Source organism: Populus nigra, chromosome 18 (genome assembly GCF_951802175.1).
Source record: "Populus nigra chromosome 18, ddPopNigr1.1, whole genome shotgun sequence".
Taxonomy (NCBI): Eukaryota; Viridiplantae; Streptophyta; class Magnoliopsida; order Malpighiales; family Salicaceae; genus Populus; species Populus nigra.
Genome location: NC_084869.1, coordinates 11,303,653 through 11,421,859, shown reverse-complemented (window position 1 = coordinate 11,421,859; position 118,207 = coordinate 11,303,653). Strand labels below are relative to the sequence as shown.

The 118,207-nt window shown below is 33.9% G+C and overlaps 13 protein-coding genes, 1 long non-coding RNA gene and 1 other non-coding gene across 23 annotated transcripts; 7 read left to right on the top strand and 8 right to left on the bottom strand.

The window, feature by feature from the left end:
* The first annotated feature begins 3,583 nt into the window (after positions 1 to 3,583).
* LOC133678745 (uncharacterized) lies at positions 3,584 to 10,457 on the top strand. Of its 3 annotated transcripts, XR_009836030.1 has the most exons (8): positions 3,584 to 3,728; positions 4,000 to 4,077; positions 4,219 to 4,342; positions 4,812 to 5,002; positions 5,100 to 5,190; positions 5,394 to 5,511; positions 5,602 to 5,630; positions 9,548 to 9,923. XR_009836030.1 is itself a non-coding variant. In XM_062101231.1 (3 exons), exon 1 carries the CDS (start codon positions 7,686 to 7,688, stop codon positions 8,655 to 8,657), a length of 972 nt encoding a protein of 323 aa, XP_061957215.1. In that variant the 5' UTR covers positions 6,942 to 7,685; the 3' UTR covers positions 8,658 to 8,717; positions 9,548 to 9,728; positions 10,042 to 10,457. The 3 variants fall into 3 exon arrangements, 2 of the variants coding, with proteins under 2 accessions (XP_061957215.1, XP_061957214.1); XM_062101231.1 differs by lacking the exons at positions 3,584 to 3,728; positions 4,000 to 4,077; positions 4,219 to 4,342; ... (2 more) ...; positions 5,394 to 5,511; positions 5,602 to 5,630 and adding exons at positions 6,942 to 8,717; positions 10,042 to 10,457 and having other exon boundaries at positions 9,548 to 9,728; XM_062101230.1 differs by lacking the exons at positions 3,584 to 3,728; positions 4,000 to 4,077; positions 4,219 to 4,342; ... (2 more) ...; positions 5,394 to 5,511; positions 5,602 to 5,630 and adding an exon at positions 6,942 to 8,717.
* A 2,463-nt stretch (positions 10,458 to 12,920) lies between these two features.
* Positions 12,921 to 14,525, top strand: LOC133678589 (metalloendoproteinase 3-MMP-like). The gene has a single exon (XM_062100959.1). The coding sequence runs from the start codon at positions 13,263 to 13,265 to the stop codon at positions 14,382 to 14,384; it is 1,122 nt and encodes a 373-aa protein (XP_061956943.1). The 5' UTR covers positions 12,921 to 13,262; the 3' UTR covers positions 14,385 to 14,525.
* A 1,162-nt stretch (positions 14,526 to 15,687) lies between these two features.
* On the bottom strand, positions 15,688 to 19,825 carry LOC133678588 (long chain base biosynthesis protein 2a). Its single transcript, XM_062100958.1, has 12 exons — positions 19,471 to 19,825; positions 19,300 to 19,365; positions 19,026 to 19,114; positions 18,780 to 18,925; positions 18,576 to 18,700; positions 18,394 to 18,487; positions 18,146 to 18,309; positions 17,570 to 17,731; positions 17,039 to 17,165; positions 16,753 to 16,919; positions 16,477 to 16,584; positions 15,688 to 16,086 (listed from the first exon to the last, which is right to left on the bottom strand). The coding sequence occupies exons 1-12, from the start codon at positions 19,594 to 19,596 to the stop codon at positions 15,991 to 15,993; spliced, it is 1,470 nt and encodes a 489-aa protein (XP_061956942.1). The 5' UTR covers positions 19,597 to 19,825; the 3' UTR covers positions 15,688 to 15,990.
* A 10,382-nt stretch (positions 19,826 to 30,207) lies between these two features.
* LOC133678079 (uncharacterized) lies at positions 30,208 to 32,440 on the top strand. Its single transcript, XM_062100263.1, has one exon. It carries the CDS (start codon positions 30,481 to 30,483, stop codon positions 32,137 to 32,139), a length of 1,659 nt encoding a protein of 552 aa, XP_061956247.1. The 5' UTR covers positions 30,208 to 30,480; the 3' UTR covers positions 32,140 to 32,440.
* Positions 32,441 to 36,504: 4,064 nt separating this feature from the next.
* On the bottom strand, positions 36,505 to 37,695 carry LOC133677786 (CASP-like protein 1F2). The gene is made up of 3 exons (XM_062099907.1): positions 37,341 to 37,695; positions 37,119 to 37,242; positions 36,505 to 37,017 (listed from the first exon to the last, which is right to left on the bottom strand). Exons 1-3 carry the CDS (start codon positions 37,538 to 37,540, stop codon positions 36,796 to 36,798), a joined length of 546 nt encoding a protein of 181 aa, XP_061955891.1. The 5' UTR covers positions 37,541 to 37,695; the 3' UTR covers positions 36,505 to 36,795.
* A 4,190-nt stretch (positions 37,696 to 41,885) lies between these two features.
* Positions 41,886 to 46,938, bottom strand: LOC133678658 (uncharacterized). 5 transcript variants are annotated; one of them, XM_062101075.1, is made up of 7 exons: positions 46,555 to 46,938; positions 45,924 to 46,126; positions 44,583 to 45,838; positions 44,219 to 44,470; positions 43,690 to 43,770; positions 42,635 to 43,168; positions 41,886 to 42,093 (listed from the first exon to the last, which is right to left on the bottom strand). In XM_062101075.1, exons 3-7 carry the CDS (start codon positions 45,780 to 45,782, stop codon positions 42,043 to 42,045), a joined length of 2,118 nt encoding a protein of 705 aa, XP_061957059.1. In that variant the 5' UTR covers positions 45,783 to 45,838; positions 45,924 to 46,126; positions 46,555 to 46,938; the 3' UTR covers positions 41,886 to 42,042. The 5 variants fall into 5 exon arrangements, 4 of the variants coding, with proteins under 4 accessions (XP_061957059.1, XP_061957058.1, XP_061957057.1 ...); XM_062101074.1 differs by having other exon boundaries at positions 45,924 to 46,023; XR_009836019.1 differs by having other exon boundaries at positions 42,203 to 43,168; positions 44,583 to 46,023.
* A 1,645-nt stretch (positions 46,939 to 48,583) lies between these two features.
* Positions 48,584 to 48,655, bottom strand: TRNAM-CAU (transfer RNA methionine (anticodon CAU)). Its single transcript has one exon. It is a non-coding gene; the product is annotated as a tRNA-Met (tRNA).
* Positions 48,656 to 51,419: 2,764 nt separating this feature from the next.
* On the top strand, positions 51,420 to 54,367 carry LOC133678733 (ubiquitin-conjugating enzyme E2 27-like). The gene is made up of 5 exons (XM_062101214.1): positions 51,420 to 51,823; positions 52,422 to 52,470; positions 53,415 to 53,574; positions 53,776 to 53,865; positions 54,039 to 54,367. Exons 1-5 carry the CDS (start codon positions 51,646 to 51,648, stop codon positions 54,144 to 54,146), a joined length of 585 nt encoding a protein of 194 aa, XP_061957198.1. The 5' UTR covers positions 51,420 to 51,645; the 3' UTR covers positions 54,147 to 54,367.
* Positions 54,368 to 54,456: 89 nt separating this feature from the next.
* Positions 54,457 to 55,176, bottom strand: LOC133678734 (uncharacterized). Its single transcript, XR_009836029.1, has 2 exons — positions 54,890 to 55,176; positions 54,457 to 54,781 (listed from the first exon to the last, which is right to left on the bottom strand). It is a non-coding gene; the product is annotated as an uncharacterized LOC133678734 (long non-coding RNA).
* A 10,256-nt stretch (positions 55,177 to 65,432) lies between these two features.
* Positions 65,433 to 69,943, top strand: LOC133678561 (probable serine/threonine-protein kinase At1g54610). Its single transcript, XM_062100913.1, has 7 exons — positions 65,433 to 66,068; positions 66,160 to 66,444; positions 67,130 to 67,447; positions 68,097 to 68,324; positions 68,551 to 68,651; positions 68,753 to 68,876; positions 69,351 to 69,943. The coding sequence occupies exons 1-7, from the start codon at positions 65,697 to 65,699 to the stop codon at positions 69,699 to 69,701; spliced, it is 1,779 nt and encodes a 592-aa protein (XP_061956897.1). The 5' UTR covers positions 65,433 to 65,696; the 3' UTR covers positions 69,702 to 69,943.
* Positions 69,944 to 85,595: 15,652 nt separating this feature from the next.
* On the top strand, positions 85,596 to 92,597 carry LOC133678560 (uncharacterized). 2 transcript variants are annotated; one of them, XM_062100912.1, is made up of 4 exons: positions 85,596 to 86,063; positions 86,616 to 86,826; positions 87,531 to 92,305; positions 92,444 to 92,597. In XM_062100912.1, exons 1-3 carry the CDS (start codon positions 85,905 to 85,907, stop codon positions 92,303 to 92,305), a joined length of 5,145 nt encoding a protein of 1,714 aa, XP_061956896.1. In that variant the 5' UTR covers positions 85,596 to 85,904; the 3' UTR covers positions 92,444 to 92,597. The 2 variants fall into 2 exon arrangements, with proteins under 2 accessions (XP_061956896.1, XP_061956895.1); XM_062100911.1 differs by having other exon boundaries at positions 87,531 to 92,597.
* Positions 92,598 to 94,165: 1,568 nt separating this feature from the next.
* Positions 94,166 to 95,493, bottom strand: LOC133678872 (uncharacterized). Its single transcript, XM_062101379.1, has 3 exons — positions 94,806 to 95,493; positions 94,601 to 94,680; positions 94,166 to 94,312 (listed from the first exon to the last, which is right to left on the bottom strand). The coding sequence occupies exons 1-3, from the start codon at positions 95,491 to 95,493 to the stop codon at positions 94,166 to 94,168; spliced, it is 915 nt and encodes a 304-aa protein (XP_061957363.1).
* Positions 95,494 to 97,853: 2,360 nt separating this feature from the next.
* Positions 97,854 to 99,103, bottom strand: LOC133678942 (NAC domain-containing protein 83-like). 2 transcript variants are annotated; one of them, XM_062101465.1, is made up of 3 exons: positions 98,830 to 99,103; positions 98,427 to 98,725; positions 97,854 to 98,276 (listed from the first exon to the last, which is right to left on the bottom strand). In XM_062101465.1, the coding sequence occupies exons 1-3, from the start codon at positions 99,008 to 99,010 to the stop codon at positions 98,016 to 98,018; spliced, it is 741 nt and encodes a 246-aa protein (XP_061957449.1). In that variant the 5' UTR covers positions 99,011 to 99,103; the 3' UTR covers positions 97,854 to 98,015. The 2 variants fall into 2 exon arrangements, with proteins under 2 accessions (XP_061957449.1, XP_061957450.1); XM_062101466.1 differs by having other exon boundaries at positions 97,854 to 98,273.
* Positions 99,104 to 106,197: 7,094 nt separating this feature from the next.
* Positions 106,198 to 107,423, top strand: LOC133678962 (mitochondrial import inner membrane translocase subunit TIM8-like). Its single transcript, XM_062101498.1, has 2 exons — positions 106,198 to 106,359; positions 107,105 to 107,423. The coding sequence occupies exons 1-2, from the start codon at positions 106,312 to 106,314 to the stop codon at positions 107,291 to 107,293; spliced, it is 237 nt and encodes a 78-aa protein (XP_061957482.1). The 5' UTR covers positions 106,198 to 106,311; the 3' UTR covers positions 107,294 to 107,423.
* A 402-nt stretch (positions 107,424 to 107,825) lies between these two features.
* Positions 107,826 to 112,575, bottom strand: LOC133678961 (probable protein S-acyltransferase 7). The gene is made up of 5 exons (XM_062101497.1): positions 112,135 to 112,575; positions 111,416 to 111,598; positions 109,886 to 110,182; positions 108,865 to 109,098; positions 107,826 to 108,620 (listed from the first exon to the last, which is right to left on the bottom strand). The coding sequence occupies exons 1-5, from the start codon at positions 112,258 to 112,260 to the stop codon at positions 108,078 to 108,080; spliced, it is 1,383 nt and encodes a 460-aa protein (XP_061957481.1). The 5' UTR covers positions 112,261 to 112,575; the 3' UTR covers positions 107,826 to 108,077.
* Positions 112,576 to 118,207: the final 5,632 nt, after the last annotated feature.

The window sequence follows — 118,207 nt, the reverse complement described above, 5'->3', positions numbered from 1 at the left end:
GTCATCATCACCATTGAAACTCCACCTTGGTGACTAGTAAATCAACTCATAAGAACATTTAGAACAGTAAAATTATTAATATGATGTTTTGAATAATGTAAATATTTTTTAAAATATATTTTAACCATTCATTTGTATTTTAATATATTTAATAATAATACATCTACTTGCCTATTATTGGAGATGTCAACCGTTGGCCAACGGTTATATATAGCTTTTCTATCATAACATATAGGAATGGCTTCTGATCAATGCTTTTTTCTACCGCAACATATAGGAATGACTTTTGAATTTAACAAAAGGAATTTGGGCTTTCCTGGCTATATTAGGCTACTGAGAAACATATCTATTTTGGCCAAATGACATGGCTATCCCCCAATAATTTGCTTGATTCTATATAGTATGTGTGAGTCGCAATTTGCTTGATCATGTTTTTAATATGTTTTCTTAAGACAATTTATTAATTAGGTACTGATCCCGTAAAGTAGAAATATTTAGGAATTTCACATCTATATGCATAATTAACATTGAGACTTCCACAAGCTAGTAATTAATTAGGTTAAGTACTGGACACAAAATTAATACATGGATAAACTTAGAGCTAGGCAGTGCCCCTAGAAAAGGTAGTTTTCCCTACAGGCATCACAAATAGTCATTGTATACCTGTGTGATCATACTTAATTTAATAGTATTTCTCAAAGAAGAATACATAAAACAATTCGAATAATAAGAAATTAATATATAATGAATTTAAAATCATGGAGATTAAATATAAAATTTTTAAAACGTTGAGGACTGATCATTAATTAATTTGTTGTGATAAACTACAAATCGATTAAGTTATAATGATCTGTTCTTAAAGAAATATGAATACTAGAATGAATGATCTTAGACACAGAGGCAGACTTCAAAATTATGAGAAGGTTTTTGTGGAACAAAATGGTGACCGGCCCCATGTATGATAAAATCGGCGCTGCCTCATTTTATTGGCCCAAAACCATCGTATTTAGGCATGTACATTATAGAAAACGAAGTTACATATATTATGCGGCTGCCTCAGATGTGGTCCAGCAGGACCATGTGCATGAATCTTCCTACAAGACTTGACTGAAATTCTCCATTGTGATGCTCTAGGGTTAGCTCTTCTGATCAGGCCGTAGCGGCTTTGGAGTTTTACTATCTTCTAAACCAAAGAAGAAAGAAAGAGAAAAGAAGAACACCATCGTAGAATATGATATGGAGCCCTCTGAATTCCAAGTGATGATACAGGCATATGATTATGCATGAGAGCCCCGCCACGCAAATTAATTGCCTATATGTGTGTAAAACATCAAATTTCACTATTCTTTTGTTTAATAATATTGTTTAGGATTGTAATTAATAACTTACAAGCATGTTTTTGATTAATTTTAACAATTAAGGTATTAATGTACTAGATTAATTTACATATCACCGCTAAATTATTATTAAGTATGAAATTTATTCTCAAACTTGTGCCTTTATATATAAGAAATTGATCTCCCTTACACACTCAATTAATTATTAAACTCAATAAAGATAATAATTACATAAAAAACTACTTTATCGACTACCAAAACCCAAAATAGAGGTCGGCAAAGGAATGATGAATTCACGATAAGTTAATTTCTCAAACGAGATTCAAATTCGAGGAAATACTATGAATAAAACCAACATCTTAAAGATAAAGTTATAGTAATCGAATCAATGGCATACTTGCTTCCCGGAAGCATCACAGAGACGACATGAAACAAGTTTGGGATCATTGTCTGAATCAGGTTTACACTAGCCAACAATAAAGAAGAAGCCAACTGACTAGCCGGTGCATTCATGCAAAATCTTCCAATATTTGTTCTTTCAGCTAAAATATAAGCAGTGGAATTATCATATTCTTTATCGATACATATCGGCCAAAAACATAGTGATATCCACATTCAATAGGGGCGGACCACTAAAGAGTAAGATGGTTGGGAAGGTGCAGCCTATGGTTGTGGCCAATGGGGTCGGGGTCCCACCATGGTCTGCTAGGCAATAGAGGAGCAAGCCTGCATGGCAAGCCCCCTTGGTTATTCAATGGCCTTGTCTCTTTTGTCTGGTGAAGAGAGAGGGATGAAAGGTGACATTGATTTCATTTGCTAGTGTCCTCATCTCCTAGTAGCCAAGAAATGGTATGTCTAAAAAGGAGACCAAAGAACTTCTTTTCATCGATCCCCTTTTGATCAAGTTAGACTTCTTTTCTTTAATACTGGACCTCTTAAAATCCTTAGTGTTTTTATATCTTATCCATATTTAATATTGTGATGTTGAATTAATAATTGTTATTTTTCAAAATAAAAGAACGATCATTTCAGCTGTTCTTTAAAAGTGTTTTGTGAATCGTCATTGTGTTTCCCAGCATGGTTCGGACTTGATAGTCTATGAATTCATCAAGACACCCTTTAATTTGCCTAACTTGCCAACTTGTCCATGCACAAATTGCTGTTCATGCACTCTAATTCACATGCATAGAAGAATTCAAAATGCAAAAAGAGTTTCAAACTGTGGATGCTACGCTTACCAGAGTCTTTCTTCGATCCAAAAACAGCAACAATTTTTTTGTTTGTTTGTTTTATCACCATTGATATTGGAAAGGAAACAAAAATGAATTTCCAAGCAGCCCAACAAGAAAACACCAACACCCCCTCCCACTTGCTTAACTAGTTGAACTCTACAAAAAAGAAAATCCTGGGACCATAACCCGAAATAGCTGTCTGCTTTCAAACACAAAGCATATATAGTATGATCATGCTGTGTTTCTTCATTAACATTAGCCGTTCCAATCCATATATTATACAAGTGACAAGCCATTTGTAATTAAGCCATGCTTCTTGGAGAACAAACATGTTCGTACAGACTGCAACACTGGCAAACTTAGTGAGCATCGGTATTGTGGTGGTTTTTGTGACTGTAATTTAAAAATATAAATTTATAAAAATTATAAATTATAGTTTTTTTTAATAAGATTAAAATAAAATTTAATAGAACCCATATAAAATTATAATATTTATTAATTGATAAAATACTTTTAAATTTATAATCGAAACCAAAACGCAGACTGCATCTGTTACAAAAACAAACGAGCTTTGATCCCTCACTACAATTTTGGGCCATTACCTAGAATAGGCTGAGACTGGAATTTAACTTTTTGGTCTTCCGGAGGCCATTTTGATTAGTCTGAGATAAGAGCAAGTCTTTGGGCCTCCAGAGACAATAATCTCTAGATGGATTTATTGGGCTTTAAGGCCCATTTCAAACCTTGAGCCTGGCGTGGTGGAGGAAAAGATAATATTTACCCCCCAATTGTCACTCAATTGTCAATTGATCCTAAGAGAAAAGAACTTTCAATTGGGATCCCCATCTATCATGCATTAGCAAATTAACCCTCTTCTTTAAATTCTTAGTATTAAAATAATACAGTGTCTCAAATTTTGTTTTGTTTGAGGATCTTTTTGAAAATAATATGATAATTGAGGGATGAGTACATGAACTGATTTTAAAGAGTGGACCTGTGAAAAATATACGGATCATCCTCCTCCTCCTCCAGAGGATCCATCAATTTTATTTATTAAAAAAATAAAAATAAAAATGAGGTTAATGCAGTTGGGGTTCTTCCTAGCTTTAGCTTCTGGTCTCTGCTCTTCTCATCTACATCGCCGGCGTCTCCGATCTACGTACGTTATTTTCATGCATTCCTCTCTCTCTACCTACATTTACTACTTCAAGTTACTCTAAATTTCCCCATGGACACCGTACCCAAATGGCTATGCTTTCCTTTCTTTGTATTTCTTTTTACCCTTTTCAGTTTTTAAAATTTGGTTATTGATGTTCTTTGCTTGGATCCGAAATAAGATTTTTTAAAAAAAAAATTAACCATATTAGGAGTAAAATGAAAAGTTTCTCAAATTGATGCCAATGTATGTTTGATGTTCTGTTTGTAAACAGAAAGATCCTAAGACGGGACAACTTGAAGGACTATCATTTGAATTTAATCTATGTGAAGCTGTGGCTACGGGGGAACAGGTGAGCTTTGCTTCGCATGTGTGTGCTTTAGGATTAAGTTTTGGGAACCCAGCCTTCTTGCTGTGTTGCTGAGGTGATGTGTGTTGTGTGGTGTTGTTATGTTTGAATTTTGATGTGATGTACAATTGATTTATTATATAGTGAGGCCGTTGTCAGGAGCGGACTAGTACTACGAGACTCACGAGGGAGTTTATTGATGCTTTACCTGTTTACCAAATGGATGGGAGGACTATGCATGGCGTAGGATCAATAAAGGAGTACTTCTGTATGTTCTTTTAATTTTCTGGTGATTATTTGGTGGATAAATTACAGTGTAGCGATAGGAAAGCAATGACTTCAACCAATCTTCTACATAAAGTTGAGATGACTTACGTTGTGTCTCCAATCAGGAGTTTGTTCATAGAAGAAATGGAGAAAATGTTAAAAGTATTGCTCATAGCAGGAATCCTTCATTTAAGATGAATGTTTAGTTGTCATGGAAGTATTTGTGGTTCTCAGAAAAGAAACTAAAAGTTAATCTCTTGTTAAGATGTCAGCGGTTTTATATTTATGTTACTTTTTTAAAAGTTTTTAGTAGTTCCCCGTGAGATTTATTTTTATTCCATAACTTTGCTATAAAATTTCTCAAGAAATGGGTTTGATTATTCAGTTTTGATGCTTAATCGGGTTATTGTGAGCTATTAGGACTATTGACGGTAAGTTGTAGACTGATTTGTTATATTTATGTACTGCAGTAACCGCTGTGAGAATAAAACCTATGCTTGGAGAAACTTTCGTGACTACTCCCTAAGACACCACCCTATGTTCCAAAGCAGTTTGATCGATGCGCAGTTATTGGTAATTCAGGAGATCTTTAAAAACAAAGTTTGGAAAGGAAATTGATGATTATGATGTTGTTATTAGAGAAAATGGTGCCCCAGTTGAGGTTAAGCTCTTTCTATTTATTTATTATTGTCAGCAGTCTAATTGTTTTTGCCACCTTTGAATCTTGTTGGTTTTGTTTTGCTATTTTGTTGTGGCAGAACTATACAGAGTTCGTGGGAAAGAAAAGCTCATTTCGCCTTCTTAACAGGGGATCTGCTAAAGCCCTCGATAAAGTTGTGGAGTTAGATGGTATGTGCACTGGTCTCTGTCTTACCATGCCTTTCATTTATTGCTAGAATACTGATATTATGAATCCTACAGAAACAAGAAAGGAATTGTCTAATGAAAATCAGAGAGGCCTTTCTCTTCTGCTTTTCTTGCTGGCTTGGCTTTGCCTTTTGTTTTCTGTAGGAAGTTCCAATAAACAATCCTGTATGTATATCTCATGTTAGGAGCATCTTTTGGATCAGCAGCTAAAGGAACTGGACTCGAGGCTCTTGAGTTTGCTCTCTCTATCTGTGAGTCAGTTGATATGCATGGTTTCACGGGGAACCCAGGATACAAAGAATGGTATAAAAATGTCTCAATAGTTATATCTGCAGAGAGTACTTCCCACACTTTTATTGTGGAACTTGACTAAGGAACCTTGTGTTATTTCAGGACAAGATATTCCTCTGAATCGAGACAAGGTCACACTCCTCTCCATTATCAGACATTACCATCCTGAGTAGATTAGCAGAAAATATAAACAATCAACACATAAAAAAAGAGTTCAAGAATCACACAAAGAATTTCATCGGTTGTATTATTTGCTAAATAACATTCAAAGAACAGGGCTCAATATCAGATCTTACTATCATGGATTCATTAATTGATAAAGAAAATAATTAAAACATAAAACTAGTTCAAAAATCATCATGTAAAAAGCAATGTCGTGTATTAATTAATTAATTATATACTAGCATAAAACAAATAAAAATAGCTCTTTTTTATATAAAAATAGTTTATCCATCATTTCTTTGGGTGAGTTGAGGTGAGCTTTCATGATGGATGGATGTTGGTTTTTGGTGAGGTTTAGGAACTGTAATGGTTAGAAAATATGGTGATTTGAGTAGGCGTGGGGGGCTGTAATAGCTGGAGATTTGAGGGTATTTCAGGGGCTATTAAGGGATGGTTTCAAGGTTGTTTGAGACTTTGAGTGCTGGTTTGGAGATTGAATTCAAAGCTTTTCGTGGATAGAGAAATGGTGGAAATGGGGGCTATTGGGCGTGTTCGCTCGTGAGGAGAAGAGGGGCATGGTTGGTAGTGAGGAAGATAAGCGACGGTGGGGAAGCTGCTGCGAGCAGGAGGTGATGAAAAGTGGTTATATTCTAATTGTTTTTTAGATTCTTCTTTTTTTTCTAATTTTTTTTTCTCCTCTCTTACTGTTCATCGAGCACCTATTTATATTATCATTATCTTTTTTTTTTATTTCTTCTTTTCTCATTATCTTTTCCTCACTTATACCACCTTTACCGCCTTCTTTTCTTTTTCTCTTTTTATATATATGAGTGTTTGAAAACATGATTATATTCGTGTTTTTAAAAAAGTTAAATTGTTTTATTAAAAATTAATTTTTTTATATGTTTTTGGATTGTTTTAATATGTTAATTTTAAAAATAATTTTTGAAAAATAAAAAAATATTATTTTAATGCATTTCAGCGTAAAAAACACTTTAAAAAACAATCATAACTATATTCTCAAACAGGTTTATATATATAAAAAACTTTATTTTAAAATCAAAAGAGAAGCATTTTCTAAATAATCAAATTTTCTTAACTAAATCTTATAGTACTTTATTTGATAAGCATTTTCAAAGATTCATGATCCATTACTGTGTTTATCTCTAGTAAATAATATGTAATAACTTCATGGGCATGCAATGTATTCTACATATGAGTGAAATACTTTTTGATATATATATATATATAATGAAATATGAGTGAAGTCATGTGTTGCATGGTATACTCTGGTTAAAAAAATCAATGAGATTATAAAGATATTGTTCTAATATAACATTAATTAGGGACCAAACTGTCACGTTTAGGAATAAAGAGACTAAACTATAACTTTACATATCAGGGACCATAATGATTTTTTGTCATTTTCTACCTCACAAGGGAGCTAGCTTGTCAATTTATCCTCTTCTTTGAATATTTATTAAACTCCTTGAAACGTTGACCCATATCATATAAATTTAACGAATTTCATCAAAGATCAATAATTTTAACAAATCATCATGATCAATATCAATTTGACATGCTAACTTAATCTTATCCAATAATTAACTTTAAAAACAAGCCCATTTAACCTTTAATCTTAACAGCTTATGGGTTAATCTGGGTTGATTTTGTCCACCCGTGACTTATAGACCTTGTTTAATAATTAGGGCACGATTATTAGCGGAAAACAACAATGGATAAACACCACGAGTATTACAATCATTAATTACCTTTACCTCGCGCACCTGGTTCTTTCCTAAATCCCACCATTCTATATCGAGACACGCGTCAAACACCCAGCGAACCCATTTTACACACTCACTCGCTCTCTCTCGACTCTTCCCTCTCCTCCTCTCTCTCTCTCAACCGGCCACATAAAAGAAATACATAAACAAAGGCAAACCCTAAAGATAGAGAAAATTTTGATTTTCAGGTTTCTTTTTGGATAGAAGTGTAGAAAGCTTTCAAAATCCCATCTTTAAATGGCAGAGATACACCCACCTGAGACCCATCTAAACAGCGGCGGCTTTGGCGGTGGAGGAAGCAGCGGAGGAGGGGGGGCATTAACTTCAACTGAAACTGTGGGGTCAAAGAGGCAGCGGAGGCCAAGTGTCCGATTAGGCGAGATAGGCGGTGGAGACCAACTTTATGAATCCCAACACCACCGTAGAACTGCCAGCAATAGTTGGAAACAACAGCAGCAGCAGATTTTGGGTTTTAAAGAGGCAAGTAAATCATCAAAGACTCGAGCTTTAACGAATTTAAGTGAGTTTAATGAAACTCCTGACGGGGATAATGATATTAATTTGGATAGTGTTGCAATTGGGAGTTGGAGAGTTAAGCATTCATCGAAAAAGAGAGGGTCTTTGAATGTTAGTGCCAAGCGAGTTAGGTCTAATTGGGTGTCTAAATTTGATGATAGTGGTGGTGGAGTTGGTAATGGTGGTGAAGGGGAGGAGAAATATAGCGATGGTGAAGATATGGGTGAGGAGGAGGAAGAGATTTATAGAGAATTTGATGTTGAGAATTCAGAAAGTTTGTTGAAAGAACAAAGCCCAATTCATGATTCACTTGAGAATTTGGGAGATGGGAATGAGAGGGAAGTGTACTACAATAGGAGAGTGGTTAGGGGGAGGAATTATCGTAATGTTAATCAAGATTATCTTCCTGAGGGGGTTGAATTATCAAGCCCGTCGGATAATGATACGAGAGATTATAGGAATAATGGGAGGTGTGGCGATGGCAGTGGCAGTGGCGGGGAGGATGGAGTGAGGATTTGGCTGAATAGTTTAGGGTTAGGGAAATATGCGCCTGTTTTTGAGATTCATGAGGTGGATGATGAGGTTTTGCCAATGTTGACATTGGAGGATTTGAAGGATATGGGAATCAATGCTGTTGGGTCTAGAAGGAAGATGTTTTGTGCTATTCAGAAGCTAGGAAAGGGGTTTTCTTGATGTTTTTGGGTGAACTTGCAGTTCTGGTTGTTTTCTAATGGAGAATTTGTTTCAGCCATGGTAATTAAGATGCATCATGTCTGAATTTAATTTAAGTTATTTTGTTCCATCTATTGTACTTTTTGGTACAATAGGATGTTTTGCTTAGTATCACTTTCTTGCCCTATATCAATGCATTTTTTATTCAGTGCAATTTTATATTACATGGCCCTCGAATTAATTTGCTTGAGCAGTTGTAGTTGTGTTCATGAGCCTGAAGCTATATTTGATGTGCGTATTCCCTTAATCATCTCTGGGGTAGTATTGTCATCTCAAACTGTTTAGTAACCCCTGTTTGAATTAAAATCCAGAAGTGGTTGCCATTCCTCAACACTAGAAGATTGGCTTTTTATAGATCTCTGAGTCGGTGGTTTTAGATTTTGTCAGCATGAAGTGCAACCTATCAAATGAGGTGTGGTTTGCATTTCAACTTTCAAGGTCCGCTGAGGTTGCCAGAATTTGTAGTTGATTTCCTGTGGTATATAGCCGTGCAGTTTTTAAAATGCTAAAGTACCCTGATGAGTTTTGTAATTACTTTGCAAACTGTGACTAGGCGAAAGAAAGCCATTGCATCAATGAGGTCTCTACTTGTGGAGTGGTTCTGAAAGATGCAGAGGTTATATTTGAGAAGAGCAAATGAAGTTCTTTTTTATGGAGACCAGGGTTAATAAATTGGTGATTCAACACATAGTGTCTTTATTCAGAGCATAGGAGTTATTTCTATATATTGTTCTGTCATTATTATTTCCTCTGTAAACAATATTGTTGGATATTGATTGTCTAATATTTGACATCTCAGTTCACCTTCATTTAAGCTGAAATGAGTTTTTCATATTTGTTGTTGAATGCAGGTTAATTAGAAGAAATATTAAGTCAATTCCAAAGATTTGGAGAAGACTTGTTAGGTAACTCATGTTATGGCATTCTTGATCATGAGCCGTTGTAGAGATCTCAAACTGACAGAAAAGTGGAGAAGGTCATACCTTTGGAGCATGCTTCTCAGCAAATGAAGTATTGGTCAAATTTGTTTTAGTAAGAGCTGTGCTAGATGGAATCGATTCCAAATCAGTGCTTGCTATAGAGCTATTCTTCTCTTGTTGAATAAATAGAACGATTTACTGATATTTTCCAAAACCAGCCATTTGATGATAGATGCTTGACATTGAGAGAGGAGTTGAATATTGTTGTTTGCTAATGGAGAGAAATTGCGGGCAGCATTACATGTCACTCAGTTTTCTTTTTCCAGTGTTTCTTCTTTTATGCATTTAGATAAGCTTCTTGTTTTAGAATTGATATAACACATATACACCTTGTATAAGCTAAGCACGTCTTTGAACATTTGCAGGCCAGTTGGTATAACTTTGATCATATGTTAATGTTTGTGGACCAAATTTTGTGAAAGAAGCCATGTCGAACTCGCCAACATTAAACTTCTGTGGGGGTCTGCTGGCTTTGAGGTTCCATTGGCAGAGCTGCAAATGTGATATTCATTTGACTAGTTTAGAGGCTTGAAGATCTCCTCGCAAAGGTCCTATAATGTAGACATACCAGATAAAGTGCTTCTTGAAACTTGAATGTCGGTCTGCAGAGTACAATTCCTAGCTTATTTATGAGGTCAAGATTCAGGATTAGACGTCGTCTCTAGAAGGGTGCATAGTTCTTTTTTATCCGTACTATAAATGTCCGCTACAGTGACAACTATCTCTTTACAAGCCCTAGCAATTTGCTGTATTAGAAGTTAAAAGTTGCTCCATTGTTCAAGATTCAAGAATCTGCTGTGGGACAGTAGGCAGGGAACTAAGATTATTCATGGCATGACATGTTTCAGAAAACTAACGGAACTTGTCATTTCTATTAACTGTACATATAAAACAACATATATAAAATTAATTATTTTTTTCAAACGTTAAGAAAAGTTAAATATTTTTTTCCCCATAAATAGTTTTTCATTGACTAAATTTTAATGAAAATAAAACACGTGAGGATTTTTTTATATAAAATATGTTTTTAAAAGAAAAAACAAATTATGATAGCTTTGTGAGATTGAGATATCAAAAGTAAATTATTTATAACAAAAGATCAAATTGTATTTTTTTATTTTAAATTAAATAAAAATAATAATAATCTTGATAATAAATTGTGAAATTGCTTCTTCTTTTTTTTAATTGAGGGGCAAAAATGCATTAAATAAAAATAATAATAACAAACTAAATATTGTGACTTAACCTGTCAAACTTACACTCTAAATTATGAAATTAACTAGGTTTAATATTTTTTTCTATAAATCTATAGTTGACCTAAATATATTAAAAAAAAACTGAAAAACAACCCAACACCCTAGGCTGGTGAAAGAAAGAGCCTAGGTTCCAGCGTCTAAGCTTTTAATTTGTTTTCTAATTAAAGGGGATGGGTGACTTTAAAACAAAAATCAAGGTAAACAACACATTGCTCGTTGTGGCAAACGATGTGTTATCTACTAACCTAGAATCTGGATACCATTGTGATTATAGTTTTTAGACCTGGCCCGGTTCAAGACTCAGATTCTGAGATGTGACCGGGTTATCGAGTCACCCGGTTCAATTTTTTAAAAAAAATCAAAACGACGTCGTTTTGATAAAAATAAAAAAACAAAAATCAACGGGTTGCAACTGGGTTTAATTTGACTGAGTCTTGTCGGGTCAACCGGGTCGCCAAGTCAACCCATCAGGTCACACCGGGTTTTTTCTTTTCCTGTTTTTTCTTCAACCCGACCCGGTTCCAGCCCCGGGTCGGCCAAGTCCCGGGTTGACCCGCCAGACCAGGCCGGGTTATAAAACTATAACTGTGATGATTGAAAAATCTGGTCGATTGGTTTTTTTTTATAAAAAAAACCACTTATTTTAACTCAAAAATACCCTACAAACACTCTTAAAACATCAACCAACATATCAACCTAATAAACCATAAAAAAGTTCAAATCATAAAATTAACCCGAATAAATTTTCTTATTCTTGACTTAGACATGGGTTTTTAGATAATATTGAGGATCAAAAAAAATCACTATAAGACTCCTCTTATTGAATGGATTATTTTAACACAAATTTTAACCAATTTGATGGTTGTAATAGGTTTTAAAAACAACTTTCTCTTTGTGTGTTGGATTCCGATGAGTATCTCTCTCTCTTCTCGTAAAACCATAACTTAAAAATAAAAAAAAAAAGATAAAGTCTAAATACTCAAATAAAATTACTAAAAGAACTAACCACTTAATATATGAAAAGGATGGGGCACCAAACTTTTTTTTTTTTAATGAAATTCCTGATTTGGTGAATTGAATTGATGCAAGATTGACCATTCACTCCGTCTACGTAACCCCTTATGTAAGAGACTTAGAAGAATACCAAAAAAAAAAAAAAAAAAGAGGAGGAGGAGGAGGAGGTAGCAAGGTAGCATTACAAGAAACAGTTGAACCTCTCCAAGTTTGACTTGCCCAATGCCCGACCTTTCTATCAACGTCCTTTCTTTCTTGAAGCTTCCGGCAACAAAGTCAATATCAATGAATGGAGATTCAAAAACATCAACAAAATTCCATTATCGCATTAAGATGAGAATACAATATGAATGGGGAAGTGTTAGGTATATTTAGATTTAATGTTTAATATAGATTCCGTGTTTATGTAAAGAAAGGAATACGACTTTAGATATATTAATGTCCATTGCCATTTCAACCATAATTTTCTATTATTGTTTGGCGACGCAAGCTTGGATTAATCCTCCAACTACACATGACTCCTCCAATAATTATTTCTTCAATTGGGTCCCTTATCTATATATCTTTTTCTCAATTGGGTCATTTTGTTACAATAAGTACTGCAGATCTTGTTAAATATTGCAAATGCTATTGAATGGTTTTCTAACTACTTCTAGCTTTCTCAGAACTTAGAACGTGCGTGGAATGCAGTGAATAATTAATTCCCCTAATATATTGCTATAATTGTTCTTGCAGCATGTTGAATGATGGAAGAAACAGGGTTTTTCCATGTTTTAACTCCTGTGGGAACTAGAGCCAGGGAGAAAACACATGCGCTATTCAACATCGTCTTCAATTTGGCGACCCAGTTGATGAAATCAGTAGTTGATGGACTCATTTACCCACTCTGTTTTTTGGAAAAAAATAAAATAAAAAAGAGTTGATCTCCGTAGCCGTAAAAGACCACCAAGATCCCTAGGTGAAGAGGAAGCATTCAAAACGAGATAAATTGCAACACGCATGCACAATTGAAAATCCATACAAGGCAAGTACTTGGATTCGGAGAAAACTACAACCACATATACGAGAAGTCCAATGTTGTTGCCGGCTTTCTTCCTTCATCTGCTTTGCATCCAATCCCTCTAGAAACTAGAAAACTTGTTGCTTTTTAATTGATTAATTAATCATCACCAGCCACGAACCTCTCTTCTACGTACTACTTCAACTAATCAAAATCCTTCCCATTTTTTCCCAAATAAAACCATAGACCTCTCTCTCTTGGCCACCCTTAACTCTCTCTCTCTCTCTATCTCGAACCCCAAACCAACCCAACGATTATGACAAGATCACAGCAATATCCTCATCTTTTCGTGATCACTATAATTCTTATTCTTCTCTCAATCAATTCAGTTCCTTCAATCTCTGCTCACTTTTTCCATAGCAATGTTTCAATCCCAGAAGACTTGCTCAAAAACGCAACCTCTAATCCATGGAGTTTCTTCCATCAACTATCCGGCTGCCATGCTGGTGAAAAATACGACGGCTTGGCCAAGCTCAAAAGCTACTTCCAGTACTTCGGTTACATCCCCAACTCCCTCTCCAATTTCACCGACGATTTCGATGACTCCCTCGAATCTGCTCTCCGAACTTACCAACAAAACTTCAACCTTAACATCACTGGCCAACTCGACGACCAGACAGTTAACCACATCGTACGGCCCAGGTGCGGCAACCCGGATATAGTTAACGGCTCTTCCAGTATGAACTCTGGCAAGACACATAATACCTCGTCCAGTCACGTTCACACTGTTTCTCATTACTCCTTCTTTACTGGGATGCCACGTTGGAGGAAGCAAGCCTTAACCTACGCGTTTTTGCCTGGGAATCAATTAACCGACGAGGTTAAGACCGTTTTCTCCCGCGCTTTCGACCGGTGGTCAACGGTGATTCCATTGACATTCACGCAGGCGGATTCCATCAACGCAGCTGATATTGGAATTGGGTTTTACAGTGGCGATCATGGAGATGGAGAGCCGTTCGATGGGGTTCTTGGGACTCTAGCACATTCTTTCTCTCCGCCAAGTGGACAGTTCCATCTTGACGGGGACGAGAATTGGGTCGTGACAGGGGATGTTAGGACATCGTCGTTGACGACAGCTGTCGATTTGGAGTCCGTGGCAGTACATGAGATTGGACATTTGCTAGGTTTAGGGCATTCCTCTGTGGAAGAGTCCATCATGTACCCTACTATTTCTTCGAGGACTAAGAAAGTAGAATTGGCCGACGATGATATTCAAGGGATCCAAGTGTTGTATGGTAGCAACCCTAGCTACAATGGTTCATCTACAACATCCGTTCAGGAGAAAGAGACTGGTAGCAGTGGGGCCCATTGTCTTCGTTCAAGGTGGGACCTTATTGGGTTAATCATGGCCTTTGGATTTGTTCTGCTGCTTTTGTAGGTTAGGTAGATTAGATGATTAATATTTTATTTTATTGTTTGGTGCTTCGTTTCTTTTGTATAGACCATATAGTAAAGGCGGCCCGGGTATACTTTGTGATATGTTTATTCATGAAATACGATTTACTATTTTTTATTTGTATTTGATAATACCGTCGAAAATATTTTTTATGATATTTTTTAAAAAAGCCATCAATTCAATATCTTAAGATAAAAATATGGTAAAAACAATAGCACCATAAACGACAATACCAATTTATATTATTATTTGATTGGACATCTTCAGCCCATTGGTGTACCCACAGACGAATGTTTGGGGACCAATTTTTACGAAAGAAGCCATCTCGAATTTCTCTGAGCTTCTGCCTTCAGGTCATGTCTGCGCATTCTCACATTAAATTTGTTCGTCGTTGGGTTTCCGCTGGCTTTTGTGAGATTTCGTCGGCTTCTGCGACCCAGTGAAATTTCTCAACAAGGACGATCACCAATAATACAAGGCCTAGATTGGAGGAATAAAATCATCTCCATCTTCATACTCAAACAATCCCAATTTTTACCCGCTTCTAACTCCGTCTTCATAAGATCAAAAATCCCTCTGTGGCCGTTTCCAGCCGAGTAAATGGAAGCAAACCTCCATCCATGAAATTGGGTGCCCCATTGCCAATCTTTGTTGAGGACGTGGTTATGAAATATCTGGGCGTGTGAATAAAAACTATTGACGATTGACTACCATTCAATGAAGCATTTCAATACAGATTTTATCCTCAATACTGTTTGATAACTTGAGCCTGAGGCATCTGAAACCAGTGATGGGAACGGGGAAGTGGAGCTAGCCTTCAACATCAGCCAATCCTTCTTCCATGAGGGACTTCAATGAAGCAACATCGGGGAATTTCCCGTTCCCGTCAAATTTCATAGCTGGTTATTTGATTTGAGTTGTGAACAGTGATTTTGATTTGAGTTGTGAACAGTGATTCGATTGATGATAAAAAAGGAGAATTCTTGGTACAGTTCTCCCCAGTCCCCACCTTCACGACAGAAAAAATATATTTGATAAAATTCTACTGAGTCTGATCTATATGTTTCATCAATAAAGAAAGGCTTGGAGATTTGTTTCGTAGAAGCACCTTCTTCCTATCCATGTCTCTATCTTTAATGGCAGAGACGGCCACTGTCACAGCTTTTGTCAGCCTCAGCTCGAGCCCTAGGAAATCTTCTTTTAAAAAGCTCTCGATTCAAAAGTCATTTCTCGAGTAAGATGAATGTGTAGCTTCTTCTCAAGCCGGCAACTAAAACAGCCAAGATGTTATGAAAGTGGAAACGATTATATAGGAACTGAATCAGATTACATTTGTTTATGTACAATAAATTACCAAAATTCTCGCCTGCAAGAAAAGAACGAGAAAATTTGACGAGGTTGCACATGACAAGACACAAGAGAGCATAGAAACAAACAAGAGGAAAGCATCAATGCTAGCAACAGAACTACAAACATTTTCTCCTTCTCAGAGGAAATCTAATCAATACTGCACGAATATGCTACTTAAATTGTTAGATGAAAGCTTTCAGGTCACAAAACAATTTTCACGAGACTGAATTCTGAAGTCTCACTCCAACTTGAGTGCACCTGGCTCCTGATGCTGCTTATCAGACTCAGCAGGGAAGTACTTTATGCCAACAAGGTCACCAACTTGACTGATAACCTGCCAAAACAAAGCAATATGCCATTATTTTGTCATCTGAAGACAGTAACCTGTCATCTTCTGAGATTAGTAATCACACATCAGAAATTCCTTCCTAATTCTATCGGATCAATGTTGTACAACCAAATTAATCAGACAAAAAGCATATGAAAAGCAGCGGGTATTTGCAGAATCATAGCCATTGCTTCCCCATTATAAACTCAATCAACCATATCCTATTCCTTTGGCTGGTTGGAGTTCCTAGTCTTAAAATTGACATTTGTTTAAGAATCAAAGGATGCACGAAGTCTTTGTCGCTGATATTCAAATTCAACAGAATAGCCAAAACAAACAAAGGGCAAGAATACATACTGTAATAGAAACAAAGTTCATATTGACAAGCACAAATACCTCCAATGCTTTGAGAAGATCTTCCTTGGTATGAGAGGCAGATATGCAAATACGTGCCCTGGCCAAAAGTAGAGGAGTAGCTGGAAATGCAACCGTCACAACAGCAACCTGTAAAAGCATATTTGATCTTAGCAACCAGCGACATACACAAGAACAGAAATGAAGATAACTATGCAACAAATGAAAATCAGAAATTTTGAATGCCATTACAAGATCTGATGAATACAAAATATCAACATGGCAACGCAGACATTAAAAAAATTACTAGGAACTCACATTCTGCTTTAGACACTCCCGAGAAAATGCAGGGATTTTTGCTGGATTGTAAAGCATTATGGGCATCACTGGTGAATCATTATCACCAAGAACCTCAAAACCCATTTTCTGCAGCTCTGACCTGAAAAAGTTGCTATTTTCGCGTATTCTTGCAAGTTTTTGAGCCCCTGAAGTGAAACAATATCAGAGCAAAACAAGATTGATATGTAAGCTCAAATCCGATTAATTAATTTCAAAAACACATCTTTAAGTATATCAGAAAGAAAAACAGATTCTTTTCTAATACCTCTACTAGAACCATCCTCTCCAAGAATAACCTTAATGGAAGATATAATTTGTTGTGCAGCTGGAGGGGAAATTGATGTTGCATATAAATGAGCAGGACAAGTGTACTTAAGATATTGGATTAATTCCTGAAAGCAATAAGCAAACTTCAGTTGCTGGGGACTTGCATAAGATCAATAGCTGAATCCCCTATTGGAAAATAATCAGAAAATTGGTAGTAAAGCTCAATAGGTCATAGCAAAGACAGGTGGCTAGGTGTTAACAACAACAGACATCCTTCAGAATTTCTAGGACTATTGGAGACAACAAAATGATAGTACTAATGATACGATTAAAAAGGATTATCCACCAAATGTTCTAAACTATACACACATAGCAGAGTCTTGCACATCAGATGATGACTACCACTAGGTGGTTCACAGGAAATCAAGAAAATAATCGTTGACCACCACTAGCTGCCAACTTGAGTACTCATTATGACTAGGGGAAGTACTCATGTGAAATTCCCACCAGAGGTGCTCAAGTAACAAACCTTAGATCCAGCAATATAACCCCCACAAGATCCAAACGATTTAGTAAAAGTTCCCATCATAATATCCACATCAGCTGTATCCACTCCTAAGAGTTCACAAACACCTCTTCCTGTTTTCCCAACTGCTCCAATGCTATGAGCCTCGTCCAAGTAAACATATGCCTGCAACAAAAAGACAAAAACGTTACAATTAATCCTATTAGGCAGAAAATCAAGGAGTTTGGCATGCAAAAGTACATGGAAGAAGCATAAAACAGACCAGGAAAAAAAATGGCATGCCTTCCAGATTCATAGCATCCCTGACTTTCAAAATCTATATTTTTTTTAATAAAATAGATTCAACTTTCTTTGATTGTGAAACAATAGAGCAAAATTTAGAAACATAACTTTTCAGATGTTACAAATTGCAACTGGATATTATAATAATTCACCTGTTTTCTAATGCAACATAGTGATTTGCCTAAGAAAAACAAGATTCGCAAAATTCAAGGTAAAATCTAATCAGAAAAGGTTGAACTGAAATTATTCAAGATACACAAAGAAATGCAATTTGCTGCACTCCACTCCATTCATCACCTTGTATTTCTTGCATATTGCAACAATCTCTGGAAGTTTGCAGAGCTCGCCTTCCATGCTATAAATCCCCTCCACAATGACAATTATCTTCTTCCAAGGCCTATGTGTCCTTGGTTGCCCCTCCGCAATTTGCTGTCTCAAAACTTCCTCCAAGTGAGATGGTGCTGAGAGAGATTGGCAACCAGATTCCAATGCATGAGAACACAGAAATTTTATTTCCAAGACTGAAACTGTCAGATACAACTTACTATTGTGTTGGAAAACCCTAACTGTTGCTCCTGAACCTCGAGCACCATTCACAATTGAGTTGTGGTTCAATGAATCACTAATTATCAATCCTCCCTGTCAAAGAAACAAAAGACAAAAAAGAAAACAATTCAAGACACCATCTTTACATATTATAAACCTACAACTAAAATTATGAACATACCTTTCCAATCAGAACAGGAAGGATGGCAGAGTTTGTGACATAACCCATGCCAAACACTATGGCAGCTGGCTTCCCAACAAAGTTTGCAACACACACCTCCAGTTCATTATGCAATATCGTAGTTCCTGATCAAAACCTGCATTACTCAATACAAAACACCAAGAACATAATGAAGTAAATCATGGACAGAAATATCAAGCATACCTCCATCAACACGAGGACTGCAAGTACTTGGCGAAAACTTCTTCAATGTCTCAATAACACGAGGCGTACAATACTCATCAGCTGCAGCAAACCCAAGATAATTATAGGACCCCAAGTTAAGACACCTAGTTACCTTGGTAGTCCGTCTGCTCAACACACAATTATAACAATTAACTCAGATAAATGCCCCAAAAGCATCACTTTATCTAATAATGAACAAAGAAAATACTTTTTCAAAGTTCTTACTTCAACGTCTTGTTATTGTCATTGGAGTACCGCTCGACAACATCGAACCACGCACCCGGGGAACTCGAAATCGGACGTCCAAAACAATCCTAACAACAACAACAACAACAACAACAATAAAAGATAAAGTCAACGTAACCCTTTCTTAACCTAGAAGAAAATTACTAAAAAAGAAAAAAATACACTTTTCCTCTCAAAAATAAATAAATCACTTGATTCGGTTCGATTCGGTTCAAAAATCATATTCTTAAAATTAAATGAAGAATTAAAGTACCTGAATCCGAAGATATAAGCGACGAATGTAGAAGTCTTCAAGGCCTAAACAGATCGGTGCATAACCCTAGATTAAAAAAGAATTGTATCATCAACAGACAAAATCGAACAATTTAGCGCTTAATTTATGATAATAAATGACATGTTTTTTTTAAGGAAAAAAAGAGAGTACCTGAAGATTGCTAGAGTGCCACGAATCGAAGATTTTACGAAAGAAATCACGGAATTGGCCAAAAGCGAAGAGTAAGCCATAGCTGAAGTAGGTGCTCAATGCGGTCAAATATGGGATCTTAATCATTTCTCCTATCTCTTCTCTCCCTGAGTCGTGATTTTTAGATCTGATGATATGATTTTGCTCTCCTCAGGTTATGAGAATTTATTTATTCGAGGGATAAAAAGGAAAGGGAGAGATTGATGATGAGAGATTCTTTCTAGTTTCTTTTCTTTGGTTGGTTGAGAGAGAGAGAGGTTTCCTCCGTCAATTCAGTGTTTGATGTTTTTTCTTCATTTGGATTTTGTTTATTTTGTGTTTGGTAAATGCTTTTTAAAAATGAGATGCTTTTCAATAATTTTTTTATTTTTAATTTAATATTTTTAAATATCAAAAATATTTTTAAAACGTATCTAAATATAAATTGGAATGTAACAGCGTCATAATTAGATAAAAACAAAATATCTGTTTAGAATCTAAATATTTTTTGGGTTTATTTGGGATTGTGGTAATGGTTACGATTTTAAGTATTTTTCGTTTAGAAATGCATCAAAATAAAATTTTTTTGTTTTTAAAAAATTATTTTTGATATCGACACATCAAAACAATCTAAAAACTTTTTTAAAAAAATAATTTTAAGTAAAAAAATCAAAATTTAAATGAACACGGTTTACACCGTATTCCCAAACACAACCTAAATAGAATTCTAAAATCCAAAATTTTTATTTTATAATAATTTTCAATAAAGTTTTTTGAATTTTTCTTGAATACTCTTTTTATTAGTTTTAGAAAGAAAAAAAAAACATGAAAAAACCCTAATCAGATTTTTAATGTACCCCATCTTGAATCATTTATGTCAAATGAGATTTAAAAGTTTACTTTTATAGTTTTCAGAAAAATCTTAAAAAATTTAATGAATATTGTGCCTTTTTGTTATTGTGTGTGGGTGTGTTTTTGTAAACCCTTGCATAAACATCAAATCAAAGATAATAAAATCATCATAATTAAAGAAAACTCAGGGTGAAGATAAATAATAATAATAATAAATAATATGAGGGGGGAAATAGAGAGGGTGATCTCCAAAAAGAGTTATGATTCCTTCACCTAAAAGAGTTAAATTATGGATTGTATTATATGAGATATCTAGCTATACTTGAAGGGTATAGCGATGTTAATTAGATATCTAATATTAAAGACTTAAAATCCACAAATAGATTTATCTTTATTATTGAATGAGTTATAACCTCTTGGAAATCTTCTAAATAAATATACATATCTAGATCCATAAAGGAGTATGAGATATAGCTTTAGATAAATATGAAAAAGAAACATAATAGCTTCTAAAACTTTTTTTAGAATATTCAAAGTTAACCAAAATTTTATGTCAACAATTTATATACATTGTAGTAGCCAATTTGTAATTGGTATGGCATAAATTATTATATATAATGGCCTTTACATAAGCTTCAAAGACACAATATTGTTATATAGTTACTCTCTAATTGGGTTATCTTTATTGGCTATGCAAAGTTAAAGGGTAATAGTACAGATCCACTAATAAAATGTTTAACAAGAAAGCATGTCGATAAATGACCTAATAGATTGAAATTAACATCTATATTTTAAGATTTGACATGATAGGAGCTTAACTTAGTTGACTAGAAATCTCAAGATCTAGGTTTAAAAAAACAACCAAACCATGTGTCAATTTAATAGTAGCACTTTTACTCATTTCTAAGATGAAATGTGCTACCTACAGCGAAAATAGAATAAACTAAGTTTTCAATGATTCTTATAGCTTGAGGAATTCAAGTGGGGTATTATAGAATACTTTTAATAAGAATCATATATATAAGTGTGAAACGAGATCACATCTATGAGAATTGAAAAGGCTAAATTCTCTTAAACAGGAAGTGTTTGGGGCAAAATGGACATAATTGTAAGGAAGAAACTATGTGATCTTTATTGTTTGGCTTGATATAAAAGGCTGAACAATTCAAGGCATCATATCCACCGGTTAGCTAAATGAATTCGATAGTTTTCATTAGGAAATGTTCAAAGCCAAAAGTTATCTTACCCGATGCAACAACTTTTCAATGTTACTCTCTATTTCCATGTTTACTTTGTATTTTATCCTAATTAAACAATTTTCATTAATATAGCAAATTGTTAGGGAGTGAATAAAAAGTTGTGTTTGTTAAAACTCTACTTAAAATAAAGTTGTATCCTTATAAACTAGAAATTGTATTATTTTGTTTTAAAAATTATATTAAAATTAACGGTTAGAATTGCCTATAAAAAAGACAATTCTAACATGGTTTTAACAATGGAGAAAATTTCTAGTCTTTCTAAACTCATCTCTTTTTCATTTCTTTAGTCAAAATTCTTACAAGGGTTAGCATAAGTCATTATTCATGGTTGCGCTACCATAAATAAGACATTAAATAAGTCTTGAAAACAATGTTGCAATCACACTACTAACATCAGAGAGTAGGCAATAAATTGTTTTAAGACCATAAGATTAATCATTGTTTCAATCTACTTCTTCAAGTCTATTTTCTATTAATAAGTATTATAACTTGAATTTTTTTTTATTGTTGATTTATATGCATGTTTTATGTTTTTTAGAAACCAAATCATTAAAAACAATCTTAGGAATTATTTAAAGTGTTCCAACAATACTAAGTGCAAAACAAATATATATGAATGTGTGAGATCTAATTAGTTATATTTGTTGAAATCGACATATCTTATGATATTTTGTTAAAATCAGCCACTTACACGGTGTTGAGAGCAAAGTTTTCAAAAATCTAGTTAAGTTTTCGCATGCTTCAACTTGGTTAACATGGCTGGAAATGTGTGCAATGCTGACATTGAGTAGAATTGTACCTTAATGATCAAGTTTGAATCAAATTGCGCACATAATTGGCTCTAACTAGAATCATTCTCAAAGCATTTTCTTGCCTTCTTGTTTGTGATATCAATGGCAATCTCATGCCATCCCTGCCATTCCAGACGAAATGAAAGTACGTTAGCTTTTGAACATGTATGTAGAAGAGAAGTAGCTAGGTCTAGCATGAAAGATAAGAGCAAGTTAGGATAGCCAAAGGAGACTGCCTATGAACCATACCAATAAGCTCTGGAAGGTGCCGCGCGCTTTCATATATAGTTGTCTGCAAATGGGAAGAAAATTGACTTCCAAGGTGCAGAAGTTCAGAAGTTGGCCTTTCCTTATTGTGTCCGCGTTGCATGTTGATCAGTCAAATTGCATTGAATCAGTTCATTGACGCTTAATTTTTCCATAAAGTTAATCATGATTCTCATTCTAAACCTTCTTTCTCCAGGAACCATTGTATATAGGACGCACAATCAAACGCATAAATGCTAAAATTGCATGCACAAATTGCAAGCTAGCTATATATCCTGTTCAATTTGAAAACGATCAAGTCTTGGTCAAGAAAAAATGATACAGAAATCCCTGAATCATTTCTAGATGCCATGCTAGTATTCTTTCTGGCTAGTAGAAGAAGAGAATAAGCTTTGACCTCATCATGAATAAGCTGATCAGAAGAAACAGTTGAAAAAAACAGAAAGAAATCCTAGGTCTTGGATTCTTTCAACTACCGATTTGTATGAGATTTTGACATTCATTGAGGTTTGTCTGTAAACTTTTAATGAGATGTATTGAGCCAGTCATGATCAATTCTCGTTTCTGACTTCTTTTCTGATAACTTTATGAGTTCATTGTTCCGACTTAAACATCAACCAATGTTCTAAGCCCACCAAGAAAAAAAAAATGTCAGCACCTTCTATTTCCAGTCATATTTTGTATTTCTTCTTCTTCTTCTTCTATATTTGACTTGGATTGAAATATTTTCAAACACTTTAGAACTGCAAATTTATGCATTAATCCAAGCTTCTTCACTTTAGAATGGAGGTGTTAGTTATAGATCTAATTATGATTTTAAGAATATTTGATAGTATTTGAGATTAAAATATTTTTATGTTATTTAAGAAACTGTTTGGGAACATGGTTTTTAAAAAATTAAAAATGTGTTTTGGTAAAATTTAATATGGTTTATATGTTTTGAATCGTTTTGATGTATTAGTATCAAAAATAATTTTTAAAAAATAAAAAATATTATTAACATATATTTTAACATAAAAAATTATTTAAAAAGTAATTACTACTACAACACTAAAAATATAATAAAAGTTAAAAGTTAATATATATATATATATATATATATATATATATATATATGGCGGAGCTTTTCATGTTGATGTATGGCTAGTCAATAACAGCGGTTTGTCTGGATTGAAAGAAAAAAGTCCACTTCGGCTTCTATAATTTAGAATTTCGAAATACAATCTAAGAGATTTTAAAAAAATAATAATTTTTCTTTTGTCATTAAACAGTTAAACAGCTAATGGAAACTATTGGTGAGATAAATTTTAAATTAGGTAACTAGTTAATTGGTTCATGCTCTATAATAAATTAATATCAAAAAAATATTAAGAGTATAAAAAATATTTTAATAGTTTTATTAGATCTAATTAATTTGATTAATTTTTAAATTTTCACTCAACTCTTTATTAGATTCAAATACCATAGGTCTAACAATTATATTTGATCCAAACTTACTTGAATAATAATAAGAATAATCATATTAATAATAATAGTTGTTATTATTGTTTTTATCCAAGTAAACTTAAGTCAGGCATGGTTGTCAGACCAAAATAGTTTGGGTTTGACAAAGAGTTAAGTGAAAGTTTAAAAATTCATTTATTTGGCTAGGTTTAATAATATTATTAAAATATTTTTCATACTTTTAATAAAAAAAATTGTATATTTTTTTTAAAAAATAATATTAATTCACTGCTCAAGACAATGAAATATGTCATCTCCTACAATTGGTAGTGCAGGCCATTATTATGGAAAAGCAATACAATATTAGCACAAAACTAGCAATTTTGAGTTGGCATGGAATCTCAAGCTTCGAGTTTGCAATAATCCGAGCCTAAAAATGCTTCTCCAAATAATTTAAATGAGAATGCCAGAAACCCAATCGGAAAAGGGTTCTTCAGTCTTAACATGCTTTGAGACTTTGTGCAAGCCCACCCCATCTGGGCCATGGACGTGCACTTTCCAGTGGTTCAGCCGAGGCTTAGCCCACAAGAGCTTATTAAGTAGGTAGGCCTACTTCCACGTGTGTGAAAAGGTTAGCCTCCTTTTATCAGCAGGAGCAAAATTCTATGATAGTGAGTACTACTAAGTACTAATAGATATGGTCTATTTTATATATATATATATATATATATATATATATATATATATATATATATATATATATATATAAAATGAACATAATATATATTCTTTTCTGTAATGAATTTCATATATAATTTAACTTAATGAATTTCATACCTGAGTCATGGGTTTAGTCCGTTATCTAAAATGAACATAATATATATTCTTTTCTGTAATGAATTTCATATATAATTTAACTTAATGAATTTTATATATATATATAATTTAACTTAATGAATTTCATACCCGAGTCATGGGTTTAGTCCGTCATCTAAAATGAACATAATATATATTCTTTTCTGTAATTTCATACACATCATAATACATAATAGAAAAATAAAAAGTTATAAAATTAATTAAAAAACATTTATTTTTCTAAAAAAAAAACACTCTTGAATCAATTATCTAACTGTTTTCTTTTCTTTCTTTGTTTTTTGAAAAACCCGGTGGAAGATATATTGACGCAGAACATTTTCTTGATGTAGCTTAAAGTATTTAATTAACTGTTATATATATATATATATATATATATATATATATATAGAGAGAGAGAGAGAGAGAGAGAGAGAGAGAGAGAGAGAGCCACATGTAGCCCGTAGCTAGCTAGTTTTCTGAATTCAACTACATTAATTTCCTTGTAGCTTGCTTTGCATGCTAGCAGTCCAACTAATAATTAAAAAAGCCGACTTAGCACAAGATGAATAATAAAAATGGTGGTTAGATATTGATAATGATATCAAACCACTCCCCTCTGCCCAAATATCCCAAGTTCTAGCTAGATGGGAAAACATATCATCCCTCATGGCACGCCTGTACTTAGTCTGCCAATGAAAGCTACCACTACACACTATATTTATTTTATTTTAAATTAATTTTGTGATGATTTAATATAGTTTTTTTATATATTAATATTAAAAATAAATTTTAAAAAATAAAAAATATATTGTTTTACTTATTTTCAAATAAAAATACTTTATAAAAAATAATTACTACTGCAACCTATGCAGAATTAGGTTGCCCTTAGTTATATAATAATAGAGTAAGATTATTAATTACTTTATATATAATAGAGTTTATTAAATAGTAGCATTCCATCTACCATATCTCAGAACGTACGTTGCATGCTAATAAACTAGCTTCCACGTCACAAGCTAGCCTATACTTGCGCAACACACACGCACTTGCTAAGCATCACATGATCGTAATTAACTCTCCTCTTCAAAATGTTTCCCCCCATGGATTTTAATTTTATCTAGTTAATTCAAGTTGTTTAATTAAATTATATCAGAACAATTCTTTTTTATTATTATTTTTAAAATTTAACCCAAACTAAATCTCGAGTTGACGGTTTCATAACCATGGGATTTCCGGTTTGCTGATGAATTTTTTTTTTTTATTTGGGGGTGGGGGGAACTCGGCTTGTTGACCCAGTCATTGCGTGTGTGAATGTTATGGGACCTGTTTTCTTGCTTAAGAAGATGGTGATGTTCGGCAAAGGCATAATCTATGAAAAGTTGAAAGGAAAAGCCAAGTTCATATACACACTGCAACTCCAAGCTTTTGGAGAGATTATTACATCCACTCTGTCGCTCGTCACAACCAACTTTATTTCTTTTGTCGCCGGTGAAAAGTACCATTCCGTCGTTGCATCAATATTGATTGTGACTGTGTTTTTAAAAAAGTTAAAAATTTTTTTGTTAAAATTTAATATGATTTGTATGTTTTGGATTGTTTTGATGTGCTGATGTCAAAAATAATTTTTAAAAAATAAAAAAAATTATTGTCATGTATTTTGACATGAAAAGTTATTTGAAAAGCACTAGCAACCACTTTGCCAAACACGGTATTTATGACCTAAGTTCCTGTATCAATCAGTCTAAACAAGTTGATGGGCTTGTTAGATATTAGATTTTTATAATTTTCTTTAATTTTACTGTACATAACTTTATTTCTTGATTTAATGACTGTTTGGAAATGTAATTGTGGTTATTTTTTAAAGTATTTTTCATTCTGAAATGTATTACAATAATATTTTTTTAATTTTTAAAAATTATTTTTGATATTAGCGCATCAAAATGATTTAAAAACACCAAAACATATTAATTTGAAGTAAAAAAAATAAAAAATAATAATTTTTTTCAAAAATATTTTTCAAATAAATATCACTTCAGTTTATCAAGAAAACAAAACCAATTGCATCGATGTTTTTTTTTTCAAATATGCATGCAAGAATATGCTCAATTTTGTTTTTTAATTACATGCAAGAATATACTGAAATTAGTTTTGTCTGTTTTAAAATGAAGTCTTCTCAGATGAATAATGTTAAATGTTTAAAAATATAATAAATAAAATTAAAAAATATACATCAAGTGGTTGGAATTGTGGAATCCAATTCTATTTTAGAAATCTTTTCTTATTAATCTTACCATATTTTTAAAAAATGTGATAGATGTTACTTTACAAAATGATTTTAATTTTAAAATAAATTAAAATAATAATATTTGTTTTTAATATTTAAAAAAAAAACACAGGAAAAAACAGGAAAAATGTCTCAACCACCCCCTAAACAGTGCCTGCGTTCCAATAAAGAAAGCGTGAAGACAATAATTACATCAAAATCAAACTGTCACAAATATTGGGACAAAGCTCATTCCATATTGATTTCCATTGAATTCATGATTAACTCAACTACTCGCGCGTTTATTCCTTCCCGCTGAAAAATTCAACGGTAAATTGCTCAGCTGTTAAAGGGCAGATACGTCCTATTATTAATGTTGACTTGGAGGTTGACACGCAAATTTAGTTACAGCTGACGTATGACCAATGAGGCCAGGAATGAGAAAGCTAAACTAAACTCACTGGGAAGGCAGCAATTGCCCCCCTCACAGACCAATAAAATTGCAATAATCAGTCGGGAGACTTGTAACACCCGGGAGAAAGGCTGTGAGTTTAAGAAAAGGGCAGAGTAGATATGGAACTTTCGTTGTCAAAGCTGTCATTACTAAATTTATGTTGTAAAAGGAGACCGTGTAATTGAGTTGAAAAGGAGGTGGGCCCATAGGACTGTTTATGTCTTCTTATTATTAAATCTCAGCCATTGATTCTGATCTTCTGTAAACACTGACTTCCGGCTCAATTCCCGATTCTTCTAACTGCTCTCTCTCTTTATTGACTCACGCTCTCTACGAAACGAGTCCGTCCGTGTTAGTTTATCTTTTATCTTTCAAATTCCTGTTGATTTATCTTTTTGAATGAAAACAATCCAAGCATGTCGTTTCTGATTGTTAAGAAGATATAATAAAATTTATTTTCTTATTTGTAGAAAATAAATTATTTTAAAATGCAAATAAAATATATTTTATATCAAAAAATGTATAATATATATTTTTATTTTTTAAAATTATATCATAATGTTTTAATGTTTCCATGACGATTGTGAGGTTACCAAGACTTAAAATCTAAAGTTTTTACCGTATATTAAGCTATAATAATATGCTTAAGTGTATCTTAGTACGTCGTTATCTTCTATGAATAAATTTAATAGTTAAGAAAGTTTACTATGTTAATTTAATGAGTTCCAAATCTTGGAATCATCCGTTGAAAAGATTTATTAATATAAATACATCAAATATTGATAATATTCTTAAAAATCCAAGTAACCTAAAAAACAATATTTACATGTTAGATAATCAGTTAATTTTTTAATTCTAACAATTTGATCCATTCTCTTTAATAACTGATACTTGTATAAGATCTCTTATAATGGGTTGAGGAACTTATAACTTGATAATGTCCTAAAAAATCCAAGTAAATTGGAAAACAAGATTTATAAGTTGAATAATCGATTAATCTCTTAATTCTAACAATCTAATCCATTCTTCCTACCTAAGGTGACTGATAGTTAGCACTTGGCAAGTCAAGGTGGTTGATAACTAGTACTTATATAAGGTCCCCTATAGTGGGTTAGAGAACTCGCAAATGCTTAAGTAAATATCCTGGTTGAGAGAAAGAAAAAAAAATAATAATATTTTAGAGATAAATGCTCTTAATATATATATATATATAGAAGAGAATAAAATTCATGAATCCTTTACTTGAGTGGTTTAGGGGATATTTATAACTCTTGAACCTCGTCATTTTGCTGGAGCGAAGGGGTTGAAGAGTCATTTCATTCTAATATCATTAATAAAAGATAAATATCTCCCATAAATATTAATGATATGACAAATATTTCTTACATAATATTAATGATGATAGAAATATGGTAGATTTTTATAAGACTTTTATATATCTATAGGGTTAAGGAGATGAATATTCCTGATATTAACATTTTATATTAAAAATCATAAGAATAAACAAATAAAACTTTATGACACAACATGAGGCTTATAAAAAAATCTTCACACAATGATAACTTACTAAACTCATGTCCATTGTCAAGTCCAAGAGTGATGGTAGCTTACAAAACTCATGTCAATATGGGCTTAGCGTACAGACGAACCCAAAAAAATCAAGTATGACAGCTTGTCAAATGCATGTTCACTTGTGTTTAGCGCGTAACTGGATCCAAGAAAATTAGGTCTTACAACTTGCTAGATCTATATCTGCCTAGACTTGACTCGTAGCCATGCCCAATGGCATTAGGCTTAGAAGTAAGCTAGAATCATGTCATATAACCCTGATATTCTACCAAACTCAGGTATGTTAGGTATGGACGCAAGATTCACCCACCTATCAACATGTTATCACTATGTCTTTAGACATTTTAAATAAAAATTTAGATTAAAAAATACTTTTTTAAAAATATATTGATCCATCAAATCTATATAAAGAATATATATTTAAAATTACTTGAAGAATAAATCAAGTCTCAATTTACTCTCAAAATAATCAAAATATATGCATGTAATTTTTTTTAACATGATAATTAAAATTGTGTAGTTTCAACAACTATGATTTTGAATAACCATTATTTAATGTTCAATATAGATACCAATCATACAATCTAAAACTTATTGCTATAATAATATTTTTTTCACTCTAATATTTTGACTCTAATATTTTGACGAAGTAAAAATAAAATCGATCTAAAAAGTTTTTTTCCATGGTACATAACATAATCATTTTTACTTGGGAATGGCATTTAATGGAGATGAATATTTTTAAAATAAAAGTTTACAATGAACCAATCATACTCAAAATACAAAATTTAAAAATGGTATAATATCCCAACAACATTTTAAATTGCAAAATTTAAAGGAAACTAAACATGATAGTAAAAAAAAATTATATATTTACTAAAATCTTACTGAGATGGAAGCGAGTGGTGGCCACTCTTTGAAACCCGCATCTAAATATCAAACCTCACCATTCCCAGTACCAACACATTACTAGTATTTCTCCTCTCCTCAGTCCTCACACGCTCCTCGCTCCTCGCTCCGTAGTTGCAGTTACACAACACTGCTTCCAAGCCGCCACGACGACGACGACCACCTGCCAAAACCCCCCTCTTCTCTCTCTCCAGACTCTGAAAAATAGCCTATCTTCTCTCTCTCTCTATCGCCTCTAAAGATCAGCCAAAAAAGGTAAAAACCCTATCTTTCTCTCTTTCTCTACATTTCTTCCATCAGCTCACCGAAAAAGCCTGCAAAAAACCCACCATGAAAATACCAGAGAACGACCCAATAACTCTCTCAAACGACCTTTTACACTCCCTTTTAAACCACCATATCCCGTTAATACAATCTTTCAAAGGCAAATGGGGTTTAATAAAATCCAAAGTAGCTGATCTCCAAACTCAACTCACTGATTTTTCCGAGTTCCAAACTTCACTCACTAACCCACTCTCTCTCGATCTCCTTCACTCTATTTCACAAACTCTAACCGATGCTATCCTCTCAGCTGAAAAGTGTCAAGATACAAACTTGACAGAAGGGAAGCTTAAAACTCAAAGTGATATTGATTCGATTTTAGCAAAGTTGAATCAAAATGTGAAAGATTGTGAGATTTTGATCAAAAGTGGGGTTCTTCAAGATGGAATAGTATCTGGGTCTGGCTCAAAAAGAGAGCTTGTTAGAGCCGAGTCAAGGAATTTGATAACTCGGTTGCAAATAGGGAGCCCTGAGTCTAAGAACTTGGCTATGGACTCCGTTTTGAGTTTGATTCAGGAGGATGATAAGAATGTAATGATTGCTGTTGCACAGGGTATTGTGCCTGTTCTTGTTAGATTACTTGATTGTAATAGTTGTCTTGATATTAAAGAGAAAACTGTAGCTGCAATTTCAATAATTTCAATGGTGGATAGCAGTAAACATGTTTTGATAGCAGAAGGGTTGTTGCTTTTGAATCAATTGATTAGGATTCTCGAATCAGGAAGTGGATTCGCGAAAGAAAAATCTTGTATTGCACTTCAAACTCTAAGCTTTTCGAGAGAGAATGCAAGGGCAATAGGATCTAGAGGTGGGATTTGTTCATTATTAGAGATTTGTCAAGCTGGAACACCCAGTTCACAGGGTCTTGCAAGTGGGGTTTTGAGGAACTTGGCTGTGTTTGAGGAAATTAAAGAGAATTTTATAGAAGAAAATGCTGTTTTTGTTCTCATTGGGCTTGCAGCTTCTGGTACTGCATTAGCTCAAGAAAATGCTATTGGTTGTTTATGCAATTTGGTTAAGGATGATGAAAATTTGAAGCTTTTGATTGTCAGGGAAGGGGTTATTGAGTGTTTGAGGAATTACTGGGATTCATGTCCTCCGATGAGGAGTCCTGAAGTTGCTGTTGAGTTGTTAAGGGAGTTGGCTTCTAGCCAAGCTATTGCTGAAGGGCTTGTTTCTGATGGGTTTATTGTTAGGCTTGTGGCGGTGTTGAATCTTGGTGTCTCGGGTGTGAGAATTGCAGCTGCTAGAGCTGTGTCTGAGCTTAGTTGTAACACTAAAACAAGGAAAGAAATGGGTGAATTGGGGTGCATTGGTCCGTTGATTAAAATGTTGGATGGTAAGGCTGTGGAAGAGAAGGAAGCAGCAGCAAAAGCTTTGTCATTGCTTGTGTTGTATGCTGGTAATAGGAGAATTTTCAGAAAGTCTGAGGGAGGGATAGTCAGCACAGTTCAGCTATTGGATACTTCGATACAGAATTTGGATAAGAAGTACCCTGTTTCTATATTGGCCTCACTTGTACATTCTAAGAAGTGTAGAAAGCAAATAATTGATGCTGGTGCTAGCGTGCACTTGAAGAAACTCGTGGATATGAATGTTGAAGGATCTAAGAAGCTCTTGGATGGGCTTGGCCGGGGTAAGATTTGGGGTGTCTTTGCCAGGCCCTAGCATGGATATAATTTTACCATTGGTGCTTCAAACTTGAACGAAGATGGCTCGATAATCCATATGTACATTTTTGTGTTTACTCTTACTCTTGTTTCGTGTTTGCATTTTTTTCCTTTTCTTTTTGTTCATATGATTGTTAAGTTGCTTTAGGAGTACACAATTTTTAGCTTAGTTTCTAGTGGAAAACCTCTTCTTTGCAGTGAGGAGATTGTGGTTTGTTTGACCTAACTACACTGGAGTTATGTTCTGTATCCGAAACTGAATAACAGTTTGTAATGTGTTTGAGATCGTACTTCTGCTACACCGTGCTCATTGAAAATGTTGATTCCTCGTAACAGCTAATTGCAAATAATAATCAAGGCAGAGTTAAGTTGTATTGCAAGGCAGTACCTTTTAGAGTCAGAACCTGTTGAGAATAGACCGCATTTTTCATATAATATCTGTTTTCTGCTGCTTGTGAGTAGCCCAGAGTTTTCTTAATCGAAGATTGTTATCAAGTTCCTTGTTTTATAAGGGATTTTTCATACAACATCTATTCTCTTCCAGGCAGGTTGGTTTGGCTAGTGTTTTGTTGGGTTCCATAATTCTTGAAACTTCTACCATTTGGATCAAGCATAAGCTTTTTGTCAGAACAAATTTAAGATCACCCAGGAGTTTGATATAGATCTGTTTATTGATGTATGTGGATATGGCCTGCATCTATTCTAGGATCAGACTTGACTCCTGGCATTAGTGTCGATATTAACTTGAATGGTTAAGCACCTTCTTTTGGCCACCCCAGAGTGCCACAGGGTCCCAAAATGATTTTCTTTATGGATGGTATTCAGTGATGAAGATAGTTCCAAATATATTAGTCTAGTTTAAGTAGTTTGATGGATGTTGGCTGGATGATATCCATACAGTAGTGGGTCTACGCCATGTGCGTTTGTTCTTGACCATGTGTATTTGTTCTATGCTATGCCCATTGCACTTTGTGTCGGCAGTCACCTTAAAAGGTAAGGTCTGAGGACCTACCAAGATTTATTTGCACTCTCGAGCGAGCCATTGCATGGTTTCAGCCTACTTCTTTAGAATCTCCTGGTTTTGATGGAGAAAATGCAGAAACCATTTTCAGCCTGCAACTCTATCTCCGTTGCAGTGTGATAGTTTTTTTTTATACTTGTTTTGTTCCTTATTGAATCCTTTTCTGAATGCAAATTGTTCATAGACCTCTCTGCTCGAGGAAAGGAACAGCGGAAAGGGTCCATAAACTGCAGCGTCTTTTTGTTGACATATCATCAAAGTGGAAGGCTAAGCAGTTGGGTTATCAGTCTTGAACCAAGGAGGATAGAGTCCACCCCTGGAAAGAAGGGTTATTGAGAGATTGCAGGTTAGCTGATCAAGGGTATTATGTTCAAAAAATAAGTGCGGATATTATTAGCATTTTTCTTTTTACCATCAAGAAAAAATATAAATGCAAATGGAAAAGTTTACCGATGAGTTTAATAAAATAAATTAAGAATTATATATGTAAATAAATAATAATAAATTTATTTATTTCAATTAAAAGTAAAGTCATAAAATTAATATAAAAATGCCATTTCTTAGAGAGAAAAAAATTAAATATATGTTTCAATTTAAAATTAGATATCTAAAGTTTTAATTGATTTGCATCAATAAAATCAAATTTTATCTTGCTAAATCAAGCATTAACTCAACTTTAAAACTTATTATTAACATTATAAAAACCATCTATAAAGTCAACTAAAACAAAACATCAAACTCATTCTCAAGTCAACTTCAAGTGTCAAGATCAAATTAAAAAAAAAAACAAGTCAAGCAACAAAAAAAATTAAAAAAAAAACATAATGGATAACTATTGCAACTAATTGTGGATTGTGTCTTCCTTCTAAGTTGCATTTCCTTTTAAAAAAAAACACCTTTTCTATCTCGAATTGTCTCGTGTTTTCTTGATTTTAAATATCATTTCATTATTTTCTGAGTATCAATTTACAAAACAAAACTATAACTGTCGCTAAAAATAACAATAAAAAAAATAAAAACAAAAATTAACATAAAAAAATAACAAGTTATGCATATAAACCAAGGAGATAAGAGAAAAAAGAAAGAGTTAAAAAGAAAAAAAAAGAGTTTGTCATCGGACTTAACACCACATCAAGTAAGAAAGCTCTCGCCATGACAATTCTATCAATACCATGAAAGACCCTATCCGAAGCTTGTGGCCACTTTACACGCCATCTTAGTCCTAAGATCTTTCAAAGTTACTAGCGTAGTGTATTATATTCATTAAGTATTTTTTCAAATTCATTCAATGTAATCCATGATTTGGCCAAATAAAAAAAAGAAAAAAAAATTGAATATTTATTTTAGTTTTAGACTCTATCCGGAACTTGTAGCCACCTTATACGCCATCATAGTCCTATGACCTTTCAAGCGTAGTGTGTCGCATGCACAAAGTATTTTTTTCAAGTTTATTTTTTCCAAGTTCATTCAATGTAGTACATGAGTTGGCCAAATAAAAAAAAAAATTTGAGTATTTATTTTAGTTTTAATTTTGATACCTAAAACTTTAATTATTTTAATTCATAACATTAAATTTTATTGTGCCGAACAAAGCCTATGAATCACGAGTAGAATTTTTTTCTCAATATCTTGAGAGCTCCATGTCAACAACAACAAAACAAATTAGTAAGTCCAAAACAAATCAATTCATTGAAAAAGTATTGAATAAAAAAGAACCAAAAATCTGAGAATGATACTTAAAACAAAGGGCAAAAATTAAAAAAAAAAAGGGTAGTGTTTAACTGTTCACAAGAACAATGAAACATCCTCAAATTCTTTAATGTTTCTGTTAATACCTCAGTAACTATCTTTTTTTTTCTATTTATTTTTGTTTTACTTATGTTCATATAAATATAAAGAGATAAGGGTTATCTTGGTTTGGCTGTTGCTTGTCTTGACAAAACTCCCACATGTTAGTTGCCGATATGCCGATATGCCTCTCCTACACTTCATTTCACCTCTTCTCTCTCAACAATTCCCCACACTACATATCAAGACAGCATATATAGCCGCTGCTGCAAACGTTTGAGAATTGCTACTCAAATCAAAATCCAGTTCGTGGAAGATGAGGATCTCGCTTTTACGTGTCCAATGCCCACACGTGCATGTGGAACTCCCATGTATGCTCATGTGGGAGAGCAACTGTCTGTGAGCAGATTTCCCAGCACCAGTTGCTAATCAAATGTATATATTAAGGCTTAATTATATTAGAAAGCGAACTCATGGCGTTGGCCTTGTAAGATTAAGGTCATTAACACACAACCCATTTCTAGTTCAATCCGAATATTGCTACATGCAAACAATTCTATGTTTTGGCCTACGTTAATAGATTTAGTCCTTCCTATTACCTGTTTACATTTGTCCTCGTGAGGTTGCTGAGAACTTCCCAGAAATATTATGGTCTTCTCAAGACTGGTATTAACTGCTTTGTGGATAAAAAGAGCTACCACCAATGACCTCAAGATCCATTGGTATCCAAATTTGTGTGCTTCAGCTGTTGAGGATTCCGACTCCTGTGTGGACCGATGATGTTTTGATAGTTACCCGTTGGAGACTAAGTACACTAACATAACATTTAACGTGGTTCGACAAACAGTTTACATTCACGAGAGAGTTTTATTTTATTAGAGATAAAGAAAAGATACAATACAAATACATAAAGCAAAATAATCACTTCATTCAAACTCTACTCCCAGCTCTCATCGGCAGCAGAGTTGCTGTCTTTGGTAGCCCCCTTCTCTCTCTCTCTCTCTCTCTCTCTCTCTCTCTCTCTCTCTCTCTCTCTCTCTCTCTCTCTCTCTCTCTCTTACCTATAGGCAAGAATGATGCTATTAGTTTCAACTTATTTTCAATAATAGTAGCTGTATTAATGGATGGTGCTGTCTATTAATGGTTGCTTGTATTTATCAATGGTTGCTTGCATTTATCAATAGATGGTGCCATTCATTGATGGTTACTGTACATTAATGGCAACCAAACCTGGATGGTGCTGTCTATTAATATTAATGGTTGCTTGTATTTATCAATGGTTGCTTGCATTTATCAATAGATGGTGCCATTCATTGATGGTTACTGTACATTAATGGCAACCAAACCAACATCAGCAAGCTGGTTACACAGATGGAATTGATAACAGTAGGGGTTTGATATCAGGGAACATTCTGTTAGTTGAACCATTTCTGTAATGCTTGATTCATTTTACGTAGATGGAAACAACGAAGAAGAAAATACTATCTACTGCTGAATTTGATTCTCCCCTTTTCTAAGCAGGAAAAGAGGCAAAGAGAAGAAAAGTAGAGAGGCTGGGAGAAATGTTATCTTTTAATAGATTAAAGCATTCATTAGAAAGTTTGGTGTAGCTACACGTTTACTCATTGGAACCCTTTTTAATTCACACTTTATTTCTGACAACTCAACTGCATTTTTTCCAGTTTCTAAACCTGAATTTGCCTAGATTTGCTAGCAGATGTGGTGGTAAGCATCAGCAAGCAAACCAATGACAAATAAGACAAAGTAACAGAAGTTGTTCCTCTACTGCATAATTTGCCGTCTACACATTCTATTTCTGACAATTCAACTGCAAGCACTTAATTTCTAAACTTGAATTTGCCTGGATTTGCTTGCAGAGGTGATTGTAAGAATCAACAAGCAAGCCAAGGAGAAGTAAGAGAAAGCCACAGAAGTTGTTGCTCTCTTACAGAATTTTCCAAAGTGATCACAGATTTGCATCCAACCAGTGTGGCTATTCCCATACTTCCCCAAGGAACCTATTACAGTCGCAGCAGCACATCCACCAAGGACCAAAGACATCAGAGCCTGTTAATTACCAACAAAACCACAAAGAAAACATCAAATGAAAATGAATATTATACCGCTATACAAGATGCTACAAAAGAGTGCTAGAAAACAAAGCATACCAAATCATGAAGGAATAAGATGAAATAGTAGGTAGGATTGGAGCTTCGACGACCAACAAGAACAAGAAACAATAAAGACAGGAAAGAGAAGGCACCAACAACAATGTTTGCGTAAGAAAGAAACCTGCAAAATAAAGGATTTTTAAGTCCTTTACTTTTCAAAGAAAATATATAGCAAAAAGAAAAAAAGAAAAGCTTAAAAGATTTCTTAGTTCATCATACTTGAATTCTGGAGAGTAGCTATAATTTGCGTCCAGTACAAATCCTCCAATGTCGATGGTTTGCTTGTTGGTGAGCATAAGCCATGTTGAAGTAAATGAGGCAGCAATTACCACAATTCTCAGGAAGATTTGGGCTCCAATGAAAATTTTTTGAGTTTTCAAAGGCTGGTTTTGGGAGGACTTGGTCTCAATGTCTGCCATATTTCCTTTCCAAATCTTTCACTGAGGAAGTAGCTAAAAAAAGGGCAAAACACAAAAGCAAGGACAGAGTACAGAAACAGGGGAGATATACAGGGGAAGCAAATTAAACAAGAAAGGATAGGGAGGAAAAGATTGTGAGGATATGGGAGCTATTTATAGAAGAGAAAGTCGAGGAATCTTTCAAGGAAATTAACGATGACGATGACGTTAGTGATCTGTTCAATAGCAGAAACGAGTGGGGTCTTTTTAATCTACAACACACAATGTAAAGATTTTTTGCCAAATCCTTGGAATTTTTAGAAAATGGTGAAATGTATCATGATCAGGGATCAGAATTAGGCTCAACATTCGGATTGATTTTAGACCAAGTTAAGTAGTGGACACCAAAAAGAGAGAAGAAACCATTTTTCTACTAAAAAAAGAAGGAAAATGCGAATATTAATAATATTTTTATTTCATGTGTTCATGTGGGAAATTGAATGCTGTCACTGATAGTCTTGATGCTGTTGAATATAAATTTTTTTCAATAAAAGAAGCAAACAACATTAATCAATGCTGCATGAACCTCCATGACAGTGCTATAGTTTGCGCATGATCTCTTAGCTTTAGCCATGCCATGCAAATTCATTCCCAGAGATCTTGGATTTCACAGTTTTGGAAGTTACAATTCATTTTATGGCTGCCCCCACGACTTTTCGCATGTATATAGTTGTTTATCTATGTCAAGAAAACTTTTCTTTCTTATCACCATTATTTAATTAAATACAAATAAAACCCGTAGACCTAAAGAACTAGTGATCAAAACCCACCACCAATTTAGAGTTTAAATTGGTATTTACAAGTATAATATTTTAGTGGTTGTTGGAGTGAGAAGGACGGCTGTTTTTGTGGGTGGTGGTTTCTGAGGAAGGAGGAGGGGCAAACGGGAAGGAGAGGAAGGGAGGGGAGAAGAAAGGGAAGGGCATGATCATCAGGTGGAAAGGAGGAGGCGAGGAAAAAGAGAAAGGACATTATTGGCATTAAAAATGCTTCAAAATATGATGAATGATATAATTGTAATAATTTCATCGTTATCTTAGAATGCAAACTTACGTTAGATGTAATTTGTTAAGGTTTTTAAAGATTATGTTACAAAGTGTAGATGGCATGTTGTAATTTATGAAACACGAGGAAACAAAGTGTTACTGTCGTTAAATTAGAGGGTATTTTAGGTAATTTGGGGAGCTACGTATACTTACGGTGTGTTTGTTTTAGCTTTTATGGTTGAGTTTGAGGTTAGGTACAACCTATTTATGCACAAAACTCAACCACAAAAACTACTTTTTATTATTTTTTTTAGTTTTTTTAATGGATTCCACACACAAAACTCCACCTCCACCTAAAAAACAAACACCCTCTTAGATTATACAACAAAGATTAATCTTTTCACCTCATTTAATTCCCTCCTACTCCTCGATTTTTTTTTATATAAAAAAAAATAGAGAAATCCTTGTATTTATGTAACAAAGAATCATATACTTAATTAAAAAAGAAACACGCCATTTTTATTTTCCGTTTACTTGTTTGGGAATTTACAACTAGTGGGATCAAAGAAGGTTCAATGATTTTAAGTTTGAGCCGTATGGTTGCTAATATGATAATTATTAAAAGTTTATATGGTTGTTAACTTTAGAACCTATAAGATTAATCAAGATATACATACATTAACCCAAATATTCAAGTTAAAAAAAGAAAATTCAACGACAAACCTTGACATGTATCATGAGTAAAAAAAAACTAATGGAAAAGTGTACAGAAGTTACATTTTATGGAAAAAGGTGCTTGATTTTTAGCTTTAAAACTAGCTGATTTTCCCGCACCAGTACTCATATCAAAAGTTACTGTCAATGCGTTTTTTAACTTTAAGAAAGATCTTAACTGTGAACAAAAAAAATTGAGTATTTAATTAAATAAATTAAAAATTATATATACAGATAAATATTAAATTTTTTTGTTAAAATTAATTAAAGATTAAATTCAAAAACTGAGAGAAATACAAATTAAGATATAGGATCATGTCCTAAAAGAGCTATTTTTTTATTTAATTACATGTTAAAAAGTGTTTTTTTAAGAAAAGTAATAATTTAGATTCAATTGAAATAAAATAACTTGTTGATATAACTTCTCATTTTCTTATTAATCTTTTTATTTTCAAAAAAAAAACATTTAGCTTCTTTTTTCTATGTCCTATATTTGATAAAAATCAAAAGCAACCACAATAAATATAAAAAATAATTTGAACGATTTGAAATAAAGATAAATAATGTATCTCTTTAATTAAAAACTCTTTATATTGTTAATACACTTCCTTTTTTTAGCCTTTGTTTTACTAGAATATTTTTTAAATAAAATATCATCAAAATTATAAAACTATTTTTTAATAAAAAAATATATTATCATAATTTTGATGTGAATTTATTAAAAATAGAAGAATAATACATCGTTTCCTTGCTATCATGAACAAACGTCTAGAAATTATTTTTTATTTAATTATATAATCAGAATATACATATGCAGGAGAACCAATGTAAAAATATAAGGAAGCTCCCCTTCAAAAAAAAAAAAAAAACACTAAGGGTTGTACTAAAAAAAAAAGGCTTAGAATCGCCAACCTTTTGATACAACACTTTCAATGATTAGCTAGAAAATTAGTACCGATATGCATGCATGCATGGCCACCTTTTTAAGGTACGTAACTGAATTATTCAGCCCACATGACTTTTACAGCATTTGATGAGGACGTAACACGAAATAAAGCTGCTTTCCAAATTACAAGCTATCATTAGTTACAAAGAAAAATCAGCACTAAAGATATCCCAATTTCCTTCTGGTAAATTTAAACACAATGTTAGTAGATGTGGAAGCTGAGAATGCTCCAATGCGAACTTTGTTGAAAAAGGTCTACAAAATTAATGGCCGATAACCAATCACGACAACTGGTTTATATATATTTATGGAATTTAGACGTTGGATCTTGACGAGGAAAAATTCACGAACTGGGAAGTTTTACTTTTTCATATTTCACAACCTTCAGAGCAGATTTTAGCAGTTGTGATGCCTTGAGTACTGATGTTAATGGTGTTCATAGAATTGATTTCTGCCCACTCAAATAAGTAGTTTCTAAAGAAGCTGCCAAAGTCCAATATAGGCAATATAATCTCCTCGCGCGGCCACTGTAATTCTAGTTACAAATGAACAGTCCAGTTTTATTTTGACAGTAGAAAAGGATACACAGGATGTTACATGCTTCTTTTTATAAGTAGAAAGAAGCAGTGGAGGAAAAAAGAGTCGCCAGTTTAGTGTTTCTGAATAGAATAGAAGAAGACGTATATTTTCCTATCTTTTGAGAAAAATATAAATTTGTTTTAAAAAATAAATTTAGTGTTATATCTCTCTCCCCGTTTATATTAAGAAAGTGAAATGGATATCGTCTAAACAGAAAACAGTAAAAAGAAAAAGGCCATCATTGATCACAGTTCTCATTGCAGCTCCATTAATTTCCACCAGTTGGCCCATCACTACTACAATGTATAAAAAGCGATTACTGCAACGCAGCAGTGCATGTTACGATAGGGAAACACTAAAATGAATGTCTGCTGCCACTGTTTGGATTTAGCCTTCTCTGAAAATTATCAATTTAACTGAAAAATGCCAGGGTGGTACTGTAGACTGAAAGCAAATCTGGCCTGCGGTTAATGTCATTAACCCTGTCCCCACCACAACATCTTCGAAGATTCATGTGCAGTCCAGACACAAACACTGTTGAATACTTAATTCCTCTGAATTATGCCTAATTATAGCTGCTCTTGTTCCTTGTTTTGGTCATTATTGCTTGCTGGACTCTTTTTACCAATTCCCTTCCTCATCTAATTATTGTGTTTTACTAGGAAATGTTAGTGATTTACAAGGCTGTCTTGATTTGGTAATTGGTTATCATTATAATTTAGCAGATAGCATGCATTTAGGCCTTGTATTTTGGAATAAACAATCTAAATTGCCAAATTTAACCGAGAATGATGCACCTTCTGCCAAGATAACAAAGGGGTATAGCCGTATAGGCAAAAACCCTTTTCCCTTTGATAGAATTCCTCCAAATAGAGGTTTGGACCATAACCACTACTTAGTTGAAGTGTTTATCTGTCATCCATTTAAAGGATGTTGGCCCCAGGTAAAGGTTTGGATGAAACATTCGGTGCAGAACATTTTTAACCTTGTCTTGGATGAAACAATATCTGTCCGTTCATGACAACATTTTCACCCCTGCTCTGCCGTGGAGAAGGAGAAGACAGGGTAAACAAAACCCAACTGACCATGATAACCATCAAGTTAAAAAATCTTATTATCAGGAAAATGACAATTCTGTACAAATAAAAAGGGCTCACCGCCCCATCAGAGAATGACAATAAATGTACAAGAATGTTATGAACAACATTAACATTAGAGAAGATAATCTACAGGGCATTTTAAATGTCAAAGTACTTTGGATCTGACGGATGATCGTATTCCACCTTTAGCTGCCATGTGAAATAGAATGCCTTGTTAGACAGAACCACAAGTGAAATAATCTGACTTCTCTTATGATTTTAGCACAAGAATGAAGCATATGCAGCAATGTGTCTGTACCTCAATGGTATTCTTGCAAAGGCAAGGGCAGGTGAGAGATCTCAGGTTCGAATCCCACCTTTATTAATCCATCACTCATACCAATCAAAAAAGAAAAAGAATGACGCATATGCCAAAACCATAGATACACGCATGAATCACTCAGTCCTAAGGTATTTGCTTACTGTTAGGATGCAATCACAACAATGCCTATCGTTTTGTTAAAACATTTTGTCCAAGTATTTCAATTAGTTAGGAGAAAAGGATTGGGATAGCCAAAACAGCATGGTTGAATCATATGGGGCATCATGAAACTAAAATGCATGCCGGTTAATGCTTACCCACCATACGTATCATTCAAGACAACAAACAATAAACAGATCACAACATGCATTTCACAGGAAGAAGATTTTTACTCATTAAAGGACAACAAAAAACCCCAACAAATTATACCTTGCCCTCATCTGAATCAGAATGGCGCTGGGGGAAGACTACCCTCATATTACTATACAAGTAGAAGCGTCGATCACCGCCAATGTCCATCTTGTTTGCTGCTGGTACAGAGGAAGGATCAGATTTGCACCTCTGGAGTGACCTCGAACTTTTCTTGGGAAGCGGACACATAAATTGGAGCTGAAGAGCATAACGTAGAACACCAGCTCTAGTGGTGTTCTCATTGACCTTTGAAGGACTATTTACAGATTTGCTTGTGCACAAATGGGATGTATTTAGAGGGCTGCAGCCCTCCATACCAGTTATTTTACATTCACTGTTACTGAATCTACTATGGTCAGGGAATTTTGTATTATGTACAGTTTCAAGTCGATTTGAATTGGTAGCATCTCTTCCATGAGGTAAAGAATGACTAGTCTTTGGGACTGCAGATGGCTTTGCATCAGTTTCCATGTCAGAATCTCTGTTTCTTCCATTCACAGACAAAGAAGCTGGTGCTGACGAGGATAGTGTGATCTTTTGGCGCAGACATGTCTATTAAGAAATGCATAGAAGCAAAGAGGAAAAGGGGAAAAGAGTCACTTTGGGAATTTCAATCCACTGCGGTCAAATGAATTAAACATTGTAAGACACTAATAGTTTATGCAGAATGACTATAGAAATGGAATTCGGTACTGAGTTAATCATCAATTGCTTTATGCATCATTTTCATAAGAACATCCCAGCCAATGTTAATAGGCAGGGGGAAATCATGATATAAATTTTCAGATTATATGATTTTATATGCATTATAAATGATCAGCAGATTATCAGGATAGCGCAGCAGGTAAGAAATTCACCTCAAGCAACGATTTCAGGTCTTTATCATCACACAAACAGATTTGTGGAGAGCATCACATCATACAAGCATAATAACATCATACAATCAGCTCATGTAGTAGGAGAACACATCGCAAGTGTTTATGAATCAAATTTATGAATTTAATTATCCATCTCTCAGTGATACCTTAATCCAGAACCAATCTTATAACCATGCATGTTTTATCCTCAGTTACCTTGGTGCCAGCTGGCATGTCACTTAAATCATAACTACAAAAGAAAGTGTGAATAGGTGTCTTTTCTGGATTGCTGAGAACCTGCCAAAAACCATTTCAGTCTGTAAGTGTCATCTCTTTGGCTAAAGAACTGACAGACGTATACATGCACATAAGAAACGCTTCTGCCAATCATGCAACTGTTAGCACCATATTTCCCCAAATTCTATTTTGTGGACAAGACAACTGAAGTATGAATGCAGTGACATCATCTCAGCAGTCCCCCCAGAAATATGATCTTACTCTCAAATATACTTATATCATTTTCTTTATCCTCTCAGATCCTACTTAAAACCACAATATGTAGAAATGTATTACACCACCTAATTTATTATAGGAATATTTTTGGGCAGATTGCCATTGAATGGCAAAGGCACAAAACTCATTCATGATAAACATAAATAAAAAAGCATTGTTCTTTGTAGAAAGAATAAAGTTGGAGTTCTAATTCGATTAACATACAAACTTGAAAGAAAGAAGGATAAGTTACCAACTGCATTCGCCCTTGCATCGGTATCCGTAGCCTGCTTCTTTCGGATCGTGAATCATCAATGCTAAGGCTCCTTCTCATATTTTGGTCACTATACTTGTTTGCTTGCACATTCCCTGCTAGATCTATCGATGCATAGTAGAGTAAGTAGTTATTTCCATCCATGCTAGTTACTGTAAAAGGAAGTTTTTGCGTCTTCGGAGAGAAATTTCCTCCAGTGATATTTAGAACAGCAAGGAACCCATCAATTCTCTGAACATTAAAAATGATAGGGAGTTAAAAGTTAAAATTTACTCTGGTAGAAAACCTTATCTGAATCAAATAAACAAAAAGAACCTTCTAGCATAAGGTTCGAGATGCTAACCTGACTAACTTTACCAGATGATAAATGCCCAGATAACAAAGACTCCTCAAACGAACCAACTAAAGACCTTCTAACAGGCACTCCAGTAAAACTTCTACATGATCTGACATTTAGGGAACCAAGATTTGAATCCTCACACCAAGGCTGTCCAATGCCACTGGTAATCTCAGGAGTGAAAACATCAAATTTTGTGCGCAGATTATCAAAATTATCTAATGATTCATCTAGCATTTTAAAACCCCCATCCTTCCGGGAAGATAAAATGCCAGAGACTGTTCCATTAAGTGACTGTTCTATATCCGTGAAGGCTAGATAGTCATCATCAAGCTCTCTGGTGATATTGGTGCCCGTTCCTGGAGATTTTATTCCTTTAGAGAGTTTTGGACCAAGAGGAGACAGTGACAAGGGAGGTGATGCTGCTTTTATTAAGGGAATTGCAATAGCGCTGATTTGATGCTTTACCTTCATTGTTTCTTCAAAATAATTAAGTCCATGTGGATAAAAAAACTGATCAGGAGGCTTGAGCTCTGTCTCAAGCACAGGGCCATCAAACACAGGGCCATCAAAAAAGAAAAGGGAGTTTTCCCTACAAGTATCATCAGGTGAATTCTTCCATTCTTGAAGACAAGATGCAGACCAGTTTGAATAACTGGAATTTCCAATATGAGCCTTCTTATGTTCTTGTGACATAGAAACCTTGTAATTGTCCTTACTACCCCAAAGATTATTCTTACAAATACCATCTCCAATGTCTAGGGAAGCACCGTTAAATTGATCAGGGTGAAGCATCCCACTAAGAGGAGATAATAACCGCTTCTTGTCTGACCCACTGGACTCAAATGCCTTACTCCTGATAGTAACTACAGAAGAGGCAGTTTGGTTTCCATTAAATACACTAACAGGAGAATTCAATCCCTTTGATTCAAAACCAATGATCCTAGGAACAGGTGTCTGGACATTCTGTCCACTTTTATGACTTAACAAGCCATCCTTATTCTCTACAATGGTTTTCTTTTGCAAATCTGTAAAAGAAGTGCAGGGCATTTCTATCTGCCTTCGATGTCCAAGGTTTCCTCCATGCATCCCACTCAAATCACAACTGCTCACACCAACAATTCGAGGTGAAGTTTGCACAATTGTGCTCAAAGATGTGGCTACTTCCTCAGAAATGCTGCTGGAGGAGAACTGAGGCAAGCCCATCCTTAAGGCTGAGTCTACTGTCCACCGTACCCTATTCTAGTATTCCTCACTCTCTTCTGAACACACACATAAATAAACATTAAAACGAAGGATGTATCATGCTCAAAGCAAACCAATGCAATGCAAGTCCTTCAACCCTACCAGTGGCATTAAAGAACATCAAACCTTCAAGGGTGCAACTTCTCATGTATCAAAGAAGCAACTTTGACTTGTATGACCATCACAAGTTCACGACTGCTCCCTGTCACCAAAAGCAACTCCATTTCAACTTCAATCCTTCCATTAGATTGTGTGGAAAAACCCAAAAAAACCAGATATCCAACATAATCGAAAACAATCAATCCCTGGAATAACATGTAAAAGTACATTAGCTCTATAAAACTATTATGGTCCGAGATAATACAGAAGCAAGACATGAACATCTGCAGATTGCTCAAAAAGACCAGAATAACCGAACAGAATGATAGAAATAAACTTCAAAACATCAAAAGGATTCGAATTCACTCATAAATGATCAAGTCCATGTGAAATTCATTTTCTACTTCACAACCAGAACAACAAGAAGCTTAATGCCCGATTCTTAATTCCATTTTTCACCTCCATTCATTTTCCAGGCAACCAACCAAACAAAGAAAAGCAAACCAAAACTATGAAAAGATCACAACTTTAACACTTGGTATTGCAACTACAAAAGCTAATAATCAAAACTCCAATCCAAAAATCAATATATATAACCAGCAAGCAAAAAAAGTCCATGATGAGAGTAACTTACTTAAAAATTCATCAACTGATCAAACCCACGAGCATCAAATTCTCTGACAGTCAATCAAGCAACAAAGCAAACAAACAAAAACCCAATTCTTTATTGGTGTTAAATCTTCTTTTTTCTTCTCCTCGGAGTCTCTTCTCTTCCCTTTGAAGTTCCTCTTGTTTCTACATATATGATATATCTCCTCCTCTCTCTATCTCTCTTAATCAAGCCAATGGATTCCTTTCTCTCTTTCGAACACCCGTAATTATATCTTTCTCTTACCTTTTTTTTTTGTGAGTCAGTGCTTTCCTTAATTAACCAGAACTTTCTGGCTGGTTGAAAGTTTGTGTTGTACTTTTCTGTAAACCACAACTTGCCTCATAAAACCACATGTCTCTGTTGCTCCGTTATTGTCTGCCATGTATACGCGGTATCTTGTTTTTTATTTTTCGACGTGAAAGCAATATATTTCTTCCTGTATTATTATTTAAGTGAAAGTTATTAAAATTACAAGGGGTGTAATTTATATTTTCAAGTTTTAGATTTGTTTGGTTATTAATTTGAGTTTTATAAATTTTAGTATTTTTAAAAATTTATATGATTAATAACTTTAAAATTTACAGAATTAATTGAGATACATATATGCTAAATTTGATACTCATATTAATAAAACAAATTATTAAATTTATACCCGCTTGTAATTTGACCCAAACTCATATTATAAAATAATTAACACAACCTCTTTTAAAGAAAAATATTTTAAAAAATTTAAATCATGTCTTAACAATTGAGTTGTAGATTCGAGTTTGTGAGATTAGTTGAGATACGCGCAAGCTGCCTCAGACACCTACGTTAAACTAAAAAAAATAAAAATTGAGTTGTAGATTCATCTAATAGGTTGATTGAGTTAATTATATAAAAATTATTTTAAAATTTAATTCAAGCTAAAACAAGATTGGTTAAATTTTGGATCAATCTATAAAATCAAATCGAGTTTAATAAACATAGTTTATGAATATTAATGATCTTCTTTTTTTCTTGTAATTTTTTTGTTCTAAAAAAAAATGAATAATCCGTCCATTAAACCTGGATTTCTAACAGTTGCAAATGGATTACAATATTATAGAATATGTTAGTATTTTTTGCCCTTTTTGTCGAATTTTAGATTTTATTTCAATGATAGGTATGAATTCTTACCTTATAAAACCATTGACATATACATATTGTCATTCTTTAACCCATGATCGAAGAGTGTGGTAAGAAGAATTTTTTGTGCTTGTAATATTGATATCTGTGTAATTTAAAAGTGCAGTGTTGTTGTTTTTTAAAGTATTTTTTATCTGAAAATATATTAAAATAATTTTTTTTATTTTTTTAAATTATTTTTAATATCAACACATCAAAATCATTTGAAAACTAAAAATAAATAAATTTAAGCCCAAAAAAATTGAAATTTTGATAATTTATGGAATTTTGATATAATTTTATTATTTTTTGGATTTTAATTACTTGTGAACGTAATGAATAATAAAACTTGTGGATATTTTTATCAAACCAAATAATTAGATACATACATAACTACATTGAATTTTAATTAATATGAGTGTTCGGGTTAATTTGTGTACACTGCGACTAATTTTACAGGTTCTAAAATTAACGACCATGTAAATCTTTAATGATCATTAAGTTTGTGTAACTTAAATTAATAACTTTTAGAAAATAAATTTAAAACTTGACCAGTTAAACTTCACCGGTAACAATTATAACCAAAACTTTTATACATATGGTCATGGATTTTGTGTGGAATATCTAGTTATAATTTTCCAGGAGAATCTGGAGCCCTAGATAAAATTGAAGGATAATGGGTCATCGAAAGCAGCCAAGTCCTCAACCTCATACACAGCAGCATTTATCCTCCCAGGAGCCTATTATTATACGTGGCGGGTGGCAATTGGCTCAGCTGTAGGCTTGACAGGGTCCATGTGTCACAGGGAACGGTGAGGACTTGCATAAATAATCCACCCAGCTCTGAGATTATCAAAAACAAAAGTAGCGGAGCCAGGTTTCGATCCTGGGACCTGTGGGTTATGGGCCCACCACGCTTCCGCTGCGCCACTCCGCTCCGTTGACTTTTCGGAGTGTCATGTTATTAATATATTAAATTATATGTAACCCCAACTGCACAGCTCACGTAGCCTCAATCCTTTTCTCATGGCAAGGCTGTTACTGGGATGGGCTCTTGTCTTGTAAGGTCCATGCCCATGGTATAGGTAGATTTTTTCCGTAGTTATAATACCCTTTCGTGACTAAAGATTTAGTAACGTTTAGAACGAGGTTTAATTTGTATTTTAAAAATTTTAATTTTTTTATTTTAAATTAATATTATTTTAATATTTTTACATCGTTTTGAACCACTGATTTAAAAAATAATTTTTTAAAAATAAAAAAATACTATTTTAATATATTTTTTTGTAGAAAATATTTTAAAAATAACCGTAATGATACTTTCAAATACACTGAGTTAACGGATTGATATGATGTATTGTTTAAAAAACTTTTTTAACTAAAATAATATTATTTTAAACAATTTTTACTAAAAAAATTTATGTTTTTGTAGATAAAAATTATAAAAGTACTGATTATATCTCATCTAGGTTTTAACTGTCATACAAATTTAACAAAATCAACCTTTAAATAATTCGAGGCCAGACTAATTTGATAACTATTGTTTTTTCACGGGCTGCTCATAACCCACGCAGATTCAATATTGGGCTTAACAGCCCACAAATTCCTGGACTCGGGGATGTTTTCATACTTTCCCTAATAAACATTTTTAAATTCCACTGTTTTTGTTGAAAAAATAAAATCAAAAGGAGCTACTGCACTTTTCTATAACTTAATTGCTTTTTTTAATGAAGAATAAAAAATTATGAAAAAAATTTAATAAATTACTTTAATATATTAATTTTATTAAACTTGTTAGATTTAAAGTCGGATAAGTTATTCAGGTTGATCCGACAATTAATATTATTTCATTTTTTTTAATTTTGAATTAAATTTTAACTAAACCAAGATTGATTTTAAACCATATCAAATTTAAATTAATTATTTTTTAATGCTCTGTTTTTTTTTGTGTTTTAAAAATATTTTTGAAAAAAATAAAAAAATTTTATTTTTTCTTTACTTTAAATTAATATTTTTTTAGTGTTTTTAAATTATTTTAATGTGCTGATATTAAAAATAATTTTTAAAAAATAATTAAAAAGATTTTAAAAAACAACCAAACCACACACACATACATAGAAACTGTAAGACCATGTTTGTGTTTCCGGAAAGTGGTTTTCGGGAAATCACTTTCCAAACTTTTTTGTGTTTGTTTGCCATTAGAAAAGTTGATCAACGAAAAACACTTTCCAGTCAAAAGAAAATTTAACTTGGTTTTCAGGAAAGTATTTTCCTAGAAAATTTGGACAGAAAACACTTTCCGGAAGTTATGAAAAATTTAGAAATGTCATATTATTTGCTGATTATATCAAATTTAATCCTCAAATTTTTGATTGCTATATATATATATATTTTTTGTTTTGAATATTTATTTTTCAATTTCATCTCTTAAAATTTAATTTTTATATTAACTTTGGTCTTTATTTTTATAATTGTTATTTGTTTTTCCCTTATCATTTTCTTATTGAAATTTTTTATCTATTAAATTTAGTTCTCATTCTTTTGATTATTACTTATTTTATTTGAAATAATTTATGAAATGTTAATTATTATTATTTTAATTTCTTAATCTTTTATTTTTATTTTATTTAAAATAATTTATGAAATTATATTTTTTCAATTTCATCCTCATTCAACTTTTTAATTTGTAAGATTTGTTCCTCATTATTTTAATAAACTTGAGAAAATAAAACATTATAAGTTATTTTTCAGCTTATTTTTCATGACATAACCAAATACTGAAAAATATTTTCTAAATTATTTTTTATTACACTACCAAACATCGAAAAATAATTTTTTTTTAAAATTTACTTTCTTAAAAAAAACTATTTTTCACATGAACTAAATCACATCTGATAATACACGGGACAACAAAAAAAACACCGAAACGAAAAGGTAAACTTAGGCTCCGTTTGTTCACGCGGCTGTGACTGTGTTTTAATTAAAACACAGCAGGCAGCCGTTTGGTTAAAGAAAAGAAGAGGATACCGTTCACTGGGTCCCATCTATTTTCTGCGTTGAAAACGCAGCAATTAAAAAGCAAGATTTCGTTGCTTTTTTTACCATTCATGTAATTGCACTGTTCAATGAACAATGCAATTAACATGAACAGTGCATAGTGGTGCACTGTTCATGTGAACAGTGCAAGAGAATTGCACCGTTCACTATTTTTAAGTGAATAGTGCAATTCTCTTGCACTGTGTGTTGTTTTTTTTTTAGTTTTTTAATTTTTTTAACGTTTTAAAAAATTGTTTAGAGTGAATTTTATACATGATAATATTTTATCTAATTTTATTATATGCTAAAAAAATTATAGAAACTATAGTTTTTGTTGGATATATTTCGTAGGTAATAAAATTGAAGATGGTTTCATAAAATAATAAAAAAATATTTTATATAAAGTATGTTTTATTCTATGATGTAATTGCAATAGTTAAATCCACAATATTTAAATTTAAAATCATCAATATATATATATATATATATATATTAAATTATTTTTTATAACCTTAATTTTAAAAGTATTTTTAACCAAATACACTAAATTACTTTTTTTCAACCTCAATTTTAACAATAATTTTAACTAAACATCTATTTTTTCAAACCAATCTCAATTAAAAATATTTTTTATAAAACAATTTTTACCAAACACCCGTTTACTAACTAAACAACAGACAAAGACACTACCATATCACTTCACTACCCCTTTCTCTTTACTCATCTTTCCGGCCTGCTCTCTCCAAAGCGGCTGTAGGAGGCATAGAAGGGAAGGCATCATCCATCCATCAGAGAAATAAAGAGAGGGAAAGAAAGCAGTAGTCTTTTTTTTTCTTTTATATTTATCCATTTTCTCTTCTCTTATTGTTAGGGTTTTGTGTTTGAAAAACAATGATCGACTTTGCTCGTGTTCAAAAGGAGCTGCAAGAATGCAGCAGAGACATGGAGGCTTCTGGCATCAAAGTGGCACCTAAATCTGACAATCTTGCTCGATTAACCGGAACTATTCCTGGTCCTATCAGCTCTCCTTATGAAGGTGGCACTTTTCAAATTGATATCACTCTCCCAGGTAACATAATTAAAACAAACACTAGCATACAAGGAGTTTCAGTTTTTGTTTATGTCTTAGAGATACTTTACAGCTGAATTTTGACGGGGTGTATTTTTTAAAATAAAATAAAAAAAAACAATCGAGCTGCATTTGAGTGTTTGCTTATTGGATGAGAGAGAAAGTTGGGAAAGAAAAAGAAACATACTTGAAGATTGAAATTGAAAATCTTGCCCAGTCGTTTTAGTTGCTGTAAGAGTAATTTTATAAGGCTAGTTAGGGTATTTAAATGTGTATCAAGTGTTGTTAATTTGGAGGGAAAGGAGGAATTATGATGTGGGTTCTGGGGGTTTGAAGTGAGTGTGTGTTTTTACCGTGTATTTGATGTGGTTTATTCTTTGGCAATCTGTTGAATTTCCAATGCCAGTGCTCTGTCGCAGGATGTTTGTTTGGCGGTTAAAAAAGTTGATATGAAGGAAATGGGCTATCGCGTTCGTTGTGTCATATTATTACTACTAGCTATAGTTGCTTGACAGGGTGTTTGTGTTAGCTGTATTTGAAGTGGAGGATATAGAGACATTTATTGACCTGCATTTGTAATGTTTTGTTCTTTTTGTAGATGGATACCCCTTTGAGCCTCCAAAAATGCAGTTTGCAACAAAAGTCTGGTAGGGAGAAGTTGGAGTAAGCTGTTTTTATTTCCGCAGCTTTTTTAAGAATTATGGTAGTGTGTTATTTACAGTTGTGCTATGAATGGTGGTCTTAAGAACGTAATATGAGACATTGTATGATTGTAGTAGGGCTGTTGTTCTGTCGAAAACTAGATTTTTATGGCTTATATTTCAATTGGCTGAACGGAAGTGGAGAACGATAGTGATTCTTTTAAATCAAACGGACTGGATAACTGTATCACCTTTTAATATAAATTGCTGAAGGGAATATCTGCCTATTATGTATCTGTTGGCTTCAAAAGGTTCCGTTGGTTGTTGATTGATATGATTTATAAATGCTGTAGAACTCGTTATAGTTTTTTGTTTGGGCATATATATATATATATATATATATATATATATATATATATATATATATATATATTGGCTCGTGTTACTTCAAATCCCAGCATTTCCCTCTTCTCATGGAATTAGCCCTGTCTTCATTTTCTTTCTTTTCATTTTTTTTTGATGTTTTCATTTTCCATCATATCTTTCAAAAAGCTACACTTAGTACCATTGATCACCTTAAAGCAAGGATTCAACTAGTTTTGTTCATTCCATGCTCTTAAATTATAGTTGATTTGCAGTCGATTGTCTAACATTCTTTTTTTTTCATGAAATGTTTCATGGCCTTGTGGAAAACTCATTTGAATCAGGGTTTTAATTGCCAGTATTTAGGTGGACATGCTAGGGACGAATCTGGGATGTTGCATTTGGGAGGGCAAGGTTTTATAATTTTGAATTTGGAGGGGCCATTCTGTAGAACTTAATTAAAATTATATGCAACAATTTGAGGGGGGGTATTGAAAATTTTAAAATTATTTGCATAACTTTTCTCCAGTCGGCATTTGAGCTGATGGTACTTCATTTATCATTTATGATGTCATTACCTGCTGAAGGCACCCTAATATTAGCAGCCAAAGTGGGGCAATCTGCCTGGACATTTTGAAGGACCAGTGGAGCCCAGCGCTCACCCTAAAGACAGCACTTCTTTCTGTCCAAGCATTGCTCTCTGCTCCTGAACCTGACGATCCTCAAGATGCTGTTGTAGCACAACAGGTCTGGTTCGCTGCCATTCTTTGCCTCAATGTCACTGGTTCTGTATTATATATCTCTTTTGAGTTTGGTTTATTTGCTTGTTGGAATACAATATCTCAGAGGTTATTAGATTTTTGCTATTTCTTACAATCTTTTCCGTAGATTTTCTATTCTAGTTAATTTGTTTTTCTCATATTCAACTTGGTGTTGTGGATATTGCAGTATCTTAGAGACCATCAGACCTTTGTTGGCACAGCTCGCTACTGGACAGAAACTTTTGCCAAGACCTCATCGCTTGGGGTTGAGGAAAAGGTAACTTGTTTTATTTTATATGCTCATCTCGTTGATTCTGTAATTTTCTCAAAATTTTCACAGCAGGTAGCACTTTCTAACATATCAATTTGTCTTTTGTATTAGAAACAACATATATATGTCTGTTAATACATCTGTAATGCCTTTTTTTAACCTAATATTGGTTGGCGCAGGTTCAAAAACTTGTGGAGATGGGTTTCCCTGAAGCTCTGGCGAGAAGTGCACTAGAATCTGTTGGTGGTGATGAAAACTCGGCTCTTGAAAAGCTTTGTTCTGGTTAAGGAGGGGATGAAACTGACAAAACTGAATAATTATATCCTGGTATAGTTTTACTTAACAAGTCCTTTTCTTTGGGCTACTTTGCCTGCTTTCTTTACTGTCCCTTTTACTGAGTGAATCTGCCTTCGACTTTCATCATATGGACGGAGTTCCTAAGAAAAACTGTATTGATTGCTGTTTAATCTATGGAGAAATCTTGGCTTGTACACTTTTACACGGGAAACTTTTACCTGGTGCCTCATTTTTATCTCTTGGTTTTAAGAGAAGCAATTACTTGACATACACAGTTCCTGCTGCTCTGGAAAAAAAACATGGTTAAAGACAGCTGTGTACCATGTTGTAATGGCAAAACACAAGCTTCCTCGCACATGCTAATGCTGTGATGACATTTAAAAGAGTTTTGACAATGAAATCCTTACAAAGTCACTCTTATTGATATCTTTTCTATGGAGCAAATCCTCGAAAACTTGGCTAAAATCATATCTAGACTAGCAAGAAACTAACCTTCAACGTAAATCTTTGCAAGAAAGCAGCCAGCAGAACAGAGAAGGCTGTTGGAATAACATATATTAACCTTAATTTCCGTGTGCGTTGCACCGCTTAGCTCAGGAATGTGAAGATCAAGCACCTGAGCTTGCTGAATTAAAAGCACTCAATATTAGTAAGCAACACAAAAAAGAAAAACATAATGAATGGAAAACAATGTAGAAGAACACTCACATGCAGGAGTGCTGTCTAGGCTCACCTGAAGAGTTTGTGGCTGTCAAAGTTAACTTGACAGCTGACGTATCTCAGATACATTGTAGTCACAAAAACGAATCCCAAGAGATACTTCTTTAACACTGGGAGGTTTTAGAAAAAAACCAGTCTCTACTTTTGGCCCACTGATCTTTACAAATATCGCGAGATTCACCGCCAGATATCCCAAGAACCTCCAAATTGCAGCAATCCCTTGTTTTCAACTCCTCCAACTTGAGCAGTACAGACTCGTCATTTCTTCTCTCTTCGTTCTTTTGTGCGCATTCGCTTAATTGGGATAGAGATTTAGGTGGTGTTTATAATAATGAATAGAATAGTGGGAACGAAAATGAAACTTTTTATTTTTATTTTGTAGTTATTTGGTTGAAAGTAATGAAATGAAAATCATTTTATGAGAATGAAAATTAAATATAATTGTGGAGGATAATGAGAATTTTATTTTAAAATAATAATATATTATTTTTATTTATTACTTATTAACATGTTTTTAAAAAAATTATATTGTTGTTGTTGTTGTTGTTATTACATTGTCACTTTATAATTATTATTTTATTTTAAAAACAAGGTCTTAAAAATTTAGATTTTATTATGATTTCTTGTTATTATTTCAAAAACAATATTTAATTAAAATATCATTTTAATTTCTCTATTATTTTTCATTCTAATTCCTCCATTATAGTTCCAAAACATTCATAGTTTTTCCTTTTATAAGAATATAGGAAGGACGAGCACAACTCTTGGATATTTTAAAACAAGTTCTTGCAGAATTGTAGAGCGTGCTCCCCACCTGAAATTGAATAGCTGTTGAATCATATTCCAAGCCTTTTCGAGGCATAATTTAACAGCCCAGATTTCAGCTGCGATGGCACTTCGCATCCACAGTCTTATCTTTAGTTTCAATTAATTTGCATATCCTATGCCCTAAATAATATTTTAACACTACCCATACACTTAAATATGAAAATCTAACCCCTATGGAGTGTAATTCAACTAGTTTGTTGGATTATATGCAATAAACAAAAATTATTTTTTTTTATTTTAATTTTTTTATAAGACCATATTTGACAAAACTATATTTTTGTTTAAAATAAATTATCAAAACACGCCAAATAAAAGTGTTTGTCAAACACGCCATTAAGTTGAAATTCTTTTTTATCAAAATAGTGGCAAACCAAACAAAGTCTTAAGCATTTGATTCCATTTATAACAAGAAAGAGTAAACCAAAAACACGGGTTCAACCATGAATCGAACCAAAAAACAAGGTTTCACCCAAAACTAAACCAGAACATATATTTAAACCAAAACAAATCAAAATTAAAAAAACACAAAAAACATAAATTTTTTTAACTAAAACGGATCAAACACGAATGAAAATAAAGAACATAGTGAACAGTGCAAAACATTCAAACTCAAACCCCACAAAGTGAACATCAAATCAGACCAGATTTCAAGCAATAAAAAGCAAGGTTTTGTTTGCAATTAACCATGGATAAAAAAAAAACCAAGCATCCTTTTACTTTGATTATTATTGAAACATCATAATTTTTGTCAAAATGGGTTTCAATTCAAAACCAAAACCTTAAAATTAAAACCCATAAAACATGTTATTGGTGCATGAAAACCCTAGATTATTTACTAATGATGATATATGAACTTGTAAAAACCAAAATCAAATCAAAATTAAATCTAAAATTAGCACTTAAAACAATGTTCTTCGGATAAATATGAAAAATATCTAACATACACTATAAAGCCCATAAAATAAATTTTAGACCTCTAGACCAGGCTTTCTTAGCCCCAACAAGCCATATTATCATAAACAAACAGGTTTGAATAAAAAACACTAACAAATAACCTCGAATCATCAAGATCATGTGTAGGATTTCAACTTTAAAAAATACAGCCTTATTATCAACCAACAAAAACATCAAAACTTAATCCAAAACTAACTCTTTAAACACCTGAGACCTTAACTAAACTCAAGAATCAAGAACATGCATTATCAACTTAATAAAAAGCCATCAAACACCTACTGCTATCTTTGTCATATTCCAAAACTACCATTTGTCATCAAAATCAAACATACAAACACTTTTTAAACATTATAGCAACATTTACAACAACTTTAAAATATGATTAATCAATCAAAACAACATTTTCATTCATCAACCCATATAAATACTAAAACACAAAATAATACTGAAAATAATATGGACTCAACTATTGAGTTTTTACATGATTATACCTTCTACAAGCTTGCTGGCTATAGGCTGATACTTTCCTTATCTTTCCTTTTCTTCTTTCCTTCTCACTTTTTATTTTTTTCAAAGCTTGCATGACTTTCTATGTTAAGTCTTTAAACCTTCACACTAGGATCCTTTTTAACAGAGTATATCCTCACTTTTCTCTCTTTCCTCTCTTTTTTTTATTTGATTTCTAGGAGTATTATAGGGGTTTTCTAAGTTTTTTTTATGGATTCTCTCAATGATTGATCAAATCTTAGTCATTTGATTAAAATGAGAGAGCCCTAGAAAAATGTTAATAGCTGAAACCTTTGTTTTTCAATGGTTTTTTGGGGATGATGGTTTTGCTTAGATGATTTTCTCTTTCTTAGAGATAAAAACATGCATTTCTTACATTCTAATCTTGGATGAAAGATTTATAATCCTTGATAAGAACATTTTAGGAGTTTTCAAGTGTGAACACGTGAACATATTAGGTGGTTTTACACAAATAAGTATCTCAATCAAGACTGATTGAGTTTGCTACTTTTGAGGCTTCGATAGAGAAACTCTGATATAAACATCATCGGAGACGCTCTGAACTTGGTAGAGGAGTTGTACTCTTTTCTTTTGGATCTATCCTTGCTCCATTTAGAGGTCTGTAGTTCCACATTTATTTGTTTAAAAGTGCTAACTCAATCAGCCTAAAATTTAAAAATGCAGTGATGGATTATTAGGAACATGATGTTAAAGACTTTTATGAAAGAATTGAGATATAAACGTTTAATTTCATGGAAAGAGGGTTATAGAGGAGATGTTTTTCTTCCATTTAGAAAAAAACCTCATGTTATTTGGAGGTTTAGAACTCCACAACGAGCTATTGGAAGGTGCTAACCTGATCATTCAAAACTGTTAAGGAAAGTGATGAACAGTGGTTGAGCAACATGTTGTCTAGGTTAAACCCCTAGAAATTAGAGTTTTTAATTTGGGATCTAATAGATTTCATTTTAGTACCTGCTCTTCCAATTGCTTTTAATTGCACCTGTAATTGCCTCACAAACTCTTAATTTCATGTAATTTCACTCATATCAAACTCAATTATCAACCCCAAAGTATAGTGGCATTTTCATTTTGGTCCTTGGTTTCTGATTTGTGCATTTGGACCCTTGACCATCAAACTTTTAATTTTCTTTAACTTGACCCTTGATTTGGTCAATTTCAACTCTTGAAGTCTCTCCTTTTTTATGATTTGATCTTTGATTCTAAATTTCTTTTATCAAACTCCTAATTGACTATCAAACTTTAATTTTTTCATAATTAAACCCATTAATTTGACCGATTAAACTTTTCAAAGGTCAATTTCAATCCCCAAACTTCAATTTCTTCCAATTAACATCCAAATTGGCTCTAAAAAATTGATTTTCTTTGCAATTAAATCATCAATCAAATTAATTAAGCCTTTCCAAATCCTTATTGAGACCTTACTCATCCAAAATTATATTTCTTTACCCCAAATAAAAATACTATCACCTAATGAGTCTTTTGTCAATCAGAATTGGGCCACCAATTTTGTCAATCTTGTACATTCTGGTTCTCCAACTTCTCTATTTATCATTTTGATCCTTCATCACTAATTTGGCAATTCATTAGGCTTTCTTCATGTGTATCCTGTTGTATTTTTGGATTTTCTTTCTTTTTTTTTCTTGATTTTTTTATGGGGTCAAAAATGGGTAACATTATAGACTACATGAAAAAAACATAGTTTGACTAAAAAAATTCAAGATAATTTTTTTAAAAAAGTATTAAGACAATAACATATTGAATCGACCTGAGTCAACCTAGGTTAACATGTAAAAATTATAACTCAAGTCATGAGACTGTGATGACCTCATAGAAAAAAAAATATGGAAGCCCAATTCTCAACCAACCCAATTTTGAAGAATAAAATTAAAAACAAATAATTAAAAAATGAAGAAAAAAACCCGAGTTAACTTGCCAACTTGGATTATAAGACCATGACCCAATAGAAAGCAAATCAAAATAAATTATGAAACTCAATTTCTAATCATTCCAACATCAAACGATGAAATTAAAAAATAAATCAATTAAAAAAGGATAGAAACAAACCCGAGTCAATCCAATTTAACTAGTTAAACCCTTGACATGGATTATGAGACTGAGATAATTTCATAAAAAACAAATAAAAATAAATTATAAAGATTAATTTCCAATCAATCATCAATAATAAATAATAAAATCAAAAAACAATGAATTACAAAAAGAATTCGTCAATCAATTTCAAATCCATACTATTTATTCCATTTCTCTTTTTTAAAAAAAAGTACTACACTGTCGATCTAATCAATATTTGTACCAATTAATTAAAACCCATATATGTAACATTGGCATGGTGATAGCAGGATAAATTTCTAAACAAGGAATTCGTTCATTCATTAACCAAAAAAAAAAATTACAGTGGCGCCGCCTTCATTTTATTAAATTAATGCACAGCGACAGCGCGTTAATATGGTTGAACTTAGTTGCAAGTTACACTTGGAATGGCGATAAAGATAATTCAATAAACACTCAAAGCTTCTGCAGAAGCATAATTTACCTATAATTAAGATCGTGGAGAAGACAATTCAAGTGCAGCGATAAATGATGACTCTTCTTGCATGAGGTGGATTGCAAACAATCAACAGCATCATTGCCAAGACAAGAGCTAGCACAAACCCTAAGAGCTTCGTATCATCATCATTTGAATCTGAGCAGCAGTACCCCATCTTTACACCTTCAACCTCCAATTCTGTATCACTTTTTCCTCAAGATGCCAAGAACCCTCTGAGGGGATATGGAGCTAGCCAAGTGCGTGGTGATCGTGCAAGAATAGACCAAAGGTTCGAGGCAATGACTCCAATCCACACGATGCAAAAGCAAGGGCATGTGTTGGCTGGCTCCAATAGCTGGCTCTCTCGCTTCCAATTATTTGGTTTTGGATGCTTGTGATCAACCCTTTTGGTCTTTGTCTTAACCCTCACCTTTTCAGGACGACTGGGATTGTCTACCACACATGGATTATTTTATTATGCTATTAGAACTCGCTCAATTTATCTTTATATTTGAGGTCTATTATCCATAATTTCAAGACCCGGCCCGGTCTAAAGCCCAGGTTCCGGGTTTTGATCGGGTTACCGGGTCGGCCGACTCAGTTTTTTTTAAATCAAAACGACGTCGTTTTAGTAAAAAAAACAAAAAAAAACAAAAGTCAACGGGTTTGCAACCCGGTCTTGACTTGAACTTGCCGGGTCAACTTGCCGGGTCTGCCGGGTCACACCGGGTTTTTCCTTCCCCTGTTTTTTCTTCAATCCGGCCCAGTTCCAACCTCGGGTCAACCCGTCAGGCCGGGTTTCAAAACTATGCTATTATCTAATAATTGTTTCAAATTCGTTCCTAGATATACATTATATTTTGTTAAATATTCTCAATGAAATTGATCAAAACGCCCTTATACAACAACCTAATTTGTTAAAAAAATAAAAACGTACTAGGTTATAGAATAACCTAGAATATAAGAATATATCGGAAGTAATTAGAGTTGTAGAATGTAAGATAAAGCCTTGCTAAAATATAATAAGTTCAGCTAATAATTTTCTTATGATTGCTCGCTCTCTCATACTGAATAATGAGGATGATGAGATAGACCCAAGACCTAAAATACGAGACAAAACCTAGACCTAAAACACAAAATACAAAGCATGACCCAAGCATAAAACCCAAGGGCTAGGGTGTGCGCTCGAACTCATAAAGCCCAAACGTGATAACTTCATTTTAAACATGGTCACACTGTATGACCCAGCTCATCATCAGACCCAGGTGGACGACACAATTTTCAAAAACCTCAATTGGGGTGCCACAATCTCTAAGAAACCTAGCTAACCCAACTGCCCAGTAAGTCATTGGTCTTTGTAATGGGTTCGGGGTCTTCACCGAGCTTGATGAAGCCACGCACCCAGGCACACATATCCCAAAGACTGGACAGAAGATGTCCAGCCCCATATATATATCCACCAACCCCTTAAATAATCTCATGTATTCTTGAACAGCGTGAAATATATTAAAAAATAATATAAATTATATTTTATAAATTCATTTGATAATTTTAGTTTTTAACATTTTTAAGTTAAATTAGTTTTTTTATATACTATTAGAATTTTAATGATTAAGTGATCACAAGTTTAAATATCATTATTTTTATTTATTTGATAAAAATTAAACACAAGATAATATAAGCATATGTAAATTTCAAGTCCAAAAAACTTTCATTATATGTTAAAAAATAATATAAATTCTATTTTAAAATATCATTTAATAATAAATTTAAACTTTCAAGTTGAATTGATTATTTAACAAACATCTCAATATCTAAATAGATGATCCACATGATCATTTCATTTCTTTTTAACCATGCACCATCAACCATTAAGTTCCTTAACCTAAATTGATTACTATTAGATCAAGTGTTCCAATCTTTTTTCCATTTTACTTTCGTTTCTATACAAGCTAGAGTGAAGGGAGCTTATACTATACATGCATGCATTAATAATACTGAAAAACTTGATTGAAGGAGAAGGACTGGTAGAAGAAGAGAGACGTCAGGTCATGGAAGGAGGCCATTAAATAAGGGGAATTTAATCGCAATGGACTTGCAGATTCAACACGTTCAAACCATCGTGTTTTCATGTGTTCAAAGTTTCGACACGTTGACTTGTGCGTGCTGTAGCTGCTCTCCCCAAAAACCAGACTCTCCTCGTCAACTTTGTTGTGGCTGCCATGAATCCTCAGGACATTCTTCATTCTTATATTTCCTTCGAGGTCACTCTCATTCCTTGCAATCACGCCGACTAATTTGGCTAGTTTTACTTGGTCAATTCATCATTCTCCCATGGACTCGTGACTGTACAAATGTTTCTTTTATGAAGAGAGCCATCACTAGGCTCTCGTGCAATGCATAAAATACAACTATGCCCTAATTTAAGCTCGCGAAGACAAGTCTTTAATTATAGCTTTCAACTTTAGCCCTAATCAGACCGTTAAGCATTAAATGCTTCGCAACCACTTTACCTGGACAGGACATTCGAATAATTAAACTGCCCGTGTAAGATTAAAGAATGCTACATTCCTCGAGTAGATCTAAGCAAGGAATCAGTACTTCATCATATCTCGGAAAAGAGGAAAACAAAAGAAAAACACAAAAAAATACAAAAGAAGAAGAATCAGTGCTTCACCTGGTAGGCAATATATCTCTGATTACACGTTAGAATAAACCAAGTCCCGTGGGAAAGGCACCGCAGCATAAGAGAGAAAATATTATTTATTAAAACAGTATAATGACAAAATTGCCTTTCTTAAAAAGAAAATTTATTTATTTTAGTTTGGGGTAAGATGTCTTTTTATAGGTCTCTTGATCATTGTAAAAATAATTGTTGACAACTTATTTTTTCACTTCTTTTTTTATGAAAAAACATTATTACCTTTTTTAAAAAAAAAAACTCAATGAACTAGTATAAAAAACTCCCATTTCCAATTAAAAAACTTTTACTGTAAAATAAATGACACGTGTATTGCACGCATCATCAAGAAAATTGCCCCGTCATATTGAGGTGATGTGTGTAACAACTTACATTGAAATAAAACAACCATCGTTATGTTTTTTTATTTATCAGGATGGGAAACTCCTTTACTCGGTGGCACGTGTTGCTGAATTACCTCTGGTTTGACGTTAGTTTTATTTTCCCTCCCTCTTCCTTGAATTTCGTATTTGACTTTCAAGATTTTTGTAGCTGCTCTTCAATTTGCTTTTTTTTTTGTTCAGATTTGATTTATGTTCTTCTAAATGCTATTTTTTTTGTTTTAATTAATTTATAGAATTAATTTTTATTTTCAATTACATCATCCTTCAATTTTTTTTTATCTATCAAATTTGATTATATTTCTTTTAATTGCTATTTATTTTATTCGAGATGACTTTTAAAATCGTTTTTTTTACGATTTCATTCTCCTTAATTTTTTATTATATTTTTATCCTCATTCTTTTGAGTGCTATTTTTTTTACTTGGTCAAAATTTTTAATTAATTTGATATTTTTTTTAATTTCATCATTTAACACTAAATTGGCTGGGAGTTGAGCTTCTTGGTTGAGCTCAAGTCCAAAATTTCACAGGTTGCAAATTTAAAAGATTAACCCAGGTTTAGAAGATTTATCCGGGTTTACTTGGTTTTTTTTGCCTTCTTTTCAAGATTATGTTTTTTTTTAGTTTCATCATCGGATATTTAATTTAATTGGATATTGGGATCCATTACTTTTTTATTTGTTTTTTATATGATTTTTACTATTTTAAAAAATAACCCAAGCTATCATGAGTCTTTTTATTTGTCATGCTTTATTAAATTTAGTTTTTTCTTAAGAAAATAATTTTTGAATTTAGTTATTAGCATTAACAATGCTATCCAATAACATCTAATTTTTCTGATTCTTAAGTTTGATCTAAGATTTTTATTATTCATGAATGTTGACAAGATCCTTCCATTTAATACTTTAGGATAACATAGCTTTAAAGTTAGGGAAGACTCATGGATTCTATTTTTGAGATTTAAATTACAAACACTAGCAAGTAATTGTTGATATTGAAAAGTCAACAGTATATTAAATGCTAGCTGCTGCAATAAATATAGTTCAGTAGGTGTTTTAGAAACTTGGCAAAACCCTCATTATTACATCACCAAGGTTCATCGAAGATCTAGCAGAACAATTGTTGGCCTGGTTTTTCACATTTTACACCTTTCATTTTTTATTTTCATGAAATTCGAAATCTCATCAACAACTAGCTTGCAAGGAGGCGGATCATTTCTCAACCTGTTTCTGTCATCCTTGCAGAAGTCTAATCTTGCAATTTTAAAAAAATAATTGCAATGGGATCCGTAGCTCGTTTGTTTTTATATTTAAAAAAATAAAAAAATTATTCAATGCAATTTTAAAAAAATAAAATTTTAAAAGTAATTGTAAGCTCTATGAGTTAGTCCATTACCCAGTAGTTGGGTCGGTTTTTGTTACTATACTAGTACCTATTATTCTATCATTTTTTATTGAAAAAACAAAGGAACAAAAAATCTGCTCCCTCTGTATATTTCCTCAATAAATGCTAGCAAGACCATATAAATAGAGCACAGTACGGTAGGTAGAGGTGATTCCTCCCTTCTACTAGCTCGAATGAAGAACTTCGAGCTCCTTATGACATCAACACAAAAAAGAAATTAGTGTGAAAGCTTCGAACCCAGTAAAATCTAGTTATGTGCAATAAAATTCACTTCATGAGCTTAAATGTCCCAGCTGCCAGCTCAATTCAACATCAACGCAGCAGGATTTAGCACCAATCCCCGCCACGTTTAACTTACATGTATTTTAATTAATTTTATAAATTTTAAAATTAATAACCACATAAGTTTTTAATAGTTTTTAGATTTCTAGAACTTAAACTATTGATTTATAAAAAATAAATTTAAAACCTGACAAGTTAAATTTTATTCTTAAAGATTAGTGCCTTATCTCTTGATTTCAAGAGTTATTATCGAATTTAATTTCACTTTATTAGAGAGGAAATGCATGCATGTCTAGATTCTCCTTTTCTTCTGCTGTGTTCATCTTTTTTAATGGACACGAACATTATTTTCCCACCAAGAGAAACCCACATGAATCCAATAAAATGGAACATCATTTATTCACTTTTCGGGGAGACCAACTGGTGCCGGAAGGCAGAAAGGTCCCATACTTTTATGCCCTTCAATCTTAATTTTTCACTCATTCATGTCCCTACCTTTTCAAATCCTGTGACGTAGAGCCCATGAACAAAACGCCACCCTCCTGGCTTCAGGCCCCCGAAAGCCACTTTCTATTATATATCCCGACGTCACTACTTTTATTTTTTGTTTGAAAAACAGGTTAAAAAGTATCATTTTGCATGTTTTTTTCCCTTTTTTTTTAAAGTATCATTTTAAAAAATAAAAATTATTATTTTAATATATTTACAAATAAAAATTATTTCGAAAAACAACTAATTTCTGAAAAATAAATAAATAGAACTAATTATAGAATTTAATTAAATAACTAAAATTACTAAAAGAAAACAAAAATCCTGTCCACCTTAACACTGACAATTGGCAACTCACTCGCTTCTCAGTGGCCTTCCTGTAAATATTTAAGACTCCATGTCTTAATTTTTAAATCTATTTCTCAGTATCTTCACTGTCTCTCCAAAAAAACATAAGCTTACCTTAACTTCTTCGCGAGCTTAAAATTTCTCCGCCTCTCTCTCTCTCTCTAAAAGTTTTCTCCGTTCACGTTCCGTTCTTTCTCCGTTAAGTAATCCAAATGGTGTTTTGTTTGCTTCTCATTTAGTAATTTTCACTACGCTGTCGTTTCGAATGCTGGAATTTTAACAGAATCTCACCACTAGCGGTCTGCCGTCACCGGAAAACCACTCTGTTCCAATTCCTGATGTACATAACCTAAACCAATGGGCTGTGTTCTCGGAAAGTACACCGCCAGCCGTCGCCAGAGTCGTGGAGGATCCTCCGACCGTGGCCAGAGCTCCGATGAACAAACCGTCACCGCCACCGAAGCCGTTAACGCCGCAGTGAGGGTTAAGAGGGAGGAAACAGCAACGATAACTACAACATCAACAACAACGCAGAGGCAGAAGGCAACAAGGCACACCGGCGACTTCCAGGTGGAGGATGGTCAGGGGGGGACGGAACGCCGGAGGCCACGCCCCGAAGCTAGTCTGAAGTGCCAGCAAGGGTGGCCGTCGTGGTTAATGGCGGTCGCCGGTGATGCCATCGGCGATTGGACACCTCGCCGAGCTAACACGTTTGAGAAACTTGATAAGGTAATTGAAGAAACCAAAACCCATGTTTAATTATTTTAATTGCATTTATTGAATGGTTAACAATTTTTTTAATCTTTTTTGAAAATTTTAGATTGGGCAAGGGACGTATAGCAATGTGTATAAAGCAAGGGATTTAATAACAGGAAAGATAGTGGCTTTAAAGAAAGTGAGGTTTGATAATTTAGAGCCAGAGAGTGTTAAATTTATGGCAAGAGAGATTCTTGTTTTAAGAAGATTAGATCATCCAAACGTGCTTAAGCTTGAAGGTTTGGTTACGTCAAGAATGTCATGTAGTCTGTACTTGGTTTTTGAGTACATGGAACATGATCTTGCCGGGCTGGTGGCACGCCAAGGGGTCAAGTTCACTGAGCCTCAGGTACATTGTTAATTTAAGATTGTGATGGTTTGTGTGTTTTTTTTCGATTTTGTTGCAGTTTGTTGTGTAATGTGAGAATTAAAGGGGTTTATGGGTGTAATTTTGGGTGGTTTGGTGCTGATGGATTTGGCTTTTGAGGCTATTGGAATGTTTTGGGATGTTTTTTTAGCTTTCTGGTGTGTTGTACATTTTTGATCTTGTATGCTTAACTAGTTGCTTTTGAGGCTGTGGATATGCTTGTCCTTTTTTTTTTTTTTCCTTTTAATCTGCTTGTGAGCTTTGATGTTACTTCAAGCCATCTCCAAGGCTATGGGGTCCCATTACCTATTTGCATGTCTAACTTTGTTTATTTGTGATGTTATGGTGCATATAGCTTTCATACGATCAACATGATGTTTTGTATTATTTTGGGGCTTGAAGTTTCCTGGAAAGTGAAAACTTTACATCGCCGCATGAATGAATACAGAAATCCCCCTTCTCAATTGGCTTTTCATTTTTTGAGAGGACCGATCAACTTTTCATCTTTAAAAGTGAACAAATGCAAAAAGAAAATAACTCCAAGATTTGCTACTTTTTGTGGCATTGGTTAATTTGATCGTTTAGCCACTCTGCTAACATCGAAATGCCAGCCCAATTGAGATGCTTTTAGCTGACTTGTACATTTCTTGATTTATTCCCTGTGCAGGTCAAGTGCTACATGACGCAGTTGTTATCTGGGCTTGAGCATTGCCACAACCATCGTGTTTTGCACCGGGATATCAAGGGTTCCAATCTGCTTATTGACAATGATGGAGTTCTAAAAATTGCTGATTTTGGACTGGCTACTTTCTATGATCCAGATCGCAAGGTTCCAATGACCAGTCGAGTTGTCACCCTCTGGTACCGCCCCCCTGAACTTCTTCTTGGGGCCACTAGTTATGGTGTTAGTGTTGACCTCTGGAGTGCTGGATGCATTTTGGCTGAGCTACTTGCTGGAAAGCCAATAATGCCTGGACGGACAGAGGTATTGTTTTTTTTTTTTTTTTTTTCTAGCATACTAGGTTTAAAGATTTGAATGCAAATTCATTTGTTTTGCTTGAATGATTAAGTTGTCACAGCTGGAATCTTCACACAATATTTTAGGTTTCTGCTAATGATTAGTGTACATGTGCGTCTATTCCCTAATTAGTATGAGGTTGTGATGTCAAGTCATATGCTCAGACATGGGAGCCAGGTTTGAGATATAGGAATAGCAAGACAGGAGGAATAGCCCCTACCTTTATTAATCATCTTGGGCTGTATAGTATTACAGAATACTATGGTCTACTGGATTATGTTATGTAGATTTTGAACATTGTCAGGGAAATTGATAGCATCAAACCAAGTAATCTGATGCCCAGATAAATCTTCAGTCGTCTGAGCTCTCAACCATGGAAATGTTCTGTTATCAAGAAACGTCAGGCATAGTAGGTTAAATCAGTACACCTTCAATGATTATATCTTGCATTATTTTGGTTTTGGAGTTTGTATTGCTTTTAGTAGTTTGGCAGTATCATCGCAACCATTCCTCATTGTTTCTATAGATGATATTGTTGCGTTTGTTATTTTCTCTTTCAGCTGGCAGGTTCAGTGTTCACAGTTGAGATTTACTTTTCACTTCTTTCCCTGCTTAGGTCGAACAACTACATAAGATATTTAAGCTATGTGGCTCTCCATCCGAGGAATATTGGAAGAAATCCAAATTGCCAAACGCTACACTTTTTAAACCACAGCAACCATACAAACGATGTATAGCAGAAACCTTCAAGGACTTCCCCGCTTCTTCTCTGCCTTTAATTGAAACTCTTCTTTCGATAGATCCTGAGGATCGAGTCACTGCCACTGCAGCTCTAAATAGTGAAGTGAGTGATTTTAACATAATTATTTGCCAAGCTAGTATATATCTGTTTGAAGATGGCTTTATATTTTGAAAACTTTCAAATTAATATTTATTGTTTAACACAAGGACTTAGGTGATATATTTTTAGTACTTTTACTTCTCCATAAATTTTAGTTTCCCAGAGCTTATTTCTGGATTGATATTATGCAATATAGAGTGTAATCTTGTCGTTTGTTTTCTTACTATAGTTCTTCACCACCGAACCTTATGCGTGTGAGCCGTCGAGTTTGCCTAAGTATCCGCCCAGTAAAGAATTGGATGTGAAGTTGAGAGATGAAGAAGCAAGAAGGTTAGTTTATTTGTCTTTATCGCCTACCATATTTGGTTTTGGACCAGTATTCCTGGCTATATGCTGAAAGATGATCTTTAATTATCTATTTTCCTTCTCAGGCAAAGGGGCCTTAGTGGAAAAGCTAATGCTGTTGATGGTGCCAGAAAAGTAAGAATACGTGATCGGCCTGGTCGGGCAATCCCAGCTCCTGAGGCCAATGCAGAGAATCCAGCAAGCTTAGATGTATGTAAAAGACTTTCTCATGTTACCTTTATAGTACCTGTTTCTTTATTTAGCTCCTTTTGCTGCAAGATGCAGAAACATAGCCACCCCGGAATCCATCATCTTTATACTACTTGTTCATTCTGTCATTTCATTCTTGATGATTTCCTAGGTATATATTTACTTGGCTGTGTCTTGTAGACTTTTTGCGCAAGTCTAATTTTGAGGTTGCTTTTGTGATATCTCTTCTTGATCTCTTTTAGTTACCACACTTTTCCTATCGTTAAAAAAACATGGTTAGTCACAGGTCCTTGTTATATGAAGACATCCACTTTGTCCTAGGCATCTTAGGTCAGTTGTCAAATCAAGTGGTCAGAATTGTCAAATGGTTAGGTCCTGTACTTCATGATCTGCAGATGTCATTCGTTCTTTACCCTTCTTGGTTTTTCAAAGTAAAGTTTGACTTGAAACTCTCATCTGCTTGATTCTATCCAGAGATGGAGAGCCATGACACAAGCAAACGCTAAGAGCAAGAGTGAGAAATTCCCACCTCCTCATCAGGATGCAGCAGTTGGACATCCCATGGACGCATCACATAAAGGTGGCCCTGTTTCATTTGGTCCATCAGATTCTTCCTTTAGTTCATCCATATTCGATTCAAAATCATCATCTATTAAAAGTGCTGGAGCCATTGGAGGTCCTTCCAGTAGAACAAAAACCAATAAAGAAGACCTCCAGATGGCTCCATCTCGAAAATTTATCCGTCCGTTTAATCCATCATCAGTCGGGCTGTCAATGAATCAGTTATTCAAGGGTAAATCGGAGGTTTTTGGCAATCGGAGGTAGCAACAATCATGGCGTGAAACTTTTCCTTTTGGGTTAGGTGTTTAGTTTTCATTTTGGTTCTTAAATGCCTCTTGTTTTTGTTTTACAATTATTGCTTCCATTTATTGTACCTCTCATCATATAAAGTGCATAATCTACACAACAGAGGCCATGGCGAGCCAGTCTATAATCCACTCCACTTTTCTTGTACAGTTGTTGGAAGTGGACGTTTTCCAAGTTAAGATTAGAAGTGTTCTTCCGCATTCATCTCTATTAACTGTAAACCTTGATTCATTCATGGATATTCTGCGCGCCTTTGAACTTGATGATAGTGTTACTGGTCAAGTACTTATTGCACTAGGAATTTATTCTTCCTTTAGGGCCTACCTAGGAGTTGGAAGCTTGGGTAAGCAGTGCTAATCGGTGAGGTCCAAGGTTGGTGCCAGCAATTTCTAGTCATCCCGCGTGGCCCTAGCTTGATAAGATTTTGTGTTTTGTTCATGAGGCGTAAAGTACGTTGGACCACTTCATGGGAATATTCTTTCCTTATTGCATGATAACTCAAGAAACTGATGTCACAGCGACCTGATTTTTGCTTTATCGGAGAAAGCTAAGAAAGAAATACCTGAAGATTTGAGATGATTAAAGAAATTGTTTTGGTACTGATTCAAGAAGGATTTTTATGAGAATTTTCTTGGTCAAGCTTTGAGTCGAAGTAGTTTGATTTAACCGAAAACCCAGTATGAGTCAAGCTTTGAATAGAGCTCCCAGTCTAACTGAAGCTGAGATTAACAATTGTGCCCAAGAATAGATAGGGCATGGAGACTAGATAACCGACTCTTGCTGAATTTTGAGGTCTAGATATTTCGCTGAAGTACCTAGAAACAGGCTCAGAAATGTGCCCTACTGAGTACCGAGTTTATCAAGATGGCCCCCCTGCCGGAACTCATCGATGGAACGAACAGCGCAGGTTGTTTGAAGCCCAAAAGAATCTGCGTATTGCAGTCTGCATGGCTACAATGATACATTGAATTTAGGGTTTAATCTGACGCAACTTCCAAAGTTGTCTAAAATATAGTAGATGGAGCAATAAATTTCCTATCACAAAGAAATTAATGGACTCGAAGACTCGTCGTGACTGTAAAATTGAGAGAGAAAAATCCAGAAAATGAATCTAAGGGCTTGCTAACACCCTTCCTAGCATAATCAAGCCTCTTCTTTATGATTATAAGAAGGCAAGCTTTATCCTGGCAGGATCAAGTTTTAATAGAAACAAAAAAAAAAAAATTTCGGCTTTTTAAGTTTTAAATTAAAGTTACTTTAATCATATGATATGTTGGGGATTAATTATCTTGGTCATTGATGTTTTCCTGTATGATTATAGCACCGTAATAAATATTATAAGTATCCTTCTGTGTCATTTTTTATTTCAATTTTTCGATTAGTATAACAATTTAACAAAATAACTACAGCACTTCACAGAAAAAAAAAAGTGTCCCAGAAAACAACAAATATAAAAATAAATGAGTTACGACAATAATGAGGCTTGTTGGTTTGTCAAATAAAGTGTGGGTATGTTTACGAATGCGGTGTAAATTATGTTTTTTTAAATTTTAAATTTTTTTTACTTAAAATAATTTTTTTTATGTTTTCAAATTGTTTTGATATGCTGATATCAAAAATAATTTTTTAAAAATAAAAAAATTTTATTTTAATATATTTCTAAGCGAAAAATATTTTAAATCACCATCATTACCAGAAACTCAAACGCACCGTTAAATTAAATAGGTGGCCGTGTTGAGCTGATATTTTCTCAAAATAATTGTTTTTGTTAAGATGCTACTAGCATGTTCTAAAAAAAATAAAAATTTACAACTTAAGTTATAGAACTTACTAAATCAAATAAGATGGTTTCATTTACTTTTATGAAAAAAAAATAACAACAATAAATTAACTGAATTTATAAAGAAAAGGTGATAATGATAACCTGTAGAAAAAAAAAGAATGCTTGCAGAAAAAGAAAAAAAAGTACAAAACTTAATTCGAAGATAACTTAATATCAAAGGATGTAATTGAAAAAAAAAATCAAGTCAATCGGAGTTAGCATGACAAACTCGCTACTCGGACCATGAGGCTGAACTAACCTCATAAAAAAGAAATAAAAAAAATAAAGATGTCAAATTCCCAACAATTTAAATGTAGAAGGATGAAATTAAAAAAAAAATCAGCCAATAAATCAAAGAATAAGAACCAAGTTTGATACAATAAACATATGATAATATATCTTTGAAATTTTACAAGAGAGAAAAGAGGGAGGAGAAGAAAAACAATCTGGGATGCGGGTCATTAATTCATAATTTCATATGGATCCAATAATCTTGGTTAATGTAATAATATTATTAAAAAAACCCAATGATAATGAAAAAACAAACGAAAAAAAAGGTCAATGACAAATAAAATAAAAGTTGAATGCTTGCTAATATTATGAAAATATATCCTCTAAATATTATTAAAATGTATCAACAATCTTATTTGATAACAAAATAAAATTAAATGAGAATAAGATAACTTTATAAAGAGAAAAATGAAAACAACTCAAAGTTCAATTATTAATTAGTAAAGCAAACACTGAAGGATTAATTGAAAAAAATCAATTTTTTTTATAAAACTTGATTCGAGTTAGTGTGTCAAATTCATGACTTTTTCGCAAAGATTAGGATAAACTTACACATAAGAAATTAAATAAAATAATAGATATCAACTCTTCAGCAAACTAAATGATGAAAAGGAAAATTAAAAAAAAAATGAATTAAAAAAACATTGAAAAAAACCCCTGAGTCAACTCGGGTTAACTTGATTAACCCGTGACTCAGGATAACTCCACATAGAGAAAAGAGAAAAAACCACAAAACTCAAGACCCAATAATCTAATGTTGAATGATGAAATTAAAAAAAAAACTAAAATAAAATACCGAAGTGAAACCGGACTAATTTTTGAAACTCGTGACCTAGATCATGAGACTAAGATTGCCTCATAGAAGATAGACATAAAAACATGATGACGTAAAATCCTTAATCATCCAAAATTAAAAAAATAAAATAAATAGTAATTAAAACAATAAGGACCAAATCTGATATAAAAAATAATAAAGAACTAAATTAAAAAATAAAATAAATCAATAGAAGAATAAAAAATAAAAAAAATAGCAATCAAAATATTAAAGACTAATATTGATACATATACAAATTGACAGAATAAACTTAGTTTTTGGAAGAGCTAGTGCAAAATCCGTGGTTGAATCGATTATTATTAAAAAACTATGATAAAAATATAAAACAATTCTTAGACATTAGTTTTTTTCTCTTTTAAGGACAATGTAAACATGTCAATGTGCAACCAAAACGTTAAAAGACTAAAAAACAATGAATCTTAATTTTAAAATTTTTTCTTTTAACGATATTTAAGTTATCATAAGGTAAAAAAATTGATTTGTTTTCTTCTCGTTAATTTTTGTACACAAGGACAATCCATTTCTCTGAATTACCACCACTGGATCTAGGAGCTTACGAGAATTTTAGGAATTCCATGTTAGACTAACCCGAAGCTCACACACTAGTTTCGCTACCTGAACAGTAGTGTTATTCTTCAATTTCTTCTTTGCAAAAGGGCACTGCCATGAATTGAGGAAGACTTCAGGACGTCGGTCGAATCAGAGTTTAAAGCAAGCATTCACAAATGAAAAAAGTCTCTCATTCGGGTGTCTGTGTCTGTGTAGCTAGGAAATGTCTGCTTTCTCTTTTCTCCTTTAGGATAATCTTCAATATCAACTGTTAAATGCTTTTCCAGCAAGTCTTTCTAGTATCTCCTGGCCCATTAAAACGATTTCTGCCGATAAAGTTGTAGAGAAAGTTCACATAAAATTGAACTTTCTTCGTTGAGTTATGGGTATAGGTTGTTCTTGTAAAATCAAGTTACACATTTTAGTTAGTTGTTCATGTACAAACAAGTTTCATATGAAATGGAACGAGGGATACCAAGTTAGTACTTGTGTTTAGTTGATCAGGCAATAGACATGTAAAAAAGTTCAAGCAAATAAAAAATAATATTTAATTGTGTGTAGGTGAATTCAAAAATTAGCATCATCCAATAGTGGATTCTAGAGATATGATCACCAAAATATTATTGGTTCTTTAAATTCTGTACTTTTTTTTCTAGCTGAATTTTCTCTATTATCTCTCACATTTTTTTAATACTTATCTTTATGCTGTCTGTTTATAAAATAAGATCATTCTGTTTGTTAAATTTCTGATGCATTTTGGATGTTTAATTCCAATACAAGAATAGGAATTCTTAAAGTTGAGTGGTGTTTGTGTTGGAATTGACTTGTGTAATCAAATTGGCTGATTGAAAACAGAAAAGTTAAGAAGAAACATTGTTCCAGAATGGGTTGAGGAGAATCCATCTCTTTCTGACATAAAACAAATATACGGTTCTGGTTCAACGCTTCCAATAACAGCAACAGTCTTGCCTCTGAAGCCTGACAAGGTGAATCCTGTGAAGAAGCAGCTGTCAAGCATTCATCCTGAAGTCCTTTTATTTCTTTCAAAGATAAAAAGCCTTTCTGTCAGGGAAGATAATGAGAATCCTGAACTCAATACAGTTAGTGAAATAGCTATTACAACAGAGACTAATTTCAGGACAAGGAAGAGCATGGATGCTGAGTCCTACACACTCCATCTGTCAATGGAGGAAAACAGTAGTGATGAGCTAGATAGAGAATGCAGCTACTATGTGTGGATACAGAAGTTCGCTGTGAAACAAGAAAACAAAGTCGAGAAGAGAATGGAAGTGGAAGATTGGGTAATCACTTTGGCTTTTCCTAATGGAGAACGTCTGCGTAGAGGAATGAGCTCCCCTGGAATCTATGCATTTCTTCCTACAGAAATGGTCACAAATTTCCCTTCATAATTCAAGCAGATTTTATTCTGGCATCATACAGGGAAACAATCCTTTTGGATGACAAATGGAATCAAGGGATTCTTGATTGTGTGCCTCTTGCTTTTATTAATGCTTTAGTCTCGCTAGTCAAAATGACAGAAGATGCACCAGCGTCTAGTATACCTCGAATGTTCCATTTCTTGCCAATCAAGACGTCTCACTATCCAACATTTAATGCTGTGAGGGAATCTATAAAGGCAAAGCTGGATGAAGAAGAAATTGTTCCAAGTGAGTCTTGCACAAAGCAGAAGTTTTTTCACAAACCATCAGAAATTGGTCTAATAATGCCTGCATTCCGGAGTATATTGAACAAAGCAAGGAAGGAAGGGGTGAGGTTACATAATCTTTCATCCCCATTGCTGGTATGTTCTGAGCTCTTACTTTGATGAATCAGAGTATGGTCACGTACTTGATTTCATGTGTGTAGGACCTGTGAACAATGAATGGTATGCAAGGTGCATTAAAAGTTTTAATCTCTTAATGGGAGTCTCAGAAGATGTTTATCTGCAGCTTCTTTTCGTGGCCGATAATTGGCCCACCAAGTTTTGCAACACCACCATGGTGAATATTCCACTTATAAAATATGCAGATCGTGATGGTAGCATGTCTTAGTGCAGCATCAATGAATCTGCTCAGCGGAATAGAGAGAAGTTGCTGTGCCGATCACGCCAAAGGCATCAAATATCTTGGTTGATTGATTGGAACAAGGAATTTGGATTTGTAGGAAATCGGTTTTTTCTTCCGAAAGGTACACAGGAAGCCATCCATTCATTTCCCAAACATGAAGACATCCCGCAGTGGCATACAGATGAGGTGAAAGTTGCTACCGTAAATGTACATGACTATGCAGTGGCTGTTACTAATCACTTCAATTCTAATCGGAAGAAAGCCATCGCCTATGCTTGCTTCTTGTACCAGTCATTTTTGCAGGGTTATCTGCCAAAAAATCAGGTTGATTCTTTGTGTGGTACAATGCCACTAGTAGATAGCTATGGTCATGTCACCACAGTGAGGAGTGGAGTTCTTGTCCGTGCTAATGGAAGCAAATGGGTGGAGTTGATTGGTTACAATACTTGGAATAAAAAAAACTACATTGAGCTCGGGGAAGACTACTTGCATCCTGCATGTTTTGCCGGCAAATCAGGAAAACAATTTATGGAGTTCCTTTCAACTCATGTCAAAGCTGCTGATATTCCACACATATCTCCTCCCAAAGCTGGAATTCCAACAACATCAGGACCACTTACAAAACAGAATGCATTTCTGCTGTTGGAATGGATTCGGGAGCTACAACGCAAAGGAATCTCCATTCCAAAAAAGTTCTTAACTTGCATGAAGGAAGGTAGCTGGCTGAAAATTACGATTAATGATTCTCCAGGTTACAGGCCACCATCAGAGTCATTCCTACTTGCTTCAGATGGTGGGAATTCAAACTGGGGAGCCATTTTGCAGACTGGAACTGTGTTTGTTGATATCCCGTTAATTGACCAGAGTTTTTATGGTGATAAAATCAAGGAGTACAAAGAGGAGCTAAAGACAATTGGAGTCATGTGCGAATATAGGGAAGCGTGCGCATTTATTGGAAATTATCTGATGTCTCTTGGAGCTTCATCCACTTTGTCTAGAACCAATGTGATATCAATGCTCAGTTCATCAAATTTTTGAAACAAAATTCTCGGTCTCTGAATCACTTTGTTAGTAGAATTAGAGAAGGAAGATGGCTAAAAACTTCCAACGGGAGAAGGTCTCCAGTTGGATGTGTGCTGTCCAATGAGGAGTGGAAAATTGCAAGGCAAATCAGTAAAATACCATTCATTGATGAAGATGAATATGGTAAAGAAATTCATTCTTTCAAACCAAAACTTCAGTTGCTTGGTGTCATAATTGACTTCGGTGGAAATTACCAGATGGTTGTTGACAACATTTTGTCTTCATTTCTCTCTTCTCTGACAGCGGAGGTTCTTCTTTTTATATTAGATTGCATGTATCATTCAAAATCCCCTAACAAAATTGCCACAGCGCTTGAAAGTAGGAAATGTTTGAAGAAAGGTATGGGCGACAAAAATCCAGGTGAATGTTTCTTTTCTGATTCAGAATGGTGCTGCCTTCTACAGGTTTTCAACAGTGTCTCATGTTAGCAAGTGGAAGACAAACAATGTCCCACCATATGCAAGTGGGAATACCTAATCTCCCACTTTGGCACATGGTGGACACAAGCGGTGGGCATAAATCATGACATGATTTATGCCCTTCACTCTTCTAGCTTAATATATATGTATGCTCAGTGAAGAGCTGGTGTGTTGGTGTGTGAAAAACACAGAGAGAACAGAAGAAAAGTGAGAGCAGCAGAGAGAGCTTGAGTGAGTAGAGTTGAGTTAAGAAGAGTTTTTTCTCCTCCTTCTTTGTTTGTATTGTTTCTTTGAAGTGATTAATACAAACCAGTAGCTCCGTGGAGTAGGCAAGTTGCCGAACCACGTAAATTGATGTGTGTTTGAGTTCTGGAATTTCCCAACAACTGGTATCAGAGCTTGTTCTTGAAAAAGAGGGTGTTTGATCCAAACTCAAAAATCAAAGTTCTCAAAACGTGTTTTTGAACATACCATCGTGTAGAGCAAGAGGAGAAGAATTCACTAGTGAAAACCCGGCGAAGAACCGACGTCCTGCATGCCCGCACGCGCCCACACGCGCCGACGAAGCCACTGCCTACGCGCGCCCACGCGCCGCACGCTCACCTGACACCTCAGCAGTCAATTGCCACGTCATCCACCCAGTCAGCAGCCACGTCAGACACCGCCACGTCATAAAAAATCGCGCGTGTATTTGCCACGTCAGCAAAGTGGGTCCCGGGGTGGTCTACGTGGAGGCCACGTCATCTTGTCACGTCATCACACGTGGGTTTTGATCCAGTGCTTCGCAGACACTATTCTGGACTGACACGCGGCTTCATCTGCACCGTCCGTTGATCCAAAACTTTGACTGTTAAGATCTGAGCCATCCGAAGTCCGATTGGGGTGATCTCAGTGTCGTTTCCAATATTTTTGGCCGTTCCGGACACATCTGTAAGGTCAGATTTGACAAATTCAAATCGGAGATACAGTAAAAATGGCAGATGAAATAAAGGCTGCGGGAATTGAAAAATTTGATGGATCAGATTTTGGATATTGGAAAATGCAAATTGAAGACTATTTATATGGGAAGAAACTTCATCTTCCTCTGTTGGGGAGCAAACCAGAAAATATGCCAGAAGAAGATTGGTTGCTTCTTGATAGACAAGTTTTGGGTATTATCCGGCTATCCTTATCAAGAAGAGTTGCGCACAATGTTACAAAAGAAAGATCCACTGCAAGACTAATGGAAGCTTTGTCTGGGATGTATGAGAAGCCCTCGGCAAACAATAAAGTGCACTTGATGAAGAAGTTGTTCAACCTGAAAATGACAGAAGGCACCTCCGTCACGCAACATCTCAACAACTTCAATACTATCACAAATCAATTGTCATCTGTAGAGATTGAGTTTGATGATGAGATCCGTGCACTCATTTTACTAGCTTCACTTCCAAGCAGTTGGGAAGGTATGAGGACAGCCGTGAGCAACTCAGCTGGAAAATCCAAACTGAAATATGATGATATCCGAGACTTGATTTTAGCTGAAGAAGTGCGAAGGAAAGACTCAGGTGAAAGTTCAAGTTCAGGATCAGCTCTCAACATTAACACTCGAGGGAGGAGACAGGATAGAGGTTTATCCAGAGGCAGATCCAAATCAAGATACAGAAGTAAAAGCAAGTTCGGACCCAGAAAGCAGGTTGAATGTTGGAATTGTGGCAAACCTGGTCATTTCATGAGGAATTGCACAAAACCGAAAAAACCTGAAGCTGACTCTGCAAACGCTACCACAGATGAGGTGCAAGACGCTTTGATTCTTGCTGTACAAAGTCCAATTGATGATTGGATTCTTGATTCTGGTGCTTCATTCCATTGTACACCACACCATGAGATGATGCAAAACTATGTTGCTGGAGATCACGGTGTAGTCTATCTGGCCGATGGACAACCAATGAAGATTGTGGGTATAGGAGAAGTGCAGATCAAGACAATGAATGGATCTACATGGAACTTGCAAAATGTAAGGCACGTTCCTGGACTAAAGAAGAAGTTGATCTCAGTCGGACAACTTGATGAGAGTGGTCATTCAATCCTTTTTTCTGGAGGTATGTGGAAGGTATCAAAGGGAGCAATGGTTTTGGCTCGTGGAAAGAAAACCGGCACCCTGTATATGACCACAAGATTTGCAGACATTATTGCCTCTACTGAAGCAGAAAATCAAGCACAGCTATGGCACTGTAGACTCGGCCATATGAGTCAAAAAGGGATGAAAATACTTCAGTCGAAGGGAAAACTGCCAGAGCTTAAAAATGTTGATCTAGACATTTGTGAAAGCTGTGTTCTTGGAAAACAGAAGAAGCTTAGTTTCTTAAAGGTTGGCAGGGCCTTAAGACCAAGAAAGCTAGAACTAGTGCACACAGATTTATGGGGACCGTCTCCAGTGGCATCTCTTGGAGGTTCTCGGTATTACGTAACTTTCATTGATGATTTCAGCAGAAAGGTATGGGTCTACTTTCTAAAAAATAAATCTGATGTGTTCGAAACATTCAAGAAGTGGAAGGCTATGGTTGAAAATGAATCAGGTTTAAAGTTGAAATGCTTAAGATCTGATAATGGAGGAGAATACATTGATGGAGGTTTCAAGGAGTATTGCGCTGTTAATGGTATCAGAATGGAAAAGACCATTCCAGGCACACCACAACAGAATGGCATTGCTGAAAGAATGAACCGGACCATCAATGAACGAGCTAGAAGCATGAGGCTGCATTCAGGGCTACCTCAAACATTCTGGGCTGACGCAGTTCATACTGCAGTTTACTTGATCAACCGTGGACCATCAGTTCCTTTGGAGTTCAGATTGCCCGAGGAAGTATGGAGAGGAAAAGAGGTACAACTTTCTCATTTAAAGGTCTTTGGGTGTGTTTCCTATGTGCATATAGATTCTGATGCTCGCAACAAGCTAGATGCCAAATCCAAGAAATGTTTCTTCATTGGCTATGGAGATGAAGAATTTGGATTTCGGTTCTGGGATGATCAGAACAGAAAGATTATCAGAAGCAGGAACGTGATCTTCAATGAGAAAGTTTTGTACAAAGACAGATCAAGTGCAGAAACAGATATGACTGATTCAGATACAAGTCCACAAAAATCTGAATTCATCAGATTAGAAGGGCTTCCCGATGTTACCGAGCAAAACAAAACTCAAGAGTCTTTACAAGAAGATTCAAGCACATCTGTACCCACCACTACACAAGATGATGCAGAGCCAAGTGAACCAATTGTTTATGTTCGCAGGTCTTCAAGGACTGTAAAGCCCCCACAACGGTTCACACTTCTACTGAATTATATTTTGCTGACAGATGGTGGTGAGCCGCTAAGTTATGAAGAATCCTTACAAGATGGAAACTCAAGCAAGTGGGAGTTAGCCATGAAGGATGAGATGAGTTCGTTGCTGAAGAACAAGACCTGGGAGCTGACCACACTACCTGAAGGAAAGAAGGCTTTGCAAAACAAGTGGGTCTACAGAGTAAAGACTGAGCATGATGGAAGCAAACGGTTCAAGGCAAGACTTGTTGTAAAAGGGTTTCAACAAAAGAAAGGGATTGACTACTCTGAGATATTTTCTCCAGTTGTGAAGCTTACAACAATCAGAGTTGTTCTGGGGATAGTAGCAGCAGAGAATTTACATCTTGAACAATTAGATGTAAAAACAGCTTTTCTTCATGGAGAATTGGAGGAAGACATTTACATGCAACAACCAGAGGGGTTTGAAATACCAGGAAAGGAGAACCAAGTCTGTAAGCTAAAGAAAAGCCTATACGGTTTGAAGCAAGCTCCAAGACAGTGGTACAAGAAGTTTGACAACTTCATGTGTAGTTCGGGATACACAAGATGCCAGGCTGATCACTGTTGCTATGTCAAACATTTTGATAACTCCTACATCATTCTACTATTATATGTGGATGATATGTTGATTGCAGGATCCAACATTGAAGAGATTGACAAGCTGAAACAACAATTGTCAAAACAGTTTGAAATGAAGGATCTGGAAGCTGCTAAACAAATACTTGGCATGAGAATCATCAAAGATCAAGACAAAGGCATACTAAAGCTTTCACAAACAGAGTATGTCAAGAAGGTTCTCAGCAGGTTTAGTATGGATAATGCTAAACCAGTAAGTACACCTCTGGGGAATCATTTCAAGCTCAGCAAAGACCAGTCACCAAAAACTGAGCTAGAAAGTGGATACATGGATAAGATTCCATACGCCTCAGCTATCGGCTCTTTGATGTATGCTATGGTCTGTACTAGACCAGACATTGCCCATGCAGTGGGAGTTGTAAGCCGATATATGAGCAATCCTGGAAAGCAACATTGGGAGGCGGTGAAATGGATCATGAGATACTTAAAAGGTTCATCAGAGACATGTCTTACCTTCACAGCTGGTGATTTGAAACTTGAAGGTTTTGTAGACGCTGATCTAGCAGGAGATGTTGATAGCAGAAAGAGCACTACAGGATATGTATATACTCTAGGAAGGACTGCTGTTTCCTGGAGTTCGACCTTACAAAAGATCGTCGCTCTTTCAACAACCGAAGCTGAATATGTTGCAGTTTCAGAATCTGCAAAAGAGATAGTATGGCTACAGAATTTCCTGAAAGAATTGGGCAAGATGAATGAAAAGGGTACTTTGTACAGCGACAGTCAGAGTGCAATCTTCCTTGCCAAGAATCCAGCATTTCACTCCAGGACGAAGCATATTCAGATCAAATATCACTTCATCCGACAATTGCTAGACGAGGAGCAACTACTGCTAGAAAAGGTCTGCGGAAGCAAGAATCCAGCTGACATGTTAACCAAAGGAGTTACACTTGATAAACTGAAGTTGTGCAAAACTTCAGTTGGTCTTCAAGGATAAAAGATGATTTCATTGTTTGTCTCCAAGTGGGAGATTGTTAGCAAGTGGAAGACAAACAATGTCCCACCATATGCAAGTGGGAATACCTAATCTCCCACTTTGGCACATGGTGGACACAAGCGGTGGGCATAAATCATGGCATGATTTATGCCCTTCACTCTTCTAGCTTAATATATATGTATGCTCAGTGAAGAGCTGGTGTGTTGGTGTGTGAAAAACACAGAGAGAACAGAAGAAAAGTGAGAGCAGCAGAGAGAGCTTGAGTGAGTAGAGTTGAGTTAAGAAGAGTTTTTTCTCCTCCTCCTTTGTTTGTATTGTTTCTTTGAAGTGATTAATACAAACCAGTAGCTCCGTGGAGTAGGCAAGTTGCCGAACCACGTAAATTGATGTGTGTTTGAGTTCTGGAATTTCCCAACATCCCATTGATAGATCATAATTTCTATGACGGCCGCATCGCCACTCGGAAAAAATGAGTTGGAGCAGTTGGAGTGACGGTAGATTTTGAGGAGGTTGTCAAGGTGTTTGTCCAATCTTTTAAGCGGCAAGCAACATTGTCTTCCATTACAAGAGAGAATGTTTTTTCCTTTCTTTCATGCTACAGAAAGCTAAAGAGAACTTCTCATAAATTTCCTTCACGTCTGACGATGTGCATCCGTAAAGTGAATTGGTTGCGGACTCGGCTCGGTGGCTATAGATCTCGAGGAAGCTGCATTTTGTATGGTCCCGAATGGGAGGGAGTCGATCTGTCCATTTACCCTCCTTCCTTTCAATGATGACAGTGACAACTTTTACGGGAAAGGCATTCATGAATATAAGAAGGAGCTGAAGAAGATGGGAATTGTTTTTGAAGTTAAAGGCATTCATGCACTTTTTTTTTTCGTGAACGAGGACAATTAGTCGGCGAGGCAGACTTGTTCACGACCACTTCAGATCCATATCCATCCATGAGTCGGGGCAATTTTAGTGTGGGCTTTTCTAAAAGTTTTTTAGATCCATTCACATTCACGAGTAGATATAGTTAAATGATATACTTGAGAATTGATTTTGTTTAATTATGAATTTAATTGAAATTAAATTAAAGCTTATTTGAATTCTAATCATGTTGAATTATGAATCATGAATTGTTGGGTTTTTTTTTTTGCTTGAGAGTTTTTTTTTTGTTGCGAGTTGAGAGGCTTAATATTTTTTTACTACAATCGCATGTGCTATATGCTATTTTTTATTTATTAAAATGAGTCTTAAGCTAGCTTGCGTATATTTTGTCTAATTTCACGAGTTCTGAAGTTAACAAATATTTCTTGTTATTTGTTAGTTGGATGTGTTGTATATAATTATCAGGTTGTAAATATTACATATAATTTGCTAAATTATGTTATTTTTTAAATTAAATTTTAAAATTTGTTATTTTTCTAATTTTTTAGCATGCAAATTAAAAAAAAAAAAAAGAGCTGACGAGATACTAGGAAGACTCGAGGAAGACTTGTGCAGTCGAATCATAGAGTCCAAGAGAAACAAGCCACTCTTAAAGTTAGCATTGAATTTTTAATGATCGGTCTCTCTTCTCGTACAAGGAGACGAATAATTGATTCCACTTTTCTGTGTCTTTATAGCCCTTTTTCTCTGGGTAGCTTAGCTTTCAACCTTTAGACCATCACAGCACTACTTCTTGAGCAAGTTTTCCACCTTCCACCACAGTTCCTCCTTTTTTCTGGTTCAATCATGGATCGACTTTTGTCTGTTAATCCCTCTTAATTCTTGTATCAATGAGAGGATTTTGCTATCACAACTTCGGTTGGATTCCGTAGGTGTTTTTTTTTTGGCTGTGTCTGGATGTATTCGCTTGAAAATATATTAATTTAATATTTTTTTAAAATAATTTTGATTTATTTAAATAATATAATTATTAAATTTGGACTTACCTTGCCCATCAACCCATAACTCTCGTAATTATGCCATTAGAAAGAAACCAAGTTGCACATTTTATTATAATATATTACAAAACCAAAAAATTAATGATAGTTTATTATTTATAATATATGATCTTTCCTACTAAAAACAATTAGCATCATGATTCACTGAGTAATTATTTACAAAATTTGCAATTTTTACCATCTAAATTTACATGATTTATATGTTTGGAAAATAAAGTCCTAGATATTTAGATATAATGTACTATCTTTCTTATATTTTTTTTCTTTTTTTAAAAAAATATAAAGAAGATTCATTTTAGAATTAACTACTCTTGAGATTTTAATAAAATAGAAGAAACATATTTAATATGTCGTTTTAATCTTTATAATAAATAATAAAATAAAAATAATTTATTATGGAGCAGAAATAACACCATTCAAGATAGATTCATTAAGTACGTTCATAAAGACAACGATAGTATTTGGAATTACGGTTACTTTTATTTTTTTGTATTTTTTTTAAAATATATTTTCTTTGAAAAAAATATTAAATTGATATTTTTTAGTATTTTTTTGATAATTTTAATATGCTAATATAAAAATTAATAAAATCTAAAAAAATAATTATTTTAACCAATTTTCAAGCAAAAAATATTTTTAAAAAGCATTATACATCACAATACTAAATACAAACTATTTTCTTTTAAATTTTTGATTTTACTGTTATCCAAAAAAAATGGTTTGTTGGAATAAAAAAAATTAATTTTATTTTTTTTTAAATACTAAAACATTTTTTGATATAATTTTATCAAATTTTTTTCAAACATTTATAAAATATTGAGACTTTGTTTTGATGTTGTTATATATATATATATATATATATATATAGAAATTTGCTTTGAAGACCCACCCTGATGAGTTTTTGTTCAAAAAGTCATGCAATTTACAAAGCGTCCCATCAGATCATTGGGATCAATCTTCAGATTTGGTTTTATATTTTATTATTGATTTTCGGATCAATTTTTATATATCTTAATTAACTTCATGAATTTTAAAATTAATAATCATATAAATTTCTAGTAATTATTATATAAACAATTATATAGTTTCAACTTAAAATTTAATTTAATTTTATTATTAAATAAAATAATTTTCTAGAAAGATGATGTTATAAAGTCTATTCACGTCCATGACATAGTTGTCTCTTTAACACGTGTCAACTTGGATGGGCCTAAATTGATGAATGATGTGTTTGTTTTGATATTTAAGAAAAATAACTTTATATATATTAAAATTTTGAGTTCATAATAAAAATAAAATTACTTGCAGATAAAAAATAAATTAGCAATGTGTTACATGTTTTTTAACATTTTAATTTTTTATTTGTTTAACCTATAATGAAACGCAGAATAATTTAATAAAAAATAATTTAAAAAGTTAATGAAACTAGTAAAATCTATAACTTGACTAGTAAGTTTAATAAGTTAATCGGTAAAATATCAATGGATTTAAAATGTTTATTTTAATATTAAAATATTTTTTTTTTCAAAATAACAATGCTGTTTTAAAACATTTTATTTTAAAATAAATTTAATTAATTTGATCAACCATCCAAATTATAACTCAACGCTTGGATGAGTCAAAAACCGAGTTGGTTTTTATAACTTTGCTCAAAACAAAACTAGGAAGGAGTCTCTGCCGGTCTATTCGTATCCCTTTGTTTTCGGGGGGTTTTTTTTTTCCTCCAAGGCAATCCCTTTTCCTTTTTGTGTACTTCCCCGTGAAGGAGTCTGTTTTAAGGCAGTGTTTGGTCCTAGAATGTTTTTTAAAAAATTTAAAATTAATATATTTTTAATGTTTTCATATATCTGAATATATTAATATTAAAAATAATTATTAAAAATTAAAAAAATAATATTTTAATATAATTTGAAATAAAAAACAACAGTTGATATCACCAAACACCCTTTAGTCTTCCTCTCTTCACTTCACTGGTCACTACTACCACTACTAGCAAACTCCTCTTTCCTTTAGTTTCCTTCAAAACCTCTACTTTCTTCCCTCTGTAACTACTCAACTTCACTTCACCAGTCACTACTACAAGTCCTTTTAGTCATCCTTCAAAACCATGAAGGAGTCTTTTTAGTCTTCCTCTCTTCACTTCACTAAGTCACTACAAGTCTACAACCACTACTAGCAAACCTCTCTTTCCTTTTGTTTCCTTCAAAACCCCCACTTTCTTCCCTCTGTAACTACTCAGCTTCTCGTTTTTTCTTTCTGTTTTCAAGAGCAGACATGGAAACTCCGAAAGAACACATAGAGCACATAAGAGAAACAACATTCTCAATAGGAAGAGAAAAGAACCCCTTGGCTCCCATGCTTGATCAGGCTGTCAAGTATCTCTCCGCTGAGCTTTACGCCAAAGATGTTCACTTTCTCATGGAGCTCATTCAGGTTTCTTTCTCCTTTCACTTCCCTTTTGTTTTTGTTTTTCTTCGTCTTATTATGTTTATGTTTTCGTTTTATGACACAGATATGTTTACTATGCTTCATGCTGTATGTTTTCCTTTTCGTTGACCTTTTCTTCTTCTTCTTCTTCTTATTTTGTATCAGCTGATCTGATTGCTTTGCTGGTGATTAAAACGGGGAGTTGTAATTTTATATTGTTTTTCTGTTTTGTTGAATTGAGATGTTAAAGTCAAGCTGAGTCAATGGCTGGCCTCTGTTACTTTCAGTGAAAAAAAATGGGTTCTTGTAATGAAGTCATCAGGCTTCCTAATTTCTTTGATCATTCAAGGTCTTTAACAGTTAAAATAAAGAAAATGGGATGAAGAAGGAATGAATTGCTGTCATCATGATTTGTTGTACTTGATGGAAGTTTTTGCATTGAACCTATACTCACTTTCATGTTAGATTTTGGATCTTTTAACTGCATCTTATACACTACACAGGCACACACACAGAGTTTAGTATCCATTGATTCCAAGGTGAACTTTTCTTGCACAGAATGCTGAAGACAATGAATACTTGGAGGGGGTGGATCCTTCACTTGAGTTTGTTATAACATCTCGTGATATAACAAACACCGGTGCACCGGCTACTTTGCTCATGTTCAATAATGAGAAGGGCTTTTCTGCCAAAAATATTGATTCAATTTGCAGCGTTGGAAATTCCACTAAGAAAGGGAATCGAAAGCGCGGTTATATTGGGGAAAAAGGTAAAAATTGGCTCCTAGATGCATCACGTGATGTTAGTTTTTCTCAGTTGTGTTACTGGCTAGAGTCTTCTAGCTTCTGCTAGCTGGATCAAGAACCCTGATTGTGAAGGTGTTATCGTACATGCTTGTCTTGGTTTTCACTAAACTATTTAATTGGTTGGATTTTCGTTTTTGAGTCTATATTTGCTTCAATAACAAAACTTGCAACCAGACAGATTAGAAACTGGTATTTTTTTCTTAGTTCTGAGAAACATCAAACCCTTGTAGTTTTGTCTGAAAACTCAAATAATTGAACCTGGAAAACATGCCCGCGTAAACATTAAAATGCGGATGCATTGAACTAAACACTACTCAAACGCACATATGTGTTGGGGAGTGACTGATGCGTTCAAGAACCTAGCTCTGAAACAATCAGTTTACTTTAAAAAAAATTCAGGCCAGAAAAAAGAATGAAAAGATATGAACAGACAATTTTTTTCAATTGTGGAACACTGCATAAATCAGAGTGGACAAATGGAGGCTCACGGAATGACCATGGGCTGGCTTGCATAAAGATACAAAATATGATAAATTATGATAAGAGTTTCACAGGCTTAGCAACTGTACCATACATTAAACCATAAAATGAGACTTGTTTAACCCTTTAACAGCTCTTGTTTATCTTCAATTCAATCTAATAAACCTTGTTATGGATTGATCGGCAGGGATTGGATTCAAGAGTGTGTTTCTTATAACTGCGCAGCCTTACATATTCAGCAATGGGTACCAGATACGATTCAATGAAAATCCCTGCCCACACTGCAATCTTGGATACATAGTTCCTGAATGGGTTCATGAGAGTCCATCTCTGTCTGACATCAAACAAATTTATGGTTCCACTAGTATGCTTCCGACTACCACGTTGATTTTACCTCTGAAGCCTGATAAGGTGACAGCTGTGAAGCAGCAGCTGTCAAGTATTCATCCCGAAGTCCTGCTGTTCCTTTCAAAGATAAAGCGCCTTTCTGTCAGGGAAGATAATGAGGATCCAAGTCTCAACACTGTTAGTGCAATAGCTATTACCAAAGAGACTAATTTTGTGACAAGGAAAAACATTGATGCCGAGTCCTACACACTCCATCTGTCTGCAGAGGAGAATAATGATGAATTTGCAAAAGGATGCAGCTACTACTTGTGGAAGCAGAAATTTCCTGTCAGGCAGGAAAACAGAGTCGACAGGAGAATGGAAGTGGAGGATTGGGTGATCACTTTGGCTTTTCCTAATGGAGAGCGCCTTCTTAGAGGAATGAAGTACTCTCCTGGAATCTATGCATTTCTTCCAACCGAGATGGTGAGCAACTTTCCCTTCATTATCCAAGCAGATTTTATTCTAGCATCATCAAGGGAAACAATACAATGGGACAACATATGGAACCAAGGAATCCTTGATTGTGTTCCCTTTGCTTTTGTCAATGCATTAGTATCATTAATCAAAACAGTAGATGATGCTCCAGTATCTAGTTTGCCTCCAATGTTCAAGTTCTTGCCAGTCCACAGCTCCCCCTTCGAAAAGTTGAATATAGTGAGGGAATCGATTAAATCAAAGCTGGCTGAAGAGGATATTGTTCCAAGTGAGTCATACACAGCGCAAAAGTTCTTTCATAAACCGCGCCAAGTTTGCCGATTAATGCCTGCTTTCTGGAACATACTGAAGATGGCAAGGGAGCGAGGAGTGAGCTTGCACAATCTTTCATCCCATGGTTGCTATGTTCTGAATTTTTCCTTTGATAAACCAGAGTATGATCACATACTGGATTTCTTGGGGGTGGAACCGGTAAGCAGTGAGTGGTATGTAAAGTGCATCCAAGGTTCTAATATTGTAATGGGAGTCTCAGAGGAAACATACCTGGAGCTTCTTCACTTCCTTGCTGTTAATTGGCATTCCTTGTTTTACCACACAAACATGGGGAGCATTCCACTCATTAAATATGTGGGTGTTGATGGGAGCGTGTCTTTGTGCACCGTAAATGAATCTGCTCAGTGGTATGGTAAAACTCTGTGCCTTTCACTTCTGTCATCTCATATCTCATGGTTGATTGATTGGAACAGGGAATTCCGATGCATGGCAAATCATTTTTTTATGCCAAGAAGTACACAAGAAGCTATCTGGTCATCATCTAGCAAAAATGAGGTGTTAGAATGGCTTGGAGATCCTGTTAAAGTTACTGCTTTAAGCGTAAATGATTATGCAGTTCTCTACGGAAATCAAGTCAGTAGTGACCGGAAGCTTGTCATTGCCTATGCTCATTTCTTATATCATTCATTCTCCAAAAACTATCTATCAGGCAGGGAAGTTGCCCCTTTATGTGATAAAATGCCACTAGTTGATAGCTATGGTAATGTGATTAAAGCAAGGAATGGGGTTCTTGTCCCGGCTCCTGAAAGCAAATGGGTGCAATTGATTGGTTCTAATCCTTGGAGGGGAGAAAGCTACGTTGAGTTAGGAGAAGACTACTTGCATCCTGGATATTTTGCTGGCACAAGCACAGTGGGAAAGCAACTCTTGGAGTTCCTTAAAGCTTTTGTTAAAGCTTCTGATATTCCTCACATACCTCCCCCGAATGCTGGAATACCTACTGCGTCAACACCACTTACCAAACAAAATGCATTTCTGCTGTTGGACTGGATTCGTGAGCTGAAACGGAGTGGAATTTCCATTCCAGCAAGTTTCATGAATTGCATAAAGGAGGGTAGCTGGCTGAAAATTACTATGAATGGCTCTCCTGGTTACAAGCCACCATCACAGTCATTCCTACTTGGTTCAGTTAACAGAAGCTCAGACTGGGGAAACATTTTGCAGAATGGATCCGTGCTTGTCGATATTCCCTTGATAGATCAAGGTTTTTATGGTCATAAAATTAACGAGTACAGAGAGGAGCTAATGACAGTCGGAGTCATGTTCGAGTATGGAGAGGCATGTGAATTTATCGGGAATCGTCTCATGTCTTTGGCAGCTTCATCTACCTTGACTAAAAGCAATGTGATTTCCATACTGAAATTCATCAGATTTTTGACGCTAAATCTTCTTGCTCCAGATAAATTCATTCTCAGAATTAAAGAAGGAAGGTGGCTAAAGACAGGTGGGGGATACAGGTCTCCAGTTGGTTCTGTTCTATATGATCAGGAGTGGAAATTTGCGAGGCAAATTAGTGACATCCCTTTTATTGATCACTATTACTATGGCAATGACATCCTAGTTTTCAAACCAGAACTCCAGTTGCTGGGCGTCGTAATTGGTTTCAGCGGAAGTTATCAATTGGTTGCCGATTACTTCAAATCGCCTTCATGCTTATATTTTCTGACAAAGGAGGCGTTTCTTCTGGTTTTGGATTGCATGCGTCATTCTAGTTCTGCTGGCAAGCTAGTTATCGCACTGAAAAGCACAAAATGCTTAAACACAACCTTGGGTTACAGATATCCTGATGACTGTTTCTTGTTTCATCCTGAATGGGGTTGCCTTCTAAATGTTTTTCGTGGTTTTCCATTGGTTGATAGTAATTTCTATGGAAGCAACATCATCTCTTACAAAAAGGAGTTGAAGGACCTGGGAGTAAGAGTAGACTTCGAGGATGCTGTCGAAGTGTTTGTTGATACTTTCAGGAAGCAGGCATCTTTCATGACAAAGGAAAGTGTATTTTCATTCATATCATGCTACAGAAAGCTGAAGGGAACTCCACACAAATTTCCTTCAGACCTTAAGAAGTGCATCCGTGAGGAAAATTGGCTGCGGACCCGACTCGGTGATTATAAATCTCCAAGCAACTGTATCCTGTTTAGTCCTGAGTGGAAGTCAATTTATCCAATTACTCGCCTTCCCTTTATTGATGACAGTGATAAATATTATGGGAATGACATTCATGAATATCAGAAAGAGCTGAAGAGTATGGGGGTCATTGTTGAATTTAAAGCTGGTGTGAAGTTTGTGGCTGCTGGTCTTCGTTTTCCTCAAAATCCATGCCACATAGCTCGTGTGAATGTGCTTTCATTGCTGGAATGCATCCGTGCTTTATTGCAGGAAAAGGACTACTCCTTTCCTGAAATATTTCTGAAAAATATTTCTCAGGGATGGTTAAAGACCCATGCTGGTTTCAGGTCTCCGGGCAACTGCTGTTTGTTCAATTCCCAGTGGAGTTCATACGTGAAGCCTACTGATGGACCATTCATTGATGAAGGCTTTTATGGTTCTAACATCAAGTTGTATGGAAAAGAGCTCAGTGCAATAGGAGTTCATTTAGAGGTAGAAAAGGCGTGTTCATTGCTTGCCAGTCATCTTGATTCCCATTCTGAGTTTTGCACTATAGTTCGAGTATATGATTTCCTGAGACAACATGAGTGGAAGCCAGATGGTGATGCAACCAGAAAGATTTGGATTCCAGATGGACTTGAGAATGGAATGTGGGTTAACCCAGAAGAATGTGTTCTGCATGACAAAGATGGTCTCTTTGGTCTACAGCTGAATGTATTGGAGAAACATTATGAGCCAGAATTACTTCTTTTCTTTTCCAGTTCATTCAAGGTTAGATCCAATCCTTCATTTGATGATTACTGTAAGCTTTGGAAGGTTTGGGAAAGTTTAGGACGCCCATTGACACATGCTGAGTGCTGTGCATTTTGGAAGTGTGTTATGACGCATATGAGCTCAAAGACAGAGAGAACTCTCGCCGATGACTTGGTAAAGCTACCTGTTATTTTGGGCTCTGGTGAAATAGTGTTGTTCAGGAAGGGTGATGTTTTTATTGCTGATGACCTTCTACTGAAGGACCTTTTCGAAAGGTTTTCATCACGGAGCCCAATATTTGTCTGGTGTCCCCAGCCAAACTTGCCTTCTTTACCTCGAACTAGGTTGCTTGATGTATACAGGAAAATTGGGGTTCGCACAATATCTGAGTCAGTGCAAAAGGAGGAGTTATCATTGGCAGATGGTGTGGAATTTAGTCAGATGAATCCGAGGAATGCCATGATTGGAAAAGAGCTGGTGAGACTGATTCTTGGCTTTCTAGCAGATCCTTCTCTTGATATTGAAGCAACAAAAAGGCATGGAGCTGTCCAGTGCCTTTTGAACCTGAAGGTCCTGGAAACTATGGAGCCAATTGCTGTAAGCTATAGTTTACCGCTTTCTGATGGGAAAATTCTGAAGGTGGAGAACGCACGCAGTATGATTCGCTGGGATAAGGAGAGTTCAAAGTTTCTCACACAGAAGATGGATGAAGCTGGTGGCCAGAAAAATCTTATTGAATATGCAACCATTTTTTCTGAAGTAATAGCTCGGGGGGTGCTATGGGATAAAGAAGATCAAATAAAAGCACTCTCCGAGCTGATCAGGTTGGCTTTCGTGCTGAATTTTGATGAACAAGCTGTTCAGTTCTTGATGAAATCCAATAATCTTCCAACTTTTCTGGAGGATGAGGAGTTCCTTGCTGATGCCTTCCCTTCTGTTTAGGTATGTGTGAACCCATAATAGCTGCAAGTTTGCAGCCTTCTGTTTTTTTTTTTTAATCCCCTTTCATCCAGCACCATTTATCTGTCTAATAGCGTTTTATTTTGTTAATATCTATGATGGTCTGAACTACTGGACCAGATATGTACGGGAGATCAGGGTTATGCTGATTCAGTTAGTCTACTATCAAGTAAACTTTGGTTTGTGTGTGTTTCAGCTTTGTTCACTCTGCAGCTGCATGCGTGGTCAATTTGAAGTATAAAATGGTGTGTAATGAAATATTTTTCCGATTGCATGTGTGCCTTGCCTCTGTGATCGCTGAACTCATGCATGTTCTTGTGCCATTTAGATTTAATTTTTCTATTTGGGAGTTATGATTCTCTGTGGATTTTTGTTTGTGCTAAGAAATGTTATAAGATTGAGAAGTATGCTGGCCCAACCTTAACTGCATTGCAGTACAAAAGTGGAGTTTGATACCCCTATACATGATCGTGCTTATCAGCCGGCATCCGAATTCGTGCATGTAATGAACACACTAAATAACAAAAATCACGCAATGAACATCCTAATTCAACAACTCCTATCATGGAGCTTTGCTATTGATAATCGATTTAGCACTGCTCATGTGGTTTTGTGTGCCATATTGTAGACCTTTTTTTTATTACAGAAGTTATCCAAAGTTCATTGTTTGTGGTATATATATAAACTTCTGTATGCTTGATGAGAGCAAATGGTGTGTGCCAAACTGCCTATATATTGACAACTCGGATCTATCCATCATAACTCGAGTATTTGATGAGAATACTGTGGATTTGTCATGAGCATCCTGGATATCAAGATTCAAAAGGAACAGACGAATATATAAATTTTCTTTTCAGGCTCTTGGATTAGAAGATATAAAATTGCTTTCCAAACTTTGTACCGTGATTATTGACTCTAGGGAATTCAGTTGGGAACCTGATGGTGACACGGCCAGGAGGATTTCGATAAAAAAAAAATCTAGTGAACTTAGGAAAGTTTTATCATCCGAGGACAGAATATCTGCCCTCCAGACGTGGTGATCAGTTGCAATTGAATATTTTATATTATAATTACCATAGTCAACTTTTTATGAAATACCCCCTAAAAGATTTTTCAGAAAGTTCACCGTCCTCCGAAATGAAACCAGTTACTGTAAAGCTATAGTTTGTGTCAATCTTTCAGGAGAAGAATTGAAATGCAAAAGTGAGCAAAACAATATATATTAGGATAGAGCAAGCTGTAGATTTCTCTTACGAAAATGGCAGGCATGGAGAGTCATAGAACTTGGTCTTGTTGAATTTCAGTCATATTTTGCCGAAGCAAATACTTGGAGTGGCATTAGGATCAGATAGGTGCACCTTCTGAGCTGATCAAATTGGCTCACCTGCTGGGATTCATCAAGGGACACTCGGGTGTTTGGTGAAGCCGTAGAATCTGCATATATTCATTGAGGATAAAAGATTCCACAAAACTCATCCAAATGCACTGCAGTTCTTTGGAACTTCGACATCATACAATGCTTCAATGGTCTTGATTCTGTTTCCATACAATGTCACTTTCAATTGAACATGATTGACATAATTATCAAATTTATTGAAATTTGTTTGCATTATTGGTAGATGGAGCAAGGAAAATGGTTTCTTTGACAAATTTCTCAAAAAAAAAAACACAATACTTTACACCTATACAGTCATGGCTGACTAGTTGATATGAAAACACTTGATGATCGAAGCAATTTCCTATCATTGCGAAGAACAGGATTGTGACTACAGAAGGCGAAAAGGAACACCCAAAAAAATCTTAGGGCTTCCTTCAATCTTCCTAGCATAATCGATCGACTTCTTATTGACTAAGAAGACGAGCTTTATCATGGCCACCAGAGCAACTAGGATAGTAGCATGATTTAACTTTAAGCAGATTCTTTCCCTTAGGAATGACCCTGAATCTTCGCCCTCTCTTTCCTTTCTTCTTTTCGATGGTCCTTGAGAGCTGAAGGAGAAAAACAAAGAAAATATAAGTTTTTTTCCAATGTAATAAAATGTAAGTAATAAATCTTGATGGGCATGCTCATTTTTATGAATTCAGTTTCTGGTTTGCTTATCAGAGGAAGTTCTCCAGTACATTTATATTTGTAGTTCTGTATGAGTTGTTCACTTAATTATTGTGTAAAGATGAGTACGAAACCAGATTTCTGCTCAATAGCTTTTCATAATGGTCATTTTGAAAAAGATAAGAGAGAGGCTCAAGGATTCGCTTTAGAGCTTATAAGAACCATACCTCATTAGAATTCACCGATTCAATGACCTCGCTGCTGTCCTGATCACTTGATGATTTTTTGTCTGTGTCATCATCCTTATCTGCAAGATTACAGCCACCATTCATGGTGAGCAAGCCTGTAGTGACTTTAATAGGTTTGATTGTTTTCAATCGTGTGTAGTTTGTCAAAATATATAAGAGCTGAATGCTATTACAGATAAATTACCTTCGTCATCTGTGTTAGTTGATGATTCAATAAAATATACTCTGAAACTCGGCGATCCTGGACATATGCAACTTTCATCCATGCTTCTGAGTTCATCTTCTAGTTCCGAATCCTGTTCATTCTTATCTCCACACATTTCTATTCCATTCACATTTTTCATGGCTGTGTCCATTGCCTCCAAGGTCTTGTCCTCTCCATCTTCTCCATGTTTGCTATCTTGTTTGTCGCTCGTTTCATTATTATATGGTGCTGCTGATGCCAAGCCTTGAGACCCTGCCACTGGTGTTTCTACCTCCTTCATTTGTGTGCTTGTTTCATTTGATATTATATTTATAGAGCCTGCAGGCAATGTTGCTTGTTCACATTGTTTGTTGAATTCTGGTTTTAATTCCACAGCCTTGGCAATCTTAACATTTTCAGTCGTTGTTTCGTCGCATTCTGGGGCCGGTGCCACCTTCACATCATCCTCTTGTGAGGATATACTCCTGCGATCATTATCTCTTGGAGAGCTATCACCATCGGAAACGCCATCTTTAAGCAGTTCTTTCTTAGAATGGTTGGGTGAATCTTTCACAATACGTGCATTTTTCTGTCTTTTCATCTCCTCATACCTCTTCCAGAGAAGGGGCCGAAGTTTGGCTGGCAACACATCAGCTCTATTGTCAGGCCTTGATCCACCACACCCCATTGGAAAACCAAGTGTACGTTTTTGTTTCTGTCACACTTGGGAGATAGAGAATCGAATGAATTGTGATGGAGTGGGCGAGGAGATATGTAAGATAATTTTGACGTGAGATTTTAGGATTTATTACATTCGGATGGGTACGTACAGACTGTTTTCACAGTTGTCCATGGCCATTTATGGGAAATTAGAGGATTTCAGGTATCGTTACATCCATTTATAGGAAAACATGTTCTATTGGTGAGCCTTTACTTTTTATATCAATTGAAAGAGTCAAGTTTGAGCCTCCCTACAGCTATGAAAAACAAAACAAAAAAACTCTGCTGTAGACGGCATGTGGAAGGATATATATGCTTCTGCTTTTACCTCCTTGTTTTAGGCCCTTGGGGCGCTCTGACAGGATTCCTACAGTTACTAAAACTAGTCATGCTCCTGAATAACTGGAAAATGCCTCAACAGCCCAAATGTTCACCGCAGGTTAAGAATATCGGGACCCTGAATTTAACACCAGCCTAATTTTGGAACACGAAAATAGTTGTCTTCAGATATGATCTGAATCTTGTTACGTAACAAATATTATCGAAGCAGTATTCTTTCAAAGATTAACTCCTGAATTTTTTCACGTAGACCAGCTAGCTCTATCGATGATACTCATGATATGTACGGCATCTCACTCACTATGAGCCATCTAAAGTCCATGCTGTGCACCCTGATGTGATGTGAGTTTTTGAGGATGGTGTCATCATATGAAAATCAATTTGACCCAATCTTGTTCTACAAATTTTCAATGGCTTTGAAAAAAAAAAGATGGCCACGAAGTTACATGTATGTATGGATTTGACTATTTAGTTTACTATATGATATAACTAAAAGGGGAATTTATACTCAATACTATATTTATAGGCTAGAAGAAAAGATATAGGCTGAAGAGAATATATTATTGTTCAAAAATAATTAAATCAGATTTAAATTTTTATATATGATTTTATAAACATGCAGTTTTTCTATACAAAATAACTCAATTGCTTATTGGATTATTGAATCTCACACGTAATTAATTAGATCTAGAAGTTATTGTTTGGGTCGATTTTATTATTTTCCAAAGTTTTTTTAGCTTTATTGTTTTATTTCATATTTTTTAAAATTTTCTTTATGCTGATTCTTAGTTGTTTCATATTAGATAAAGAGTGTTTTTTCATGTATTTAAGAGTCCTGCGAATCTACGAGAAGACAACCACTATTATATTTATTTTTCCAAGAATAAAGCCATGAATTTAAAAATTTAAAGTCGAAATTTGTATTTTTTCTTGCCCGTCAAATCTTGGGTGTTGTTCTGTGCATGTGGCTTTTGCCTGCGTCATATGTTACATATGCACCGTCAGGCTTCAAGTACTTCACTTGCCACGTGGAAGAACAGCGTAGATGGATTAACTTCGGACAAAGTAGCAGACAAAGTACAAGAAAAACCTATCCAGCAGAGGAATCTAAGATCACTAGAAGTGAAGAACTAGGGCTTAACCTTGAGAAGATTCATGACGTGTGGAGGAGGGCGCGCGTCTACACCACACCCATGCATGCATATTGCTATAATTTATTTACTCTTAGGAACCTGATTCAATACTTGACTCTTGCTTAACTCAGAAATATAAATAAAGGGATTAATTAAAAGTTTTAGCCTGAGTTATGCTTGTCCGACTCATGAGTATCAATTACCTCCGCAGATATATAGGAATTTAACTTTCCAGGATTTAAAAGGGGAATTATATATTGAAGGTGAACACCATGTGCTGATGTTCTTGCTATTATATATAAGATTCGAATTTGTGCAAGAAGTTTTCCTCAAGTATTGCATTTCGGTCCTTCGTTTTCTAAAACGTTACACTTGTTCCATCTGGTTTAAATGCTGTTGCATTTTAATACATTCATATCAGCTAGGGTAAAACTGGCCCGGCTGATATTTTTTAATTTTTTAAGAGAGGCTTTGAGCTTGAGATTCTCTAAATGAGATAATTGTCTTTTTTTTTTCATTTTTCTTATTATTTTTTTTATTATTTTTCTTGTTATTTTTTTATTCCTTTCCCTTCTCGCTAAGGTCTATTTAGTATACTATTTAAATAATTTTGTATATTATTGGCATTAGATTTTTTTGACATTCAAGAATCAAGTCAGAGAGAAAATTCTTTCTTTAATTTTAAAATATATAAATTAAATCCGAGTTTATTCTTTTCCCTGTAAGCTAAGTAAGATATGGATGGTTGTCTTCCGTCATATTTGTTGGCACAGAAAAATCGATCGATGTCTATTTTTATTTTTATTTTTCAGAGAAAAATGCGCGGATTATTTTCTCCGCATTTTGAGTCTGCAAATTAAAACAAACAGTATCCATTCTACTAATGTACCTTCCAAGAAATTGTTACATAATTTTCTTCGATATATATGTAATAATATATCCATTTACCTTAACGGACAAACAGAAGACAGGACATATGTCAGTAATACTGCTTTGGTTCTTTAATTACATGACAGGTTCAATAGAAATTGCGGCTACTGCTTTGCTCATGATCTTGTTCATTTGAAGAGATGCCAGCAAGACTATTAGAGCTCGAACATGCAGACGAGACAGAATCAAAAACAATGTCGTCTCTCCCCATAAAATCAAAGAGTCTTGGCTGAGTTCCCCCAACGTTGTCATTTGTACGAGTTTCGGTTATCTCAGTTGTTGCTGCGCCTTTGTTTTTCAGGAATATTCGGCATACAACCCATTTGTCCATTTGAAAAGATGAATTCTGCTGTGGACATCAAGCTTAATGTTATTTGGCGAATTGAAAGAGGAAAGTGATCGACATTCTTTACTCGGAAACTTTATAAAATATGAAAATATTTTGCTGCATGCAGAGAAAACTATTTACTATTGCATAAAATATGTAATAGTAACTTGCCTGGGCTGAGTTTTCTGTCTGTGGAAAATTGCTATCTGTAGTTTCTACTCCTAAATTAACAAGGCGATATTCATGCATGACCCAGTCAGTTCTGGATCCATGTGGAGCCTTCCCTCTATAAAAAACAAGAGTCTTTTTCATCCCTACAACATGGTTATTCTTCCAGCTTGAAGAAACTATTTGTCTGTCTAAGCCAGTTGCTTTCCAATAACCTGACGAACTAGCTCTGTTGACCCTGTTTCCATTTGGATACTTGGCCTCCTTGTTGCTGAAGAAGTATCTTTCTTGCTCCATGTCACCTACAACACATGCATGATTACTTCTTTTAACTTTCAGTGCAGGCCGGAATTTTACAGGAAAAATATTGAATATTAATGTAACACTATTAGAGCAATAGACTAACCTGGCAGTTCCCAGGGATCATACTTGCAGACGTTGACCTCAGGAATGACTGAAGCAGGCAATGGCCATGAAAGGATTTTGCGTTTAAGGTACTGAAAGACAAGCTCTTCTTCAGTTGGTTGGAAGCGAAAACCAGGAGGCAATCCGCTCATTCCATCTCTTACAAAGTTGAAGTTTTCCATATCAAAACCTCTCTTGAAAGGAAACTGGCCTAGGCAACTAAAACAAGGTAAGGGTAAAGCAACCACAGGTAGCTGTTTGCAATGCACTAGAGGTAATCGGGTTGGGTGTGTTGTAAAAGAGAGGGCTCTTTATATATAGTAATAGGCCACAATGTTTTTTAAGGCAAACTTTAATTAGAACAAGAAAGTATGTTAGTTTGACAAAAGGCTATTTAACAAATAATTCTTTTTTTTTTAAAAAAAAAAAGCAGGACAAAGAGATTGTTGCTCAAATTAAGTTTATTTATGATCTTCAGGTAAATCTCACGGTAGAACTTCTTCCTTACAAGTTACAACCAATAGAAGAAGAAACTAGTTATATGACCCGCGCGATGCCGCGGGTCAATTTTTTTTATAAAAAATATTAAAAAAAATTAAAATCTAAAAATATTAGGTTTTTTTACAAAATTATATCCAAAAATCTTAGATTTGACTGCAATACCTGACCCAAGAATAATATTTATAATAACATTAAACTTGAAAGATCCAAGTTTAAGTGGGTCTGGCTGCAATACCAAACCCAATAGTCTTAGATATGGGTCTGGCTGCAAGGTTGTGTCATAAAAGTGTGATACTTAAATAGATTAATTAAAAAGAAAAAAACAAAGAAAAAAAACCAACATGAAGAAAAAAGACTAATGAAGAAAAAAAAATCTGAATTAACTGGGCTAATCTGTCAAACTTGAGATCCGTGTCATGAAAATCTGATAACTAAATAGAAAAAAATTTAATATTAACAAACTAAATAAAAAAAAGTTAATTAAAAAGAAAAAAAAGAAGGCATCAACATTTTCACCGTGGACTGTACTGTACATCCCACAATGAAAGGCATAAAAAGCAAAAAAAAAAAACTAAAGGCATCAGCCTTTTCACCGTGGACTGCATATAATATTAAAAGATGAAATCAGAAGAACAAAACTAATGAGAAAAAAGAAAAATAATATGAATCAACTGGGTTAACCCGTCAAACCTGGGATCCGTGTCATGAAAGTCTAATAATTAAACAGAAAAAATTTAAAATTAAGAAACTAAATTAAAAGAATAATTACAAAACAAAAGAAAAAGAAAAAGAAAAAGAAAAAAAGACAAAAAAAAACTAAAAGCATCAGCTTTTTCACTGTGGACTACATTGTGTAGTCCACAGTAAAAAGCTTAAAAAGAAAACTGAAAAACAAAACAAAACAAAGGCATACGCCACGGGTTATTTTTTTTTACTTGCATAAAAAATATCAAAAAATGCTAAGATCTAAGAGTGTTATGTCTTTCTGAAAAGATATACCCAAGAGTCTTTGGTCTAGCTACAACGCTTGAACCAAGAGTAATATTTATAATAATATTAAACTTACATGACTCAAGTTTAAGTGAGTCTGGTTGCAACACCGGATCCAAGAGCCTTGGATGTGAATCTGGCTGCAAGGTCGTGTCATAAAAGTGTGATGATTAAATAGATTAATTAAAAAGAAAAAAACAAAGAAAAAAAACCAATAGGAAAAAAAAACTAATGAAGAAAAAGAAAAAAATATGAATTAACTGGGTTAACCCTTCAAACCAGGTTAACCCGTCAAACCTTAGATTCATGTCATGAAAGTTTGATAACTAAATAGAAAAAAAATTTGACAGGTTAACCCATAATTAACTGGGTTAACCTGTCAAGCTCGGGATACGTGTCATGAAAGTCTGATAATTAAATAGAAATAAATTTAACATTAACAAACTAAACTAAATGAAAAAAAATAATTAAAAAGAAAAAAAGCAAAAAAATTAAAATTCCGGGTTAACTCGTCAAACCAGGTTAACCCGTCAAACTCGGGATATGTGTCATGAAAGTCTTATAACTAAATAAATTTTTTTATCATTAACAAACTAAATTAAACAAAAAAATTCATTAAAAGAAAAAAACACAAAAAAAGCAAAAAAACAAAAACCTATAAAGGCATAAAAAACAAAAAAAAATGAAAAGGAAAAAAAATAATATTATAATATAATATAATAATATAATTATAATTATAATTATAATAATAATTATTATATATAATAATAATAATAATAATAATTATATATAAGTATAATTAAAAGGTGTGGAGAAGTTACAGTGTTTTTCCAGACCTTATTGTTAATAATTTTTTTGAGGGCAGGACTTGGTTGGTAAATGGATTTGTTTCATAACAAGGGATTCGAAAGTAAGAAAAAAAAAATTTTTTTTTTTACTAGCTATTGATAATTACAATCTTGATCGGCTTAATGCCTCGAGCATACACTAGCTAGAACGAGCAAATTTAAATATTTCCAATATTCAGCCATAATTAAATCCCTCCTTTTTTAAGATTGTGAATAATTAAAAGCACTCGCACCTGCTTCTTCTATCGTCTTTTTGTTTTTTTCTCAATAAAAAGAATTTAGAGGTTATTTTGCACTGTAAATAAATTGAAAATAGAAGTTTTTAATTTAACCACTAAATTGCATTTGCCTTTTTTTGCTTTTACTGAAATACGAAGCATCTAATGTTCTTAATTAAGACACAAGTACTGTTAAAGACGTGCACGTAAACAAAAAGCATTCTGTCAATGGACATTGATATATGTATACGTAGGATTGAATTAAGATGAGGCACATGCAGTATATATATAGTAATATAGGGTACCCTTTTTTTTTTTTTTTTTTTTTGATTTACGTGGGGTGTCCGGGCCAGCTTACGCGCACCACGACTATTCCCCACGGCCCGCTGGACATCCTGCAAGCCCAGGAGCATGTAAGGTACCGCGGGGGTGACAGGCGTACACATAGAGGGTCGAACCCGGGACGGGGGCGGAACAAGTCACACGAATTGACCACAGCAGCTAAACCCTCAAGTGCGGGTACACTCGAGGACTCGAACTCAGGACGCATAGCCAGGGCGAAGCCTACCATGGCCACTAAGCTGCAAGCCTCGTGTGTACCCTTAATTTGCTAGGTTGGTCCTTTTTCATAATTATTATATCTTCAAAATTCAGAAGGTTTTTCATTTTGGGATAGACCCGAACCTCCTCGCATGAATGAAGTCATATGATGTCATTTTTACTTATTTTATATATATACGAGAGTGAAACACAGGAAATTAACAGGAAAAAAAAAAAAAAAAGGGAGTCAGTGGCTATAGACAAGGTGATAAGAGGCCTTAATTATTCTTTAACGGGACCATGCATTCAAGTTTTTTGAACTGGGAAAATAGCATGCACCAAATAATTCGTACCCTTTCCTGCCATTGCACTATATATTACAGACACCATGCCAAGGCAAATATATGATCATTTAACTTCTCAAAGTAAATTGCAAAGCTACAAAATGATTTCTTACCCGTTTCCTTGATCTCTTGTATTGCTTCTACTTTTTTTCTTCCACCTCGAAGTCCTTCTTTTCTTGTAGCTAGTGGTTCTGGATTTTGAGACTTAAAAGCACTTTTTTTTTCTTTTTTCAATATATATATATATAAGAAAAGGAACCTCAATGCTAAAGAGCCTCGAGTCTTCACTTTCCAGGGTGGATAAATTTAGTTTATGCACAGGCATTGTAGCCATCAATTCTTATTAATTATAAGGTGTTTTAACGAGCCCACATGGCTTCTTTCTTCTTTTCTTGCGTGTATTTGCTAAATTTGTCAGGGAATTAATGTTTTTCGTTTTGATGAATATTTCAAATAAAAAAAGAAAGGATAGCAAAGTTGAGACTTGAAACAAAGACATGGCGTTCCTCTTCCCTATTTTGCAAGAGAGATGAATGAATGTCCACGAATTGTTGAAAGATTTTAATGAGTTAGGTTTGGAAGAAAACCAATCAAAGTCTTGTTATTATAAAATTAAGATAGTGTTTGTTTTTGAAGTTAAATTGTGTTTTATACTGCTACTTTATCACAAACCATCTAAAGCTAGCAAAATCCTTTAGAAGGATATAATTTATAAGTCAATGAAGGAGATCGTTTCCTAAATAAGTAGGACATGAGAATCGGTACTTTCCTTCACTGCGAAGATGTTGCCTTTTCTTTCCATGTACTGTTCATTGAGAATTTGAGATACTTTAAGCTAATAATTGTAGCTGGGATTATTTTTTAAAATATTTATTATTTTAAAAAATATTATGATGATTTTTTTATTTTTTTTAATTATTTTTTATACCAGTACATCAAAATTAAAATGATCTAAAACACTAAAAGGTTAATTTAAAATGAAAAAAAAAATAATTTTTTTTTTAAATACTTCTAAAATACAAAAATAGATAATTCTTTAATTTGTGTACTTTGTTGCTAGCCATTGCTTTAGACAACAACAGCAAACGTACATTTTTGTGACCTTTTGAGTCTGCAATATTCCTTTCATGTGTGTATTATTTATATGTCAACCATTGCTTCCCCCCGTCCTTAATTCTTCCCAGCCACAACTTCGACGAGTGGGTTTAGCAATTTCTTTTCATGATTATTTATATGTCAAGCTCTGTTAGTAAGTACCGCACTACATGTTTCTTTTCTTCGAGTTTTATGATAAAGATGATTTTCAAATTAATTTGCATGTCAATTTAACCTTGCGGGGGAAACCTTTGATGATGTTTCAAAATCCTAGTTGATAAGGAATATAATTATTTTAGTGAGTGGATAATATGTTTAATCAAATATTATTGCTATTTAATTTATTTTTTTATAGGTAAAAAAGGTGATGGCTTAATATCAAAAACCTAGTATTTGCAAAACAATCTCAGTATCTTTCTAAAGAGAGTATTCAATAAATATGTAAAAGAATATTAAATTTTAAAAACAAGATTATTTATTCTTGTTTTGTTATGTAATGAATGTTTTGTAAGAGAAAGTTGTGTTATGTTTATATATATATATGGAGAATTGAAAAATTATGGACCTTTTATCTGGATAGTTTGTATTTATACCTCATGAATCTTATCAGTTTGCTTAAATGAGAAGGATGAAAAATCATTTCACTATTGTAACATTAATAAAAAATAAATATATCTTATACATGTATTAATGAGTGATAAATATCATTACACAAACATTAATGAGAGACAAATATTACTAACACAGACATTAATAAAAAAAAAATATTTCTTATAGATGTATTAATATGAAATTAAAATGTGTTGGGTCAAAGGAAAACTCTTGTACATCTAGGAATGTAAGTAGAGTACAAACTTTCTAAGTAAATTATTTGTTTTATATGCAATAAGTAAAATAATATGCAACTCATCAAGGATAAGGTGCACATAATCTCTTGACACTTTGGATACAGGTTAAAAGGCTTAGGTCATTAAAAAATCTCAAGAGGTTAGGCATTGAGTTCATACCACAAGCTTGGACTCGAACAATACCCAAAATTAGGCTCAAGTCGCGTGTCAAGTTCAAGGATGCTAGGACATGGGCTCGGGTGCCCCACCTGGCGCCTTGACCTTAGCGCGCGTCCTGGACCCATAAAACGCTAGGTTGTGTACTTGAGCCCAAGCCACGAACTTGCTCGGGTCTATTTTTGGAATCCTCTAGAGTCTAGACTGTTACTAAATAGGATTGGGCGAACAAAAAATTGTTTGAAAAAAATACTGATAAATTTTGATCCATCTCCCTTCATATCTCTTTGATCAAATTCATTGGGATAGTAAACATAGATTCTTGGAGACTAACTAGGATGGTAGTTGGCTTTTATGTTATTATGTTGTGTTTGAATTGTACGAGAGACCATAAGGAAAAATATTTGTCGTAAATGCACTAATCTAATATTGAATGACTTCCTCAATAACTTTAAATAACTTTTATTTTAGTATTCGTAATTGTTTAATTTTTTAAAATTATCTCCACCTTAAGACTTGAAAGATAATTAATCCAATGTTTGGATCTTGGAAATTTAAGAACACAATTAATTGGAATATTTGTGGGTAAAACCGAGTAATTAACGTGTAATTAGATGATGGCTTAAGCTTTGATTGGGAAAATGGTTTGTTGGGGACTTAATCAACAATGGTGTAGTAGTTGGTGGGTACATTTGTCCCTTTCCCTAATATCATATAGTTAATTTCGAATCTTAATTGCTTTCAGGTATATTATTAGAGGATTTTGGGTGAAAAGATGAACCCATTAATGTATAAAACAACTATATGTATGAGATCAGAAAGAGCATAGCTTCTTTTACCATTTTTTGGTCAGTATGTTGACAATCATGCATGCAACCTCCCTTTATCGAGATTCAATTGCCAATTTAGTAATTGCTTGATCGTCGAAAAAGGCAATGCTTAATGCAGAAGAAAATTTTGTTTATGTGTGATCTTGCTGCAGCTAGCCAGCACACTTTCCGTTCCATGAATGTGCAGCCCACTTTATCAGCTTGGTTGCCTCTTGGGCTATACAAATGGTTAATTTATTGCTTGCTTTCTTTCATAAATATAAGCTTTGACTCATCAGAAAATTGGATCCATGTTTTGAACAAAAGAAAAAAGTTAAACACTTGCTTAATCCTATTGCTCAAGTCTAATGGTCAAAATCCCATAAAATCTCGACTCTCCATATGTATTCCCACCTTTTTATCACAATGGATTCATTACACCTATGAATTAAGACTAATCTCATTCACATATGTAGCCTTAATCATGTAAAAGTCTCCCCATACAACCTTGGTTTATTTATTATGACAAAAATAATTAATTATAGGGATACCTAGCCTGCAATATAAATTACAATTATTATTAATTCTTTCTATTTTACGAATTAGAAATTAATATCTTGGGATTAATTTTCACATTTGATAAAACTTTAATTAAAACCTGTAAATTTTATGGAACTTAGCATCAAAAAATATTTAAGATATTGTTTACTTGCTATCTCAAAATGAAAGAGATGAAGATAGTGAAGGTTATTATCTTAAACATTTAAAACATATTTCTTCTATAAATAAAAATTAACTCCAGAATTATTATAAAAATTAATTATTTTGTATATTTTATTTTAAAATAATAATTAAACGTATACTTAAAAAAATTAGTAAGGAAAAAAAATGTTTGAGATCTTTCGGTTATAAATGGATAACATGAGTTTCGAAAAACTAGGTACAAGAAAAGTATATTTTGGTAGTCCATTGACCCAAGCCCAAGAAACATTTTTTAAATTCTTGCTATCTTTTTATTTTATTTTATTTTTGTACCAAAGGGCAACCCTAGCTTAGGGTTTTTGAAAGAAGCGGTCGTCAAATTAGAAGCAGGGTTTTAGGCCTAGAAAGAAAAATCAAAGAAGCAACTAAAAAATGGATCCTTCAGCACTTAATTCACCTGAACTGGAACGATTTCTCACTGTAAGTTTAGAGTCCCTCTTGCCATTTTCACAACTTCCTAACTTTACATTCTTGAGCTTTATTTTTTGAAAGATTTACACTTGGTGTTTCTATTTTCTTGGTAAGAATATGGTTTAGTTTTTTTAATCATTGAAGGTCTCATCTATTTGGTCATTATTATTAGTTCATTGGTTAGTTGTCTGGTTATCATAATTTTACCTTAAATCTTTGTTGTGTATTTAGCTGCTTTTGCTGAAAGACTCAAAACTTGATCGGATACTTGATATGGTTTGATAATTTGGGTGGTGGGGTTAGTGGGAAATCTTCTGTTAAGGATTGTTTGCTGATTTGATGAGTAAAGTTAATTTTTTGAAAGTAAATTTCTGGTTTATTATTTTAGATGATATTCTTATCGACTTTCCTAGTATAGCACTGCTTGTTGTTGGTTCTTGTTTCTTTTTTAGGGAAGGTGCTGTTGTGGTTTTAATGATTTGATTTGCTTTGTAAAGTCTTCAGAACTATCACTTGGCTATCATGGATTTAATTGAATAGGTAATTATACTATTTTATGTGTAATCATTGCATATTTGCTTAGAGTGGAGAATTAACGAGCAAGTAAGGCTATTTGAGGGGAGTGTCGACTTGTAATTTGAGTATCTTAAGGTAGTAATGAATCGGGGGTGGTCGTAATTTTCTGCTGGAACTTCGATATTTTACAATAATGCATGTGATTCTCATTTTCGAATGATTTTTTTTAATTTTTCAGGAAGAGAAGGAAAGAGCTATGGTTAATGAGATGGTGGCAAAGCTTACAAGTGCATGCTGGGACAAATGCATCACGAGTACACCTGGGAGCAAATTAAGCTCAAGTGAATCATCTTGCCTCTCTAACTGTGCTCGAAGTTATATGGATATGAGTCTCATCATTATGAAGCGCTTCCAGTCCATGAACTAATTAACTTCATGGAGAATTGGCCTCCTGTATTGGTTTGCAAGATGCAGCTGTGCTTTAGCTTCTGTCATTGGTTAATTACACTAGCTGTACCCTTCCTCATATCAAATAAGAACAGTGTGCTTTCATAATATTTATGACTTGTGATTTGTGAATTGCATTGAATTCGTGAGCAATGATAGCTCCATCAAATACAGGTAGTAAATCATTTACCATAAGAATTCATGCGGCCAAGAATCGAAACTGTTGCGAACTTCTCTGAAAGTTGTTTAGTATGTTCTTACAAGTGAAGCCAGCCCCGACTGTGCAAGTTCAGTCTGTAACATGAGGTCAGCTGTTTATCTCAAATGGTTTAAAGAACCAACGGTGGCAAATCTTAGCAAGCTTAACAACCACTTGGATGTGGCTGAGCTAGCCAGGCACCTCTTCTTCGTTCTAAACAGAAGGCTCCGACGACAAGAGCTCATGCTCAATTTTTCCCTTCCAAAATCTAGCAAATCAAGACGATCATTTCACGTGCAGGGATTGGTCGATATTGCAAAACATAAAATATATAGCAATCACTTCTACTCACCAAAAAATTAAAGATTTATGGTGGCACAACTGGTTTTGGAAAAATTACAACGGCCTAAAACCGTAAAAACCCATTGAAACAGATCATTATACATGGGGGAAAAGGTCGATAACGTGAGGGACCAAGAGCAATAACGGCCAACCAATACGATAGAAACATATCTTTCTTTTTTCTTTTTTTCCTTCCTTGTTCTGTACAATCATTCTTTTCAGTTTACAACTTTGTATGCCTCTTGGACTGCTGAGCATCTGATGTCAAGTTGTCACCAATGCCACAAGCCGTCCGCTCTGATTCCCCCATTCCAGCTGCTGAAGCAAGATCTGGTGAAATATCCCAACTGCCACTTTTTCTCCCCAAACTTGATCGTCTGGAATGCATGACGCTACGCCCTTCCATACCCTGTGGGGGAAGGATCCTGCTTAAATCTGGTGAGACATCAGTCAATCCACGATCCTCATGTAGACTGTCATCATTTCTTATTGTTCCATCATAATCATCCGCATCTCCTGCAGCCTCATCCCAGACTGGCTTCCTCCCCATCTCTACATCACCAGCAGATTTTCCCACCCCTGAACTGACAAAACTACTAGCTACCATTCTAGGTGGAATGGTGTTTTCCTTTGGAACTTTCGCCCTGAAATTGTTCTTAGATGGATGAATGCTAGAGCAAAATATCTCCATGAAGTTCTCAATCAAACCTTTGTCAAATGGGTTGGCTAGCCCATCATACCGGTATCTAAAGTTCTCATAAGTAGACTGCCAGCAACAAAAAAAAGCAATAAATATGAGTAAACTAGAATATGACATTAAACATGAAGAATGAAACAGTTTTTTTTGGCAAATATATATCTATTATAGAACCAGAGTGCAAAGCAAGTGGCAATGGAAGGGATGCAACAAGATATAACTGAAGGTGATAAGAGTTTACACATGAGGATATAAAACTAAAAGTGAGACACATTACTGATTTCAATGGACTTTGACAAGGAGAGTTTCTTACCTGGTTTTTACTGATGAGATATGAATGGAACACAGTAAGACCACCAACAAACCAAACTGAAATAAAGGTGTAAACTACTAGTGCAATAGAAGCAGGAGCTTTGGACATTGCTTTCCAAATTGATGTCTCCTCACTATTCATGATCCTTGTAATGTAGACCCAGCAAAATGCATGTACATATATGCAAAGAATTGTTGCGGTGAAAACAAACATGAAGAAGAACCGGTAGTTCCGCTGCATCCAAAACCAGAAAGACAAATCCCAGCTCAGAGAATGATCATCATCACATACACAAATTTCAGTGATGGCAAAGGTCAATATTTTGCCAGTGCAAGTACTAGCTAGATATCAAACTGAAAGATAATGAGTTTAGCTACAAAAGATCCTCCAACAGTATATTGGGCAGCCTAGGCAAATATTGACACATTCAAGAACATTATCAATGAATGCACATAAATTTTACCAAATCTGGCACACTTCCTAAAATTCAATATAACTGAAAAGAATATCCCCTTGCTATTTTTGGCATTTTAAGGACCTTTACTTCTGCAACTGGTTCAGTTATACTTTAAAAAAGCAAAAAAAAAATGGCATGCACTCCTTGGATGTCAAAGGATTTTTCCTAATATTAACACAGTATCTTGTGATCTCGGATTTTGATCACTTTGAAGTTTGAAGCTACATAGCAGGAAGGTTATCTTCAAATATTTTGTAACAAAACACCGGCTAACCCCACAAATAATTAGTGTCATTCCACCATACAACAATGATGCCACATATTTTCCCTTGTTGAACATGCATTTCATTAACAACTTAGTTTGTACATTTCTCTTTCTTTTGATGGGGAGCCTACATCCAAATATGGTTGATAATGACAATTCAAACAATCAGAATCGAGTAAACACCATGCTCAATGCACAACAGAAAATTTCATGTTTTCCTGAAACAAAGTTCTGGAGATGGCACTAGTTAGTTAAGATTTAACGAGTAAAGAAATTTCACGAAGAAGAATGATCATTACCAATCCAATGCACTGACCAACCCATGGGCAGTGATGATCAAATCTTTCCACACAGTTATTGCATATGGAACAGTGAGAGCAGCGTGGTGGCCTATAAAGCATGCAGGTATCGCAGTACTTGGTCTTCACAGTCATCCCATTGATGATAACATCCTTTGTGCGTGGCAAACGAAAAGGTGGGGTTTGGCCAGGAGTAAGTGGAGTTTGCCAGTCATAACCTTCTGGCTCTGGAGGATGAGCATTACGAGGTATTATACCAGGATCTCTTGCTGACGTTAGTAGAAGAAGGGTTAAATCCTGCGAGAACAAATACATTCATCGGTTAACAGCACAGAACTATGTTGGAACTTTCTGCCTACCTAACATCTATAATTATTATTTCAAGCAACTCCTTCAGCTACACTTTAATGATCAAATGAAAGCATTTGTGCAAACAAGGTGGCAACCTCAAACTAGTTTGGGTTGGCTGTATGAACCTTTTTCTCAATTTGTTGCCTAGGGTCAAATTTTCAGTAATATGTTGTGAGATAAATGACCTTTTTATCACTTCAAACCCAAATGATTCTGATCCAGCTCTTTTTCTCTTTTAATTCTGCTACATAAATTGAATCACTCTTCTGCATTGGTGCATCCGAAGAGCATTGCTGTAACCATATCATCACAAACAATCCTCCATAAACTTATCCTCAATGGAAACTGCATCCACTTTCCTTTTATATACCAGTGTCACATTTAGTCCCTTTTTATATTTCCATGCATGCATCCTAAATTTTAATCTCATATATGCACATTTTCAGAAAACACTGCTTATTCAGTCCTAGAACTCTTTTCAGGTTTGAAATTAAGAGATCAGTCTAACTTGTTAAGAATCCAGAGAAGAACACATGACAAAGGGAAATCCCACACCCCTTCCCACCAAAAGTAAGGAAGCCCCAAAAAGAGGACACACTGTTGACACTTTTAACATGCGCCAAAAGGTCTATTGCAACAAGAGCAGAATGGTTGTTTCCTGGATAAAGCACTCATGTTATGTTAGGATGATCAACTAAGGTCTCAACATAATTCACATCCATATAGCAGAAATTCAGGTTTTCCATTTGGGGCACGCTTGAACACATACAAATTTTCAAACTTGCAAAAATACATTTCTTTATCAGCCAATAGATGAGTAAATATGCTACAGTAACAGGAGCAACAAACTAAAGCCATAGTTATATGCTGTCATTGATGTATGCATGTGCCACCTTATAACCTTTATTTATGCACTAAACTTGATTGTTACAGAATAGCCCGTATACTAGGACCTCAAAAACAGAATAGTTAATCGACTGAGTTCCTTTTAAAGGAAACTACTAAAATGAAGGCTCTGTGATTGTCAGAAGATGGGAACTGCTATCTATTTAAGCTTTGTAAAAATTCATCATAACAATTAGCTGAGTTCATTGTTAAGCATATGGTGCTTCAGCAAGCAGAAGGACAAAAATTGAAGGAAAAAAAAATTACAGAACTTAAGAAAGGAAGACTACTCACTAGTAATGTCAGAACGATAGCAACGACTAATATTGATATTCCCAAGTGATGAGAAAAATCATCTGTCAGCTTTCTTGCTACAAAGACACAGAAAATAGCGGCAGGAGCCACAATAAGAAATATGGTTAGCAGAAGAGATCTCGCATCTGGTCCAAAAATAAGCCTCCCCTGAAGCAAGAAAGTCTGCATACAAAACAACCAACTGTGGCATTATGCAATTATCAACTATTGTCAACATGAACGAATAAAAGAAAAAACCCTCGTAATGGCATAATAAAATTTAAAAAAAAAATGTTGAAAAATAGTAGCAATATCTACATTATGCTTTTCACATCTTTGAATCACGAAACAGAAAAGGCCATGATATGTTGGAAAGTGATTTTTTCATTAACCTCACTAAACCAAAAAATTGATTCACGGCAGTAACAACAGCTGCAAGAAATCTAAATTCAGTTACTCATTAAACAAACCAACCCCTACCCATTTCACAATAAGCAAACTACTTGCAAAATAATATACTCAAGTGAGCCATAAACAGAAGTTGCGAGCATAAATAACTCAAATTGATTGCTAACTTAAGCCCCCCAAAAAAGAAATCCATTTTTAACTCCTTTGTTCCATTCTTAAACACCCCAAAATCCAATCTTTATCCTCAATCTCACAAAATCTCACACTTTCCTCAACAAAAACCCAGAATCCAAAACTAGAAATTAGCTTACATTACTGCCTTTCCATGCCTGGTAAGTCCTGAGCTGATCCTCCCCATCGTCACCAGTAACAGCAGCGTCCACCGTAGTTCCCGCAGTCGGATCAGGAGGAGGTGGGACCACATACATGTCTCTCATCCCTCTTTTTTGTTCTCTCTTTGTAAGGTCAATTCTGGATAGCTGCAACGCTTTGCAAAGTGAAAACGAAAAAGAGAAGAGACACAAAAAAAAGCGAATAAAGGCAGCTCTTTTAATAGTACCGCACGATAAAAAGCAGAGACTATTTGACTTTTACTTTTTTTTTTGTTAACAATACAAATTGGGTTGGTGGGGTGAGGTTCAAGCTACGATATTATGGTTTATGAGGTAGAAACCACCACCAACGACGGCGTAAACGGTCGCAGTCGAGCTGTTCATCTAAGTAAATGGCAGAGTACAAAAATATTATACTATACAATCATTCAAGAAAGTTATGTATTAGATTTAGGGCACGTCTCGACAGTTGATTATCTTGTTTTCGGTGATAAGGACATTTACTAACAAGGAATCTTTTGAATTCTAAATTCTCAGTGTCTTCCTAATGTCAAATGTGCCCTAGGAACTCTTTTTCTTCTTCTTTTCTTCTTTTTTTGTCTTTTTAATGATAGTGAGGTGGAACATGTTGTATTCTTAAACCAAATAAATATCGTTAGAAAGATAATCAAATTGCTTGGTGTGGTAAATTGCGTTTGTTGTCATTAAACTTGATTCAACTATGAAGTTGGTTTAGACTGTAAGAAGTTATTAAGTTCGAGGTTTACTGTTTGAGTTTCCATAAGTTTAGGAACAAGGATCCTTCGAATGCACCTCATAATTCATTTGCTGTTCGTATATTTGTACAGCCTTTTTTTTAATTTAAAAAAACAATTGTCTTTAAAAATTAAATAAAGGAAATAAAAAATAAATAAAGAAAAAGAAGAAGTTGCCACTGTACATTAGAATAGCAAAATGATGAAATTACCAGGCCCAAAAAAACCTTTTAACTAGGTATTGAAGATAAGATTATCTTTTTATAATGATATAATTATTTTTGCATAGAAAAAATATTGATTTACCTCTACAATAAAAAAAACAAAAAAAACATGTTGCCTTTCAATAAGAGGTATTATGATCTTTTTATTTTTTTCAAAATTGTTAAATCACTTTAATTTTTTTAGAGATAAAATCAACATAACTCTTTTACAAGAGCTTTTTCATCTTTTCATGGTGGTTTTTATTTATAATATCATGTTACTCCATGGACATTATTGTATTTTAATAAACGTTAAATAATTAAAAAAAACACGCAGGTGCCAACAAGTGGACTCCTCCCATGCCCTACGTATGGTGCGTGGAGAGGCACTCGGTCACCAAACACTGTCTTCACCGGTGATGTTGGAACCCTTATTGTGCCCCCACGCGATGAAACGATTCATGTTTCAAGATTCTTAGCGGTTTGGCACCTGGGATCATTTTATTTTTTTTTTCCATTCTTCTCTCTCCCCACCTAAATATCAACATCAGCCCCTTTAAAATTCTAGAACAATCCTTTAATTTGTTAATTATTTAGATTTGGTTCCTATATTTTTTTTATAATTTTTTTTATCTTGAATAATTTATAAAATTAATATGCTTTATCAATTCTACCCCCTTTCAATTTTTTTCATCTTTCAAATTTAATTTTCATTCTTTTGATTGCTATTTTTTTTTTTTTTTTTGCCTTGGTAAGTTTTTTAAATTGATATTTTCATTTATCATTCTTTGTTGGGTTTTTTTGCTAATTCTTTAAATTGATTTTTTTTTTCCAATTCCATCCTCAATATTTGAAATGTTTTTTTAACAGTTTATAAGATTAGAATTTTTTTTTCTATTTCATCCCCCTTTATTTTTTTTTATCTTCAAAATTAGTTGTCATTCTTTTGATTGCTATTTGTTTTATTTGAGATAAATTTTTGAATTTATTTTTATTCATTTGCTTTCTTTATGATTTTTCACTGATTTTGAAAATAACTTGGATTTTCTCGGATTTTTTTAATTATTATTATTTGTTGGATTTACTTTAACCAATCAATATTAAATTAGTTGGGAATTGAGCTTTTTTATTTATTCCGGGTCTAGAATTTAATGGGTTGCGAGTTTGAGACCTTTGCCTAGATTTAGAAGGTTTTCCTGGTTTTTCTTCTTCTTTTTTTAAGTTGATTTTTATTTAATTTTATCACTTAGCATTTATGTCATATATATTTTTTCCTTTCTATATGATTTTTTAACCGTTCTTTTTTTGTGGGTTCCCATATTTTTTTAGGGTTGTCCATACTTCACTCTTTTTTTCTTGATCAGATCTATGCCCTCATACATATTTAAAAATAAATAAAGAATAAAATATGCTTATTTTATAAAATTATAAATGTTTTTAATTTTATCTCCCTTTTATTTTTTTACTCTTTCAGATCTGATCTCTATTTTTTTTTATTGTTATTCATCTTGTTTTGAGTCATTTTATATATATATATATATATATATATATATATATATATATATATATAAATTCATCCTTCATGGGTTTTTTTAATCAAATTTGATCTGTCATCTTTTTTATTGCTATTTTCTTTTCTTTCGCTAGTTAAGCTTTTTAATTCAACCCAAGTCTAGGATTTCATAGATTATAAGTTTTAGATTTTAGATCAAATTTAGAAAGTTTGTCTAGGTTTAAGGTTTAATTTATAACTTGATGAATAAATGAGTGTATTGATCATATTATTATTTATAGCGTGAATCTAAAAAAATAAAAAATATAGTTTTTTTAAATGATAATGTAGATATAGGTAACTTATTTAAACCTCCACAAAATTTCAGAAGCTAATTAGAGATGTCAATGATACTCATGCATTAGGTTTTTTCATATCTATACCTTATCGATACTCGTACGTTAGGTTTTTTTCTTTTAAATTTGATCATTATTTCTTTTATTGCTATTTTTTTTTCTTTTGCAAGTTTTTCAATTAATATTTTTTCACGATTTTATCCTTCAAGATTAAATTGGATGGGAATTAAGTTTCTTAATTCAAATCGGATTTAGGATTTCATGAATTATAAGTTTTAAAGATTATATCAGGTTTAAAAGATTTGTCTGAGTTTGCTTGATTTTCCCCATTTTTTAAACTCTTTTTTTCACTTTTTTTTAGAGTTTTGCTTTGTTATTTTTTTACTGTTTTTCTAAAGTCACTGGTTTCAATGATCAACGTAGGTTGATTTTTTTTTGTTCTTGTTTTTAAATTGTTTTATTTTAATTTCATCAATTAATATTTGATTGATTGAAAATTGGTCTTCATGCTTTTCTTTCCTTTTCTTTCAAGTGGTTCTTTGTCTCTTTTTTTTCTTCTATAAAGTTATCTCAATCTCATATTAATAGTCACATAATTTGTGAGTTAACCTAGTTTAATTTGTGGTTTTTTGTTGTTTTTTTTTTATATTTTTAGTTTTGTTTTTAAACATTAGGTTTTTTGATATTCTGGATGGGTTTAGGTTGGTTTTTTTTTTGTTTTTTTTGTTATTTGTTTGTTAATTTATTGATTGTTGTTGCATTTTTTATTCATAATATTTAAATTACTAATTGGACTACTGACTTAGATTTTGAATTTTTTTCCTTGGTATTTTTTATATTGAAAATGTTTTTTGAACAACTCCAAGCGAAGTACGGACCACAAATCTAGTGCGAACTAAATAATCTTGAATTTCAAACTTTTTTCTATCCAATTGCATTGAAAGTCTTAAAAACATATTTTGATTCAAAAACATAATTAACCAATTGGTAATGGTATATTAAATGAAAATTTAAAATTTGTGTCATTGTTACATAATTTAACCATTATTAGATATCATAATCAATTTCTTATAAATATATCAAGGCCAACTAGTTAAATTACCATATAAAACACTTAAACTTGTTCGTGTGCACTTATAGCAGGTATTGTTTCCTTTTATCACACAAATGAAACCAATCATAAATGAGAATTAATTTCTTAAAAGAAATTATAATAGATAATTTTCTCTTTGATTTTGTATTTATGTTGAAAAATCAATTTATATCATGTATTTTTTTTAATTAATTCGATATTACTAAAATATGATAAATTTTATTCTATTTCATCACACTAATTAACTTTGTAACATAAACAACTTCTTCAGCGAAAATCATAGTGATTAGTAGATACTTTGACAATTATTATATTATGGGTCAGATTGTTATTATTTTTTTAACATAAAAAAATATATAGACATTGAAAATATCAAAAGATCATTGAACACATGTTTTAACTTTCTTGATTTTAAAGATAAAATTATTATTTTATTATGTTTTAAAAAGTAAAAAGACATAAATACTCTAATATGTCAGTTTTAAAAATTTTAACTTGAAAAGTAATTGATTTATTTTATTGTCTTTAAAAAATATTAAAAAGAACTTCCATGTTTATACCTTCCCCTTAAGGTTTTTTTTTAATGTATATAATTTATTTGGTTATTTATATAATAGAGAAGGACAAACTCCATTGTGTAGCCCAATATCCAACGAGTATTCTAATAATAAAAAAAATATATTTTTTTTGAAATTGTTATGATTTTATTTTTTATTTGAGAGTGTGGTTACAATTATTTTTCACTTAAAAATTTATCAAAATAATATATATATTTTTTTAAAACAATTATTTTTAATACCAGCGCATCAAAATGATCTAAAAACACCAAAACCATATTAATTTAACACAAAGAAAAAAATAAAAAAAATTAAATTTTTTATAAAATATTTTTAAAACACAAAAATAACATAGCCGAAAATTCAAACACCAACACTTGTAACATGGCCATCAGTGCAACCATCCTCTAGAATTCAAGATAGCTTATTTTATTTTTATTTTGTTACGTGCATTCGGTTCAAATAGGTTGGACCATATATCGACAAAAAACTATGCAGCTTACCAAAACAAAACAAAAGAGTATAATTTGATTTTCAACGCGGATTTAAGAGTTAAAATAATATTTTTCTTCTTACAATGATCGATTATAAATCCTATTTTTTAATTATGAATAATTGATCGTGTTTATTCACATATAAAACAAGAATATACTCATGAGATGTTGATTAATTTAAATATAAAATTACATAATTGGTTTAGTCAAAGCTGTAGTGGTCTGAATTCACCTTACTTGATAGGTTGACCTGGTTTCAGCCCAATCAATCCAGTCGACAATGTAATAAAAATCAGGCCATCGCAAAAATTATATAAAAAAAGAATTGACTTTTTCCTAAATCTCTTTTTAAAAAAATAAAGAATCTCATTTTTGGATCAATGCTTACAACCCATTGATAAACCTAACGATTCAATGACCTAAATACTTAGTCATGTCATGTTCTAAATTGGGTTTCAGATTAGTTATCCATAAATGACTAACACAATTCAGAAGAGATCAACTCTTAAGATGGTATTTAATAAGAAAATTTCAAGAGAATAGCAAGGATAAGAAAATGAAAGTTATAAATTTTAACTAGAATTAATGGAATGGAGAACAAAGAATTTATATATATATATATATATATATATATATATATATATTCAAAAAATCTAGAATTAATCTCTCTCGGGTTAGAAAGAATTTGTCATCAAGTCCAGACTTTAGTCAAAAAACATTATCAACCACGAATATTCTTTTACGTGTGGTTCATTTTATTATAGATCCTAAATATCTTTACGTAAACAATTTCATTATTGGTCCCTAACATAATACATTTATGCAATCCATCCTATTATGGGTCATGAATGCAACAACTTTGTGAGGGTTGTCTCATTATGTCATCTAACAAGTATATATATATATTAGTTTCAAGTATTCCTCATACCTTAATTTATAGGAACATTTATTTCTTTTCATTTAGAAAGGAATATAACATGTATCAGTTTCAATAATTCTAATTAATATCTAGTCTCAATAGAATATTGACCAATAGTATTAAAGAATGAAACTTGAATGTAATAGAAATCTTATAATTATAATAACTTTATAATTTTTTATG

Bases quoted from the DNA above. Each gene is read 5' to 3' on its own strand.
- LOC133678589 (XM_062100959.1), top strand. From the start codon at position 13,263: ATGACAAGATCACAGCAATATCCTCATCTTTTCGTGATCACTATAATT.
- LOC133678560 (XM_062100912.1), top strand. From the start codon at position 85,905: ATGGAAACTCCGAAAGAACACATAGAGCACATAAGAGAAACAACATTC. The intron at 86,064-86,615 runs GTTTCTTTCTCC...TTTCTTGCACAG, and splicing joins TTCTCATGGAGCTCATTCAG to AATGCTGAAGACAATGAATA. The intron at 86,827-87,530 runs GTAAAAATTGGC...ATTGATCGGCAG, and splicing joins CGGTTATATTGGGGAAAAAG to GGATTGGATTCAAGAGTGTG.
- LOC133678079 (XM_062100263.1), top strand. From the start codon at position 30,481: ATGAAAATACCAGAGAACGACCCAATAACTCTCTCAAACGACCTTTTA.
- LOC133678942 (XM_062101465.1), bottom strand. From the start codon at position 99,010: ATGGAAAACTTCAACTTTGTAAGAGATGGAATGAGCGGATTGCCTCCT. The intron at 98,726-98,829 runs GTTAGTCTATTG...CATGTGTTGTAG, and splicing joins TGATCCCTGGGAACTGCCAG to GTGACATGGAGCAAGAAAGA. The intron at 98,277-98,426 runs GCAAGTTACTAT...TGATGTCCACAG, and splicing joins AGACAGAAAACTCAGCCCAG to CAGAATTCATCTTTTCAAAT.
- LOC133678962 (XM_062101498.1), top strand. From the start codon at position 106,312: ATGGATCCTTCAGCACTTAATTCACCTGAACTGGAACGATTTCTCACT. The intron at 106,360-107,104 runs GTAAGTTTAGAG...TTAATTTTTCAG, and splicing joins AACTGGAACGATTTCTCACT to GAAGAGAAGGAAAGAGCTAT.
- LOC133677786 (XM_062099907.1), bottom strand. From the start codon at position 37,540: ATGGCAGACATTGAGACCAAGTCCTCCCAAAACCAGCCTTTGAAAACT. The intron at 37,243-37,340 runs GTATGATGAACT...TTTATTTTGCAG, and splicing joins AGCTACTCTCCAGAATTCAA to GTTTCTTTCTTACGCAAACA. The intron at 37,018-37,118 runs GTATGCTTTGTT...GGTAATTAACAG, and splicing joins TCTTATTCCTTCATGATTTG to GCTCTGATGTCTTTGGTCCT.
- LOC133678733 (XM_062101214.1), top strand. From the start codon at position 51,646: ATGATCGACTTTGCTCGTGTTCAAAAGGAGCTGCAAGAATGCAGCAGA. The intron at 52,471-53,414 runs GTAGGGAGAAGT...TACCTGCTGAAG, and splicing joins CAGTTTGCAACAAAAGTCTG to GCACCCTAATATTAGCAGCC. The intron at 53,866-54,038 runs GTAACTTGTTTT...TGGTTGGCGCAG, and splicing joins CGCTTGGGGTTGAGGAAAAG to GTTCAAAAACTTGTGGAGAT.
- LOC133678872 (XM_062101379.1), bottom strand. From the start codon at position 95,493: ATGGGGTGTGGTGGATCAAGGCCTGACAATAGAGCTGATGTGTTGCCA. The intron at 94,681-94,805 runs GTAATTTATCTG...GTAATCTTGCAG, and splicing joins AACTAACACAGATGACGAAG to ATAAGGATGATGACACAGAC. The intron at 94,313-94,600 runs GTATGGTTCTTA...TTTCTCCTTCAG, and splicing joins AATCGGTGAATTCTAATGAG to CTCTCAAGGACCATCGAAAA.
- LOC133678745 (XM_062101231.1), top strand. From the start codon at position 7,686: ATGGCAGAGATACACCCACCTGAGACCCATCTAAACAGCGGCGGCTTT.
- LOC133678658 (XM_062101073.1), bottom strand. From the start codon at position 45,782: ATGGGCTTGCCTCAGTTCTCCTCCAGCAGCATTTCTGAGGAAGTAGCC. The intron at 43,771-44,218 runs GTAACTTATCCT...GGTTTTTGGCAG, and splicing joins TGCAAGGGCGAATGCAGTTG to GTTCTCAGCAATCCAGAAAA. The intron at 42,094-42,634 runs GTATAATTTGTT...TTCACATGGCAG, and splicing joins CTGATTCAGATGAGGGCAAG to CTAAAGGTGGAATACGATCA.
- LOC133678961 (XM_062101497.1), bottom strand. From the start codon at position 112,260: ATGAGAGACATGTATGTGGTCCCACCTCCTCCTGATCCGACTGCGGGA. The intron at 110,183-111,415 runs GTGAGTAGTCTT...TTGTTCTCGCAG, and splicing joins CTATCGTTCTGACATTACTA to GATTTAACCCTTCTTCTACT. The intron at 108,621-108,864 runs GTAAGAAACTCT...TGTTGCTGGCAG, and splicing joins ATCTCATCAGTAAAAACCAG to TCTACTTATGAGAACTTTAG.
- LOC133678588 (XM_062100958.1), bottom strand. From the start codon at position 19,596: ATGATTAAGATCCCATATTTGACCGCATTGAGCACCTACTTCAGCTAT. The intron at 19,366-19,470 runs GTACTCTCTTTT...TTTTTAATCTAG, and splicing joins GGCACTCTAGCAATCTTCAG to GGTTATGCACCGATCTGTTT. The intron at 19,115-19,299 runs GTACTTTAATTC...TGTTGTTGTTAG, and splicing joins GCTTATATCTTCGGATTCAG to GATTGTTTTGGACGTCCGAT.
- LOC133678561 (XM_062100913.1), top strand. From the start codon at position 65,697: ATGGGCTGTGTTCTCGGAAAGTACACCGCCAGCCGTCGCCAGAGTCGT. The intron at 66,069-66,159 runs GTAATTGAAGAA...TGAAAATTTTAG, and splicing joins CGTTTGAGAAACTTGATAAG to ATTGGGCAAGGGACGTATAG. The intron at 66,445-67,129 runs GTACATTGTTAA...TTCCCTGTGCAG, and splicing joins TCAAGTTCACTGAGCCTCAG to GTCAAGTGCTACATGACGCA.